The sequence below is a fragment of the Anabrus simplex genome, chromosome 1 (assembly GCF_040414725.1).
Source record: "Anabrus simplex isolate iqAnaSimp1 chromosome 1, ASM4041472v1, whole genome shotgun sequence".
In the NCBI taxonomy this organism is placed as follows: domain Eukaryota; kingdom Metazoa; phylum Arthropoda; class Insecta; order Orthoptera; family Tettigoniidae; genus Anabrus; species Anabrus simplex.
The window spans coordinates 1527766505-1527910683 of record NC_090265.1 but is presented as its reverse complement, the minus strand read 5'-3'; the positions used below and the strand labels follow the sequence as shown (position 1 = coordinate 1527910683).

The 144179-nt window shown below is 40.7% G+C and overlaps 1 protein-coding gene across 2 annotated transcripts; it reads right to left on the bottom strand.

The window, feature by feature from the left end:
• Positions 1-32669: 32669 nt before the first annotated feature.
• LOC136880093 (toll-like receptor 7) lies at positions 32670-137618 on the bottom strand. 2 transcript variants are annotated; one of them, XR_010860946.2, is made up of 3 exons: positions 132864-137618; positions 90599-90812; positions 32670-32936 (listed from the first exon to the last, which is right to left on the bottom strand). XR_010860946.2 is itself a non-coding variant. In XM_067153277.2 (2 exons), exon 1 carries the CDS (start codon positions 137163-137165, stop codon positions 132900-132902), a length of 4266 nt encoding a protein of 1421 aa, XP_067009378.1. In that variant the 5' UTR covers positions 137166-137618; the 3' UTR covers positions 32670-32936; positions 132864-132899. The 2 variants fall into 2 exon arrangements, 1 of the variants encoding a protein (XP_067009378.1); XM_067153277.2 differs by lacking the exon at positions 90599-90812.
• Between the last annotated feature and the right edge of the window lie 6561 nt (positions 137619-144179).

The window sequence follows — 144179 nt, the reverse complement described above, 5'->3', positions numbered from 1 at the left end:
GGGATCCCTCGCTGTGTCCGAGGGAAAAGCCGACCCTGGAGGGTAAACAGATGATGATGATGATGATGATGTCTAGATATGATTTATCAATTATACAACATAGTTTCATATAGCTGTAAGTAGTATATAAACTAACCGATACCTTTCTGGACAACTCGTTCGTGGTCATGAATACGCCGTTCAAATACTGTAGAGTTTTCCTATTTACGGACGGTACACATTTTGTGTCCTATATTAGCAACATTTCATAAATATCAATCCCAGGCTGGAAAGGTTAAAATGGATACTATCAGTGGCGGTTCGTGACATTTTACTCTGGCAGGACTGTGCCACCATCTCTTTGCGCTCCCCAATTGGTCGAGTTTTCAATGACCAGCACCACGATACTTTTAGATGAATAGTAATAATAATAATCCGATGACACTGGCTGATTAGAAATCTGCTCGCACTACAACATTAATCAATTAATTAAGTACACTACAATGGCACTGATGCGCACACATTAACAGGCTAACACCTAACGCAATCCCAACTACTATGGCACTGCACTGTTTCACTGATCACAATCACAATTGATAATAATAACATTCATGAAAACAAATAAACTGTGCACTCCCGAATTTCTATCTCCTTGCTCAAATTTCAAAGTATGACAACGTGTTATAGTCTACAATTTGACCAACCTACAAATAGTGCCGTCCCGTTACGGTTATATTTTGAATCTATTTTAGCTTCTTTATAGAACTGAATTGTTTAAATAGTCGGTATAATGGAATTAATTGTTTTGTAAAATATTTTGTAATTAATCTCTAACAACAATTAATATAAACGTGGGGGAAAAAGCCTAGGTACATTTTAAATTGGTTGGCAATGTTGCTAAGGGCTCCGCCGTTCAGCGCTTGCACTATTCTTAACTCGGGCAAGCCCATATCGTTTTTCCAGGCTCCTCCCACACCCCGCACACTTGCAAACTCTTGGGTGGGACCTACTGAGGGCTCTGCCGGACAGATCATACCCGTCTGCACTCTTCCTTCCCCTGACAAGCCAACATCGTCCTTCCAGGCTCCTCCCGCACCCAGTACAGTAGCAAAGTCTGGGCCCAGTTTCATAAAACTAACTAGTGATATTACCTAATTATATTAGAACTCATAAAAATAATTATTAGTCAACCGAATTCTGTTTCATAAAGATTTACACATGACTAATAAAATATTTTCACTCATAATACTAGTTCATCAGTCAGCTGATACAAATGGAAGTTAGAATAGGTCTGTTGCATATGTTCTTGGTTTTTGTTTGTTACTAGCAGTAGGCTAGTGCTTGACTACAGCCGGCTATTAATCCATATTTTCGAGAGGCTCACTTGATATTTTCGTTGTTGTGACTTTGATACATATGAGAATGGATAAAAGAAGTGAAACTAATGTGAGAGAAGAAAGTGTCTTTGCAGAAAGTGATTGAGTTAAAGCGTCAACTGTTTTGCACACTATAAACCTGCTTGTTCCCTTTTAATTTTGTTGTTGTATGTGCTCTTAAAAATCTCTCTGTTGAGATGAACTAGCAAAATCTTGGTTTACTACCCCCCTGCGTGTGGGTGGGGGGTAGAATAACACGCACGGTATCCCCTGCCTGTCGTAAGAGGCAACTAAAAGGAGCTCTGGAGGTTCTCAACTTGGGAGAGTGTGTTGGCGACCACGGGGCCCTCAGCTGAGTCCTGGCATTACTTTCACTTACTTGTGCCAAGTTCCTCACTTTCATGTATTCGATTCGACCACCCTTGGTCAACTCTTGTTCTTTTCCGACCCTGACGGTATTAGGTTGCGAGGCCTACATAATCATTCATTTTTACGCCCTCCGTAGCCCTTGCCTTTCTTTGGCTGATGCCTTGATTTTTCGAAGTGTCACATCCCTTCCATTTTTCTATCTGATTAGTGTTATATAGAGGATGGTTGCTTAGTTGTACTTCCTCTTAAAACAATAATCACCACCATGATCTTGATTTACTGGTGGTATAAGCCAAGATTATAAAGGATAGCTGGAGTCTCCGAGCAGATCTGCACTAAGGAAAAACAACGATACTGTGTATAACTCCCAACCCGTGGAGTGTAATTTGAAGCTCCTGTTTTGAGGTTATGCTTCATTCCATCCTATCAAGCAAATAGGTACTTAAAAGTTCTGTAATCTAACCTAAATCCCTCATTGTATTCATATGTTTGTTACATATCAGTACAGGCTGTTTTTGACCTGACATTTATCGAACTGTGAATACCTACACTCGTTCCTCATCACTATCTGAATCAGAGTCGACAATTTCACTGATCTTAACGATTTTATGCCAAAATATTAAAATACCACTCACTTTGGTTTCACTAATAATCTGGGTTATGAGTCAAAATACACTCATGGAAATAATATGAGTAAATTTATTAGTTATGTTGTCTATGAAATAATTTACTGATATTATTAGGAATATCTACTAATAATTTTGACTCATAAACTAATATTATTAGCTAATAACTCTATGAAACATAATACTACCATTAGTAGTTAATATTATTGGTTTCTTCCTAATAATATTAGTGAAAGATGTTTTATGGCACAGGGCCCTAGGGACCTACTCAGGGCTCTGCTGCCACAGTCCGATCGCCTCACGACTAAAGAGAAAACATCGTGCTTGCTGGACAGCAGCCACGGTCTGAAAGCCTTTGCCATTTACTTAAAAATAGGAAAGCAAAATGTTTATGGCCGAAATAATAAATATAATATTGTATAACTGAATATCACACCACGTAAGTTCGACTTCGCTACATTTGTCCATATCTTTATGTAACCATTTACAGAGTGAAATAACGTTAACCGAGCTCGATAGCTGCAGTCGCTTAAGTGCGACCAGTATCCAGTAATCGGGAGACAGTGAGTTCGAGCCCCACTGTCGGCAGCCCTGAAGATGGTTTTCCATGGTTTCCCATTTTCACACCAGGCTGCACCTTAATTAAGGCCACGGCCGCTTCCTTCCACTTCCTAGGGCTTTCCTATCCCACCATCGCCATAAGACATATCTATGTCGGTGCGACGTAAAGCAAATAGCAGAAAAAAAAAACGTTAAATGCTTTTGAAAAGGCGGCGGGGCGACGCCCAAAAGCCCTTCATGCACGAACCGCCACTGTCACAAATCCGTAAAAGTACAAGGACTCTCTGTGGGGTTTTAGCTGGCTCTCGTTTAGAAACGGGAACAATGACAGAGTCTCATGCTACACAATGTATCTTCGTTATAAGTCCACTCTGGATGTTCAGGTCCCAACGTACAGAGAGAAAGAGAAAGGATTTAACTTTCTCTTCCACCTGTGAAACTAAAACAGAAAATAAAGGTAATATGAATCAGTGTGACAAGAGATGGAAACTCTCTGGGGGTTCCTGTGTGTTGGTGCGATGAGTCCAAAATGCACTGCAGCCTAGCTCGCCTGCTAGCGTGCGGTTGGAAAGCGAAAATGAAACAGATAAATAATTTGAAAGTCAGCAGGGGTCTCCTCGCTTTGTGTTGGATATTAGAATCCCTATCACCTCTTCCCGCTATCCCCATTCCACTGTTCTCTCTCTTTCTCGTCTCCATATACTCTTCCCATAGGGTCACATAAAGAGACACCGAGGTAAAGAGAGAAAAGGTGTCTCTTTTATATAGTGACACTATGACGTAGAGTGGTTCCATATGCTAAAATTAAGCATATAATTTACAGAGGAAACTCAGTGCCTGAATTCCACATGGCCCAAACGGACAGGGCTTCAGAATTCTGATTGTGACAACTAGACAAAATTAAATAATGAACAATTCCAGCCCAGCTCCATAGCGTTTACAGTGTACTATATCTTCTAGTATGGGCAGGAACAAATTTGTTACTTTCATTTATATCAGACATACTTGGTTTTGGCAACATGAAAGTGACTGACGTAAAAACGATGTTAGAAATGGCATTCCTTATGCAGCCGGACTCTTTTGTGCATGAAGCGAAAGTGTCACTTACATAGCGTCAGTTGGTGTGTGCATCTATGTGGGCTTAGGAGACTGATATGGAATATCACTCCCGGCTCAGCGAGGAATGCAATGGGAAATTACTCCACTCCTTATTCCCCTAATATGCCTCCTCAATGACATCTACAGGTCCGTCTCACCATGTTTGAGAGTCGAAGAAAACAATCTCAAGCACGAGTATTCTGGAGTACTCCTTGTTCCAAAACATTTCTCTTTCGTTCATTAGACTGTCTCTCCTGAGCAAACCGTTTTCATTTCCGATGTGAAGAACGGTCGGAGATAACAACCTACTCGATAATACCCTAAGAAATCCATCTTTACTAGATTTTATAGTCTCATCTTTCAAATTTTCGTAGTAGTGCGCCCTGCATTTACCCATGTTTCGCCAGGGAAATAAATAGATCTATCCTCTTCACGAAATTTGTTAATCTGACGCAAATGCTTTCTTCTCCACAACACTATTTCATTCTTTACAGTAAGTGCCCACTGGCGATTTCGAGACACTTAAATGAAGTTCATAGTTTTCAAAAGTCTGTGAAGAATTGCACGAGAAAATGTAAGCAATGTATTGTCACTATTAACTGAAGCTAATATTTTATTAAGAATTAGTATTTCATTTCTTAAAAAGAAGACGTGAATATTTTACGGTAATATTTTTCGTAAAACTGTCGTATTTTTACTTAGCTTTGTCGCTTTACGTGTTTTTTTAGGCGTACCCAGTTTTCTGTCAACCTTAAATTCATTCCCAGAAAGGTAAATGCTCGCCTTAGAAATATCTGTTACATCGGCCATGCACATGTTACTTCATCCAGAGTACTTCCAGGATTTTCTTCATGAAATTTGTAAAACATATTTAACACACACGTCTTTTCGCTACACGTTAGTGGTTTTCCTTTTATTAATGTTTAATCACAGTCTGGTCTAGTTCACGAATACTTACGGTACACACACACACACACACACACACACACACACGCGCGCGCGCACGCACGCACACATATAATTAACTTAGAACAAGCAAGCTCGACACATGTGCTTCAGATCAGGTACTGGGCTCAAAGAACAATGTTTGCGAAACGGATCGTCATTTTCCGTAAATTCTTCCGTCAAGTGACATGCCTCCCTATGTCTAAGAGATGTGACGTATTTGTATATCGTCGTTGCCGGGACAAAACCTCCTATGTGATAATATTTTTGGAGATATAGTGACCCGCAGCACATACATTATGAAGAGCGATAATGCCTTGACAATATTCACACAATATTGCACCTTGGATGACAGAACCTTACCAGCCAAAGTTCTAAGCTAAAATATCTCACATAGGAGGTTTTGTCCCGGCAGCGACGATATGCATGTGGGAAGAATAAGGAATACTCAAAGTATGTTGCTTATAATGGGCAAAAGCATCATATGTTAGGATTGTTAAATTTCTTCCAAACCATGTAAGTTGAGCAAAGTTAATGTTTGTGCAGATGTTAAAGTAGGGAGCGCGTTCCTATTACCAAACCTCGCACAGACTACATACTCCGAATTTCAAACATGGTGAGACAGACTGTAGGCTAACTTTGACAACTGGTGGTGAATATTTTGACGATAAAATCATCCAGATTTAACAACATATTTATAAAGTGTTTGTATCCTCATTAGTCATTACTCGCTTTACATAATTTAGAATTGTATTTCAAATTCGGTCCGTATGTCGCGGATGATGATAACTAGTTGTCTGTCGCCATTTATTAATGATTTCTACATTTTTGTAATTGCTACTAACTTAGGATAGATTAATTATGTTGTTCTGATGACGCCAGCAGTCAACATATTGGTAGGTTGTGGCCCAGAGAGTAGGGCTTATAGTTTCATGCTGAAAGTGGTGTTCTCCGAATAGGTTATAAATACATGTGGATTTTCTTTATATTTATGCACTTTTCTTATCATTACTTGCTTAAATGTGTAGTTATTCGCTAAATAGTCAATATAAATACACCTCGAGCACCAAATTCTCTCTAAATAAATGTATCGATGGAATCCGGATCTCTTGTTAATTTACCTAAGATAGAACACTAGCACTCCTTCACATTTAATTATCTACCTATCATTTATATAAGCTAATTAAAATCATGATAAACCCAGTCGTTCAATTTGTATACGTTTATTAACCTTCCTGAAAATTGTGCCAGCTTGGAGATAGTTGGTTTTACGACCCATTTCATGTCAGTCAACAACAGGTAAATATCTTATACTGTATCTACTGAAATACTCTGATTAGCACATACGGGGCTCCTAAACGTCACTTATGCCCTTTCAAAATAGTGCTAGATTAAATGGAAAAGAAAGTATGATGGAGCATCAACAGCCTACCTTCCAGAAAAATAAACTATATCAGTATTTCATGAAGTAGGTACAGTATATTTCTGTTATAAACTTGTTAGAAGATCCTTTACAATAGATTATTTGCCACTGGCCAGTTTGGAAAAGAAACAGATTGCGGGTAATAATGGATTCATGCTTTATAAAGAGCTGTTCAGTACGCTTGTTCTCAATCACATCTATGGAAGAATTACCGTCATCACCCTTCGAAAAGAGCGGAACCGTGAAGAATGTCTTTATCGTTACTTAATATTGGTTAATTCCTGCAACTTGTTTATTTCTACGGTATGTCTGTAAACTCCCTCATAAATTTTAGATGCAATTTATAAGTTGTTTCCATTAGATAGTATCCTCAAAAGCGCGTTTACAGGTGATTTACTATCGCAGTTTAGTTCCCGAATCGTCGGACACGTCCTGAGATTACTGTTTTTGTGTTGTCAGTATACGTAATATCATCCTTGAATTTTTTTGTTCCACAGGATATAATACACATTTTTACTAATTTCTCAAGAACTATTGCTTAAATTAAGAAAACTTCATTCATGTTTTAAAGGGAATAGTGTCACCAAAAATTATCGTAGGGAGAACAAGCAACTCTGTGCTAATTTTAATTAAATAAGTTGACTTAGGCTTGTCGAGTGCTTTTCTTTACACTTTCCTCCATTTACAAGTTGTTTGAGTTACATTATTGTTTTGAGTACAACACAACTGCAGTAGATCTTCAAGTAGAAGAAGTACGACCACGAAGTTGTTACTGTTCTATGGGAATTTTTGACAGCATCTTTAAGATTTGATTCAAAACAAGATTTTCTATAACTGCAAGCATATCCAACTAAGATCACTCCCTACATGCGTTTTGTAAAATTCTTTATCAACCATAAGTACCCCAATGGTAGATTAGTTAATTGCATCCAGTTCAAAACATTTTCTGTAAATTGTAGATACAATTTTTAAGTTGTTTCTACTAGAACATATATCCTCAAAAGCACGTTTACAGGTGATTTACCATTGCAGTTTAGTTCCCGAATCATCGGACACGTCCTGTGATTACTGTTTTTGTGTTGTCAGTATATGTAACATCATCCTTGAATTTTTTGTTCTATGGGATATAATACAGTTTTAAACCGCCGGATCGTGGAACTATTGGCAAACTACTTTGAGCAGCTGCTCAATTGCGAAGAACCCACGGAAAGATTACCTGTTGAAGATCATCCAGAGATACACCTCCCATCTCACCCACCAACAATGCAGCAAGTTGCTAATGCCATCGGACATCTTAAGAACTGCAAGGCACCCGGGGAAGATGGCATCATTGCGGAAGCTCTAAAAGCAGGTGGAAATACGATCACAGAGGCCATACACCAGATCTTGATCGACTGCTGGGAGACTGGCAGGATCCCTGATGACTGGAAATCAGCTATCATACACCCTTTACATAAAAAAGGTGACCGCAGTGATGTCAACAACTACCGAGAGATATCTCTGCTGTCAGTAGCATACAAAGTGCTGTCAAGGATTTTACTGGACAATGTAGAAAGCCAATGTGATCGAACGATTGGTGAATATCAAGGAGGATTTCGGCGGGGACGGTCCTGTACCGAGCAGATCTTCAACCTAAAAACCATTCTCCAACTAAAACAAGTAAGGAGTATGAACATCGCTGTGGTTTTCGTTGACTTTAAAAAAGCTTATGATTCCATCGACCGCCAGACACTCTTCTCCGTACTGCAAGAACGATGTGTTGATTACAACACACGCATCCTCATCCAACAGACTCTTACGGATACACCATCTAAGGTGAAGTTCAGGTGAGAACTATCTCGGAGTTTCAAGATAAAAACTGGAGTACGACAGGGTGATGGCCTCTCACCCATTCTGTTTAATCTAGTGCTTGATAAAGTCATCAAGAACTGGGAATGTACACTGAGGAATCTAGAAATCAAACCAATTGCCATTGGAGCCGGGACCCGAAAGACTGAGATCAGGTGCCTAGCATTCGCAGATGACATTGCAATCCTAACCAACAACTCTAAGGATGCTGTCATTGCTATCGAAGCCCTGCACGAGATAGCGGTGAAGGCAGGATTACACATATCGTACGACAAAACTAAGTACTTTGAGACTCGGCATCCTGGAAACCCCCCTTTGACGACCATACATGGAACGATTGGGAAAGTCAATCGCTTCCGCTATCTTGGTGAATGAGTCCACCCCAATGGTAGAGACGGTACATCCATCCTAGAAAGGTGTAACAAACTCAATACAGCGTACCAGCTATCCCACAACCATTATAATAAGAGGTGCATTTCGAAAAATGCTAAGATCTGTCATTACAAAACTGTTGTCAGACCACAGTTTTTATACGCCTCAGAGACACCCCTGATGAACAAAAAGGCACCATGGATGATCTAAAGAAAGCCGAAAGACGTATCCTCAGGAAAATTCATGGACCGAGATTGCTCCCAGATGGAACCTACAGACTTAAATCGAACTCTGAGCTGTATCGACATTTAGAATTAGCCAATACCAGCATGCGACGTAGGAGGCTTAAGTTCTACGGACACCTACAACGAATGGACAGCAACAGGCTTACCAAGAAGATCTTTTCTTTGGTTAAAAGCTACAAGACTGGAAGCTTGTGGCTTAATGAAGTACAGAAGGACTTGGATTCGGCGGGGATTTCAGACATTGATATAGAAGATCGTTCCAAATTTTGTGCTATGGTACAGTCTTGGACCCCACCACCTAGAGTTCCTAGAAATCGGAAGCTCCTTTCACAGGAGAGAAAGGAGATATTATCAGCAGGGCTCAAGAGATATTGGGAACAAAGAAGAGCATCGAGGAAGAACTAGTCATCAGCGCTCTTTAGTGTGCTTAAATCAATAATAATAATAATACACATTTTATTAACTTCTCAAGAACTATTGCTTAAATTAAGAAAACTCCATTTATATTTTAAAGGGAATAGTGTCACCAATCAGCATTATTTATGTCAAATTCACTCTGTATATACAGTAGTCTAGGCTGTTGGAACGACAATTGAAAACATTTTCGAGATCGTCCTAAATGTGGTCTGACAGTAAGTCTAGGGAGATGGGTAATAGCTGTGCGACAACATCGCTGAATTTTCACCAACACCACCGCGGTTCGAATTCCGCTAAATTCAGATGGAAAGTTTTGAAATGAAAAGTCATAATAAACTTGTTTACTTGATTTCTTTTTGCTAGTGGCTTTACGTCGCACCGACACAGATAGGTCTTACGGCGACGATGGTATAGGAAACGCCTAGGAGTTGGAAGGTATCGGCCGTGGCCTTAATTTATTAAGGTACAGCCCCAGCATTTGCCTGGTGTGAAAATAGGAAACCACGGAAAACCATCTTCAGGGCTGCCGACAGTGGGATTCGAAACCACTAACTCCCGGATGCAAGCTCACAGCCGCGCGCCTCTAACCACACGGCCAACTCGCCCGGTATCTTGATTTTTGAAAAGTGGCTAAAATTTACGATCATATTTAAGTTTAGAATATACAAATAGAGGAGAGCCAGCGTTAGAAGTGCTGATCTTGAACCTGGATAAATGGTGAGGGGTGGTGTCAGGAAGAAATTGAAGGAACGAAGAGCGAGGCATGAGAGTAAGCAGAACGAAGACAGAGTATGTGTTTTTAGGTCCCACTAACTACTTTTTGGTTTCCGGAGAGAACGCCATCATGAATGGAGAAGACAGTTTCATAAAACTTCAGGATGAACATTTACATGTTTTTACAAAATTCAAGTACCTGGGATCGACTGTTGGGAGGGATGGAGGAATGAACTCAGAGATACAGCATATAGTCCAGTGTTTGAATTGGTGAAGGCTATGTAGGGTGCTGTTTGAAAAGAAAGTAAATAAAGGGCAGATTATAAAGAAACGGTAAAAGACCTGCGTGTATTGGGCTGAGACAATGTCAAGAGAAAATGAGAGGGTGATGAGAATGCTAAGATGGATATGTGCAATGACGAGGAAAGACAGAATAAGAAACGAATATGTCAGAGGTACGATTAATGCTATGGGCAAAAATATTCAAGAACATAAGCTAAGGTGGTATGGACAATTAGAGAAGAAACGTTGAGCGTGTGGGAAAGGAATGTGAACGTACGGAAGGAAACTGTTGGGAAGAGAATGAGAGGAAGCCGCAGACTGAGGATATGAGACATGAAGCCCAGAATAGGGTAGCATAGGGAGTAAGACTGAAACGTCAACTCTATATAGACGAAGAAGAAGAAGAAGAAGAAGAAGGTGACGATTTCAAGGATACTGTACAAAAACGTCTTCTTCTTCTTCTTCTCCTTCTTATTGTTATTATTACTCTAGTACTTTCTCCTCCCTGATAGTTGGTGACCATTATGGAATAATCATTCCCATTTTGCGCTCCATTATCAGGGCTGCCGTGGATGTCTAACCGTCGCGTCGTTAGAGGTTCCTCACCCAGGACGGTTTTCTTCTCCCGCATCCAGATTTCCTTTCGTTAAATATATTGCCAGTAATGCAAGTTAATATTTCTGCACATTTTTAGTACGAACAGACGTGTGAAGAAACACTGTAGCCAAGGAACAGTACGTAATTGTGTATTTTGCATTATCATAGTTTATTTATACAGACATTAGCTACACACTGATTCCTCTTCATAATAACTAAATATTTTGGGTAGATTTTATACAGTTTTGAAATGTTTATTGAACTTCTTTTGAATGAAGTGCTATTACTTCGGGCACCACCCTTACAATGTTTGATTTCAAAATATATGCCAAGACCGATTTTAAACGACCGATGAAGGAATGGACTTGAAGAGCATCGCAAAGTGGTAAATGTAAACTTCCTGAAATAAAATTGTGTATCTACAGTACTTTCTGTGCCCACAATTCTACCGTAGTTTAATAAACAGGACGTGAGAACCACTCAGGATAATGTTTATGTTAACTTTCTCGCAATCTGAACACATTCGTTCACGTCCCTATAACATGTGAAATAAGTTAAATATTTTAAATCGCCTACACTGTACTATATGAATTCCGGTTGTTCGACAGAATACTATAATAATAATAATAATAATAATAATAATAATAATAATAATAATAATAATAATAATAATAATAATAATAATAATAATAATAATAATAATAATAATCCTGAGATAAAGCATTTGATTCGATCTTGATGACAATAAATTAAATCAAAATTGATGTATATTTAATAGATTGTTTACGACTAAGTTAATAATGGTAACTCAGTGCAAGAAATCGGACTTGCGAGAATAGAACATGTCATTCACGGTACTTATGACATCAAAGGAAAATAAATATCTAGCCCTTAAGTGCGGCCAGTATTCAGTATTCGGGAGATAGTAGGTTCGAACCCCACCATCGGCAGCCCTGAAGATGGTTTTCCGTGGTTTCCCATTTTCACACCAGTTAAATGCTGGGGCTGTACCTTAATTAAGAATACGGCCGCTTCCTTTCAACTCCTAGGCCCTATAATATCGTTGCCATAAAACCTATCTGTGTCGGTGCGACGTAAAGCCCCTAGCAAAAAAAAAAAAAAAATCCTCAAAGGCTCAGTATGGCATTTTAGGTAGTTTTTTAAATACTCTATTATTATTATTATTATTATTATTTTATTATTATTAACATCTCACTTAGATAGGTTTTGATGACGATCGGGTAGGAAGGGGCTAAAGCGGGAATCGAACCCACTATCTCCCGGATGCAAGCTCACAGCCGCGCGCGCCTAACCGCACGGCCAACTCGCCCGGTACGTTATTAATTCAGTGGAGGCCACGGCCTTGGCCTCCGAAATAACCGCTCCTCAGCCTGAAGGCCTGCAGATTACGAGGTGAGTGGTACTCAGTACGACGAATACTTTCGGCCATTATTCTTGACTTTGTAGATCGGGGCCACTAGCTCACCGTGAGGTAGCTCCTCCACTGTTCTGAGTGGACCTCAACCAGCCCTCATATCCACGTAAGAAAACCCTCACTTGGCCTGGAATCGAACCCGGGCCACCCGAGCAAGAGGCAAGATCACTACCCCTAGACCATGGGGCCAGCGAGATTTTTAAATTACGTTCTGAGTTTGACATAACTAAATAACGCAAAGAATATACATAGTGTTTGCTCATTGTGAATACACATCATTTACATCACTTGCGAATGTTTGCTAGTCGATGAAAGGTCCTTTTGGTCTCTTCTCTAAACCTTAGAAATTCAGGCACAGAATTTATACACTGAGTATTGTGTCAGCGAGATATCTTTGAGTTAAGTGTTCGGTTTCATTGGTATTATGTCATCGTCGCCATAAGACGTACCTGTGTCGGCGCGACGTAAAGCAACTAGCAAAAAAAGGTATTATGTCATGATGTACAGTGCATGAAACCGTCCATTATTATTATTAATAATAATGTCCGGCTCCATGGCTAAATGGTTAGCGTGCTGGCCTTTGGTCACAGAGGTCCCGGGTTCGATTCCCGGCAGGGTCGGGAATTTTAACCATCATTGGTTAATTTCACTGGCACTGGGGCTGGGTGTATGTGTCGTCTTCATCATCATTTCATCCTCATCATGACGCGCAGGTCACCTACAGGTGTCAAATCGAAAGACCTGCACCTGGCGAGCCGAACATGTCCTCGGACACTCCCGGCACTAAAAGCCATACGCCATTTCATTAATAATAATGTTATTTTCTTTATGTCCCACTAACTACTTTTACGGTTTTCGGAGACGCCGAGGTGCCAGAATTCAGTCCCGGAGGAGTTCTTTTACGTTCCAGTAAATCTGCCGACACGAGACCACCGAACTGAGACACGATCGAACCTGCCAAGTTGGGGTCCCAAGGCCACCGCCTCAACCGTCTGAGCCACTCAACCCGGCACTATTATTATTATTATTATTATTATTATTATTATTGTCTGGTTTCTCGGCTGAATTGTCACAGGGTGTCCGATTTGATTTCTGATTCTCTGAGGTGGTTGGTAGTGTGGTGTGTTGTGTATAGCTTATAGCCTATAGCCACGTCGGTCCATTCCTATTGTTCGGGTATAGGTGCTTCTGTTCGTCTTATTGTTAGTACACATCACTTGAGAAAGGCTATACTTAACACACCACACTACCAACCACTATAAAGGCACGAAATAGTGAATATATCCTTCCTCATAGGGTTGGTGACAGGAAGAGCGTTCGACTATAACACTGATCTAAATCCTCATCAAGTTTTGCCCTCCCCCCCCCCCCCGCGCCAGAATAAGTGGAAAATGATTAATGATTTATTATTATTATTATTATTATTATTATTATTTGCTATTTGCTTTACGTCGCACCGACACAAATAGGTCTTATGTCTACGATGGGGGACAGGAAAGGCCTAGGAATGAGAAGGAAGCAGCCGTGACCTTAATTAAGGTACAGCCCCAGCATGTGCCTGGTGTGAAAATGGGATACCACGGAAAACCATCTTCAGGGCTGCCGACAGTGGGGTTCGAACCCACTATCTCCCAGATGCGAGCTCACAAATATTATTATTATTATTATTATTATTATTATTATTATTATTATTATTATTATTATTATTATTATTATTATTATTATACATTTGTGTATATATTTGTGTGTAGCGATAGCAACTGATAGGAACTTTAAGCACCTGAAACTGGTAAAACCACATTCAAATAATTGAAGGTCACACACATAATCCCAATTTTAAATACCTGGGAGGTTCTAGAATGACGTTCTGTCTGTAGGATGCAAACGACGTGTAACGAGAAACTGTTCGGTATCATCCATTCTCGTTGCCAGCCATTCATAAGCTGTATTACTCGTACCTCACATAACCCTGGAGACTAATTCGTTATCTGAATAAGATAATATGGCTAAACCTTGACGCGGATGAAATAATTTCTTTTCCGAGGCATTCATTAAATAAACGTCAAAAGTAATTTACTCTTATAACAATGTAGATTACTGTATAGCTATCCTGGGAACAAGTAGATAATGATAAAACTCTTTCTGCAAGAGCACCATCATTACTCTGAAAAACCTTTTGCTGTTCTGCTGCTGCAGAATAAAGCGGCTTTGTGAAAAAAAAAAAAAAAAAAAAACCGAGAACATTTCTAGAATATAAAGGAAAAAGAAATGGTAGTGCCCACATCCTCGCCTGGAAAGAGGATGGGAGGATTAAAGTGGACTTATACAGGATCCGCCAACAATGGGGCTTTGAACCACTTGGCAGGTAATTCATAGGTGTGGATGTTAGATTTTTCTCCCAAGATATGAGACCACTTCCCAACGAGGACAGATTGACCCTAAAATAATACTATTTTCGTATTGTTTGTGTGGGATACCCTTCGTTTCTACATAACTAATGCAGTCTACTTCCACTTTAATTTGTACATACCTTCTGTGGGTGGGGGTGGTAGAATACATCCCTGGTACCACTTGCCTCTCACAAGGAATGACAAAAAGGAGGCTCCACCGGGGTCACAAATTGGGAGCGTGAGTTAGTGACCACGGGGCCCCAAGCTGAGCTTCATTTACTCGTGCTAGGCTCCTTTCACCTTTCCTATTTGACCTCCTTTGAGCAACTCTTGTTCTCTTCTGATCCCGACGGTATAAGGTTTGCGAATCCTAGGGAGTATTTCACTTTCACGACCTTCGTGGCCCTTCCCTTTCTTTTGCCGATACCTTCATTCTTCGGAGGGCGGGACTTCTTCCACTTTTCTTTCAGGTTAGAAGAGGGAATTGTTGTGTAGTTCTATTTCCTCTTTAAACAACTTCTTCATAACGCTACAGTCATGTTAGGTCATGGCCTACCGAGCGATCGCTGCTGTGCCCGAAGGCCTGCAGATTACGAGGTGCACGTGGTCGGCGCGTCGAATCCCGTCGGCTGTTATTCTTGGCTTCCTAGACGGGACCACTATTTCACCGTCAGATGGCACTTCGATTGTTTCCCTGTAGGGTGAGCAGACCTCAAACCAGGTAAAAATCTCTGACATAGCCAGGAATGCAAACCGAAGCCTCCAGGTAAGAAGCAGGCTCACTATCGCAGCAATCTTTAGTGGGTATGTCATATTTATACCCTATTCTCTCCTGTTTCTGTGGATCCGTGGTAGAGTGTCGGCCTCCGGATCCCAAGATAGCGGGTTCAAACCCGGCAGAGGTAGTCGGATTTTTGAAGGGCGGAAAAAAGTCCATTCGACACTCCATTTCGTACGATGTCGGCATGTAAAAGATCTCTGGTGATACATTTGGTATTTACCCGACAAAATTAATTAAATCTCAGCCATAGACGCCCAAGAGAGATCCGGTTTACTCTAGGTCCTCTAGATGGCAGACAGAGTAAGCCGGAACGTCGAAATTGACGAGCAGACAGCCAGATGGCGTCAAATCGAAATGTCTGCCATACGATTATTATTATTATTACCTGTTTCAGTTGTAAGTACATAATTGAATCGTTCAGGTACGTTCAGTTAGTGGTTAAGTGATGTGAAAGAAAATATGGGAAATCTTGATCTTCACCAAACGCAGCAAAGCAGGCTATTTCTGTCACATCTGTCGAAATGACTAATACAGCCTGATGCAACTGATCACACCAGGCAAGAATGAAGGGAATCGTGGAAGTGCGTGGAAAAGATAATCCTGAGAACAGAACCTCCGATATCCACGATATGGCAAAAGAAAAACAGGAAAACTTACTTCAGGATGGTCATCAGTCTTCTTTCGGGAGACTGCTCCAAAGGAAAATATTAAATACAATGTGACGGTAGCAGCATTACTTTTTATCACCAACGAGCGATTCAAGTTATTTATAGCATTACACTCAGTTTAACATCATTTTATAGTGACCTATATCGAGGAACAGGAGATCTAACTTGAATGAGATTCGAACCTCTATTCTCCTCTAATTACTGAACAATCAAGTCCTCTCCCCTCGCTTCGACATGCAGTGGCTCGCCACATCCTGACCACACAATCCGGATATAGGGTGGTCGACACAACACTGATCGATACACCACTAGGCCAATCGAGTATCTATAATCGATTTCATTCCGCTTAACAAATAGTCTATAGATAGTCTTCACTTTCTTCTCACTTTATTTCCATTCACAAGAAAAGGAAATGTCAATTTCAACATTAAATATTCATATTTTCTCAAATTAATTTGAATTTCATGTAAATTATATCGTGAATACACCACTATCTTATGTCATTATCTTCGTGATGTATAGGCCGTACTGTAGCTCCGATGACGTCACACAAAGAGGCGAAAAGTTACTTCCGTGCACCCCGCTCAATGCAAGCACAAGATGTGTCTTGTAGTTAAGAAATACCGTACTCACAAATATTCCATGAATATAAGTGGTAAGATCATTAGTACTGGCCAGTAAGATCTGTTACTTCCTTCCCACATTCACGGATATTGGTGAGGAATTAAATTCTAATATCTAAATGTTGCTTAGGGCAACAGTTTAATTTTAAAATCGGAATGTATATATAGTATTACCATTTAATAAAATGGTGTGTGAGCTGCAGGGATATTGGGGACGGTACAAACACCCAGTCCCCGAGCCAGGGGAATTAACCACTTAAGATTAAAGTCTCCGACCCGGCCGGTAATCGAACTCAGGACCCGTTGGGCCAAAGGCCAGCAGGTTTACCATTTAGCCGAGCGTTACCGTCACCGTTCTGAAGGATCTCTTGTTCGTGTGGTTCAGAGCGTTCAAGGTCAAGGTTGTCACTTGTTAGAGTCTGCGGGGTAGTTTAGATTAGACAGTAGAACACTGGCGTTCTGAGCTCACGTTGGCTGGTTCAGTCTCGAATCAGTTCAATGGTATTTGAAGAAGGTGTTCAAATACACCTGTAGATTTACTGGCACGTAAAGAAGAACACCAGCGAAACAAAACACCAGCAGCTCAATGACTCCTAAAATCGTAGAAATAGTTAAAGGGATGTAAAACCAAAGACATTATTATTGCCACTACATGTTGCCGAAGTTGCGCATAGTGGAGATCTTTACCATCTACTTCTGCAAGGGCCTCCGACTGCCTGCACGGAGATATGTTAGCTTACATTCTTTCTTTCTTTCTTTTCCCTTATTATTTGGAAAATACATTTTTAGTCTCTGTGCTAGATATCATCCAAGCATTTGTCTGAAAATGACGTGGGTTTATTGTACATGATGGTTATTGCAGTCCCTGATAACGGCTATTTTGCTTTACGTCGCACCGAAACAGATAGGTCTTATGGCGACGATGGGACAGGAAAGGCCTAGGAATGGGAAGGAAGCGGCCGTGGCTTTAATTAAGGTACAGTCCTAGCATTTGGCTGGTGTGAAAATGGGAAACCACGGAAAACCATTTTCAGGGCGGCCGACAGTGGGATTCGAACACACTATCTCCCGGATGCGAGCTCACACCTGCACGCCCATAACCGCACGGCAACTCGCCCGGTAGTCCCTGATAACTACCATACACAATTCGAAACCTTAACGGCTCTACCGCCTAAACCATTCAGTTTATAGAATAAATCTCCTTAAATCAACCCTGTTATAGCGTGAATGACGAGAAAGGAGTAAAAAGTTTATAGTTTCCATCAGATACATCTTGTTAATGAAACAGAGCATTCGAGCTGAGAAGAAAGGGGATAAACTGACGATCGTATGTTTATTTTCAACATCTAAATTTATATCCCTAGGATGCTGCGCCTGTGCTGTCATACGCTGTAATATATACATATGTCAGAACATGGACTGCTTGTCCATACCTCTCCAATGGCAGGAGAGAAATACGCATTATATTATTTTATTGTTTCCGGTGGGTGATATGCTCTAGAGTAAGTCACTGCTAATATCACTATCCTCGATAAAAACAAACAGTACCGGGCGAGTTGGCCGTGCGCGTAGAGGCGCGCGGCTGTGAGCTTGCATCCGGGAGATAGGGGGTTCGAATCCCACTGTCGGCAGCCCTGAAGATGGTTTTCCGTGGTTTCCCATTTTCACACCAGGCAAATGCTGGGGCTGTACCTTAACTAAGGCCACGGCCGCTCCCTTCCAACTCCTAGGCCTATCCTATCCCATCGTCGACATAAGACCTATCTGTGTCGGTGCGACGTAAAGCCCCTAGCAAAAAAAACAAAAACAAACAAACAGTAATTTATAACACTCATACACATTGTACTCAGCCGTGCGCTTTACTACCTTCTGCTATTTCACCGAGTGAGTTCAGTTTCATACATGGTGAAGAAAAAACAACTTTAGTTTGTCAATTAGATTTCGTTTATTTTATAACTGTTAGGTTCTTCCGTCTGCCGAAACTAATTTTGAATAATATTTTGAAACAATCTGTAAAAGAAAATATACGGTAAGAAAATTATACCTGGGAAAGAAATAACTCAATTAAATGAAATGACGTATGGCTTTTAGTGCCGGGAGTGTCCGAGGACATGTTCGGCTCGCCAGGTGCAGGTCCTTTGATTTGACACCCGTAGGCGACCTGCGCGTCGTAATGAGGATGAAATGATGATGAAGACGATACATACACCCAGCTCCCGTGCCAGCGAAATTAACCAATTAAGGTTAAAATTCCCGACTCTGCCGGGAATCGAACCCGGGACCCCTGTGGCCAAAGGCCAGCACGTTAACCACTTAGCCATGGAGCCGGACAACTCAATTAAAATTTTATTTCTATTAAATCCATAAAAACCATTAATTCTGGAACTTATCTTAATGAAGTTCTCGCTGCTTTCCACTCTAGCATAAAACGTTGTTATAATTTGTAAATAATAAAAATAATGTCTTACAAAGTACACTTTAATTCAATTCAAACTTCGCTCATTCAAACCATTGACATCAATTTAATCCCAAATGCATAATAATAATAATAATAATAATAATAATAATAATAATAATTCTTTATTTCATTCTTACCGGGCGAGTTGGCCGTGCGGTTAGGGGTGCACAATTATGAGCTTGCATCCCGGAGATAGTGGGTTCGAACTCCATTGTCGGCAGCCCTGAAGGTGGTTTTCCATGGTTTCCCATTTTCACAGCAGGCAAATGCTGGGGCTGTAGGCCTACCTTAATTAAGGGCACGGCCGCTTCCTTCCCACTCCTAGGCTTTTTCTATTCCATTGTCGCCATAAGACCTATCTGTGTCGGTACAACGTAAAGCAAATTCTTTCTTTCTTCCTTTCTTAATCTGTTTACCCTTCAGGGTCGGTTTTCCCCTCGGACTTAGCGAGGGATCGCACCTCTACCGCCTCAAGGGCAGTATCCTGGAGCGTGAGACCCACCTCTATTCAGTTGATCTCCCGAGGTTAAGTGGACCCCGTTCCAGCTCTCGTACCACTTTTCAAATTTCGTTGCAGAGCCGGGAATTGAATCTGGGCCTTCGGGGAAGGCAACTAATCACACTAACCACTACACCGCAGAGGTGGACAATAATAATAACAAACTACAAATATGATTCCATGAAAGCCGTTCACATAAACGAAAGTTCTAAAATTCAAGTTTTTAAGGATTTAAATAGAAATAAATATAAATGTTCTTACATTTCTAAATATATTCGAGTGTGGTTTGAAAGAATCTGACGATGTTGTTTCAGGAACGAAACATATCATTCTATTTTAATTGTTTCTTTTCCACGTATTTCATTTTTACAATCGCTTTACGTTGCACCGAAACGGATAAATCCTACAGCGATGATTTCCGAAGTATAATTCTGTTACTACAGTATATGTTTTATTTTTCAGAAAGTTTATGAATTTATTTATTTAAAATTAGTTTCGGCAGACTGAAGAAGCTAAAAAAACAACAAGGAACAAACCCCATGGCGCAACAGCCCCAAAGGGCCATGGCCTAACAGGCGACCGCTGCTCAGCCCGAAGGCCTGCAGATTACGAGGTGTCGTGTGGTCAGCACGACGAATCCCCTCGGCTGTTATTCTTGGCTTCTTAAATCCGAGGCCGCCATTTCACCGTTAGAAAGCTCATCAATTATAATTACATAGGTTGAGTGGACCTCGAACCAGCCCGTATATCCAGGTAAAAATCCCTGACAAGGCCGGGAATCGAACCAGGGGCCTCCGGGTAAGAGGCAGGAACGCTACTACTACACCGTGGGACCGGCTAGACTGAAGAAGCTAACAGGCATACATTAATTCATTCGAAACTGAAGAGAGATGGCTTCAGATATTACAAATTGCATTTCGGCTTTAGCAAAATAAGAACTCGTTACATGCGTCTTTGCGGGGGGGGGGGGGAGGAGGAGGTTGAAGATCATTTGGTATTAGTTGATACATCTATATTTCGAAAATTTGGAATATATAGGGTGTTTCCGTGATGAAGATCCAGAGTATCTGGGATGCTGGAGAAGGGTACATCTACACGTATCAATTTGAAATAGGGAACCCCAGCCCGGAAATAACTCAGTCACTGGGTATTATCCAAATTTGTAGTGGAATACTTACCAACGTGGGATTAAAGAAAAAAAAAGATCTTAATAGCCTAATCTTTGTGTGGAGATGTAATAACGTTAGTTACCTGCATTGCATGCACACGCTACGAGATATGTACAACAGTTGTTCAAAATAGCGCCCCGCCCCCCCCCCCTCCCCAACTTCGGAAACGGCGCAGCAAGTTCTAGCTAATCTAGTCGAAAATCTCTGGCGTCGTTCTAGCAATATCACTAGGAGTGAGGATTATTGTCACGAGTTCTTTTTCAGTCTTTACAAGTGTAAGAAAGCACTCTTTCCATAACCCCACAAGAATAAATCAAGTGGAATCAGATCAGGTGGACTAGGAGGCCCCGCAAAAGTATCTCTTATTTCTATCAACTTTTCCGGGAACTTCTGATTAAGATATTCTCCAGGATCATGTGAAAAGTGGAATGGGGCCACATCATGTTGAACACATATTCGTTCACACACCCGCAATCTACAAAAAGCGGCTTTGGTGTATGAGATACGACTAGGTGTTTCTGGACCGGTGTACCCTATCTCAAATTGATACATGTACGCTTCTCCAGCATATCTGGAAGTATTTATCAACATCACGGAGGCATTCTGTATAATTTTGACGTGGTGACGTCTTATAATTCGGTCTGCTGGTGGAGGATGAGGACAGAAAAGTTGGCATAACGAAATTCTGTAGGATTTCAAGGCATCGTGCGGTAGGAAGTTAATGATGGATTTCGTTCTCCCAACACGCGTATAAGTGGGTGAGGCGGAAGTGTTGGGGAAGGGGGCACGGATAGCTGGAGTAGAATTATTTCAGGTGCACAGTCAACTTCGAGAAGGCGTTGTCCTACTTAAATGCAATAAATGGAATTTCTTTACAATAATACTTTTTCGGATGAACGGTGATATTTAACAGGAAGTTTCGGTGGGGTGTCATCAATCAATCAATCAATCAATCAATCAATCAATCAATCAATCAATCAATCAATCAATCAATCAATCAATCAATCAACATTGATCTGCATTTCGGCCTGTCAACCAGATGGCAGATTCCCTATTAATTTTTTACCTAGTCTTTTCTTAAATAATTTCTCGAAGAACTTAGAAATGTATCAAAAGTTCCCCTTAATAAATTATCCTAGTCCCTAATTTCTCTTCCTAGAAACGAATATTCGTGTAAACAAATGTTAGTAGGAAACGTTCGTAACATTACGTTGCGATGACACTACAGCCTTGACGGGTTTTGCCCTAATATCGCCGAGCCGGAAAAACCAATTCCGATATTGGATTCTCACTTAAAGGTCGACCCCGGTAGAAACACATATTGCTAGTTATAATTACAAATAAATATAATAATACCAAACCGAACCCGCTTGATACTTGAATCAACTACCAAGCGAAAGCTGCTCAACATGAAGGCCTGCAGATTACGAGGTGACACATGGTCAGGGATTCGAATCCTCTGTCATTATTCTTGGCCTTCTACACCAAGGACTGTCTCTCAGTGAGACAACTCCTCAGTTTTTCTCACGTTAACCAGAATCAGTTCACAGACCCAGCCAAAATTCCCTGACCCAAGTAAGGATCAGGCACGTTACCACTAGAACATGGTGCTGGGAATATAAATACAATAATATATTATAAATGTAGCTTGGTTGAATAGTCAACGTATACCCTTCTGTTCAGAGAGCCCTGGGCTCGATTCCCGGCTGGGTCGGAGATTTTAAACGCTTTTGATTAATTCTTGTGGCTCGGGGCCTGGGAATTTGTCTGTCCCATCACTCTCGTCTTCGTTTACACACAACACACCTCAAGGCCAACCACCCCAGATACATGCAATAGCGATTACATTCCTCCATATAAGGTTGGCGTCAGGAAGGGCATCCGGTCGTGAAACAGGGTCAAAACCCCCATGTACAACGCAGTTCGCACCCGCGAACCCACAGTTGTGGGAATAACGGAAGAGGAAGATTATAAAGGTAGCAGAAATATATTCAAGTTCTACTTTGAACATCTTTATTAAATAAGGTAGATACTGGCTATAGCTCCGATATAAATAGACTAGGAATACCTACCTTTGACGTGTTGACCAAATAGACCAGATTCATTATCGAGAGATCCATCATTTATCTTCACTCCGAGACACTACTATTACCCACAAACTAGGTGAAAATTGCTATGAATAAGAATAAATGCTTAAGCCCTGTGATTTTCATTGGCTTGTTAACGCCACTGTTCGTGAATGCACGCTATATATTTTGCGGGGCGCAAATGAAGGGGTTGGAGGGCGTTGAGAAATCGTCAATACACGCGACCTTTAGCGAGGGATCTCAGCCCTCTACTGTTAGAAGGACATACCCTACCCTACAGCAATATACACTAGTTCATGTTCACACATATCGATTTTTAAATTTTAGTGAAAAATATGCAAGACTTTTTTCTTCTACGAAGCAGTGGGATATGGTAGATGAGTGGCATCTTCACTGGCTTCTCAACAAGGTTGTTGCAGTTTGATTTTGTTACAATTTTTTTGTTTGATTTATTATCAGGCTTCTGTATATGATACATTGTTTCATCCATTTCATACAGAGCATTGTCATCTCGTTTACATAGCGTTTTCACATTTTCTTCTTTTTGGTATTTCTATGTTATTTGTTAAAATAATTTGTAAAAGCCACCTATAATTGGAGCGTGTCTCTGTTGGTGGCACATTTATTAAATAAATAAATAAATAAATAAATAAATAAATAAATAAATAAATAAATAAATAAATAAATAAACTATTTCTTTCAGCGTTTTGCTGCCGTGATTTCTTTGTGTGTGTGTGTGTGTGTGTGTGTGTGTGTGTGTCGGTCTAAAATTCCTTATTGTCGTGTTTTTATATCTGTATTAGGTTAAGGTGAGCCGAGGAGGCAAAGCAAAAAGTCAAAGCCATCTCAACACATGGAGAAGTGGAAATTAAAGGCTTCCACTATCCTTAAACTCGGCTCGAGTGGGAATAGAGAGTTCACTCTATGCATACCAACCTTTGCCGCAATGAATTATCGTGGTACTCATTTTTGGTGTGGTACTCAGAACCATGTGCTTCTCCAGAAGTGGAAATCTCGTTTCTTATTTTTCGACTTCCTGGCGGGAAATCGTACCCACATCCTTCCGCGTGAACCAAGCACGCCTCTACCGCCTTAGTTAGGCAACCCCTGAGACAAGATATCCCGATACTTGAATTGGTCCACCTTCGCGTGTTGAATAAACGTATATTTTAACAGCTCAGAGAAATCACGCACTCATGGCTTCCACCAAAAGTCGCCAGAAGATGCAAACGAACCAGCCAACTCTGATATCCTAGGATTTTCATAGTAACGAGTATATGATGCTGGTCGCTCTGCTCTAGGATTCCGTTCAAACTGTCGTGTTGTAATGTCCGTGCATCAAGAACAGGAAAAAATCCAAAGAAAAACACCTCGATTTGTTCTGGGTGATTTCCGACAAAAGTGTAGCGTTACAAAAATGTTGCAAAGTTTGGGCTGGAAAGACTTGGGAGAAAGGAGACGAGGTGCTCGACTAAGTGGTATGTTGCGAGCTGTAAGCGGAAAGATGGCGTGGAATGACATCAGTAGACGAATATGTTTGAGTGATGTTTTTAAAAGTAGGAAAGATCAAAATGTGAAGATAAAGCTGGAATTCAAGAGGACAAATTGGGGCAAATATTCTTTTATAGGTAGAGGAGTTAGGGATTGGAATAACTTACCTAGGTAGATGTTCAATAAATTTCCAATTTCTTTGCGATCATTTAAGAAAAGACTAGGAAAACAACAGATAGGGAATCTGCCACCTGGGCGATTGCCCTAAATGCGGATCAGTAGTGATTGATTGATCAACAATATCGATTTATCAAAATATATGGAGATAGTTTAATTAAAAGCTACGGACGCTACCTTCCCAGTCCTAGCTCCTTATTGTCCCACCGTCACCGAAATACTATCCAAGTCTGAGCGACCTTAAACCACTTGAAAGGAAAAAGAACCGAAAGAAAACTAAACTCCCCTTGGCTAAAGAAGAGGTGATAATTATCATGTGTTTTGCTTGTAAACCCGCCATTTATTAGCTAGAACTTCTGAAAATGAAATGAAATGTCGTATGGCTTTTAGTGCCGGAATATCCCAGGACGGGTTCGGCTCGCCAGGTGCAGGTCTTTCTATTTGACGCCCGTAAGCGACCTTCCCGTCGTGATGAGGATGAAATGATGATGAAGACAACACATACACCCAGCCTCCGTGCAGTAGGAATTATCCAATTAAGGTTAAAATCCCCGACCCGGCCGCGAATCGAACCCGGGACCCTCTGAACCGAAGGCCAGTACGCTGACCGTTCAGCCAACGAGTCGGACGCTAGAACTTCTTATTTAGTGACATGATCACTTCGCAGGACACGATTCTTGGTTATGGACAATTACAGCTTGTGGACATACTGTATGTCGCTGCAATGTTGACGTTGTATTTTCTTATGAAGGTAGGTGTACCTCAAGGCTCTTTTCCCAGGCCCCAATAAAGATCGTTTGACCGCCACGTGAGGTGAAATGAAGGGGAAGAGGAAGGGGGAAGATGAGAGGAGAAAAGGACTGGTTACCCAGGTAGAAAGAAGAAGGCAAGGAGAGCGTGAGTGAGGGGCAACCCACAAATTATAAAATTGAATAACCTCTCCCTCCTCCGAGCACTCAAGAAATAACACCCATGCATGGCAGAAAGCTTGGTAGTAAAGATGACGGAATGCTGATAGAATTGTTGGCTGCATTGTTTAGGGGTGGTGAACTTTGTGGATGGGTGGTGGTGCGGTGTGGTATATGGTGTCATTTTATGAGGAGAAGCGCGAGCAAGGGGAGAATTTCGGAGACTTCCAGGGTCACAGACCACCGCATGAGCTTTGTTAGATGTAGGTGGAGTCCTCACTCTTCAATATTTTATAGGTTTGGAACTCCGCCTCTCTCCTATTCATGCACTTAACACTTTGAAGAAGAAGAAAAGTGCTAACTTAACACATTTTCACGTCAATGATAACACTCTTATAAAATTTCTTTATTATTATGGCTGAACCATGACATACAAAACAAGGAATGTACACCCTCGTATCCAGTAAAATAGCCATTCGTTCCTCTAAGTTGGCCTTATCCTTCAAGTTTTACTACGCCCATTGGCGCTTAATGAGGGTGCTTATTTCGAACCTTGAAGGGCACTCATGTACTGTATTCAGTAAGTAAAATTCCATTCAGTCTCACTTTAGCACCCCTGGTGGCCATGATCGTTAAGGCATCCTTAAAATCATGACACAGTGTTTGCCGGTTCGAGTCCTGTTGGAGGATGTTGGCCGGCAGAATGGGAGAGGTGGTGGCGTACAATTTATAATCACCATTCTGCGAGTCAAAAAGCCTAGATTCAATTCCATACCTCTTCATAGTGTTCATATGGTGGGAGGGCAAATGGCGCTGTTGATGTTAATTCGTTCGGCGGATGAAGACGTTAAGCCTTGAGCAGACTCTTTGGTGTTTCTCGACAGGAGTTGGCTATGTGCCGACACAGGGTTTCACTCTCTCCCAACCTCATTATCATCATCATCATCATCAAAAGCACAGGTTACCAATAGGCATCGAATAGAAAGACCTGCATCAGGCGAGCCGAACATGGCCTCGGATAGCGCCTACCCCCCGGCACTAAAAGCCATACGCTACATAGTGCCATTTTGCGTTGTCTTGACCTTATTGATGTTATTTTCATAGCGAGTACAGGACAGGATTTGTTTCCCTGACACATGACAACCTTGCGGCGCTAAGATCTGAGTTCGAATCTCAGAAGAAAACATTACAATCGCGCTTTGGGAAGGGAACTAGGGGAAATATTCTGAAATTTCCAATGAAACATATTTATTCTTAAATTTTTCCATATAATCTCACATCCTCTACTACACCTTTGCTTGGCTGAGTGGCTCAGACTGTTGAGGCGCTGCCCTTCTGACCCCAACTTGGCAGGTTCGATCCTCTCTCAGTCCGGTGGTATTTTAAGGTGCTCGAATACGTCAGCCTAGTGTCGGTAGATTTAGTGGCACGTAAAAGAAATCCTGTGGGACTAAATTCCGGTACTTCGGCGTCTCAGAAAACCGTAATAGTAGTTAGTTATTGTTATTATCTGGATCTTCAGTGGCAATTAAAGGTGATGAAGGCATCAGGAGGAGTGTCGTGTCCTCATCCCGAGGTGGTGCAACTCTGTTCAGGCACACCCCCCAATGGAGATGAGCTGTATGTACCGTTTTAGCCCCATACCTGCCCTCCTGCCATTCTTAAATTTCTGACAATACCGAGGACGGCAGGTAATAGTGCTAACCGTATTTAATAAAGCTTTATCATCTATTGCTAATTGCATAGGTTTACAGTGCAATTAAGGTCCATTGATAGCGCCAACCAGGACTGCGTGCCCTCTTTAAGAGGCACCTCCATGAAAACAGAGATTGGTCTGCTGTGTAGCCTCGTACTCGGCATAAACAACAGGGGGGGGGGGGGGTCTTAAGTGACCCATGGACGCCATGAACCAACTGTCAAACGTAACAAATTATTTTTAAAACGTCCGGCTCCATGGCTAAATGGTTAGCGTGCTGGCCTTTGGCCACAGGGGTCCCGGGTTCGATTCCCGGCAGGGTCGGGAATTTTAACCATAATTGGTTAATTCCGCTGCACTGGGGCTGGGGATATGTGTCGTCATCATCATCATCATCATTTCATCCTCATCACGACGCGCGGGTCGCCTACGGGCGTCAAATCAAAAGACCTGGATCTGGTCAGCCGAACTTGTCCTTGGGCACTCCCGGCACTAAAAGCCATACGCCATACGTCATTTCATTTCATTTTTAAAACAATATTTAGAGCGAAGTGTCACTCTACTATATTAAACTTACAAAGATAACCAATCAGTCACTACTGATCTGCATTTAGGGCAGTCACCTACGTGGCAGATACCGTATCTGTTGTTTTCCCAGCTTTTTCTTAAATGATCGCAAAGAAATTGGAAATTTATTGAACATCACCCTTGGTAAGTTATTCCAATCCCCAACTCCCCTTCTTATAAACGAATATTCACCCCAATTTGTCCTCTTGAATACCAGCTTTATATTCATATTGTGATCTTTCCTACTTTTAAAGACATCACTCAAACATATCCGTCTACTGATGTCATTCCACGCCATCTCTCCATTGACAGCTCCGAACATACCACTTACAGTGGTCGAGCAGCTCGTTTCTTCCTAGGCCTCTCCTATCCCATCGTCGCCATAAGACATATCTGTGTCGGTGCGACGTAAAGCAAAAAAAAAAAAAAAAACCGCTCTTTTTCTTTCTCTCAAGTCTTCGCAGCCCAAAATTTGAAACATTTTTGTAAAGCTACTCTTTTGTAGGAAATCACCCAAAACAAATCGAGCTGCTTTTCTTTGGATTTTTTTCCAGTTCTAGAATCAAATAATCCTGGTGATGGTCCCATACACTGGAACCATACTCTAGTTGGGGTCTTACCAGATACTTAATATGCCCTCTCCTTTACATCCTTACTACAACCCCTAAATACCCTCATAACCATGTGGAGAGATCTGTGCCCTTTATTAACAATCATATTTATGTGATCACCCCAATGAAGATCGTTCTTTATATTATCACCTAGGTACTTACAATGATCACAAAAGGAACTTTCACCCCATCAACGCAGTAATATTACAACTGAGAGGACTTTCCTACTTGTGAAACTCACAACCTGACTTTCAAACGCGCTCATCATCATACCATTGCCTACTGTCCATCTCACAACATTACCGAGGTCATTTTGCAGCTGCTCACAATCTTTAACTTATTTATTACTCTGTATAGAATAACATCATCTGCAAACAGCCATATCTCTTTACACATATCATTGATTTATATAAGAAAACATAAATGTCCAATAATACTGCTTTGAGAAATTCCCCTCTTAATTAATTCATGGCCAGATAAAGCTTCGCCTACTCTAATTCTCTGAGTTCTATTTTCTAGAAATTCAACCATTCAATCACTCTTTTTTCTAGTCCAATGCACTCATTTTTGCCAGTAGTCTCTCACGATCTACCGTATCAAATGCCTTAGATAAGTCAATCGCAATACAGTCCATTTGACCTCTTGAATCCAGGATATCTGATATATCTTGCTGGAATCCTACAAGCTGAACTTAAGTCGAATAACCTTTCCTAAACCCAAACTGCCTTCTGTCAAACATTTTTTTTTTTTTTGCTATTTTGCTTTACGTCGCACCGACTCAGATAGGTCTTACGGCGATGATGGGATAGGAAAGGCCTAGGAATGGGAAGGATGCGGACATGGCCTTAATTAAGGTACAGCCCCAGCATTTGCCTGGTATGAAAATGGGAAACCACGGAAAACCATCTTCAGGGCTGCCGACATTGGGATTCGAACCCACTATCTCCCGGATGCAAGCTCACAGCTGCGCACTCCTAACCGCACGGCCAACTCTCCTGGTGTCAAACCAGTTATTAATTTTGGCAAACATGTCTAATATAATTAGAAAGAATGCTTTCCCAAAGTTTACATGCAATGCATGTCAAACTGACTGGCCTGTAATTTTCAGCTTTATGTCTAATCACCTTTTCCTTTATACACAGGGGCTACTATAACTCTACTATAGCTCCTTCATGCAAACAATAATCAAAAAGTTCTTCAGATATGGTACTATATCTTAACCCATAGCCTTTGGTATATCCCCAGAAATCTTATCAATTCCAGCCGCTTTTCTAGTTTTCAACTTTTGTATCTTCCTATAAATATCATTGCTTTCATAGGTAAATTGTAATACTTCTTTAGTATTAGTCCCCTCCTCTATCTGGACATTATCCTTGTAACCAACAATCTTTACATACTGCTGACTGAATATTTCTGCCTTGTTCAATAATGATTCCTGGAACGTCCTTCTTGGAACCTGTTTCTGCCTTAAAGTACCTATACATACTCTTCCACTTTTCACTAAAATTGTTATGACCACCAATTATGCTTGCCATCATATTATCCTTAGGTGACATTTGCTAGATTCAATTTCCTAGTAAGTTCCTTCAATTTCTCCTTACTTCCACAGCCATTTCTAACTCTATTTCTTTCCAACCTGCACCTCCTTCTTAGTCTCTTTATTTTTCTGTTATAATATAGTGAATCTTTACCATTCCTAACCACCTTTAAGGGTATACACCTATTTTTACATTCCTCAACAATTGTTTTAAACCCATACCAGAGTCTTTTTACATTTGTATTTACCGTTTTCCACCGATCATAGTTACTTCCTCATGCCTGTTTTATCAATCATATAGTACTGCCTAATAGTTCTAATTTTAATACCTTCCTTTCTTTCACGTTTATTTTTAACTACGACAAAAACACCTCCGTGTTCACTAATACGATCTATTACTTCGGTTTCTCTATAGAGCTCATCTGGTCTTACCAGCATCACATCCAGGATATTCTTCCCTCTAGTTTGTTCCATTATTTTCTGAATCAGCTGCCCTTCCAATATTCACTTATATGCCATTAGTTGTTCATGCTTTCTGTCGTTCGCATTACCTTCCCAATTGATAATCGGTAAATTGAGATCACCTGTTACTATTACTTTCCTTTCCATATCGTTTCCTACATAGCTGATTATCTTTCTTTAATCAGTTCACCGTTGTTGTTGTTTGTAATGAACTTTCCATCATATGGTCGCGCAACTCAACACCACACAACTTCACCATACTTTTTCTCCCGCTTCTTTGAATACCGGTACCCTTTACAGTATATATCAAACTCGGTGTCCTCTTTTGCTTGTTGTAAACTCCATCTTACGAATAGGTGTCTTCTCCCTGAAAGTATTGGTACTTTGTAGCTTACAAATGTCAACAATGTCTTTCGCTCTCCATTGAAGAATGGAGGAGTCACACTTTTCTCAAGGTATGTATGACTCATCACCAGCCCGGACGAAACGCAACTCATTATCTTGTTCACTAATTCGTAAAACCCTCCCTCGCGGATGAACTGCAGTATTTTTCTATGAATTTCCCTTTCGGATGAACTGCAACTTGGACGAAACGCTACGTAACCGCAGAACGAGTGTTGTCCTCTGGAGGTAATTCCCCGCCGTATGTTCTCATATCCGCAGCGCTAGAAAACAGAAATGTTTATTATTTGCGCGCTATCTCCGTTAACGTGCGCCACATCAAGTGATCCATGTCTGCGTCACGAATGCGATGCACTATAAGCAGCACTTGCGAACACCGCTATAAGATAATCAACGACCATGAAACATTGCAACGCTCACTCCACGTGCAGTAGACATGTAAACTTCACTACGCTGCTGCATTACTGCTATATTTTAAAAAATTGTTTTACGTCGCTCCGACACAGATAGGTTTTATGGCGACGATGGGATAGGAAACGAGTGGGAAGGAACCGGCTGTGGCCTTAATTAAGATACAGCCCCAGCAGGCGTGAAAATGGGAAACTACGGAAAACCCTCTTCAGGGCTGCCAACAGTGGAGTTCGAACCCACTAACTCCCGAATGCAAGCTCACAGCTGCGCGCCCCTAACCACACGGCCAACTCGCCCGGTGCATCACTGCTCTTAGGGAATGACATAAATGAATACAACTTATTAGTGTGGGGAGAAAAAACGAGGTTCCACTACTGCGCTTGTATCACTTGCTGTTACCAAAGGCTTGCAGGTCGTTAAAGAGGACAGTTTGCCTATAATATCAGGATGTTCTTCAACGAGTCTATTCTTTTTCCACGCTTCGACGTCTACCTGGGATGCTCAAAATATATATACTAGCAGTTTCCCGCTGGCTCCGCGCGCAATGTACAAAGTATGGTGTTGTTCGTTACTAACCTCACGGATGTATTTGCAAAGTTTCGAGTTAATGAAATAAAGCACATGATCTGCTGTGGTAATAGAATGTAATATTATGTCAACAAAACACTTGAAAATACTTCACGCAAAGAAATTGTTCCTTGGAACAATACTACGCGCCGAACTGTTAAAAAGTCCTTCAAAGATCTTCATCATAGAGACAAATGTACTCATAACGTTTCTTAGAATCTACTAGTTTAAGTAGTTATTACTTCAAAAGAAAGCGCTTGTTCCAGTGAGTGTTTTTAGACCAAAACTAACTGCGTACCTCAATTAGAACGAAATATATGATTGCTTCAATGAGACAAAATGTTGAAGAAATGAGATGTCAAATTGAATGTGCACTCATAACTTTCCTCAGAATCAACCAATTTGAATAGTTAAGAGCTGAAACGAAAGAGTGTTCTTAAGTCGAAACGAACTCTGTACCTCAATTAGAACCAAAGATATGATTGCTTCAAAGAGACAAAAAGTTGAAAAATCAAATAATTTGAGGAAGGAGGAAGTTAAGTGATTTATAATACTTGATGACAAATCTGTGCATGAATAACTTTCAGTTAAAAAAAGAATGAAGGAAATCGACCGGGTAGAATGGACGGACTGACTGACTTTAGTTTCCATATAGATGTTTCATATGATTACTGTGAAAATCTCTTCTTACCGATGACTCAGTATTAATTTCCAGTTTTGAGTATGAAATCTGCTGTACGAAGCATTCTATGCACTACAGACATTACACAAAGATGGGCAAATATACGGGAGTAAAGAAGTAGCGAAGGGACTTAGGAGCTGATAAAACATGCATAATTAATGTTATAATAATTGAAAAACAAATAAAAAGCAAACGATCTGAGCAAAATTCGTATAATTTTATATAGGTACATATATACATATACACAACAATATTTATAAAATAAATACAAAGATATAAAAATTTACAATATTTTTCTGACACATTTACAAGATACATTCACAGTTTTCGAGGAAGTACATTACCAACTTAACAAACAAAAAGTACCTCATAAAGAAGTATCGTTTACTCTTTTTTCTGGAGCACCTTTAAATACTGTACGAACTGCGTAACTCTCATTATGGACACAGAAACACGCGCTTGCCTGAAAAAATCAAAACAGAAAAGAAAAATGAAATTAAAAGACGAGCATTCATACAAAAAGCAAGCAAACAAAATATTTATACAGCCATGCATACAGCAGCGTATCTCAGTTATTCTAATTAGAGGCCAGTAATTATGAGGGGGGGTTGCAGACTATAGTGGAAGGTCTCTAATCATACGACATGAAATAGAAGCCTCTTCTGTGAAGAAGAGGTGGAGAGAGGGACACGGAGGGAGGACAAGAAATGGGTCACTTTACAGTTTTAACAAGCAGTCATCTGATACATGCTCACTCTGGCTCTCCTTCCAATACAGCAGAAAGCAATAATATGCTTTGATGTAGAAAAATCACAAATTAATTCAAGAACTAGTCCTTTCTCTCACAGTTCACTTCATCGTTCTCTCCAAATTCAATGCCTACACTGGCTGCTCATTATTTCGAGTATCGTCCTATACAACATATCCTTAGCTGGCTTATAAAAGTGTCTACAAATGATACTCTCAAAGGAACATTAAACAAAATGTGCTGGCATCAACGTTGCCAACTTCCATGTTTTAAAACAAAATTCTACGTCATTCCTTTCCACGGAAAAATATATTGGTCTAGATTCGATGGTAACAACAAAAACAATAATAATAAATGTTATTGTTATCAGCCTAGATCCTTGAATGAGTAGTCAGCGTAGCAGCCTTCATGTCAGAAGGTTCCAGGTTCGATTTCCGGCCGAGCCGGGGTAAAAGTGCAGGAAACAAAATATTACTTATATTATCATTAATTTATTATCCTCGTCATCATGATTGCCACCTCTGTGGTGTAGTGGTAGACGCCTGTCTCTTACCCGAAAGCCTTGAATTCGATTCGTGTCAGATGACGACTTTGTCATGCAGATACCGTGATATTACATTGTCCGCAGGACATCGGGCTGGGCAGCATTCGTTTTGACAGGCATAAGCGAAAACGGCATTTCTGTTTACAAACGCTCCTTCATAATGTCTGCGTCTAGGCCACGGAATTCCCCACTTACGAAGATAGGGACGTTTCATCGCATAGCAAGATTACCATGAGTACTTGTTGAGTGGATTCCGCTGACTTGTTGGACAACTATTCAAGGAGGGACGAACGGATGAATGATATGAATGAATGAATTTAATGTTGTTACTTCATTTAAGTGTACATCAGTTACTATACTGAAAGTAAGGATTTTACTATAACTGTAGTAGTAAAGTAAAGTAAACTCGTGTCCTCATCCCGAGGTGGTGCAGCTCTTTTCAGGCACACCCCCATTGGAGGTGAGCTGCGTGTACCATTTCAACCACATACCAGCCCTCCTGCCATTCTTAAATTTCTGGCAGTACCGGGAATCGAACCCGGGCCCCCGAGGACGGCAGCTAATAACACTAACCGTTACGCTACGGAGGCGGACACTGTAGTAGTAATAGTAGTAGTTTGTGTTATTTGTATTTGCAAATATAAAGATTTATATTTTTCATTGGGTAATTGCACGGGAGGGAATCTGTGCTCTAACTTCGCCACAAACAAATGCATTATCTATCTATCTATCTATCTATCTATCTATCTATCTATCTATCTATCTATCTATCTATCTATCTATCCATTCATCCAGTACGTCTCACAAGCAACAACCAAGATTTCTATGATAGTCGAAAAACTGTTCGGGATCCGTCCAGCCTTTTGGGGTAAGAACTCAACAATTACCGTATATATAATTCATCATTCTAAATGTCCGGCTCCTTGGCTAAGTGGTTAGCGTGCTGGCCTTTGGTTACAGGAGTTCCGGGTTCGATTCCCGCCAGGGTCGGGAATTTTAACCATCATTGGTTAATTTCGCTGGCACGGGGGCTGGGTGTATGTCTCATCATCATCATCATCATTTCATCCTCATCACGACGCGCAGGTCACCTACGGGTGTCAAATCAAAAGACCTGCATCTGGCGAGCCGAACATGTCCTCGGACACTCCCGGCACTAAAAGCGATACGCCATTTCATTTCATCATTCTAAATGTAGATGCCATTGAATGGATTGGTGATTAAAGTTTACGGACAAGAGGTCTAAATTCTGCGATATTAACAAAGATCAGACCTATTCAAACATTTCCTACGAACAGGGCTCAAGTTGGTCTGATTTTCGGAAGAATGAACGTGTAGTTTAGAAAAGGCCGGGTGACTATATTAAAGATCGTTAACCTAACAGTGTCGGTTTTGTAGAAGAACAAAAGTGGAAGAAGTCTAGAAGATTAAGCGAAGATCCTTGCGCATGCTACTAAGTGGAATCAGCGTCAGACTCACTTTGGGGTCTTGCGCTCGACGACAAAATTCATATATCATCATTCATTACGGCCTCCACCAGTTCTATAATAAATTACCTTCATTCTTTACGGAATGTCCAGAATACTTCACAATTTGCTTTACGTCGCACCGACGCATAGGCCTATAGGTCGTATGGCGACGATGGGATAGGAAAGGGCTAGGAGTGGGAAGGAAGCGGCCGTGGCCTTAATTAAGGTACAGCCCCAGTATTTGCCTGGTGTTAAAATAGGAAACCATGGAAAACCATCTTCACGGCTGCCGACAGTGTGGTTCGAACCCACTACCTCCCTAATGCAAGCTGATAGCTGCGTGACGTAAACCGCAGGGCCACTTGCTTGGTCAAGTTCAGACTACAAAACCTACTGATGCCGGTAGTTCCTCTTATAGAAGTCGCGATTTGTTGAGTTACTATATGAAAGTCTCCTGATAAAGCCTGCATGTAACTCATCAACCTGTTCAATAATTTCTTAACGTGATGATCGTTCCTTTCGACACTACAATGGTGGAAAATATGAGTAGTTTATTATGTGTATGTAGGTATGTATATAGTCATGGGAGAAGATCCACTGTACCATGCATAATGAAGCCAGTCCTCGCAAGAGATGTGGGATTACAAGCAATCGATTGGCGACTGTCCTTGATTAGCTGATAATTACGGAAACAGGAACTATGTACTACACTGCAATGCACCAACAGATGAGGTCCCCTATTCCCTGCTCTTATTGCGGCAATTAAAGTATTTTAAAAAGCTCTCACTTCGATAGCGAAACAAAAGCATCATGTGCTCAGTGAGACAATGGCAGAATAAACGAGTCAATCTGACTTTTAAGTTATACATTTATATATTTATCTATTGTTTCAGAGGTTCTTAACCTTGAATGTGACACGGACTCCTTTCAAAACGTGGTCAAACCAACAGACACCCTCCCTATCAAAATAAACACTAGCACATAAACACAGCTTTTCAGGCAATGGATATACTTTACTGAGAACTGACTATCTAATACGAAGCATGGCGTACAAATGTATGAATAAACAATCTTAAAATATTTTTGTTCAGATTTTTTCCTAAAAAAAAACCCAGCGACGATTTCCTACAAAAATCTTGAGTGCAAATTGAACAAAACAAAACGGAACAAATCTTTATTTTAGCTTTAAAGTTGACTTCAATGAGTCAATGCTGCTTGGAATAAATAAGGTTAAAATCAATCAATCAATGAATCAATCACTACACTGTGTAATGGTCTATGACAAGGTAAACACGCATGTCTCCGCTGACTTTCGATCAAATTTGACTTTTTGTTTTGACAGAAATAAGAGCTGAAACCGCGCCTAGAAAGATATGCAGGGACAGCTGTAATGGCAATGTAATTTAAGTGTGATAATTTAATGCTATGCATTGCTAAAATAAATTTTCTCAGATACCTTTCTGCTGTTAACTGTAAAATAATAATGAATATACATATTCAAGCTTTATTTTGACTTTCACGAACTCCCTGAAGAACATCTTAGACTCCAGGTTAAGAGCAGTGATTTATTTAATTCATTGATTTATTAAATTCACTTGAGTATGTTATATAACAAAAAAATTATGATAAAAAAGCCAACCAGTTATCATAAAGAGAAATCCATCACGTGGAACAGTTCAAATACCTCGGATAAATACTGACAGAAGTTCCTCTTTGTGAAACTGGAATCAGGAGTCGTATGACTATTGCTAAAGACATTTCGTTAAAATTAATCGCACCGAGCTCGATAGCTGCAGTCGCTTAAGCGGCCAGTATCCAGTATTCGGGAGATAGTAGGTTCGAACCCCACTGTCGGCAGCCCTGAAAATGGTTTTCCGTGGTTTCCCATTTTCACACCAGGCAAATGCTGGGGCTGTACCTTAATTAAAGCCACGGCCACTTCCTTCCCTGTCCCATCGTCGCCATAAGACCTATATGAGTCGGCGCGACGTAAAAGCAACTAGCAAAAAAAAAAAAAAAATCACTGATATGCCAGTGCACATTGTCCCTCAAATTGATAAAACAACGTGTAAAGTCCTACGTGCGGCCATTTGCGATATACTGGACTCTGATCAATGGCGACATAAAACAAAACTTTTGATATGTTGTGCTGGCACTGCTTGGAGGAAATAAGCCGGGTGCAGAAGATGACTAGTACAGATGTGCGAGATCGTGTTAGCACGGAATGACTGCTGATCAACCAGATCCAGAGATCATCGTGGCTGAGGCACGAACTGAAACATGGTAGCCTCATAATCGACGTACTGGAGGGTAAGATACGAGGAAAACGCCCTCGTAGAAGATCACAAAACAAACTTCTGAAGAGATTCTTCATTGGTAAATGCCTGGAGAGATATGAAGAGGCTAAAAGCCGTTAGATACATTCACCTGTAGCAGACTCATTTATTCGCATGACTGAATACAAATCTCGATTAATTTATATGATGACTTCTTCATCTGAAACAATTAGATGCTAGCTTTTCATCACTGTATTTCAGGTTCACGCAGCTGTGATGTGGAATTTGAGATAGGAAAGGCAGAACCGAGACAAGTTTACCTTCGGATCCTCGTTCTCACTTATTAACGTTTGACAGCAGCTTGTCCGAAGCACGTTATATTTATTAATTCTTTATTTACTTATTCAATGTAAAGTGTAAGACCTTTAGAAGGAAGCAAGGAAGGAAGGAAGGAAGGAAGGAAGGAAGGAAGGAAGGAAGGAAGGAAGGTTGGGAGGGAGGCCAGCTCCTTTCCAGCATTAGAAAATCAAGCATTCGCTTCAACATGGCCTAACAATGTAAGTATTGCTGCTGACGGACTAAAGTCGCATTTTCTTACTGCCGAGAATCATAAGACTCATACCAGAATGTGAATTTATTTTATACCCGAGAACAAACAATTTTTCACGCTCGATAGTTTATGTACTGGCAAAAAACGCGTCCTGTTTGCGAGGCAATGAATGACCTCTAAAACATACCGCGATATATGTGCTTTAGAGTCATCAACGGGCTATTTCCATCATCTGACATCCTGCATATTTCAAGAAGGAACCTTAATCAGTGTAATGTTACAAAGGCACACGGGGGTTATCAAAATGTTGAAGTACTGGTCGAGAAAGGATGTTGTATCAATATCGCAAAAAACAATTTCATCTTGCTGATGCGACTCTTCTGCTCATTTATTTGAAAGTTGTTTTCTCGCAAAGCTCTTCCCAGAGTGTTCTGTCACTTAAAAGAAAGGGAGAGAGGGAGAGAGAGACTGGAGGGAAAAATTACTGTTCTTCTTTCGATGTCCATCCTTATTTCTTAAAAATACTTGCAATAACTGAATTATAGTGCTGTTTCTCTTATTGTTAACGACCATATACTCTCCTAGAATATGTATAAAGGTAGTAAATGATCCACCTGATGAATTTCGCATTGAAGCCTTTTTATGGTGACGAATATGACGCAAAAAGAAGCAAGGACATCCCCACCCGTCGTTCGATCAGAATTCCGCGATATGCCATCATTCACCATGGGTTTGAACTGCTGAGGGAGACTGGGTCCTAATTGAACTAAATTCGGACTAGTTATGGTGCTATGCTGACCCACTGCACAGCGAAATAAGCTACCCTCCAGCCATTGTGATTGCGATGCTGAATGACGATCAATAACGCACATACTGTCGGAGTATCCAGTGAGGGCTTACTCTGGAAGATTTAAGGATACACAGCTCAGGCTATAGTCAACATAAAAAGCAAAGCAAAGCAAAGTCACCTCCTTACAGGCCATGAAGGCCCTTGGAGGGGTGGAAGGTAAAGGCTTCCACTATTCGTAACCTCGGCACTTGATGGGGTAGAGTGGTTAGCTCTACGCCCGGCCGCCTTTGCCCCCAGGAATTACCCTAGTACTCATTTTTGGTGTAGGCTGAGTGAACCTCAGGGCCATATGCACCTCCGGAAGTGGAAATCTCATTTCTTAAATTTTACGACTTCCTGACGGGGATTCGAACCCACGTCCTTCCGGGCAAGCCGAGCACGCCTTTACCGCCTCGGCCAGGCAGCCCCTCTGCAGTCAACATACAGAAAATTAATTTTGCATATCCATGTAGCCTTTGTATATTTATGCGATGTTTCATTCTATACGCTTAATAATAATAATAATAATAATAATAATAATAATAATAATAATAATAATAATAATAATAATCATCCACCTCCGTGACCTCGGCACAAAGTGGGATAGAGTGGTTGGTGGTTAGCTGATAATTCTGGTGAAAGATGAGTTAATCTCAGTGCCATGTGCCAGTCCAGAAGTGGAAAACTCGTTTCAAAATTGTCTTAACTTTCTGACGGGGAATCGAACCTACTTCCTTCCGGATGAACCGAGCATGCCTTTACCGCCTCGAATAGGCAGCACCTGGTTAAGAACTACTTAACTTATTTCCTTGCACTTTGTTCTATGCCCTCTCACTGTATCTAGCGTAACTAGTTTAATTCCCTTCTCTAGAACAGTAATATCTCGTGAACACCTCGTGTAATTCCGAACGTGATTATTTTCAAATTGAAGTGATTTGAACAATATTGACTGGATGAATCAAGTAACTCTTGTGTTGGACAACGTTTCTGTTTCATTACACCATCCAGGCAGCTGCCCTCCATGAGATGTAGGAATCAGGAAGGCATAGGCTACGATTTAAAAGGAGGCTACCGAGAGTTTAAGTTAGGTGCCATACACACATTTGCTTTAGATAAGTGGAAGACTACCAAAATCTACTTCGAGGATGGCCGAGGATTGAGATTTCAACCTACTTCTATCAAAGAGCCCTCATGCAAGGCACATTTCCCATAGGATCAAGAACCCGAGGCCTTCAGACCTTCTCAGGGTTTATCATGAGAAATATTTATTTTTCATAAGAACATCAACACCCGTACTGTGTGTGACCATGCACAGAAACGCCCGTAGATGTATTGTTACAGTAAATGCATAAGGAAAAACCCAAAGGAGAAACATCTGATAAGTCATTTGACCATTTTTGTTTCATTCCGACCAATAGTCGACCTAAGATGTGCAGAGAAACACCTCATATTTTTATTATTATTATTATTATTATTATTATTATTATTATTATTATTATTCATCTGTTTACCCTCCAGGTTCGGTTTTTCCCCCGGACTTAGCGAGGGATCCCACCTCTACCGCCGCAAGGGCAGTGTCCTGGAGCTTCAGACTCTTGGTCGGGGGATACAACTGGGGAGTATGACCAGTACCTCGCCCAGGCGGCCTCACCTGCTATGCTGAACAGGGGCCTTGTGGAGGGATGGGAAGATTGGAAGGGATAGGCAAGGAAGAGGGAAGGAAGCGGCCGTGGCCTTAAGTGAGGTACCATCCCGGCATTCGCCTGGAGGAAACCACGGAAAACCACTTCCAGGATGGCTGAGGTGGGAATCGAACCCACCTCTACTCAGTTGACCTCCAGAGGCTGAGTGGACCCCGTTCCAGCCCTCGTACCACTTTTCAAATTTCGTGGCAGAGCCGGGAATCGAACCCGGACCTCCGGGGGTGGCAGCTAATCACGCTAACCACTACACCACAGAGGCGGACATTATTATTATTATTATTATTATTATTATTATTATTATTATTATTATTATTATTATTCGTAAAGCACACAGGTGCTGATAGTGCACCAATTTATCATTACAGAGTAGTAACAGAGAGAAAGAAAGATTTGAAGTCAAGAAATACATTACATCGGACACAAAAACATTATTAGATTAGTATTTACAGAAAGAATTAGACACATAAGCAGCATCCCACAGAATACTGACCATAGGCCTAATTTTTATTTTTATTTTACGGCGGGCCGGTTCCGACTGTACTGCAATGGGACAGAGGTGAAGCAAGACCCTAGCAGTCCGTCGACTGCGACAAGTATGTTTTAATATTCTCTTCGTACGATGCACGACGTATTAGATATTAAGCTGATTGAAACAGAGCTTTTTTTAAAATTTATACATGTTTTCGAAAAGTATTATGAAATATAATACCGAGACAATGTTGAAACAATTTTGAAATAGGACTTTTCCAGATAGTCTTTTTAATCTTCCTGAAAAACAAAACACTTACATTTCTATACTTAAAAACACTATTTCACAAAAAATCCACTTTACTGCTGTAATCCATCGAATGGAGTCTCTTTCTGCATTTATTACTGTCGTCGGTTCGTGTCATGTCACTACCCCGGTATTCAGGTTAAGAGACTGAGGGAAACTCTGGCTAGGTCATTTGATCACAGTTGTCGGATGTGTGCAATGTAATTTCTAAGTAGATATCACGTGTATACCTGATGACATCCGACACATACAGTATTCAGTAATTATAAAATATTTCTTGCTACAGATGTTTCGTAGCGCTTTGTCGTTTGCTGTGTCCCAAGATCCTACGGAACCAAATATTATTACTACTATTATTACTATTATTAAACGTGTTATTTCATGAAGTAGCTATGTTCTTACTGTAGAATTCGATCTACCGGCAATCTCTTCCCCATATTGTCATCCGAACAACAACAATAACAACAACAACAACAACAACAACAATCACTTTCAGCAACATTCACCAACATTCCTTTCTCTCGGGAAATTCCACATTTCCGTCCGAGCTTGTATGAGTTGTAGGAGGAGGTTATTTCGCAGGAAACACAGAGAGATACGAAGGAGTGGACCACCTCGGCTCCTGCTCTCTTATAGAACGTGCTTGTTTTATTTTGGAGCGTCTTGTCCCCTTTGAAGACTCTAGCTAAGAGCTGCTGTGAATGAAGCTTGCGTAACATTCAACTTTGTCAACTGCAATGTACCACACGAGTTTCAGAACCACAGCATGCACTGCGTCTGTTGAAGAAAGTGATACTATTTTTACGCTGATTATACAAACATTTCTGAACTTTCCTTTAAATAATAATAATTTAAATACACAATGATCTTCAAGAACTAGAGAAACTGAAATACACAGCAATAATAACAATCATAATTAAAAAACAACAACAATCATATGGCCTATGCCACCGCATTTTGATCTGATGTCATCTAGGCTGCCTGCATGTCAATTTCAAGGTTCCATTTTGCCCTTTCAGATGGCAGAGCAACCGATCTCTGTTGGGTGATTTAAGGTCGAGTTTTAATTAATTTATGTCGGGTGAACACCAAATTTGTCACTAGAGATATTTTACATGTCCGCCTCTGTGGTGTAGTGATTAGTGTGATTAGCTGCCACCCCCGGAGGACCGGGTTCGCTTCCCGGCTCTACCACGAAATTTGAAAATTAGTACGTGGGCTGGAACTCAGCCTCGGAAGGTCAACTGAGTAGAGGTGGATTCGATTCCCACCTTAGCCATCCTGGAAGTGGTTTTCCGGGGTTTCCCACTTCTCCTCCAGGCAAATGCCGGAATGGCACCTAACTTAATGCCACGGCCGCTTCCTTCCTTGTCTATCCCTTCCAACCTTCCCATCCCCCACCAAGGGCCCCTGTTCAGCATAGCAGGTGATGCCGCCTGGGCAAGGGACTGGTCATCCTCCCAGTTGTATACGCCGACCCAATGTCACACGCTCCAGAACACTGCCCTTGAGGCGGTACAGGTGAGATCCCTCACTGAGTCCGAAGGAAAAACCAACACTGGAGGGTAAGCAGATTAAGAAAGAAAGAAAAGATATTTTACATGCCAAAATTGTACGACATTGAGTGACAAATTGTTTTTATTTTCCATCCTTCAAACATCCAATTACCTCTGCCAGGTTTGTACCAACGATCTTGGGAAATGAAGACTGGCACTCTACCACTGATCTACACAGTAAGCTAGACCAGTCTTTGAGACAGATCCTGAAGAATGTGAATGGTTTTCAGGAAAATCCACCGGGAAAAGTTGCGACAATAGTGGGCAAAGGTCAAAGCACAGCGGCTGAAGAAACGCCATCCCAAGTAGAACTATTCGAAAGAATAATAACAACAAGATATTCTTGATCAAATGATCAGTGTAGCGGCCTTCCGTTTACTGGATACCGGGTCCGATTCCCAGCCGGGCCGGGGAAATTAATTTCACTGGCTCAGGGAACGGGTGTTTTTAATATGCATCTTTTCATTTACACACAATACCGCCAACTACTACAGAAATAAACAATAGCGAATACATTTCGTAACACTGGATTGGCGTCAGGAAGGGCACCCAGTCATAAAACTGTGTGAACTGAACATTTAGGCTATTACACATATCGCACCCGCGACTGAAGCAAGGTATGGGAAGAGCGACGGAGAATGACAGAAAAAAATAATTATAATTATAAATAAATTATAATTAATATAAATAATTATAAATAATTATAATTACGGGACAGCCTAGTGTAAAAATTGGAAACCAAGGAAAACCATTTTCAGGGCCGTCGACGGTGGGATTCGAACGCTCCATCCCCCGAATGTAAGCTCACAGCTACGTGACGTAACCACGTGGCCGACTCGCTCAGTCACACGAAAGTCAAACATTCACTTACTTACGTTCAAACTTTTGAATCATCGTATTCATCAGCGAAAAACCAGTAAAACGAAAGACAATTTATGTCCCCCCTCCCCAACAAAAAACGTTCAGCGATATATTCATACCTGTATCACAGAGACCTTCTATTTTTAGTACTAGCCATCATGACACAAAGTAGATTAAGACATCAACCCCTGTGAATGTACAGAATTACCGTCGTAAGTTCACGCTCGATAACCTCATGCGCAACATATGCGTCGAGGCTTTGAGCTAGATCCTTCAGTGGAAGCTACAGTTTGCACTGGCATGTGCTAAGAGATACATACATACATACATACATACATACATACATACATACATACATACATACATACATACATACATACATACATACATACATACATACATACATACTGCACTCATAAGACGAACATACATATATTGATTTCTAGACATCAAAACTCAGTTAATACCCAGATTTCACTGAGGAGGTGTACTGTGAAACTGAGTAATGAAGTTTCCCATTGCTTTCCTCACAAAGCCAGAAGGTTTTGTTTACACATCAGGCTGTCAAACCCTCTTTAAAAGGAACGTAGGAGAACTGCCATTCTCCATCAATATCTGGTGTAAAATTTGATCTTAGAATTAATATAAATAAAGCATTTTGAGATAAAGTTCTTACCACAGATGAAATGAAAGTGGCACAGTGCTGTAGTGCTTACGAAAACAACCACGGTGTATTTAAAAGCACAAAATAACTCTTTAGTCCTGAATGTAGGCCTATGCATGTCTACCCTTTAGTCTCGTTTCCAGATACGGGGTCGGGGATGAGGTGAGATGAAATTACAGTATATGGCACTTTTTACGGTCGGTTGACCTTCCTGACGCCAAACTCAGTTGAGGATCTAAATTAATGATGGCGAATGAAAGTGGGTAAGTAGGAAGAAGGAATCGGCTAGCACGCGCGGCCACACCGCTCGGCAAGTCTTAAATTTCTAGTTCTAAACATAAGGAGTTAAATGGTTATGCATTGGAACAGAATGTCTTCTTAACTCTCAGGAATATTTGGAATCATTAGCTTAACGCTAGTATATAACCACGAGCAACAAGAATCGCTTCAAACACAGGTCATCAGGCAATGTTCACATTCACAGAAGTTCATGACTTTGATAATCGAAATGCACTGCGCTCCTAAAATAAAGCAATTAATGTCCAGGTATGAGTAGATTCACCAAATAGCATAATAAGTTATTTATGTTCCAGCAACAACAAAGATCGCGGCTTAGAATAAATCTGGCGATTAACCGAGTTAATCAATGTATGTATGTATTTAATTTATATGTATGTATGTATGTGTGTGTGTATCTCTTATCACATGACAGTGCAAATTGTAGCTTCCACTGAAGTTTCACCTTCATTGATGGGCCCTTAGCTGAGTCCTGGCATTGATTCGATTTTCTTGTGCCAGGCTACTCTTTCGTCTATCCTATTCGACCTCCCTTGGTGAAGACTTGTTCTTTTCCGAACCCAACGGTATTACATTTTTGAGGCCTAGGGAGTCTTTCATTTTCAGACCTACGTGGCCTTTGTCTTCCTTTGGCCGATGCCTTCATATTTCGAAGTGTCGAACCCCTTCCATTTGTTCGCTCTGTTAATAGAGGATTGTAGCCCAATAGTACTTTCTCTTAAAACTCTCATTCATGGCTGTGACAGTGTTGAAGATGCTGAGGTATGTATGGTACTGAGTAATGATATTAGGAGAACGACAAGTGAGTCTGAGTAAAAAGCGGTCGGGTTACAAGTACACTTTCTAGCCCAGCGAGGAAAGCAACGGCAAACTACCTCACTCCTCATCCTGCCTAGTACGCCTTATTTTGGCGTTGCCATCGGTTGCTGTGGTTTCACTCCATCGGAGGATCCAACCAGCCTTCGGACTGATGACAAATAGACGGGTATGTTAAGTCTTCAGTCCAAAGGCAGGTTGGATCCTCAACAGACCCACAATCAGCTGCTATCGATAGTCAAGATTTCACTGAGGAGGTGTACTGTGAAATTGAGGAGTGATGAAGTTTTCCATTGCTTTTCTCACCAAGCCAGACGTTTTTTTTTTACACATCAGGCTGTCAAACAATCTGAAATGCATACACGAACCAACCTGTGAGCAAAACTTTCACACCAATCATCACAGGGATTGGCTGCATTGGAAATGATGTTACTGACGTTGCTCAAACCTCAGTCATTTTCACGCTGCCCAAGCCAATCATGAGACTGAGGCAGAAGAATGAAAGTATCAGACTTGTTCTATCCCGTACCAGAAGGCACGGTGCATTTAAATGGCTCCTACGCTATACAGTTATTTTCACTAATGTTCTGACATTGTTAGAAAACAAGCAGTAAGTTCTGATCGATTCTAGAGAGTAACACTAGGAACAGAGAAGTGGCGTGTGTTTAAGTTTGGACACACCCTGTCTCAGTGTTGAGGCCAAGAGATGTTATTACGGTCATGGCTTCCTGGCATCTAGTATCGGAAATGGATTACGGTACGGTCTTCATTCTGAGACAATATGTCAACCAGATGGAGGAGCTCCCATCTTCTCCTTGTTTTATATATAGAGAGTTTGTTGCTTTAATCCTCATGAGATAAATTGGATCGATCAGAGCTCAATGTCATGGGTTCGTTCCTAACTCACTGCATTGCTTCTAAGCACGGAAAAGTGGGGAATAAAACATTTCGAGAGGTATTACCTAGTTAAATTGACGTACTGTCTTCTACTTAACTGGAAAAAAAAAGGAAAAGAGAAAATTAAAAACTATGACAGGATCCGCAGGTTACAAATATATCTCAAGGAGCTTTCAATCTACGAGATTTCATGTTTGTTACATTTTGTTCTGTTTTCAGGGCGACTTTGCTTTACGGGAGTGAAAGTAAGCTGGATGTAACAGACGTGAAGTAGCAAGAATGATTGTGGGTACAAACAGGTGAGAACAATGGGAGGAGGTTACTCGGAATGAGGAGATAAAGGCTAAGTCAGGAATAAACTCGATGGATGAATCAACTAGCATCGTTGGTACGGTCATGTAAGATGAGGTTACCTGGGAGAATAATGAACTAGGCCATTGATGGTAAGAGAACCATAGGAAGCCCAAGATGACGAAGGTTAGACTTAAGTTAAGAGGTGTGGAACTAAATTAGCCTAAAGAGCTCTTTGCAAATAGAGCAACATGAAGACGATTAGTTAATTCACAGACGCATTCAGACTGAATGCTGAAATGCATAATAGTCTGTGATGATGATGTATGTACGGATGGAAGGCATATTATAGTTTAAGATCACTCTTATCTTTGTTCTCATCTAATGCTCAGTTACACATTGTTGAGTTGGATTCTTTCGTTATTAAGCCAAATTTGCTATAGTAAATATATTCTCCCGTGGTGCTGTAACAAACAGATACAAATTAAACTGTGTCCTATCTGGTGTAGGAACCAAGAATCAGGTTAATAAAAAAGTACAGACAGAAAGACGGTTTTATATGTGTAGATAGAAAATGATGAGTGCATTTTCAGACGCCTGCAGCAAATGGTAATGAAATTCTCTTCATATTGTGCAACATCCTATTGCCCGTCAATTCCAATGATATCAGCGGATGATCGGTAATCTAAAGGCCTCTAATGCCATTCTGGGTAGATAAGTGTGGTTTGTGCTTGGGACTACAACAGGCAATTTATGAGAAGCACAATCAATCAATCAATCAATCAATCAATCAATCAATCAATCAATACTGATCTGCATTTAGGGCAGTCGCCCACGTGGCAGATTCCCTATCTGTTGCTTTCCTAGCCTTTTCCTAAATGATTTCAAACAAATTGGAAATTTATTGAACGTCTCCCTTGGTAAGTTATTCCAATCCCTAACTCCCCTTCCTATAAATGAATATTTGCCCCAGTTTGTCCTCTTGAATTCCAACTTAATCTTCATATTGTGATCTTTCCTACTTTTATAAACGCCATTCAAACTTATTCGTCTACTAATGTCATTCCACGCCATTTCTCCGCTGACAGCTCGGAACATACCACTTAGTCGAGCAGCTCTTCTTCTTTCTCTCAATTCTTCCCAACCCAAACATTGCAACATTTTTGTAACGCTACTCTTTTGTCGGAAATCACCCAGAACAAATCGAGCTGCATTTCTTTGGATTTTTTTTCCATTTCTTGAATCAGGTAATCCTGGTGAGGGTCCCATACACTGGAACCATACTCTAGTTGGGGTCTTACTAGTTGGTGTTGCAAGCGGAAACAGACGGCAGCGGTTTGAATAGTCAACGTCTGACGTAATTCGTAATTCTGTTCTAATAATAACACCAGTAATATAACCAAGTTTCGCGACGTACAGTTATCCCTACTTCCGATATCCAGACTAAATTACTATAGCAGTACGACGTAATTTAAATAAGAAACATCTCCTGTACACGTATTTAGGAACAAATGTGAACTACAACATTGATCGTACTGAGGAAATAAAGTCCAGGGTCGGCCAAGCCAGAAATGTATTCAATAAAATTAGGAGATTTTTTCTGTAGCAGAGAACTGAAGTTTACATCTAAAAATTAGACTTCTGAGATGATACGTCTTCTCCCCCTTGTTCTTGAGACCAGGGACATGCAGAAAAGAGAAATGGACAAATTAGACGTATTTGAGCTCTAGACGTACAGAAGGATACTGCGGTTGAGTTGGATAGATAAAGTCACAAACGATGAGATAGGGAGGCGAATGGGAAGGAGAAAGGGAATATGAAATACTGTCAAAATGAGAAAGCTGCAGTATCTCGGTCATGTGGTGCGAGGGGAGAAATATCATCTACTGCAGCTGGTCATGTAAGGGAAGATAGGCTTACAAGGTAAAAGAAGACCAGGAAGAAGACGCATTTCTTGGATTGATAATCTGAAAACTTGGTTCAAATGTTCCATTATTAAGCTGTTTCGCGCTGCATCATCTAAAACAAGAAACTCTTATGAGAGGAGACGGCAATTGAAGAAGAAGAGAGAAGAAGAAGGGCAAATGTTCCAAGAATTAGCCAAGAATTATTGCTCCCGAGTTTTGATTCCATCAAGCAGAATACAATTTACTGATTTTCTGCGAATCGCCAAATCTCTTATTCATTCATGTACAGTAATCGCACAGAGCAAGTTTTAATTGTAACCATCATTACAGTCCGCCTCTGTGGTGCAATGGTTAGCGTGATTAGCTGCCACCCCCAGAGGCCCGGGTTTGATTTCCGGTTCCGTCACGAAATTTGAAACGTGGTAAGAGGGGAGGTCAACTGTGCAGAGATGGGTTCGATTCCCACCTCAGCCATCCTCGAAGTAGTTTTCCACTTCTCCTCCATGCAAATGCCGGGATGGTACCCAACTTAAGGCCACGGCCGATTCCTTCCCTCTTCCTTGCCTGACCTTTCCAATCTCACCATTCCTCCATAAGGCCCCTGTTCAGCATAACAGGTGAGGCCGCCTGGGCGAGGTACTGGTCCTCCTCCTCAGCTGTATCCCACGACTCAACGTCTCACGCTCCAGGACACTGCCCTTGAGGCGGTAGAGGTGGGATCCCTCACTGAGTCCGAGGGTAAAACCGACTCTGGAGGGTAAACAGATTAAAGAAAGAAAGAAAGAAAGAAAGAAAGAAGGAAAGAAAAAGACCCATCATTACGGATATAAAGTACTAAGGACTAAAGATAATTCATACTAGTTTTAATGACTGAAAATTAAATACTGAAATACAATAAAGAAACTTGTGCCTCATAATCTTAAAATTATAATTCATCCTACAGTTTCATGGACTATGGAGACGTGGAATTTTATTTCGAAAATCTTTCGTAAAATTTCTGTGATGGAATAGCACCTCATGAGGCGAAAATATAATGAACGTCGGAGTAAAACAGGGCAGTTTCCGAGGAGCTGGGAAAGGAAAAGGCCAAGACTGGGGACGTTGCGGCTACGTCCCTTATCGAGATACAGCATTTGCCTGGTGTAAAAATGAGAATTCAGGGAAAACCACTATCAGAGTTGCCTAAAACTGGATTCGAACTAGACATCTCCCGAATGGAAATTTACTGCTACATGACCCGAACCATATAACCAAATCATTTGGTCTATTTCAAATAGTAGGATTCATGGCTCTCTTAAATTCACAATGCCATTTCTTAAGAAGGTATTGACTTCGAGGCCTAAAACGCTTCTTGTTCACAGAATGGGTAACAGGAAGAGAATTAAAGATTTGTTCCAGCAGGCGGGAGACTCCTTGCGTCATGCCCCTGAAATACGAGATTTTCAGTGGAGGTTAGAAGGAATATTTCGTACACATATTTTTAATATAAATCAACTTGAAGCAATGACTAAGTTGAAAGGTTTGTCATTTTAGATTATTATGGTTTTAGACCTTGTGTGATATAGTATTAAAATATCATAGTGTTAGAGTTCATTTTACACAGACTACTTCCAAGTGCAGTTTAAGGCTTTCAACAAAGCACACAGAGGGTTTTCTTTCCACGAACACTAGCTCTCAACTTACTAGGGAGCTCGTTTAACACCCGAGCGATCTAACCACCTGTTAAGAAATATGACCCCTCGACAATGCCGCAATACTGAGGTCTTGCACTGGAATTTCATCTTGAAAGCAGTTTACCAGGGTACTAAAAGGCTTCACACTAGTTCATATAAGATACAAGTTACCCTCTCATATTCCCAGTTTCATAATCATATGCTACTTCCAATATCAAAGCTATATAGTCCTTTTTACTTCTCAAAGGCATGGTGGCATTCTTGGAGGATAGTGTCTAAAACAAAACTGAACAGAGTCAACTGATCTCAGGTAATGGTAAGGAATATTAGATTAGGGACTGAGGCCGCAAAGGAAGTGGGTGGAGATTGTTACTTGGGTTGTAGAATAACCGGCGGTTTTATAAGAAAGGAACACATAAAATGTAGACTACCCTAACCAAGAAATCTCTTTCTTAAAGAAAAAATCGCTGACCACAAGCACAGATAGATAAAGAATAAGTTGATGAGAGAACTTCTTCGTCTTCTTCTTCTTCTTCTTTATCTGTTCATCCTCCAGGGTCAGTTTTCCCTCGGACTCAGCGAGGGATCCCACCTCTACCACCTCAAGAGCAGTGACCTGGAGCTTCAGACTCTGGGTCCGGGGATACAATTGGGGACGATGACCATTACCTCACCCAGGCGGCCTCACCTGCTATGCTGAACAGGGGCCCTGCGGAGGGATTGGAAGACTGGAAGGGATAGACAAGGAAGTGGGGAGGAAGCGGCCGTGGCCCTATGTTAGGGAAAGCATGGAAAACCACTTCTGGGATGGCTGAGGTAGGAATCAAACCCACCTCTACTCAGTTGACCTCCCGAGGCTGAGTGGACCCCGTTCCAGCTCTCGTACCACTTTACAAATTTCGTGGCAGAGCAGGAAATCGAACCCAGGCCTCCGGAGGTGGCAGCTAATCACACTAACCACTACACCACAGAGGCGGACGAGAGAAGAACGACTTGGTAAGATTTGACCAGAGTAAGATTCAGAGGGAAATTCTTCAAACGCAGAAAGCAAAAAGAAGAAATTATTCGAAAGTAAAGAATTTTATCCTTCCTGAATTCATTTCTTACTTGGAGCTGTAGCTTCCGAGGAAAGATAAATGAAGTAATACGTTACTTAGCGAGAAATTATATCTATCAAACGGAGATTGATTGAATGATTGAGAGGATTATAATATATACTGTACATAGGGCTATGGCCCGGTGCGCCTCCATACCGTAACGGTTAGTGTTACTAGCTGCCGTCCTCGGGGGCCCGGGTTCCATTCCCGGCACTACCAGAAATTTAAGAATGGCAGGAGAGTTGGTATGTGGTTGAAATGGTACATGCAGCTCATCTCCAATGGGGCTGTGCCTGAAAAGAGCTGCACCACCTCGGGATGAGGACACGACTTTGCATAGGGCTATGAATTCCCATTTAATGTACATAATCTCAAATTCTAGATCAATACGATACAATAGAGTACAGCACAACACCCGTATAATAAATAACATACTTACATGTTGGTGTGATGAAGCATATGTAATAAGAGGAGAACTATAATGGTGGTCACAGACCAATACAAAATGTAATTCTTAATTACGGTATCATGCATAACCTGAGATTAGAACATTATTAAGACGTCTCCTTACTACTGAGCGGCGTAAGCTTTCATAAATATACAAAATTTAGATATCATATGTACATGCAGCACGGCAAGTAAAATATGTATTTTGATATATAGTGTTGCGGTACCTGCACTGTATTCCGTGTGAATCTGTTGTGCCGATCATGAATATTTTTTATTCGAGAGACTGCAGAATATATTTAAAATGAGCTTCTTGAAGTTATCTGCGTTTTCTACAAATTCACTTCGATAACATCTAATAGGAAGAAGGAACGGTCGAAAAACATCAAATACATTTCCAACAACATAATATGGAAATACTCGTGATGATTTTGCCACTATGGAATTTTGATGAACCATTAACTTACATGAGTCCGACTCGTTGGCTGAATGGTCAGCATACTGCCCTTCGGTTCAAAGGGTCCCGGGTTAGATTCCCGGCCGGGACAGAGTCTTTAATCGCTTCTGATGAATTTTTCTGGCTCGTTGACTGGGTGTTTGTATCTGTCCCAACACTCTCCTCTTCATATTCAGGCAACATACCACACTACTAACCACCACAGAAACAGCAGTAGTGATTACATCCCTTCACATAGGGTTAGCGTCAGGAAGGGCATCCATCCGTAAAATAGGGGTAAATCAACGCAGTACGCACCTGCGACCTCACAGGTGTGGGAAAAGCGGTAGAAGACGACTAACATACATGAGTATAGGTTCTTGAGAAGATTGTTATTTATAATGCATTGATGTGTATCCATGTGCATGTATGAACTGTGTACTGATGACCTTCAAAAGTTAATGGCATATTTGTTCAGTTCTCAGCAGTGAATAAGTAGAAATTAAACTTCCCAGTTAAAGTTGCAAAATTTCAATAACAATGATCACACGTTAATTCCCTTCCCGTTGGAAAATTCCCATTTATTATCTGCAAGTGGTGCCTTTGCTGGCAGGACCTAGTGTTTACAGTGCACTATGTCTTCTGGTATAGGCTAGAGCAATTTTGTTACTTTCATTGATCTGTCTCAGCTTTATCTTGGCTTGGACAAAATGAAAGTGACTGAGGTATGAGTGATGCTAGTAATGCCATTCCTTTTGCAGCCAGTCCCTGCTATGAATGGTGTGAAAATATTGCTCATAGGGTCAGTTAGTGCATGCATTTCAGTGAGCTTGGCAGACTGATATGTAATAGCAACTTCTGGCTCGGCGAGGAAAGCAACGGGAAACTACCTCACTCCTCATTTCCCTAGTACGCCTCTTCAGTGATGCCTAGGCCATCTATGACAGCTGATGGCGGAACTGTTGAGGATCCAACCAGCCTTCGGGCTGCGGACTAAACATACATACATACATACATACATCTGCAAGTGCTAGAAATGAATCACAAAGGTGGATATAATTAACAAGAGGCGATAACAATGAAGAAGGCAGTATCACTGAAAGTGAGGGTGACGAATCGTGCTTTATGTGAACCAAAGAATATTCACAACAATATTATTCAATCACACAATAATGATGATGATGATGATAATAACAATAAATATTACTGAGCGTGTTGGCCGCGCGGTTAGGGGCCCGTAGCTGTCTGTGAGGTTTGCACTCGGGAGACGGGGATTCGAATCCCACCATCGGCATCCCTGAAGATGGATTTCCGTGGATTCCCATCTTCAAATCAGGCAAATGCTGAGGGTGTAATTTAATTAAGGCCACGAATGCTTCCTTTTCAGTCGTAGCCGTTTCCCATCCTTGCATCGCCGAAAAGCTTAAATGTGTTAGTGAGACGTGAAAAAAACAGTGATACACTTCTTTTCTAATAGTGTCACTGGATTCCCCTGAAGGCTTGGAATGTATCTACCAAAGCAAGCTTCCAGTTTCACATGTGATAATAATCTGCAAGACCTACATTTTCACATGGAGCTTGAACTACAGAGACAGGCTTTTTCATTTCAAAAATGCAACATGCACTGGCCGCGAAATAAAGAGCGACTTTCTTGGTTTCACAGAACCATTACGTCACTGAGGACATTATTGTTACTAGCCTCGTTGACGCAGTTATGTAGCAGGGTAATGACCTACATTAATGTGTGATTACAATTATTTAGGTTTGGATTTGGAAAGAGTGACCTAGGACTTGATATTATTTATTGCATCAGCATGTCCTTTTAAAATACAGCGAACTCTATATATATATATATATTTTTTTTTTTTTTGGTAGCGGCTTTACGTCGCACCGACACAGATAGGTCTTACGGCAACGAAGGGACAGGAAAGGGCTAAAAGTGGGAAGCAACCGGCCGTGGCCTTAGTTAAGGTACAGCCCCAGCATTTAGCTGGTGTGAAAATGGCAAACCACGGAAAACCATCTTCAGGGCTGCCGATAGTGGGATTCGAACCTACTATCTCCCGGATGCAAGCTCACAGCCGCGCATCTCTACGCGCACGGCCAACTCGCCCGGTAAACTCTATATTAGACACGGGTTTCGAAACTCAGATCTCCGAAATACAATTCCAAGTTTTATCGTGTAGCCGAGTGAAGGTGATTATATGCGATCCTCAGACAAACGAATATGATGGAAATCCTTGTGAAATATTCAAGAACAATTTTCCTTGAAATGAGTATCTTATACGATCTCAAATAAATTACTCTAAGGCAGGCCTAATTAATAAAACTGTTTCTTTGGGTTATACAATTTCCGGTGAGAGTCATGCAGGTTACGTTCGTTCCTCTCATTACTGTAGTTGCTGCGCTGCCAGTGTAGCAGGTGCTGTCAATATCACTTCCCCCTCTGGGCCCCGCGAGCCAGGCCCCCCAGGGCACAGCGCGCATCACTTATACAACACAGGGACCGCAACACCCCCAGGGAGCTCCCGTGTGGTTCCTGGCAACACTGTATCCGCTATAGGGCTGTACAACAATGCAACTGTAATACGTATTTCTCAAAGTTCGCTCTCGTAATCTCTCACTTTCTCTATGGACGGACATTATTGACATTTGAAATCAAAGGAATGATCTGAATCACTTAATCTGTTAAAACCCAAGATATTTCTAACTTCTCTATCACACAGGTGTATGGTGCGTTTTTTGAATTTAAGAACGCCATTTCGACTTATTGCATTCATAAGATTGCACAGCCAGAGACTCAACGCCTAACGGGGGACTAACAGTGTCGGGAAGCCCCTTTTATGTGTGGCAATGGTACACTCAGTGGAGAACAGCGTCTGTTCTCGTGTTTAGGGGGCTACAAAATGTGGTCTAATCGAAACCTGGTGCTGCAGCAGGTGTATCAGAACCAAGTGACAGGTTGGTTGGTTATGTTAGTCACAACTATTGATTACAATTAAGTTATTTCGAACTGTATAGCAAGAAATAGAAAATTATAAACAATTTGTTCAAATAAGTAGCAAGGGGAACATTAGAGAAAGCAGTAAGTATTTGAGCAAATACCAATGTTGTATTAATTATCGATAAACGAACAAATGTATAGCCACAAGTACCATCAAATAACATTTCTCTTTAAATGATTAATATAGTGTACAAGTACAATCCGAGAATTGAAAATTAGTTTAAAAATAGGATCGAAGGACCCTGAGCTTTAATGGGCAAATAAAATACGTTTTTCTCTCAATATTCTGATCTACATTATTATCAAATGATTGTTATGTATTGCGCTTATATATGTTCTCTCATCACATTGTCTGTTTCCTGGAGGAATACAACAGCTCACAGTAGGAACATGCATTACCTGAGTATTGTACGTGATTTTCAGTCTAAGACATTAATAATCTGTGAAGGTATCATCTCACACGAAAATGCCCAGATCATCCTTGGGCGTCAAATAGAAAGACCTGCATCAGACGAGCCGAATATGTTGTCGGACACTTCCGGCACTAAAAATCATATGATAAATAAATAAATAAATAAATAAATAAATAAATAAATAAATAAATAAATAAATAAATAAATTCCCCCCCTCTAAACATGGTGGGAAATTTCAATGTGCTATTTGACCAATGACAGGTGAAATGGCACAATGAAGGGCTGCTAATCATTTGTTAAAGTGGTCTGCTATAGGACATCAAAGAAACGTGAGTTATCTACTGTAGTTTAAAAGCTTGATCACCAAACGTTTCAGTTGAAAGGCTACGGTAAATGATTAAGTAATATTTACCAGAGTACGCCCGACGGCGCTTAATATTTGAACTACAATACCTGGACACAGGAAGCAAAGTAGTTCTGCAAACTATGCTGTTTAAAAACAAACAATTCCTAAAGGCTTAGCGCATTGTATAATCAATAATCGGTGTGTTTACAGAAATTACTAATCGTGCTTCAGGTTTTATAAGGTCACTAACACTAAAATAGCTCCGGTTAAATAACTGAAAAAAAAAAAGGAATTAACCGAAACGCCAAACACGAGTTTAAAAAAATAATCTGATGTAGACGAGCCTGGATTACGCGCGCTTTAGCGATTCTCACACAGCGTTAAGTATTAAGCCTCGTTTCACATCCCACTACGCAGATGTATCCAATACAAGAGACAGAATTTGGTCGCTGTTGTTAGCATTAAGCCACAATGAAACACAGCAATTATGTCGCAAAGTTATGTTCAATATCCATGAAAACAGATAATTTCTCTTTTCATTGGTCTTATTTCCTTTCCTCACTTTACTGAGAGAATGATCCGTTAAAAGGGTTTTTCCTTTTGTTAGGACACAGAAATTTAAACAGCTTGGGACATTAATATGTGAATAATAACAAAATTTTGAAGAATTTTTTGAAATGTACCATACTGAGTGCCTCAGATGGTAAACCAATGGTTTTCTGAGCCCAAGTTGGCTGGTTCGATCAGTGCTCAATCCAGTGGCATTTGAAGATGCTAAAATAAGCCAACCTCGCGTCAGCAGACTTACCAGTTCCTAAAATAAATCCTATGGGACATGATTTACGCAAGGCCGTGACAGCCGATTAGCACTGTCTCTGGCTTCGTACTCAGGTGGCCATGGTTCGAATTCTAACCAATGAATGTGGTATATCTGAAATGGAAACTCATGTTTCTGTGGTTCGGATTTGGTGCAGAACTGGCTGTTGGATATTCAGCCCGAAGGCTGGTTTGATCCTCCACAGCTATGCCAACAGCTGTGATAGATGGCCTAGGCATCACTGAAGAGGCATACTAGGGAAATGAGGAGTGAGGTAGTTTCCCGTTGCTTCCCTCACCGAGCCAGAAGTTGCTATTACATATCAGACTGCTAAGCCCACTGAAATGTACGCACAAACTGGCCTTATGAGTGACATTTTCGTACCATTCATAACAGGGACTGGCTGCGTAAGGAATGGTATTACTAGCATCGCTCATAACTCAGTCACTTTCACATTGTCAAAGCCAAGAATGAGAAAGATCAATGAAAGTAACAAATTTATTCTAGCACCAGAAGACATAGTGCACTGTAAACACTACATCTCGCCAGCAAGGGCAAATCTCGTGGCTATGCTAACAATATATATGTATATTACAAGTTGCTTTACGTCGGACTGACAGAGAATGGTCTTATGGCGATAATGGGATAGGAAAGGGCTAGGAGTCGGAAGGTAGCCTTAAGTAAAGTACAGCCCTAGCATTTACCTGGCGTGAACATGGAAAACTATCTTCAGGGCTGTCGAGCTCACGATTTTAAGAGTCATGTAAAAGTACAAGCTTTCTTTGCTTGAAATTTCCGGCACCCCAGTCTCAATATATGTAGGCACCTCAATAAAGGTAGGTAGTTGGATGAAACATCAATAAAAGTATTATTTATCTCATAACATTATGTCCGGCTCCATGGCTAACTGATTAGCATGCTAGTCTTTGGTCCAAGGGGTCCCGGGTTCAATTTTTGGTCCGGTCGAAGATTTTAACTCTCATCAGTTATTCCTTCTGGCTCAAGGACTGTGAAATTTCTAACATATATCGTCATAGATAGGGGCCTGTCCTCACAGGCGCGCAGGTTACTCATTGGCATCAAGATCTGCACCAGGCCTCTTCGGAGGCCATATGCCATTATTATGAGTTTTCTTTACTTGAATTTGTGTATATAAAAGATGTGGTATTGGCGGATATTGATGACAAAATATGTATTCTTTTTACAAGTTGCTTTACGTCGCACCGACACAGATAGGTCTTACGGCGACGAAGGGACAGGAAAGGGCTAAAAGTGGGAAGCAACCGGCCGTGGCCTTAATTAAGGTACAGCCCCATAATTTGGCTGGTGTAAAAATGGGAAACAACGGAAAACCATCTTCAGGGCTGCCGACAGTGGGGTTCGAACCCACTATCTCCCGGATGCAAGTTCACAGCTGCGCGCCCCTAACCGCACGGCCAACTCGCCTGGTATATATATTTTTAACATTTCCTTGAATACGTTTGAGATTGTAAAATAACTAGCATGTGGGAGACAAGGGATTTCATATTATTTTCTCCATAAAAACCACGCGAAATCATCTTCATGCACATACACAACAGGACTGGAAAACTCGTTTCGGATATCACAGATTCAAATCTCGTGTCTAATAACGGTTATCGAGAAGAAGCAAAGGTTCACTTCTAGAGAGGCGCATGGCCCTGGGATTCAATGTCTACACTAGATATTGATGATGATGATGATGATGATGATGCTTGTTGTTTTAAGGGGCCTAACATCGAAGGTCATCGGCCCCTACACACTAGATATTAAAAAAGGGTTAATTTATGGGAGTAAAGCCATGGAGATACCGCTGTTTTCCAGTAAGCACCGGGCTGGAAGCCACTATCTTCCTCTTCTCCGTGAGCCTTTATGGCCTGTATGGAGATTGCTTCATAGTTTGCCTCTTTAAAGACACTCAGCTGTGGAGATAGCTTCGTAATGATCTTGTTATGAGAGCTGACAACCTTATTTTCTTTCACTGCTGTAGTGACAGTCTGCCACCAGTCTGTATTTAAGTAATAGCTTCCACTAACTGCATGAAGTCCATGACCTCACTCACACAATGATACCAATTGAACGTCGTAATATGACGACTAAATTGACGAACAAGTGGTTATCAGGCCGCTCGGTTGCTTCAGAACTCGACCCTTCTCTGGTTGAATACAAGTTTTTCAGCTCTGTTGTCTGCCCCTTGGCTTTCTTCTGAACCATGAAACATGCATCATTCAGTGCAAGAATCTTGTCTTTGACTTCTTTCCCCTTCTCATCCCCAGCCCGACCTAGACCCACAACCCTCTTGGCCCTTTGTCGATCGAAGATACTATATCCGTATCAAGAAGTTGAAAAGTTGTCAGTTTGTGACAGTTGGGAATAGTTTGAAGAAAACAGTATACAGGATATTTCAAAACTAAAAGTACAAATTACAGGGGTGTGTACTGGAAAGTGGGAATAAAGTCCTAATTAACATTGGTCCGGGAACCAACTGTTTCCGAGATATGATGTAATCATCTTTGCAACTGCGTCTTTTATTTGCAGTGGCATTTGAAGCCACTTTCATGGTACCTCATATGTTGGCAAGTCCGTTCTTGAAATTAATGGATACTGGCCATCACTTCGTTAGAAAACGTTTGACAACCACTTCAAATGCCACCACAAATACAAGACGCAGTTCACATCTAACGTAGAGCCTGCTGCCTGGAGAATAAAGCATGAACAACGCTGAAACAGTTGCAAATCTGACTGATTGCATCACGCATCACGTCTCGGAATTGGCTTATTTCTGGAACTATGTTTATGCCCGAAAATTCAGGCAGTAATTTTGGTTAAAACAGGCAGGTAAATAAGCACATAACATTTAGGAAACACGCAGTAAAATTAAACGAAATAGGCATTAAAATTATAACAATGGTCTAACGGAAGATAGTTAATTCACTTCTGCGTTACATTTTAGTACCTACGTATCAGTTATGGGACCCGGAAACCCTCTCGGCCACTTGGCTTGTGGAGTGGAATTATCAGTAGAGATTTGTGTAATACGAAAATATCGTTTGTGCAAATGTTATTTTTTTATCTATTAAATTAAAATCAAAATTTTCTATTTATTAATACAGTATAGTGTCCGATTCTTTGGCTGAATGGTCAGCGCTGAGGCCTTCGGTTCAAAGGGTCCCGGGTGTTTGTCTTTGTTCCAACACTGTCCTCTTCATATTCAAACAACACATCATACTACCATCCACCACAGAGACACACAATAGTGATTACATCCATCCACATAGAGTAGTGTTGGCGTCAGAAAGGGCATCTGGACGTAAAACAGGGCCAGATCCATATATGCGCACCCGTGACCCCACAGGTGTGGGAAGAGCGGTAGAAGAAGAATACTTATAATGCAATTACATTAGAATCATATATTATTTCCACTGATATTAATTTTGGTACCGGTATGTACATAACAGCAGAAAAAGTCCATAACAACTCAGGAAAGGCAAAAAAAAAGGCATTCCTTTCAAATAGGTAACGGAAGTTAAAATAGGCAAAATAATAATAATAATAATAATAATAATAATAATAATAATAATAATAATAATAATAATAGTTATTTGTTTTACGCCCCCCTAACTACTCTTTTACGGTTTTCGGACAAGCCGAGGTGCCGGAATTTAGTCCCGCAGGAGTTCTTTTACGTGCCAGTAAATCTACCGACACGAGGCTGACGTGTTTGAGCACATTCAAATAGGCAAAAGAAAAAGGCAAAATAATAACTGGTCCAACCGTTCCCAAATGTACGAAAACATGTTTATCTTTATCTGACACTTCGATATATCCATCCAGATGTAAATAGCATTTTGTCTAACTTCCGGGCTCTATTTATTAGGACCCTCCTTCTTGTTTCATTGTCCTCTATTCACCCCTGCACGTAGTCCGCCTGGTATCTATGATCGTTAAGGCATGGGTGTCAAAGTTTGCCCGACGTAAGCGCAGTACCCGTACTAGAAATACCTGCGCACAAGGGCGTTAGTCTCATCCCCTCTATCGGCTTGTACATTGCTGACTAAGGTCTGAGGTGACAGGCTCCAGTTACCTGCTTTGGTTACAAGTAATGGTTGCCAGCTGCACAGGCTATGGCGTAAGGATTGACACAGTAATTTGTTAGTGTGTGTGTGCGCTCGTCTATCAACATGCTTGCTTGAAGAGATGCTACACTTATCATAGCTTATTTTTGCTTCTGAAGAGATATACTAACGACATGGTATTCGGCATTATTCTGCTTCATAATTGTTTATAGGAGAGTTGAGCATGTTAAGCCCCTAAAAAAATCAATGCTTTTAATATTATTCTTCACTGCTTACGGCAACCTTTGAAGTAATTATTCATTTTCCTGGTACACGGTGATGTTTCGCGCATTGTATACAAACGCCGCGCCGTGCTGAACACATCTAATTATGTGCGTCTTTATATGAAAGAATATATACATGTACCGTACGGAGTACTGTAGTTATGAACGCGTAATGTACACCCCTACAGGCTGCGCTATCCGATAACGTCCTGGGCTAGCGCTCGTAACAGCTGTTTCTCAAAAATTCACTAACACTGGCCGGCAAATTTCTAATCCCCAGACTGCGTGCCATAAAGCCTGGGTCCAATTCCGAATATCCCCGCAGTGTTCATATTGCTGTTGATGGTGATTATCCGTAGGATGGGAACTTCAACCTTAAGCAGATCCCTTGATCTTATTCGACAGGAGTAGGGTATTAGGCTCTTTGACTCACTCTCTCTCCTTACACCCAGATTCACAGGTCACCCCTGGGCGTCAAGTGGTGGTGATTACGGTTTTAAGAGGAAGTAAAACTGGGCAACCATCAAAGAAAAACCTCCACCGGACGACAGATGGGGAATCTGCCACCTGGGCGACTGCCCTAAATGCACCTCAGAACTGACCGATCGACTGAAGATGAACATTTCCTTGGACACTCCAGGTACTAAAAGCCATTAGCTAAATAAATATACCTCTACAGATTGTACCTATAATTTTCTCAAGCGGAGGCCCCGGGTTCGATTCCCGGCCAGGTCCGGGATTTTTACCTGGATCTGAAGGCTGGTTCGAGGTCCACTTAGCCTACGTGATTAGAATTGAGGAGCTATCTGACGGTGAGATAGCAGCCCCGGTCTAGAAAGCCAAGAATAACGGCCGAGAGGATTCGTTGTGCTGACACATGACACCTCGTAATCTGCAGGCCTACGGGCTGAGCAGCGGTCGCTTGGTAGGCCAATGCCCTTCAAGGCTGTAGTGCAATGGGGTTAGTTAGTTTATATATTTTAAAATAATCTTGTAAAGTATACTTTGATATTCTGCAGTGGAGTGCAGGGTGAGGTGGCGGGTGTTTTCACAAAAGTCAGTTCCACTGCAGTATACGCACGTAATTAAAAGGTTATGTCGTAATAGAGAAAATGCAAATACCACACTGCAAATGCCACACTGAGGCATCCTAGGGAAGGTGAAGTACGAAGTAGCTCAACATTCCTATCTCCACTGAACGAGAAAGTCCTATTGCAGTACGACTGATCCAATGAGTAACAACTTTCATAGCATCCAGACATACTTGATGTACTCTGAATGTCATTAATCAACAAATACCTAAGCATCAGTAGCTTCCAACTGTCACAACCATAAATGCGACTCAGACTTCAGGTTACATTTTGTTCTGACCCGTGCCAAAAGATTAGTACAAGAGATTAGTATGAAATTTTGTGCCCATCGAGCAAAACACCTTTAATTGGACATAATTTTAGTTCCACATCTTTTTTGAAATGCCTATCTACAAGTAACCGTCTACTATATTACAATTTCGGTTTCTTTTTATTACCTTTTTCGAAGACGAAGGAAAGAAACATGTCCTTACATCTCTAACTGGTAATTTTCCAGGAAAGAATTTCCTTCTGTAACTGAGTGTTTAATTTAATGGCGAAATGTCAAGCAGCCTCTTTAGAAACATCTTTTTTGACCCACTTGTTTCTTGCTTACTATTTTGTGGATCTTTTCTATATTTACAGAACTAGCCTCCATTTATTTCCAATTGTAGTGATTTTTCAACTGTATTTTTCTCTCAAGGAAAGCTTTTACGTATGTTTACACAGCACTCTCTAGAAGAACCTTCGTATCCACTTGTTGGCTTCGGGTTTAGAGTTTCAAACTGTAATATCCTCTTTACTTACGCCCCTAGAGCAGTTGTTAAGAGATTACCAAGTCTCACAATACTGTCATGACGATTTACAGTGGTGTTCAAAAGAAATCTCTCGTAGCATAATAACAGAAAAGGTTTAAACACGCAGTCCTTTGTTTAAGTGTCCAGTTGCAAGACTCAATAAGGCAGCGTGTTTTTCGTCAGACAGAGTACCGATGGCCTCATAACGTCACTAAATTAGCTATGGATAGCAGCGGCATTTTAACGGACAGTCTATTCTCTTTGAGAATGTGTAATGTTTTAGCAGCATCTTCAACTGCTTTATTCACGGAGGGATATCGCTCCAGTTTAGGCAACTCATTAATTCATCACTATTAATTATGCTACTAGAGACATTTTCACAATATTTTCTGCAGTATGAGAAAAACTAGAAAACTAGAAATCAAAAATACATTAACTTCTCTCAGCTACTGTAGGTCTTATATGGCGACGATGGGATAGGAAAGGACTAGGGGTGGAAAAGAAGTGGCCGTGGCCTTAATTAAGGTACAGCCCCATCGCGTTAACACAGTCCAACATAATATACATAAACGTGCCCCACATGCCTGAAAATCTTTCAGTGTCATATAGAATCCTCAGACACTAAAGGTTCAATTTCTGTCAGTCAATATGTATGCGTGTATATCTGTTCGACTATCACGTGAAAACGACAGGAAATACTTTTATGAAAGTCGGCAATATTTTAAAAAACTGGTAACTTACATACCTGAGTAATAGACATTTCGATATTCAAAGGAGAAAAGGGTGAATGATGGTGGGGCTAGGGGTTGAAATGGTCTTTTATGGATGGTTTGAAAACTGTTAGCTTTATTTAGAAATGTTTCAAACAAAACTTACTTTAAATTTAATTTTGAACATTTTATGACATGGCAGCTTTTTTGATTGAGCCAACGTTTACTGACAACTGTAAATAACCAATAAGGAGAAACCGCTATCGCTTTTGAACATGTGACTCTGGGTGTCAGAGACCTACACTCTACCAATTATCGTCACCCTGGACATACACTAACACAATAACATTAAGCTGACCGACTATTCGTTGACGCGTGGTCCGTCTCATCTGCTGCCACTTACCTTCGACAGATAGCAGTACTGCTGAAAAGCTAACCCGTCAGCGATGGGTGGCTACAGTAGGTAGTGATTAATTATATCTTATTGTCAAGTGAACCTTATAGAAGACCTGAAATAAATAAGGCTCTAAGTGCCAAAGTTACACATTTTGAGATATTGTGTGAAAGAATCTACACGCCAAGCCTAACAATGTTTACGAATGATGGTGTAGTAACAATATCTATCAACAGATAGCATGCTCTATGCTCACCGTCAGTGCCTTCTATACTTTAAACTCATTTTCCTCAAAACTATTATTTTGGCACTTAGAGCCTTCTTTATCTCAAGTCTTATTCTCTCGGTATTCCATCACCCCGTAGTCACCTGCGTGTAGAGGAAGTAATTTCTGTCTACATCTGCCACATTTTGTAGGGAGGCATGATCTGCTGATGTTCATTTTCAGCAAATAAAACGAGACCATTCCATCTGTGGAGGGTCTTAGAACCCATTAATTTACACGTTGAACTAACACATGGGAGCAGTATAACCAGGCATGCTGAGCAAGGCGTCGCTGTCATGCACAGCATGGCGTTGGACTGCAAACGGTTAACAAAGAAGTGCTTACGATATAGTAATACATAACTTTAAAAAAAACTTATCCCTTTATCCTTATACTGCACAGCTCGTTGGAGAGGCACATTTCAAATTATTAAGTGAATGAAAAATATCTGCTGCTGGACATTAGAAGGTACTGCAGACGTGTAGGGAACATAAATATCATAATCAACATAAAAACAACAACGATAAAAACTATAATAATAATGAATTTACACTTTACGTATCCGAAGTTACTGGGATTCGAGGCCGAGACATTCCGGTTGGAATCGAGGGGCTAGACCATTGTCTCCAAGAAAATGATGGGGACAAAACAGTACGAAATCTGAACTCCCAAGACTTAAACGAAACAGAATTGTTATGGGTGCTTCATGTGACAAGGGAAGTTTAGTAGCTTGCCACAAGAAACAGTCAATTTTTCTTGTGGATGCGAAGTCCACCTGCGTGATTGTGATGTCTGTACTGGTGCATTAAATAAATTTTGGCTAAAATTGGGAAGGAAGCGGTCACCTGGCACGTCTGAAATTGAAGTTGTAAACCTTGAGGAAAAAGAAAACAACTATATTGACCGCGAAGATAATTTCAACTGTGGATTACGTTGTTTCGGATGATGTACTTGGTGAAAAGCAACATATGGGCAATGTTACCACAAGCCGTATAGGGAATGCGTATAGTGTGCCTTGGTCATTGTTACGAAGTAGTTCAGTAGCTTGTAGCTTCAAATTATATCAAACTAGTTGATGTACCCGTGCTTCGCTACGGGATTCTCAGAAAGACTGACTTTGTGGTTTTCCTAACCTGAAATCAACATAGGTCATTACAAAAACGTAAGTATGAATGTAGCGATTAAAAGCAATGCTATCATATAAAATACTCGATCAAATGGAAAGCCGCACGTTTTAAAACTTTTAACGAACAGTGCTGCGGTTAGATTGCGGTGCCAATCTAATAGTCCAAAGTTCCAGAGCTGGGATGACCAGGCCGCAGATTGCCATGAACACTCATCTGCCATTATTCCGCTAAATATGCACACTGTTCATTCCAATCAGTGCCGCAGAGTAGGGATTGAATAGCCCGAATGCTATGATGATCCAGTGTGTTACGTACCAGTAGTATCAGAAAATTTATAAACCAGGGGAATGGCATGCTAAAGAAGAAAGTTATCTAACTCCCCAGCTACTTCCCATCAATATTCAGACAGGCTGTTACACACTGTACGACTGGGCGAGTTGACCGTGTGGTTAGCGGTGCGCAGCTGTGAGCTTGCATCCGAGAGATAATGGATTCGAACCCCATTGTCGGCAGCGCTAAAGATGGTATTCCGTGGTTTCCCACTTTCACACCAGTCAAATGCTGGGCCTGTACCTTAATTAAGGCCTAAGGCACTCCTAGCCCTTTCCTATCCCATCGTCGCCATAAAACCTATCTATGTCGGTACAACGTAAATCAAATAAAAAATACTCTGTACGCAGTAGTAATCCTATCTGTCGGAGATGAAGGGCAACAGAAGACAAAGCACATCACGACAAACAATGGTCAATGTAATGTTATTGTTGATCAATGTTATGAGCTTTCTATATTGTAGGCCTTCACATTTAGTTTTCTTTCGACTCTGTGATTTGTTAAATATTTTATACCATAAACTGTAGTTTCTTATTCACCGACTTTACATGCCGATTTTCATTAAATACTGTTTATCCATTTTCTCGTTACTCGGCGCTGATATGTACTTAGTAACAAAAATCCAAATTCATGAATATCTTTGTGATCATAGCCAGTACGGTAACAATGTATAAGACATGAATAATAGGAAATTTAACACTATATAACCTTAGTTATGTAGCATTCATCGATTACACCTCTAATAAGAAATATTTGAGAATTACATTTTAGGCCTTCCCCTAAACTACCATTTCACTCAGCGTGAATAAAATAATTTACAGCCTAGACTATAGTGACTTATTTCCTGACTTTGCATACCGATTTTCATCAAGATAGGACTACTAATAATAACAATATTTGAGAATTGAATTTTACGCCTTCCCCTAAACTACCATTTTTCTCAGCGTGAATACAATTATTGATAGCCTAGATTGTAGCAACTTATTCCTAAACTTTGCATACCCATTTTCTTTAAAATACGACCACTAATAACATAAATAGTTGAGAATTCAATGTTAGGCCTTCCCCTAAACTACCATTTCACTCAGCGTGAGTAAAATGATTTATAGCCTAGATTGTAGAGGCTCATCCCCGGACTTCACGTACCGATTTTCATTAGACCACTAATAACATAAATAGTTGAGAATTCAATTTTAGGCCTTCCCCTAAACTACCATTTCACTCAGCGTGAGCAAAATGATTTATAGCCTAGATTGTAGAGGCTCATCCCCCGACTTCACATACCGATTTTCATTAAATTCTCTTCAACCGTTTTCTCGTGATGCGTGTACATACATACAGACAGACAGACAGACAGACAGACAGAAATTACGGAAAAGTAAAAAGTGCATTTTCATGTTACTATGGACATGACCGATACAGAAATACCATTATTTTCAAATTCTGAGCAATGTACAGACAAAACTCTTATTTTATATATATAGATAGCCCTATTTATGTATTGTAGGTTTTGTTAATGTATATGTACACTTTAAACACTGCTACAAGTAATAACAGTATATTAGAATAAAATAGTAATATTAGTAATGATTATAAGGAGCCTCCGTGGCTCAGACGGCAGCGCGTCGGCCTCTCACCGCTGGATACCGTGGTTCAAATCCCAGTCACTCCATGTGAGATTTGTGCTGGACAAAGCGGAGGCGGGACAGGTTTTTCGCCGGGTACTCCGGTTTTCCCTGTCATGTTTCATTCCAGCAACACTTTCCATTCTCATTTCATAGCATCAATCATTCATTAATAAATCACTTTGGGAGTGGCGACCCCATCGTACTAACAGCCTATATCTGCTTCATTCATTACATCCCTGACCCGGTCAATGACTGGAAAACAGGTCGTAGGTTTTCATTTTCAGTAATGATTATAAACACATTGTAAATAGTTACGTAATATTATTAAAATAATCCCTTGGTAGTTAGTACTTGGGATAAGTGAGGTTTTTTCATTTACATGTTTGTTTCATTTCGTCCAAACTCCTTGGCTCAACGGTCAGTATTGATGCCTTCCATTCAGAGAGCCCCGAGTTCGATTACCACACGGTTAGGGATTTTAATCGCGTCTGATTAATTCTTTTGGCTCGGGAGCTGGTTGGTTGTGTTTCTCCTAACACTCTCCTCTTCATATTAAGACAACCACCCAACAACCACCACAGAAACACATAGTTAATAGAACCTTCAACATACGGTTGACGTCATGAAGGGCACCCGGCCGCAAAACAGGGCCAAATCCACATGTGCGACACAGTTCGCACAGGCGACCATAAAGGTGTGGGAAAAGCGGTAGAAGGTAAGGAAGAATAAGTAGTTTGTTTCGTTCCATTGATATACGCCCTTCAAGAGGCTGATCTCTACATGATTGTATGACAAAAAATAAATGTTTTTATTATGAACTATATATTCGCGATATGGGCACGAGACTGAAATCGACAAATATGTCTGCCGTAAATCTTATACTGCGCTTTATAGAACAACTCCTTTAACCTCACTGCAATAAGCAGGAGACCTAATCTTTCACGAGACTCGACTGACAGGTCGAGACTAAAAACGATGGAAGTCGATCCACTGGAGCAGGCCGACCAATGCATCATCCTAGAATGCTCTGACGGACGAATGCTGTCACTTCAAAATATCACTGGCAATACAACACAAGATTTTTTTATTTTTTTTTTATTTTTTGCCGGGGCAGATCATATTATAGACACTGCGAAACTACTTTGAGTTTATTTCCATCAGGGGGATAAACGTTTAGTGGTAACATTCGTCAATGATACGTCAACGGATTTTCCGTTGACGTATCAACGGATTTTCCGTTGACGTACCTTTGATGTCCAACAGTATCTAGCAGTTAAATTAATAACAACAGCTGAAATTAGATTACTAAACTGAACTCATGTACAAGTGGTGGTTAAGTGGTGAAAAGGTTTATACCATTAATAGCCTATTTAGTGCATGAGGATATTAAGTAAACAGTATGCTGGTACTACTGATATTTATGAGTTGAATTAAGGAATTTAATAACAAATAGGCCTACTCCCCAATAATGTTTCTAAGTTAGAACTGGTTCTGTACTTATCTTGCAAATAACACGCCGCTGTTTAAAAGTTGGTAAAATACTCGCTCTTCTTATTTATCTCATAAAATTAACGTACTGAGTGAACTGGTTATGCATACAGGTTGTATAGCTGTGGACTTCCGTTCATGGTGTCCGGCTCCGCAGCGTAACGGTTAGTGTTCTTAGCTGCCGTCCTTGGGGACCCGAGTTCGAGTCCCGGTACTGCCAGAAATTTAAGAATGACAGGAGGGCTGGTATGGTTGAAATGGTACATGCAACTCACCTACAATGGGGGTGTGCCTGAAAAGAGCTGCACTACCTCGGGATGAGGACACGAGTTTACTTGTGTTCATGGTGAGTTCGATTCATACCTTCGTCGACTCATAAGATGGTTTTCCACGGTTTCTAATCTGCATACTAGGCAAATATCGGAGATGTACCTCAATTAAGGCCATGACCTAAGATATTTCCTAAATACATTTAAGATAAACTTGTATTTGCAGCGATTCTTTTCTACATGAGTGATTTGGGGAAGCAAGTGCTCTTAAACCAGGCGTGTCGAACTCAGTCGGATAGTCGTTGTCTTTCTGATCCTAAGACTGCAATTTGGTTTCGACCGAGGTTGGTAGCATGTTTGGGTGTTTAAATGTAACAAATCGTGATGTTAAAGAGCTCCCGTACGATAACATTTGAATACCCGGCATCTGTTAAGGCTGTTAGTCGTTAGATATACGGTAAAACAATTATTTTTATTATTATTACTATTATTGCTAGTGATTTAATCAATCAATCAATCAATCAATCAATCAATCAATCAATCAATCAATCAATCAATCAATCAATCAAATTAAATCAAAATCAGACAGTTTTGGGGCAAACGGCGGGTTAGGAAGAGGCTGGCAATGTGAAGGAAACGACCGTGTTCTTAATAAAGACACAGTCTCAGCATTTGCCTGGTACGAAAATGGGAAAGTACGAAAAACCATCTACTGGATTTCCGATAATTGTTTTATATCAGTGTTTCCTGTATTCAAGGTTCTAGCTACACGGTCCGAACGATGCAACGAACTCTCTCAGTTTTATAATTATATTATTATTACCAGTAAAGATGTCCGACTCGTTGGCTGAAAGATGTCCGACTCGCTGGCTGAATGATCAGCGTACTGGCCTTCAGTTCAGAGGGACCCGTGTTTCATTTCCGGCCGGGTCGGGGATTCTAACCTTCAATGGCTCGGGGGCTGGGTGTTTGTGCTGTCCTCAACATCCCTGCAAGTCACATACGACACATAACACTATCCTCCACCACAATAACACGCAGTTACGTATACATGGCAGATGCCGCACACCCTCATTGGAGGGTCTGCCTTACGAGGGATGCCCCCGGCTAGAATTAGCCACACGAAATTGTTACCAGTAAAGATAACTTATTTACGTACGAGGTGCATACACATTTCTACCGCATTATTTGTGGAAATGAAATTTTTCTGTTTAGGCCTAGAGGAATTAAGTCAACGCAGTGACAAGCTATTAAGTCGACTGTACATCGTTGCTATGTGATAGGTTCATCTACTTTATAATCCATGAGCGGCCACACACTTCCATATATGAAACAGAGAGGTTATAAATTTATGTTTATTGCAAGCAATGGAACCGAAGTTTTGAGTTATTATTTGAAGAATGCACAAGATTAACCTGTGGAAGAAACACGTGATCGTTGTTAAATCATTGTTTCCAATCATATTTAATTTACGATTTTTATGTCATGGCTTGAGAAAATAACTTTATCGCGCGGGTTTGCCAATTGTTTCATACGATGTTCAATAGAACTCGGAAAAGTAAAGTGTTTGTAAAATAATCTCTGTACTCGGAGAAGTATAAAATGTAGTATAAATTATATTTCCAAATCATAAGAATAGGCAGCGTCATGGATTTCGGTTGACTGTTCCGGATTCGATTCCTGGCCGTGTAGGGTAATTTAGCTGCGTCTCGTTAATACTTTTCAATCAGGATTAGGATAAGGATTCACACAACACTCCACATTATCAACAACCACAGAAACACGTAATAGTGAATAACAACCCTCCACAAAGATCTGGCGTGAGGAAGGGCATCCGGCCGTAAAACAGGGCAAAGTTCACATGTTCGACACAGTTAACACCCACGACCTCATCAGGGTGTGGGAAAGTGGCGGAAGACGACGAATAAGACGAAGAATAGGATAATAGCTATTGTTCATTGTACACGTAGACAATTTTCAATACTGTAAACGAACGCGTTGATATAATGAAAAATCCACTGAAACAAGCCACCTCAATCAAAATGGAATTTCAGTATCCCATCCATTCTCGCTTTAGAAATATCCTGTTGTACAGTTCCACAAGTTACACCCTGTAAATCACTGTCAAAAGTGCCGTGCTGAGTAAATTTGTGGTTTCTGTAATGCGCTGTCGACGGGCGTATTAGTAGGACAAACTCGGAGCAGAAGTAAGGTTTCTATGCACGCAAGGCAAGGTAAGGCAAGGCACAAGTCTGAATCTGGGTGACAGCAAACTGAGTTTCTGGCAATCAAATATACTTGTGTGGATTTAGGTCCTCCGGGTAGACCCGTTACATACTCAATATTTCATCCTACTGGCGCTCCCTTGTCATGCTCATGTCATTTTCAAGACAAACTTACGACCGACTGCAGTGTTCTAGTACTCCAATGTGTCACCGCAGAGAATTCACAGGGACAAGGAATAAACAGGCACTGCCTGAGTCTCTGCTGGACTCTAGATGTATACTTATGCTGTAAAGCTTCCTTGCGTGGTGCTTTCGTTTGTCTGCCAAATAGTCACGAACGTGGGCTTGTTCCTAGGTACACATTCTATAACAATGGTAGGTCCAAAGAAGAAAATTGCCAGGCTGAGTAGCTCAGACAGTTGAGGCGCTGGACTTCTGACCCAACTTGGCAGGTTCGATCAGTCCGCTGATATTTAAGGGTGCTCAAAAAATTGAGCCTCGTGTCGGTAGATTTACTGGCACGTAAAATAACTGCGGGACTAAATTCCAGCACCTCGGCGTCTCCGAAAACCGCAAAAGTAGTTGGTGGGACGTAAAGCCAATAACACTATTATTAAGGAAGGAAATTACAGGTATCACCTGTCATCGGAGATGAACTGCGGCAAATTTTGACCACAGCCGCACAAACGTGTCAATTTTTTGAAGTGGGTTGTCAGTAACCCCAACGCATCTCTTCCCTCCTGAAAAAGCCAGATAACTATATACATACTATATAATCTGTGTATCGGAAGCAAAGTGTTATAGCTCCATTTTCAGAAAATTTGCTTTAATATCTCGCTATAATGGTAATTTTGCGCTCTAATTAGAGGCATAGGCCTACTGCATAAGTATAGAACATAAAAGAAAGGATAATATTGCCCTGTGCCACCAAATTCCGTTCGAAATATGTTATTCTTCTACTGATTCTTCTATGAGAATACCAGTACGGAATTTAGGAAAATTTTGCTTCTGATATACAGAACCATTCATCACGATTGACAGGAACCGCCAAACTGATCCGAGTGAAATTCGGCGAAGAGCTGTCATAAGTGACGGTTAAGAAATCTTTCTTGAAAATGGAACCTTTAAAGGGGTAATAAATTCGTTTTTTAAAGTACGCCCGGGAAATGTGTATTTGGTGACGCGGTAGAGATTCTCCACCCTGTGGTGGCTGTTACGGAAGACAGAAATTGTATTTTCCTCCTACATTTCCCATTTCATTTACGGCGTAGACAAACGTAGCCAAGAGGTTAGGGGAGTGTAGTAAACCACGTTTCTACCAACAGGTATAGGTTCAAGTCGTTTTCTAAAATACAGACTTGTCATTCTTGTATTTAAAAACAATGAGTTAGGGAAACTTGTCAAATATCTTTCCGTTCTATACTTAAAAAAAAAAACCCTTCAAAATAGAGGGAAACGATTGGTACGTCACCGTGTTTTTTTTCCTCTGGACGTCCTAAGAACCAATGAAGACATTTCTTTCATGATTCTCTTATATGCAAAAGGAAAATGTATATTAGAAACAAACATTCATCTGAAGAAAATTAAGGACATTCAGTTAATACATATTGTAAATTTAGTTTATCTATACTATTATCCTCAAGCAATGTTATTCATCATCATATTGCTGGGAGGTGTTCGAAGCCTGAGGGACACAGTCGGTATTTTCCCTGATAAAAGTTAAACTTGTCCCAGTTCAGCTTATATTTGAAGCTCTCACCTTTAGTTCTTAATTGTAAAAAAGTGAATGACGGTAAGCTCTGAGCTGACGTTTAATAGTCAATCTTTATTAACAAATTGTACTCTGTGACAGTGATTGCGTATGTCCATTTATTGGCCATGCAAGCAGATATGAAGGAAAGCCTGGACGTCATGTGGCGCTTAATGACAGACAATTTACAATAGCAGACAAAATAAACGTGCAGTGGCTGTTTCCCACCAGCTGTATACTATCATTATGTGTAACCAAGCATTTCCATCTTCCATTATCCGAGTAGCGGACTTTTATCTCTCGTGCACAGAATAGAGGCTGTAATTAAACACGAAACAGGAATAATCATTAAATGTATGTATGTATTGGTGTGCATGCGAATGTCTGTACTGTCTGCTTATCCGATAAATTCAGGCACATAAAGTGATCCCAATTAGAGTGTTTAGAAGGATTTATGTGGTATTGGAGCATAGTGTTACTGCTTCATTTCGGGGCTAGGAACATGCAATCACGTGCTATTACTACTTTTTAATAATAATAATAATAATAATAAATAATAATAATTCTGTGTGACTATTATTAGCATGGTGCAGTCCCTGCAAGGTAGACCCACCGACGAGGATGGGCCATGTCTGCCGCGTATGGTAAACTGTGTGTTAAATGTTGTGGAGGGTAGTGACGTGCGAGTTGTAGAGAAGTTGGGGACAGCACAAACTTCACGACTAAAACCCCACGACCCTGCTGGGAACCGAACCCGAGACACCGCGAACCGAGAGGGTTCAAGACGGTAAAGATCCAGGCGTCCGACCTCCGATATATGATCATCATAAAACCCCAGCTGAATCAGGTATGGCTTCCTTTTTCCCTGTTAAAGTTTCCTCAGTTTCATCAAACGGTCTGAATCTCTCTACCTTCCTTAATCGCCTCTTACATTTACGACACCGAAGATTTTAGACTTGTAAACCTTCATAGCATTTCAGATTCTCGTCATTTATAATATAATAAGTAAAAATCTCAGCGTGTTTTAAGAATGATCTTCAACTATAAACTCATATTACCAATAAAATGTGCTGTGTTTTATAACAATATTAATAAATAAGTGAACCAGGTACACAGTCGATTTCAACCTGAGAGCCAAAATACAGTACACAGACTAGGACTTAGTCCTGTTTCTTATTCCCGTCACCAACCTCGGTTGAGGAGCTAATTATGAAATGGGTGTTGAATGAAATTGAGTAAGAAAGTGGAAGGAATAGGTTGTGGCCTACAAATAGGATCTATTCCGGCATTCGCCTGGAACTGAAAACGGGAAACCACAGAAGACCCTCCTGAGGACATCCAGCGGTGGGGTTCGAACCCACTCGTCTCCCAAGTGCAGACCTTGGCTCCAAAGCCGTAGCTCATTAACACGCATTGGCTACTCCGTTTGGTATATATATATATATCCCTATCGATTTATCGAACATCTAAAAGTATTCGCTTCCTGTCATAAGAGGCGACCAGAAGGGGGATAAGGGGCTCTCAACTAGGGAGCGTGGGTTGGTGGCCACAGCCCCTTAGCTGAGTCTGTCATAGTTTCCTCTTACTTCTGTCAGTCTACTCACTTTAATCTTTCCTATCCGACCATCTCTTCCACTTTTTCGACCCCGACTGTTTGCGAGACCTAGGGAGTAATTTTCACGCACTTTGTGGCCCTTGTTTTCTTTGGCCGATACCTTCATTTTTCGAAACAAGTATTATTGAACAGAAATAATCGAAATACGCTTTCCGTGATTTCCCATTTTCACACTAGACAAGAATATCAGACATGAAAGAGTGATTAAAAGTTCAAACAAATTCAATTAATATTAAACTGATTCTCACAGCCAAAAACTGTAGACTTTTTCGATATATCACCGGCATTTCTTCCTAGTTTCACTGTCCTTTGGGATATTGATAAATAATTTGTTTGGAGTGGTACGTCAGGTATATGTTCACATCGGAACTACCGTATACACCATTTATAACTTTTCTGCTTCACTGCCTGCATAGGATTCATTTTAGGTGCACTGTATGGAAACAGAACTTAACTTTTCCAGATACGAACATCAAGGAGAAATACGTGAACTGAATCCTGTTTCTCAAAGCATACTATGTGTTATTTTGTCTGATAATACAGTCAACCTAAACGATGACGTCCAACCAGTGATATCACGTACTTGTGTCACGTGTCATCTTCGTTCTTTAATTTGGATTTTGAACATGTTTGGAGGTGGTATTTCTACATTACGCCCACATTTTTTAATTCTGCATGGAATTTTGAATCAGATTAGCACATTCTTAATTAAAACCCCGGATCATGCATGTTCCCCATTATGGATGGCAAAATATTATTTAAAGTTGCTTCATCAGATCTAGAAGTGATTGCTTATTACGAATATTTTCAGCAGTTTCGATCAATCGCCGGCCCCGTGGTGTAGGGGTAGCGTGCCTGCCTCTCGCCCGGAGGCCCCGGTTTCGATTCCCGGCCAGGTCAGGGATTTTTCTCTCAAGCTGAGGGCTGGTTCGAGGTCCATTCACCCCACGTGGTTAAAATTGAGGAGCTATCTGGCGGTGAGATGGCGGCCCCGGTCTCGAAAGCCCAGAATCTCGACCGAGAGGATGCGCCGTGCTGACCACACGGCCCCTCGTAATCTGCAGGCCTTCAGGCTGAGCAGCGGTCGCTGGGCAGGCCAGAGCCCTTTCAAGGGTGTTAAGTGCCGTGGGGTTTGATTTGGTAAATTTCGATCAATAATTATCATGAAAAAGTGTACAAGTGGAAAACAACTTAATTTAATGCTTTTTCCAAGCATAATCAACTGTAAAATGTGAAGTTCCCATTAAAGTGCAGTAATACTACTGAAAGTATTATCTTGTCAATATAATTCCTAAGATACGCGATTTAACGGGCGTTCAATTGTACGGATAACCCTAAGCACCCCACAGTCCGTTAAAATCGAGAGTTCACTGTACAATGAATCTAGGCTACTTTAATCAATCCTTACATTTATTGATCCGGTCAGCATCTCTAATTAATCCAATTAATGATGTTTTGCTGCATACTCTACTGTATTTGTAACAGTACTCCTCACCTACTTTCAACCAACGGATCACTTCAATTGAGCTTTCATTAATGATCAATTACGCATCCGTACCTCCTTAATAGCTTGGAAAGTTCTCGCAACATTTTCTCAGGGTTTGATGTTAATATCAATTTGTTAATTGAGAAAACGTTTAAAACCATCGCTTAGGAAAAATCGGTTTCTAACTGGATAAAAACATGTGTACGAATCCTGTTTCGCTGCTTAGTGCCAACCTCAACAGAATAGGCCTAAAGGTTATATTCATTACAGACTTATTCTATGCAGCGAGTATTTAACTTACAATCTCAGTGAATAAATACGATCCTCCATAATCCATATTATCACCAAATACTTTGATCCTTACTGTTTGTATACTTCGTACAAAAAATAAAAAATAAAAAAAATAATAAAGGATCCAGCTCTCACATTGTCATCCAGATCTTCCTTTCCTTTCCTTACCCTCTACATGTGATGGATTTAGAATCCTAACTAACAACCGAAATCGGCTCATAGATATAACTTTATCTAACTCGTTCATCCTAACAGAACGGGTTTAAACCCGGCAGAGTTAGTCGGATTTTTGAAGGGCGGAAAAAGTCCAATCGGCACTCCATGTCGTACGATGTTGGCATGTAAAATATCTTTGGTGACACATTTGGTGTTTACCCGACAAAATTCATTAAATCTCAGCCATAGACGCCCAAGAGAGTTTCGGTTTACTCGGTCTGCCATCTAGTGGGCCTAGAGTAAAACGGAACGTCGAAATTGACGAGCAGAGAGCCAGATGGCGTCAAATTGATATGTCTGCACCAGGTAGCCGAGGCCATACGATTATTATTATTATTATTATTATTATTATTATTATTATTATTATTATTATTATTATTATCCTAACAGAATATTCACCTTCGTTCCAAATACCTTCCTACCAATCTTTCCACTTGTTTGTGGTAGTAATTAGGCCTATTCTACTATTATTACAGCAATTATGACTGCGTGGAACGCGTTCACGCTATCTCTGTCTTCATTGTGTGAGGTTTGGTTGCCCATCTCGACATCAGTCCGTTTACGTGTAAAGCAGAGGAAATAGGGACCAACTGATGTATATGATTGCCATAACATGCAAACACAAGTTTTACTTCTGCAGTATACTTCTTTGGAGTTGTCAATAAGCTGTTTTATTGCATTGAACAGCCGCAAAGTTACATATTCAAAGCTCTGGCGTGGTTTTGAAGTTGACTGTTTTGAATAGGTAATATATCAGATAACTTACATACTATATTCCAAATGCAGGAATAAAGACAAGTTCCAGATGTTTATACTCGATAACTTTAACCCTTGCATCAACTTCGGCACATACACAACTGTAACTTACCACAAAGGAACTAGCGCACTGACACTATTTGTGTTCTGGTAAAGTTTACTGACGATTTAGATCATTTGAATGTTGAGAGTGTGAAAAATGAAGAGTACTGTCACTGCCATGCAATGAAGGCGATCGTGGTTCGAGTCACAGCCAATGCATGTGGGATTTTTGAACTGAAAACTACGGTTAATTCCACGTAAAACTAGAAGTGCAGTACCTCCGATAATGTAATCAACAGTCTCGTAAAATTACGAAATTATCTTTTACATTTCAATACTGAAAGCCCACTGTGAAGTACTCACAAGTACCAGTCGTCCGGCTCCATGGCTAAATGGTTAGCGTGCTGGCCTTTGGCCACAGGAGTCCCGGGTTCGATTCCCGGCGGGGTCGGGAATGTTAACCATAATTGGTTAATTTCGCTGACATGGGGTCTGGGTGTATGTGTCGTCTTCACCATCATTTCATCCTCATCACGACGCGCAGGTCGCCTACGGGTGTCAAATCAAGAGACCTGCATCTGGCGAGCCGAACTTGTCCTCGGACACTCCCGACACTAAAAGCCATACGCCATTTCATTTTTTCACAAGTACCAGTTCAAAATCAACGTTGCCAAGCTAAAAAGTGACTTCATGTTCACGGTGACAGCAGCTTAAGAAGACGTATTATATAACAAGAAGTAAAAGGCACTTTCTGATGACAAATACCCGTGCAGGTAAACAGAGAGTGTAATAACAAAAAAGCCATTGTCAGTAGCATACCTCCAAAAATTGTCATGGTTCGAATTTCAATCAATGCAAGCGAGGTTGATCTTGTGGTCCAGAATCATAGTAAAACTGAAGTTATGATAACGAGAGATAACGTTACGTAAATCTGCATGCCTACCTGTTTTCCAGCTTCTTAATGGGATTGAACTATTAACTGAAACATAATAACAGACTCTGGACAACTTTAAACTACAGTACCAATATAGGTGACTGAATTAAGAATATTTTGCGCCAGACAAGAGAATACGGGTGTCGTGATTTTTGTATTATGGTCTTAAGTCCCTGGCATTGTGGCCTCACACACGGTTGGCGACTACCACGGAATCCTTTTCCCTATTTTGATTTTGTCGTATCAGGGTCGTCTTGGATGTCGAACGCCTGTTGGAGGTTTCACATCCGGTATAATCGTCTCTGCTCGAGACTTCGCATGATTTATCGGTATTACCGAGTACCTCTTCCTTGGTGACGTAATTTTGATTTACATACAGGATCTTTCATATTCTGCGATGCATCCACATTTCAAAGACCTTAGGTGATACAATGACGAAGCCTTTAGTGTCCAGCCTTCGACACCGTAGAGCAGGACCGATAACGCATAACATTTCACAGCAGGCCAACGAGTTTCGAATCAAGGTCATGGATGCACACAAGATGACTGAATTTCAGAAACCCACTTGTTGCAGTTCTGATTCTTGTTTTGATTTCTACACCCAGATCCCATTCTTTGCTAGCCAGCAGCCAAGGCACTTGAAATATGACACCCTTTCAAATGGTGTTTCCGTTCAGTTAGTAGTTTATTATATATTACATTTGAAGTATGTGTTTCGTATATTCATAGATCGTAATGCAGCACACTTTCGGAGTTATACCGTTAACAAGCCGGACTGAGGAAACCTTTGAGCAGGGCAAAGGCGTGTTAATGAAACCTGATATGCAGAGAAAACTTTGGTGATGTCCCTCCACACACAAGTAAATGTAATTACAAGTTTGGTGAAAACTTTTCCCTCATAAATTACTCGAGAACCGCTCGGCGAATGAAATATGCGACACATCTCGAAACACGCATTTGAATAATTACCAATTTAACTACAAGAGGTACTATTTTTCACAGCAGCATTTAAATTTAATTCTTTGGTAATCAAGGAGAATTGGATACGGTGAAGCATCAAGTGTTTCTAAAAACATCTCGGGGTTAATTTCAAACAGTGACACAAGAATGATGGGATAGGAATGGGGACTTTCAATTAGAGCGTGTTTTATATTACAGAAAATTTACGTAAGTTAATTAATAACACTCGCAAACGACTGTTGCTGTTATGCAGTAGCTTCTATAGTACTTAAAAGCTACCATGGTTTAGAAAAGAACAGCTGCGACAAAACTTCGATACCGTGAGTGTGTCGTGCCTCGGATATTGGCTGGAGTCATGCAGATCACCGTTTGAACATTAGACGCACCTGTTATATTAGCCATTTATATCGGCATGGATTATTACCTACGTTGTGTAGTAAAATCGAAGAAGATTACTAGATTTCAATGGGAAACCTGTCGATCTCAGTACCACTGTCAAATAGTCGTATTTCTGTTCCTAAGATAGCGGGTTCAATTCAGTTCAGCCTTGTGGTACTCGAAGGTATTTACTGTAAGTGTCACAACTGTATGTTGCTGGCTTGCGACACGTTAAAGGAAGTTTTACATGCTAAAGTTCTCCAATTTAAGCCACTATACCTCTGAAATCTCCTTACCTATTATTTTGAAGTATTTAGATGTCTGTTTTACATACGCCGTAAGTCAAATGAAATGAGAATGAAGTGACTTATGATTTGAATATGACCGGGGCGAGTTGGCCGTCCGGTTAGGGCCGCGTAGCTGTGAGCTTGCATCCGGGAGATAGTAGGTTCGAACCCCACTGTTGGCAGCCATGAAGATGGTTTTCCGTGGTTTCCCGTTTTAACACTCCTTGACCTTTCCTATCCCATTGTCACCATAAGAACTATCTGTGTCGGTGCGACGTAAAGCAAATTGTAAAAAAATAAATTGAATATGATGTGTGGTTACGTTTTGATTGGTATACAGTAGCATCTTCTGTGAAGAAATATTACGTAATAATGTCTGATTCCGGTTACCGAGCTGAGCGGCGGCATGTGTTAATACGCTACGATTATGGAGCAGAGTGAGTTCGAACCCCACCGTCGGCTGTTCTGAGAATGGTTTTCTGTGATTTTCCATTTTTACTTCCAGGTAAATACTGGCGCAGTTTCTCTTCGTAGGCCACAGATGATTCCTTCACTTTCTTATCCAATTTCTTTCATCATTATTAATTTCATATAAATTAGCTTCTCAACTGAGGTTGGTGTCAGGATGGGCACTGTATCATTTCATGCCACCTTATCCCCAACCCCGTATCAGGAAACGGGACTGAGGGTAGACGTACATGTATGTATGTATGTATGTATGTATGTATGTATGTATGTATGTATCTATGTATGTTGGATATTCAGCCCGAAGGCTGGTTTGATCCTCTGCAGCTCCAACTGACCCTATGAGCGATATTTTCACACCATTCATAACAGAGACTGGCTGCATAAGCAATGATATTACTAGCATCACTCATACCTCAGTCACTTTCATATTGTCAAAGCCAAGGATGAGGCTGGTAACACATTTGATATAGCCCATACCAGAAGACATAGTGCACTGTAAACACTAACATCTCGCCGGCAAAGGCATTAGATGTACACATAGGGTGTAATTCCGAGTGTGAGAAAATCTTTGCCGCGATTCTGTTTTAAAACCTTGGTTAAAATTTGTACATTCTCTGCTCTGTAGTCTGAAAGACACAGATATATATGTGAAATGAAATGCCCGAAAGTTTCCTCAATGAAGCATTGAATTACAAATCAAACACCTCACTCTCGGAAGCCATATTGTTAAGATAATACTACCCATGTAAATGATGTAACTACAGTATTTCTACAAATTGGAGGAAATCAAAGTCTTCCCAGTCACTTGATTTTGGAAGTACAGAAAGCATGCGAGAACTGTAGTAATATTCACTATTAATTTTCGATTTTTAGTGTTCCAACTGCCCTTGAAAGTATTCGTGGAGAGAACATTTCGACAACACGCCGTCTCCTCAAATCTTTGTCGATTGAAGGTATATTGCATGAGGATTTGGCCCAGTTTTAAGGTCGGGTACCCTTCCTGACGCCGAACCTATGTGGAGGGATATATTCGCTGTTTTTGTGTGGTTGCTAGTGTGACCTGTTGCATTCGGTGAAAAGAAGTGTATTAAGACGAACAAAAACAATGTCCAGTCCTGGAGCCGTAAGTTAAAATCCTCGGCCCGGCCAGAAATCGAATCCTGGGCCCTCTGAACCGAAGGCAAGTACGCTCACCATTCAGCCGAGGAACAGGACATGTTAAGTAAATAAAGAACATTGGTTTTTAATTTATTGGGGAACCTTATTTGGTGGTGATTTTAAGACGGAAAAAGAACAAGACTCTCTACAGCTGGTAATATTAATCAAAGCTGGTCTCGATAAATGATGCTGAATGACAGAGTGGGGAACGCGACATAAATGGTGCGCTCGACAGAGAGCTGCTACGAGAGTAGGAGTGTGTACTCTGGAATTTATCAGTGACAAACCAGCATGTAGGTAGCGAATGTGTTATTTTGATCTCTTCAGTCACCTAACAATCGTTATACTTGTCAGTGAGTGAATGTCCATGATTATGATGATGATAATAATATGAAATACTGTTGTTACTGTTGTTTGAGTCATAAGTCCATAGACTGGCTTGATGCACTCTCGATGAAATCCTATCCTGTGCTAACCTTTTCATTTCTATGTAAGTACTACATCCTACATCTATCTGCTTGTCATATTCATACCTTGGTCTACCCCTACCATTCTTACCGCCTACACTTACCTATAAAACAAGTGAGCAAGTCCTGGGTGTCTTAAGATGTGCCCTATCATTCTAGTTATTCTTCTCGTCAAATTTAGCGAAATCGCTCTCATCTCACCAATTCGATTCAGTATCTCTTCATTCATCATTTGATCTATCCAGCTCACCTTCATCTTTCTTCTTTAGCACCACATTCCAAAAGCTTCTACGTTTTGAGCTAATTATCGTCCATGTTTCACTTCCATACAGCACCACTCTCCAGACTTCAAAAACATCTTTTTAATTCCTATATCTATATTCGAAGTGAGTAAATTTATTCCCTTGCTAGTGTAGTCTGCATTTGATGTCATCCTTACTTCTGCCATCATTAGTTATTTTACTTCCCAAGTAACAATACTCATCTACTTTCATTAAGACGTCATTAATCTTACCTGCATCACTTTAATTCGAACGACTGCACCCAATCACTTTGGTTTTGGACTTATTTATTTTCATCTTGTACTCCTTACCCAAGACTCTGTCCATAACACTCAGCAATTTCTCCAGATCTTCTGAAGTCTCAGACAAAATAACAATATCATCGGCAAATCTCAGGGTTTTGATTTCTTCTCCTTGGATTGTTATTCCCTTCCCACATCCCTATTTGATTTCTTTTACTGTCTCTTCTATATAAACATCGAAAAGGATGGGGGACACACTGCAGCCTTGCCTCACGTCTTTCTGGATTGCTGCTTAATTAATTATATAATTAATAATATGAAGCCTCTGTGGCTCAGGCGGCAGCGTGTTGGCCTCTCACCGCTAATAATAATAATAATAATAATCGTATGGCCTCAGCTACCGTTTGCAGACATTTCGATTTGACGCCATCTGGCTGTCTGCTCGTCAATTTCGACGTTCCGGCTTACTCTGTCTGCCATCTAGCGGACCTAGAGTAAACCGGATCTCTCTTGGGCGTCTATGGCTGAGATTTAATTAATTTTGTCGGGTAAATACCAAATGTATCACCAGAGATCTTTTACATGCCGACATCGTACGACATGGAGTGTCGAATGGACTTCTTCCCGCCCTTTAAAAATCCGACTACCTCTGCCGGGTTTGAACCCGCTATCTTGGGATCCGGAGGCCGACACTCTACCACGGATCCGTGGTTCAAATCCCGGTCACTCCACGCGAGACTTGTGCTGGACATAGCGGAAGCAGGACAAGTTTTTCCCCGCGTACTACGGTTTTCCCTGTCATATTTCATTCCAGCAACACTCTCCATTAACATATCATTTCATTTGTCAGTCATCTATCAATGTCCCAGAGGAGTGTGAAAGGCTTCGCCAGCCGGCACATTTCCTATCCTGACCCGGTCGAAACTTGAAACAGGCTGTGGATTTTCATTTTCAGTTAATAATATGAAACCTTATTGTTAATATCTCATTTTTTTTTCCTGACGTGCAGAAGTACGGATCCTGTTGTTATATCGGAAGTTAAAATAATCTATCAGTCGGTAGTGCGTTGTAGAGGCCATACATTGGGGCAGTATTTTTCGACAATCATTTACATAGTGTAACTTGCGAAACTGTAAAACGGGATATTACTCAAGTGAAGACAAACAGAGCGTATTAGCAGGACAAACTTGAAACAGTAGTAAGGTTTCTTTGCACGCTGTGTGATAGCAATCCGATTTCTGGTATATAAATTCACTTACGAAAGTTTAGTTCCTCCGGGCGGACAGTGTTAGACACAGTTTCATCTTACCTCCTTTAATGCTCGCATCATTTTCATGAAAAATAGTCGACTGTAATGTTTCTCCATTATTGTAAATTCCTCTGATAGTAAAGCTTAATCGAACCTTACACTCGTCATTCTCGTTGGACGCCAAGAGCAGAGGAAACACTTTCTATGTACTCATTTGTATAGCTGGTTCAGTCGACCAAAAGGCAGTTAAAGAACAGCCTTAATGTCTTGCCACTTTCAATAATCAAATGATTTATTCAGATAAGAAGTAGGGCTACCCCTTAACCCTCTCATCCACATCTTCATTTTCGTGGAAAATATGAAGCGATGTTGTCTAAATCTCAATCTCATATGAATAAGCCGATTTCATTCATTCCCTATTTTGTGTCGACCTGATGTTCAGAAATGTCATTGATAGCACCGTGAGATGGTTTACTTCAGGAATAAAATGACGTATAATGTATGCTCTTATGGAACATGTAAAACAATGAAGGAACGGGATTAGTGCCGTGATTTAGCCGCTGGCTCTACATCCAAACACTTCAAGTTTCGAATGTGGGTGGATCCCAGGATGGAAATTTAATCTGAAGAATTACATAACGTCAGGAAGGCCTACCAAGTCCTTTCAAAACCCAAATGAGCTCTAGTAACTCAATAAGAAATAGGTTGATGAAAAGTTAGAGTCTATAAAATGTATTTCATCTTAAATCTTGTTATTAGTTATTTATTTTTTATTTATTACTTCAATCTCACCCAAATTGGGTTTGCCTAAGAACACCGAATAATCATAGGTTTTTTTACATACTTTAATTTATATCTATTCTGGTCTATTCGTCATAACGTAATCCATTCAAATGATTTCGAAGAATAGCTGCTGATTACTTAATTATACTAGTTACAATAGTTTCTTTAACTCTCTTTTCCAATTTTATAAAACCCACGCCACTTCAAAAAAAAAAATCAAAAAATGTTCACTGGTATCAGATTAAGAGTATACAGAATGTTAGCAGATTAACAGCACCTTGTTTATGGGCATGTGTGGCAATATTCATTAATGAAGAGACATTTACACTATCATAGCGTATGATACCTTTATCCGTATGGTCGTTAACAGCATGTAAGCAATCATTTCTTTTATTGCAACCTTCTTTCTTAATTTCAGTACGAGATCGAAAGGGAAGCCTGGATTTCTTGAAAATTCGTTAATTATAGCATAAAGTAACGACTTACTGATGCTAGAACATGAAAACCCCGACATTAATCGGCACTGACAACGATTGTGTTTGGCTAGATAACCATATGCTGTTAGACGGTACAGAAAAAAAAGGTAATTTAAAGTACTGAACCTAATAAATCAGCTAAAAAAGAAGTTCTGGCAATTATGAAGTTAATGACTGGATGCTGTCACAAATAAATAAATAAATAAATAAATAAATAAATAAATAAATAAATAAATAAATAAATAAATAAATAAATAAATAAATAAATAAATAAATAAATAAATAAATAAATAAATAAATAAATAAATAAGCTTGTGTGGATGAATTAAACAGCTCCATAACCCTTAATACATATTATCATCTTCACTTCTCATTGGCGACATACAGCATTTAATCTAAAATTTTCAATAATTTGGGTTAGAATTCGGTACATGCATTCTGAAAATCTGAAACTAAATAGCAATCATTCACTTATCGGGAACGCCACCATTGCTTGTAGGCTATTCGTTGTGTATGTATGTTACATAAAATGAAAGGCAAAAGTGTTTTCATTTCTGAACTGTACATGCACATGTGAAATCAAATAGGTCATACACACGTTCTACAGCGCGAGCGTGCTATACATAATCTCAACCTGGCAAATCGTGCGTTATTCACAATGCACTCGATTCTGAAATGCAACGAAAAATCTAATGCAAAATGTAATTTAGAGTGACTCGGTATGGTGTATGTGTTGTTTAAAACCCGCTATAAATATCGATTAATTCATTTTAATACCCTCCCCACGATGACCATTGTCATTAATTTTTGCTGTTGCTTGACCCAGCCACTTCATGTGAGTTATGGACATTATATTTTAATAAAATCCACGATGCCTTAACCCTTGGTTAATAAATAGCCGTGTTTCGGAGGTTCTTTTGCGGCCATGAAAACAGAATAATGCGTACGTACGTGACTTCTCATAAAAATACAGCTTCCATACCTTACTTTCAGTGTTATGTAATTCATATAAATGAGATATTTAATTTTTCAGAAGACCAGCGTTGTTGGTTAATGTCAAAGATTTGGAACATCGCAGTCTACAATTTCATGCATAGTACTTGCAAGGATGCACCACGCCTTGCAAACCTCCAATTTGTTTGCGCTTGGGAGAAGCGAGAGGACACTTCTAATGGTTTCAAGGGATATAAAGTTCAGGGCGCCTCGTTTTAGGGATAATAGTTATTATTGAAAATGCCACCGTGTCAATTAGCTATTACGAAACCCTACGCCTGGGTGTTACGGCAGCTCAGTGATAAGGCGCAGGAATAACATTTTATGGAACACGAGATCGAAATCCGTCGCCAATAAATTTTTGCCTTTAATTATTATAAGCTTGCTCTTTATTATGTTCAGTTTTGTTTCAAATTATTATCCTTGAAGTTCATTTTCTTTAAAAAAATATTTTCAACTTTTCTTAACAAAGGCTGTTTTATTATTATGCACAGTATAAAATAAAATCAACGTAACACACACGTGCATTATTTGTGTACTTGTTCATTATAATTGTACTGTAATTTCAGCACGGACATATACATGCATGTAAATTATTTGAGTCGCTGTCTCGTGATATGTCGGCTGTATCAGAACAACGTCCTATTCATTGTGCGATCTCTTGCGAAATTTATTATTGACGCTTTTTCTGTACGCTATTCAGATGCACATAGGTGCGATAAAATGCAAGGGATAACATAAAATCGAAAAAAATGTGGTGATAAACATTTGTTGATTGTTTGATGTTCCTTAAATTCTTATACTGGACTCGTCACTGGAGTCATGAACTAAATAGTCATAACTATTTCATCTAAGGCCGACTGTTCATTAATTCATACTGGTCACTGAGTTCAGTATTCTTATTCTTTCTCTGTATGGTCAGTAAAGTTTACCACAATATTAAATTTTCTGTTCATAAACATGAAACTCTTTGTTTCTTAGAACATTTTCGTATTTATAGTCAGTTTTTCGTACAGTATATATTTATCAGAATATTATCACTTAACAAACAAAACAATTGCATGGTTGAATTTTTAAATAAATATTGCTACCGAATGAAAAATAAAACTATTAAGTGTCTACCTGCCAAATCATCAGCCGGGAGGCTAACTGGATCCTCAAAATGCACCACCAAAGGTTATGGGGAAAGCTTAAAAACTGATGGCGGTGCCATTATAAGGCGTGCAAACACAATGAGAAGTTAGTTAGCTATAGCTTTCTTCACTGTGCATGAATGCGCTACTGCAGCACAGCAGGCCCTATGAGTAGCACCTTTCATAACATCCACACGCACATACACTACGCTATATGTTATTGAAATTCTATTATCAACCATGAGGAAGTCACCCACCGACAAGGAACGGTACCCAGCTGAAGAAGACCACTCGTTTTATACAGAACAGATAACAGAAATTGTTTTACTCCATGTTCGGAAAAAAAAAGTATTGGAATTGTCCAAGAAAAATAAGAGAGCAGGATAACATAATATCTTGTTGCTGACCCTTTTATGTTATACAGAACTAACAATGGGAATGGCATGAAAACATTGAAACTATCCACGAAAAATACAGAGCAGACTAAAATAATATGTCCTGTTATTTTCAATATAGGTAATTTCCAGGGCGATAACCTAGATGTTAGGCCCCTTTAAACAACAACAAACTGCACCGAAGACGTAGTTGTATATTAAGCGTATCACATGTCTCGCGATTTTTTATCAGCTGGTTGGATGGGAAAATATTGTCATTTTTACTGTAGATATGCGAGATTTCAAATAACTAGTCTTACAATCTACGACTGTTAGTTACATACGAAGACGAACAAGCTGGAAGAAAACACCGGATATTTCAATGAGACATGTCACGTATGACACCGCACTGTACATCTGCCGGAAATTCCTGAGTTTGACTCCAGGATGTATACATCTATTTCCTTTCATAGTGTAACTATCTTAATCCAATGTGATATAAGCTTCCGGTTAAGCTAAATCAATAATATCTCATTAACTACTTTTTGCTATCAGTTTAAAGTTCCACGAACACAAAGACATTGGGACAGGAAATGGATAGAACTGGGAAGGTAGCAGCCATGGTCTTAAATAAGGTACAACGCTGCCAATGGAAAGTGGGGCCAAACCCACTTATTCTTGGCAAAATATATTTCACTGTTTCATCGTCTTTTACATAGTAAGAAAAAGTAGTTTTCGGCTTTTCTAAAGGTATTGTAACAATGAAATGTACGATTCCGAACCACAACAGAATGGTAGGGAGTTACAAAAATCTATTACCGGGACTCTCCAACCTCGTTCACACAGTCGTTGCCATCGTCTACTGGAGAACGAAAATCCGGTGCCCAAGGCATGTCTAGGACCTTGTGAAACAGCGAGAATTTTTTATTCTTCTGCATCTTCCTGAGACAAGAGATAAGCGGATACGACGATATAAACAGCGCGTTGAGGGCATCTTCATCTGTTTTTGTTCGGAATAGCTTCTGGGAAAATCTTCTCTTGTACTTCTTAAGTTCCATGTGTTTAGCCTCTTGGACCTCATCGCTTAATTGACCAATGGAGACTAACGCGTGACGGATGGATTGGGTTCTTTTCGGTCAAGCTTACTTAGCTATAATACAATGAACGGCAAAATTAATGGATCACTTGAATTTTCAAAATAAAAAAAGCATGTTAAATTGTGAAACATTTGTTTTGAAAAAATTATCTAACTAAGGGTAGCAATAACGGACAGATAATATTACCTAGACAACTTTTTTATGAAAAATAATCATTGTAATCAATTATCACACAACATTATGATGCATTGAATGATTTTCGAGGTACCGAGCTTCTTGCTCACTGATCCTGATAGGCAGCTGCACTGCAACAATCTTGTCACTTATATTTATTGTATGAATATATCATATCGTCACTTCTTTAAAATTTAAATTTTGTGCCTAAAACAGGCCTGCTTGGCCCCACTGTGTGATGGTGAGATTCGAACCTACTAACTGTAAGCTTACAACCGTATGACCACTACCGCAAAGCCAATTCCCTCGGAATAATACATTCAAATATACTGTATTAAGTCACAGTAGCAAAGAAAGAAATAATACACTGGCCTAATCCTTAAGAATTGTGTTTTATTTCATCAGTAATTCTCTATATAGTTGCATGCAGCTTAGAGGGCGAGGTGAATGAATACTTGATGTTTTAATTACCGTAATATTGAAAAAACGAGGCTGGCGTTTGCGTGCTCTTACAATACAGCCTTCGTCATAAATATTAGAACTCTCCAATTACTTCCACCACACGGATGATTGAACACAAGATGGCACTAAATTGTTCTCAATTACATCACAAAAGTAGACTGAACCGAAATTCCTCCCAGGAAAAGGAAAATATGTTTTCCATGCAACACACCAGTTTCTGTGTCTCAATATTTTAAAGCAGGCTTTTAGGATAAGAACTGGTTTACTCTTGTAATGATATCAAGTCAAGGAACTATTTAGAATATTGACGTTAACAGCTAAAACTACCGAAGGCATCAGCATTTAACAACACAGTAGTCAAATGAAAATGATTATGTCAATTTTTAGACATTTTCAGTCTATCTTTTGGAGTTCCATGGTTGGATGGAACTGTAATTACCAGGTGAGTTGGCCGTGCTGTTAGGAGCGCGCAGCTGTGAGCTTGCATCCGGGAGATAATGGGTTCGAGCCCCACTGTCGGCAGCTCTGAAGATGGTTTTCCGTGGTTCCCCATTTTCACACCAGGCAAATTCTGGGGCTTGTACCTTAATTAAGGCCACGGCCTCTTCCTTCCAACTCCTAGGTCTTTCCTATCCCATCGTCGACGCAAAAGCTATCTGTGTCGGTGCGACGTTAAGCCAAATGAAAAAAAAACTGTAATTGTCCCATATTTTTACTCATGTAGTTAATTACTATAAGTTTAAATAAATCAAATGTAAATGTGAAATACTATGATTATTTAATGTCCAATTATTCTTGCAGAGTTTAGAAATTCCAACACATTTCTTTTGCAAATTTATGGGAAGTAGTCTTGAAAGTCTGTGAGGTGGGCTAAATATGTTTATAATAAGTTTTCAAGATAATAATAATAATAATAATAATAATAATAATAATAATAATAATAATAATAAAACAATAATAATAATAATCTCGTTTACCGTGGCATGTAAGTTAGGGTTGTAGCCAGTTGTCCTGATAATCTCGTGTTCGAGTCCCGTTCTTGATTATTTAAGATTGGCAGATCGACTGGAGCGGGGCAGTCCCATTCTCACGAGAATATCGGGAAGACGTTCGACTTGAAGGGCCCAACCGTACGTTGGCAAGGCAACGTCAACGGCTGAGAGCATCAGTATGATGATGACCATGCATCCCCTGTAATCCGCAAGATCATAAATTGAGTACCTGGACTGAGAGAAAATCACAGTAGTGTGAAAATTCATTTATGATGATGATTATTATAATAATATTAACAGTAAAGGACTGGGTTCCATCTTTGGTAAAATATACTTTATATTCTTATTTCGTCAGCGTATTTTCCAACGTAGCTTTGCCCTCGGACTGATAGAAGCATCGCTCCACTAGCGCTTTAACGGTACAATGCATTAAAGCTTACAAACATACTGATTCAAGGTCCAATTTCACCTAACACCTACGTCAGGACGAAGGTGTGGAAAAGAAAAGTGGATGAAGCAGGCACAATATTAGTACAGCAAGAAAGCGGCCATGGCTTCTCAGCCATTCGTCTGGAACCGAAAATACTAAAACATTTCCAGGACAGTAATAAATTGGCTTCGAACACGGGGCTTTCCCGAGTATACAAACTTTGACGTCCTAAACTAAAATGGACGTTCACGGAAGTCTTTGTCACTAAGGCACAGAACAGAAATAATTAATTCAAATTCTACAGTCTACAAAAGCCACATAATTACAATAACTTGAGTAAACCACAAATCCTTTTAATAATTTAAATACCGGGCGAGTTGGCCGTGCGTGTAGAGGCGCGCGGCTGTGAGCTTGCATCCGGGAGATAGTAGGTTCGAATCCCACTATCGGCAGCCCTGAAAATGGTTTTCCGTGGTTTCCCATTTTCACACCAGGCAAATGCTGGGGCTGTACCTTAATTAAGGCCACGGCCGCTTCCTTCCAACTCCTAGGCCTTTCCTATCCCATCGTCGCCATAAGACCTATCTGTGTCGGTGCGACGTAAAGCCCCTAGCAAAAAAAAAAAAAATTTAAATAGCACTATTAAACCGTTTAATATAGATGGGTCAAGGAAACTTTGTTCTTTGCATCTATCATATTCCACAGTGCCTTAATACTACATTACAGAAACAACAGAAGTTGAGCCTGCTATAATTACTTCGTAATTGTCATTATCGCTAAGGATTAGGATTTACATGGCGCAGGATTTTTTTAGCTGACGATGAGAGATTTTCTAGACCCAGACCTTCCAGATGTTAGAAATTGTGCTCTTCAACGTACAGCACCTGACCAATTTATGACTCAATATTAAGATTATTCCATTGAATGAAGAATATTAACTCGTTTGCTAACACGCAGTATATCGTCATGTTCATCTTCACCTTTTAAGACAGCCTTCACTAGGCTGTTAAGGCTCGTATTTACTTATGATGCCAGTGAAAATGTACTCTTTGAGGTAACAGGAGTATAGAACGTAACAGTTCCATACTTTCTAACCATCCAAATAATTGTTCTAGAGATTACGTCAAGTTATCTTCTATTTAAAGGAAATACAACTATCAAATACTATTCTCAGACATTTCTTTCAACGAATTACTTTGGCACCCTTAGATTAAAACATATTTTGTTTAGCAATGTCTCATATTCTTGGACATATACACTGGCAAATGCATCTTGAGGCACATGCTATAAAACACGAGTATTCTTCGCTAGGTTATACTGTCACGTTTAAAAAGTACTCCGTGTTAATAAATCTGGCATCGTAGGGTAATTTATTTTATTGAGAGTGTGTGAAAATGCCTGAAACAGTAACATGAACGTATAATGCAAGTTTATACCGCACTTCGTCCGACTCGTTTGCTGAACGGTCAGCGTACTGGCCTTCGGTTCAGAGGGTCCAGGGTTCGATTCCCGGCCGGGTCGGGGATTTTAACCTTAATAGGTTAATTCCAATGGCACGGGGGCTGGGCGTATGTGTTGTCTTCATCATCATTTCATCCTCATCATGACGCGCAGGTCGCCTACGGGTGTCAAATAGACCTGCACCTGGCGAGGCGAACCCGTTCTGGGATATCCCGGCACTAAAAGCCATACGACATTTCATACCGCACTTCGACTGCTTGAAGGTACGTTTTCTCACTGGATGCTGCAGCAACCTAATCTTGTTTCTAAACGAACGAACGAACGAACGAACGAACGAACGAACGAACGAATGAATCAATCAATCAATCAATCAATTAATCACAACGTTCACTAGATAGGCCTACATATGCTAAATTGTATAATTTTAGAAGAACAGGAACGGTAGTATTTGCTGTTGTTAAACATTCACAGGAATATCTTAATAAATAAGAATGAAACTAACACTGGAATATATAATTGATTATAATAATTAATACCGAGCAAGTGATTGTGCGGTTTGGGTCACGTAGCTATCAACTTGCATTCGGGAGATAGTGGGTTCGAACCCCACTGTCGGCAGCTCTGAATATGGTTTTTCGTGCTTTCCCATTTTTACTCCAGGAAAATGCCTCGGCTGTACCTCAATTGGGCCACGGTTGCTTCATTCCCACTCCTACCCCTTTCCTATCCCATTGTCGTCGTAAGACCTATCTGTGTCAGTGCGACGTAAAGCAGGTTAAAAAAAAGATTTGTCTTAAGGAAATAAAAAAGAACCAATCCCAACATTTTTTGTTGATTGTTTTACTTTGAACCGACACAGACTGGGGACGTTGGGATATGAAAGGCCTTGGAGTGGGAAGGAAGAGGCTGTGGCCTTAATCAAGGTACAGCTGCCGATAGTAGGGTTCGAACCCACTATCTCCCCAATTCCAGTTCCACAGCTACGTGACCCCAACTGCGTAACCATTAATTCGGCATGAGGTACCTTTTAGTGACTGATGATGGCAATATTGCTGTTTTAGAGGGTATCTCGAATATGCATACGGTATTCAAAATATTTTTCACTGGTGAACTCCTTAGAAAAGCAATCATTTTATTAACTAAATTGAAAACCTGTAGGTTTAGTTTGTCAAAGACCGAGCGAGTTCGCCATGTGGTTAGGGGCGCGCAGCTGTGAGCTAGCGTCCGGGAGATAGTGGGGTTCGAACCCCAATGTAGGCAGCTCTGAAGATGACTTTTCCGCGGTTTCCCATTTTCACACCAGGCAAATGCTGGGGCTGTACCTTAATTAAGGCCACGGCCGCTTCTTTCTCACTCCTAGGCCTTTTCTGTGTCGGTGCAACGTAAAGCAAATTGTAAAAAAAAAAAAATTAAAAAATTAAAAGCTGAATAAATTATTGTTAACTAGTTTATTGGGCAGAGATGGCAAAGTGTCAACAGGGGTGTGAATTTTTGACTATGACTGTGAGATGCACACAGCTGGGATATCCTGTACTTTCACAAAATAATGAGGTGGACAATAATCATGTTAATGACAGTTCTACTATTTCGGTAACCATCTAATAACACTGTAAACAAGACCTCTACTTCATTACGGCAGATATTTGACAGTTTAAAAAAAGTCCCATTGTTTCGAAAGTCGCTGCCGTGTGCCTCACTACTAATACTACTTCGTTGTTGGCGGCAGTATAAAGGCCCTCGACTGGGAGTGACTAATCTCTAGCTTTTGTTAGGGACTTTTTGAAGCTGCCGCCATTCTTATGCTAATCGCTAACGAGCTCACAAACTATTAATGGGGTCAGACTCTTCAGCTATTCATACAATTCACAAAGCGAAGGAGGTCGCAAAGTTTACCTGCTCCTTTAATTCGATATCGGTGGTACATTCCGTTCAAGGATATCCACAACTTCTGCTTCTTACAGATGAAGCAACCTGATATTTACCTGTGATACAATTCAAAAGGATCCTGCTATGAAACCAGAAAATCTCTTGCAATGTTAAGTCCTTTTCAGTTTTGTCATCTGAGTTTGAAGCACTTCCTTTTCACCACTCTGTTTCCAGTTCTTCACAGTATTTACCCGAAGGACACCGTAATGTTGACATATTAAGAGCAAGCCGATAGGCCGTTTTCGAGGAATATTGCGCTTTCCTATCCTCGTGTCCCACAGCATGAGAAAGAATGCATACGGGGAACATTCATATTCTTCTATGGAATGTAACCACGAATAACGGACCAGAATGGTTCAGTGAGAATAACTATTTTACTGGCTTATCCCATCAGCTGCAGTTGAAGCGTAACAGGAAAGCTTGCTGTAAGTTCCCATTCTGGGATGCCAGAATATTAATGGGAAAATATATAAAATCTGCCACACAAACAAATAATTTATTTGAAAACTGAGGGGTGTCGAGGCACTTAGTTCATTCACAGAAGCAAACAGACGGTTCTTTTTCCAGTTCTTCACTGTCGAAGGACATCATAGTACCGCCATACTGAGACCAGACATGCTGTTTTCTAGAAAATGCATAGCAGTCTATCATGGATATAAAAGTTGAAACAATCTCTCTTCCAAATAGTATATATTGTTTCTGCTCTAACATTTTACATTTTTTTTCAATTGTAAATTGTAAGTCAAAGATGGTGGTGATAACATTTCGACTTCCCGATAGGGACTTGAAACCACGTCATTCCACGTAAAATGAGCAGGCATTTGCCGCCTCGGCAAGGCATCCCTCAAGATCAAAAATCAAACCAATAAAACAGGACAAGTATCACAATAAAGAAATATTAATGAGGGAAGTATTTGTGTGCAAACGCTCGAAGTTGCATGAACATTGGCAGGAAAACTGAAATTTGACCGCTGGAAACGGCTGTAGGGTTCCTTTACGTGTAAAATTACGCATTTGATCTAGGGAGTAACTTCAAGTAGTAACGGATAGTAGCATGATGTTTGGTCGCAACGTTGAAAATTACCTCAAAGCGCACTACAGATATTAATTATATTATGAGCAGAAGTGTAATACACAAAAGGCGGTTACTTATCTAGTGTACACTCAAATATTGATATGAAGAAGATGTGTGTTCGTACATCTTCAGTCATTATCAAAATGAAGATGAGGTTTTTCAGTGAAGTCTCCGACGTACAAGAATGAGCACAACCACACCACTTGCACGTTCAACGTTGCGACCAAACGCCATAGCATAATGTTAATAATTACAACTACTTGAAGTTACCCGTTTGATCACATGCAGCTCAACTGAATCTACAGTCATTTTCAGAGAACAATTTTGAGCTTCCCTACCTATTTTAACTCAACTTGGAACGTTCGAACACAAATACTTCCCCCGTAAATGAGCTATCCGAGGGGCAAGGAAAATAAGATACAAAGGTAACTAAATTTTCACATCATTAGCTTGTACCACTATTTGAATTGTGCAGTCCAAGCCTCAAAGGAAAGCAACGACAAAGGATAGACATAAAAGTCTGACACGAACAGTGCTTCAAAACCTGTGTTCAAATAGGAAGTTAACATGTGTCATATCCGGAGAAAAAAAGAGTTAATACTATGTGTATTCAAACGATTCCACTCGGTATACATTCCTTCTCATTAGTATTATTAGGACATCTATGTAATTTTCGTGCCATCTCATCCGAATCGTCAGGCTATATTCATTTCATGTACAACTGTTCCCAAGCAAAGAACGCAGCACGCTATCTTCAGATGTCAGTCAACCCTGACGACGAAGTTGATATGAAGGTCTTCACTGTATTTTCACTGATTCACCTTACTAGTTGAGCATGTTAATTATGGTCCACGATAGGACTGCAAAACTACAGTAGGCCTATATCGACTGGACATCCGAATATCGGACTAAGAGTAGTCCTGAATGAACTATACCCCTAATTGTGAGTAGGCGAAGAAATATTATCATTTCGCAAGTAGTTACAAAATCTGTGCTTTTCAAATAATTCGCATATAGAATACGCACAATTGCCAGAGTACCATTTATAAAGGTACTTCAGAGATATATAACCATTACACAGACCTTACACTGTCAAACATGATTAGAGTCTGAAAATAGCCCGCGTTTCAAAACTATGAAAGTTACATAATTCATACCCTAGACCCCAAGAGCTTCCACCGCCGGGCTGTCTGGCTCAGTCGGTGAATGTGCTGGCCTCCTGAAACCCGGCGCTGACCAGTGGTATGTATCTGAAGGTACTCAAATACGCCAGCCTAGAGTCAGTAGATTTACTGGCACATGAGAAACTCCTGCGGGAGAAAATTTCAGCACCTCTACATCTCCGAAAACCGAGTAAATCAAGCACTTTGGCTGAGAATGTCAATATGTGTACCACGTGGCACTCCAGCATCTGCAGGCCATTTGACGGGGTAACAGTCGTCTTAGCAGGCAAATTTATTTGTTTGTTTGATTTTAACGTCAGACAAACTTCTAAATGTTTTAGGGTAGCGTGTCTGCCTCTTATGCGCAGGCCCCGTGTTCGATTCCCGGCTAGGTCAGGGATTCTTTACCCGGATCAAAGGGCTGGTTCAAGGGCCACTCAGCCTACGTCATTACAATTGAGAAGCTATCTGACGATGAGATGGCGACTCCGGTCTAGAAAGCCAAGAATAACGGCCGAGAGGATTCGTCGTGCTAACCACACGACACCTCTCAATCTGCTTGCCTTCAGGTTGAGCAGCGGTCGCTTGGTAGGCCTTGGTCCTTCGGGGCTGTTACGCAATGGGGCTTGGTTTGGTTTTATGGGAAGGAAAAGGGCTAGAAGTGGGAAGGAACCGGCGTTGGTCTTAAGTTTCAGCTCCAGAATATGCCTAGTGTGAAAGTGAGGAAACCGTGAAAAGCCATCTTCAGGGCTCCCAAGAGTGAGATCCGAAAGCAGCATGTGCCGAATGCAAGCTTACAGCGACACTAACCGTGCTGTGTAGTCAACTCACTAGGTATACTGTAAGTCATCCTCCTGTTATAGATTCCTGCAACTTACAAGTTTATCTTATGTAAATTAGATATAAGCATAAATAGCCCGCCTGGTGGCCATGATCGTTAAGGCGCTGAAGTCTAAAAACGGTCTAACACCGAGGTTAGCCGGTTCGAGTCCCGTTGGTCGAAAAAATTTTCACCATCAGAATGTTGGCCGGCAGGGTAGGGGAGGTGGTGGTATACAATTTCTAATCACTAGATTGCGTGCCAAAAGCCTGGATTAAATTCCAAACCTCTCCGCAGTGCTCATATGGAGTGAGGGCATATGACGCTGTTGATGGTGATTCGTCCGTCGGATGGGGACGTTAAGCCTTGAGCAGACCCCTTGGTGCTATTCGACAGGAGTAGGCTATGTGCCGGCACCGGGTTTCACCCTCTCCCTACTATCATATATCACGTCATTCATTTCATCTCTCATTAAATCCTCTGATGAGGTTGACGTCAGGAAGGGCATCCGGTCGTAAAAAAACGCCACGACAAATTCATCTCACCTCATACCCGACCCCGTAGGGAAACGGGACAAGGGTTGGACAAACAAGATATAAGCATAAATATTTCACACTTTACAGGAAATTCACTGTCCCTCAGTAACTGCGTATTCATCTGCTACCGAAATGGCGTAGTGTAGTTGCGGTCATTGTAATACAGGTGCATAAGAAAGAGAATGCTAATTCGAAGTAAGTTGCGTAAATTACTAGGTCAACAGGATGGCAGAGTGTGTGAAGCGACCCCATACAGATTTATTGAGAACATCGCACTTGCAAAGTACTAGATGATAGGTAGAGAGGGTCAATCCAGTAAGTAAGGTACAGGAGTTGAGAGTCATGGATATTTCTGTTATGGATTTTCATGACCTTATTGACCCCCTAGGCCGGTCACTGAAGAGTTGCGGCAGTACACAATATGAACCTCAGCGTGAGTTGACCTCCAAGCGTATGTAACACCGGAGGTTAAACAATGCTCTTTGTCTTCTACATTATTCATTACTCCCATTGACCGATCACTGTGCACATCCTGTTGTTCCAACAGGAACTACGTAAGACTCAGAGGATTTGCTGCTGTATCTTACACACAAAGCGTCCAGAGTAATGCAGGAAGCAAGGATCAGTGATTGTCCATGTAATAGCGTGTTACACAAGACAGAGACCCTTTTTATTCAAATTGTCTTCATGGTTACGAGGGAAGCGTGTGTACTAAATGGAGACAAGGAATACCTTTGTATCCCACCTTGATCAGCAATTTTGACATTCTACAGCTTGAGTTAGTTAAGAGTTTGCTGTACAGTAGATTAATAAGTGTTTAGGGTGTGCATTCACGATGGTTGTATAAAAAAATACCGACCCCATGGTAAAACAGCCCTGATGGACCTTGGCTTACCAAACGACCGCTGCTCAGCCTGAAGGCCTGCAGATTACGAGGTGTCGTGTGTACAACGGTAGTATACTAAGTGAAATTGTAACAAGATATAGATACTAGCTTTAACAGAGAGAGATCGTAGTAGAGATCAGTATTATTCCGTAAGAAAGAATTCGGTTCTCGGGCGAAACTACATTTACATCCATCTGTTTTCTGACTGACTGCTGTACGGGAGTGATATCTGAGTGGACTATAATAAATAATTTCGTGTGGCTATTTCTAGCCGAGTGCAGCCCTTGCAAGGCAGACCCTCCGATGAGGGTGGGCAGCATCTGCCATGTGTAGGTAACTGCGTGTTATTGTGGTGGAGGATAGTGTTATATGTGGTGTGTGAGTTGCAGAGATATTGGGAAGAGCACAAACACCCAGCCCCGGGCCATTGGAATTAACCAATGAAGGTTAAAATACCCGACCCGACCGGGAATCGAACCCGTGACCTTCTGAATCGAAGGCCAGTACGCTGACCATTCAGCCAACGAGTCGGACTGAGTGGACCCAGAATATGTTATTCAAAACTTGGAAGCAACAGACATGAAAGTGCGAAATTGATTGCTAGTACAAGCAGATGGGAGAAAATGGCAGAAGCGTACTTGGAATGTATCCCAAGAGTAAAATCCGTGGATGAAGCTGTACGTATGAACAGGTCTTAATTTTGGAGTATTGTGATTCGAATGAAGGGGGACAGGTTATATAAAGGAATAATGGACTCTGCGACAGACGAAAAGAAAAGGAGGAGACCAGGACGACGAGAGATCTAAACGAAAGCACACAGCTAACGGCAAACTGAACGAACGTAGTTAATTAACAGAGGCTTGCAGACCGAAAGCAGAAATACATAAAGTCTATAATAATTTATTTATTTATTTATTTATTTCATAAATGCCTTTTTTACATGGCGGGACTCCTAGGCTATAAAGTAAATTCGTAACCTCATCCCGAGGTGGGGCTGCTCTTCTAAGGCACACCCCAACGGAGGAGAGCAGCATGTAGGCACACCAGCCCTCCTTAAACTTCTGGCAGTACCAGTAATCGAACCTGGGCCCCCGGGGATGGCAGCTAATATTGCTCACCGTTACGTTACGGAGGAGACTCCTAATCTATGAAACTTGCTGTCCTGACCGACCATACATTCACCTTCATTTGAAATAGGACAACTTATTTTAATAAGGCTACAATTAAACTGACAACTTTCTGAATCCGTTTGCCGTCTAGGGTTGGTTTTTCGCTCAGACTCAGCGAGGGATCGATCCCACCTCTACCACCTCAAGGGCATTGTCCTGGAACATGAGACTCTTGGTCGGTGGGATACAACCTGTGAAGGGGGGCCTCACCTGCTATGCTGAACAGGGGCCTTGTGGGGGGATGGGAAGATCGGAAGGAATAGACAAGGAAGAGGAAAGGACGTGGACGTGGCCTTAACTTAGGTACCATACCAGCATTTGCCTGGAGGAGGACTGGGAAACCACGGAAAACCACTTCGAGGATGGCTGAGGTGGAATTCGAACCACTTCTACTCAGTTGACCTCCCGAGGCAGAGTGGACCGCGTTCCAGCCCTCGTACCACTTTTGAAATTTCGCGGCGGAATCGAGAATCGAACCCGGGTCTCCGGGGGGTGGCAGCTAATTACACTAACCGCTAAACCACATAGCGGGACTAAATTTACAACTACGTTCATAAAACTGCAATGATCTTGTAACTAATTTATTTAACTTAGTATATTAGATATGTTTAAAAATATTTTGCATTAATTTACTGCTTAATTGTTTTATATATATTCCATTGTAAGCTTTGTACTTTTGTACATCTATTTATTACTTTACTGTGTAAGTGCAACAAAGTTGATGACATGATCCTAATTTCAGCAAGTAGAGAATTCCAGATGCGGCTTACGGAGACAACGAATGACATAGCCAGCTGATGAGTGAATGGATATACTTAGCACAGAGCCACATAAGAATCTCTTTTGTTGTCTTGTAAGTAGATAGACTAGGTAATGAAACTGAGAGGCAAAGTATGCTGCGATCTTTAGGTCAGTATGTGATGTAAGGTGCTGACAGAGTGAAGATTTAAACGTAACCATTCAAGTTCGGAGAAAGCTGAGGAGATATGATCGAATAGTGGTACATCGAAATCGAGGATAAATCTAACACATGCACTATGGGTCCCTTCAAGTTTGTCGTCAAGTGAATTTTATTAAGATTATCGTAAACTAGGTCACAATAATCAAAGATGGACATTTTAGGACACATAATAATAATAATAATAATAATAATAATAATAATAATAATAATAATAATGATGATAATAACACAAAGTGGGCGTTTATTTGGGGAGACAGGGGGATTTGCAGTTGCTATACAAGACTAAGTAATAGCTACAAACAATCACAAAAAGTACATCATCAAAGATACCAGCGTAGTCTCCGACAAATGCAGACGATGCTCCGTTCATCTCGAGACCATCGACCATATCACTGCGGGCTGCCCAGTACTTGCCCCCGTAGAATACACGAGACGACACAATCATGTCTCGGGAATTATATACCAGGCACTTTCTCAGGAAAACCAATTAATTCAGAAGCGTATCCCTTATTACAAGTACCATCCAACACCACTCCTGGAGAACGAGTCGATTAAGCTTTTAGGGACAGTGCTGTAGTGACAGACAAACTAGTCAACCATAACAGACCAGACATCATACTGGTAAACAAGAAAACTGGGACAACTTTTATTATTGACATCTCTATCCCCAATGACACCAACATTGACAAGAAGTACCATGAAAAGATCTACAAGTACAAAGAAGTTGCAGAAGCGATCAAGAGGAGCTGGAAGATGAAACTGGTATGGATAGTTCCTGTGATTCTGTCAGGCAAAGGCCTCATTCCACACACTTCACAAGAGTCTGCAAGAACTACGTCTTCCGCCGAACATCTACAAAATTATGCAACATTCTGTCCTGTCAACATGCAACATTGAGCGATCGTTCCTCTCGCAAGAATGAAGATCCCGTGATCTACAGTTTTGTATATATATAGACTATATTTGTATTATAATGTGTATATACGTCGTGATGATGAAAAGGATTAATAAACAACTGAGGTTCCCCTAACCTTTGAATCAAGTAATCCTGGTGAGGGTCCCATACACTGGGACCATACTCTAGTAGGGGTCTTACCAGAGACTTATACGCCCTCTCCTTTACATCCTTACTGCAATCCCTAAATACCCTCATAACCATGTGCAGAGATCTGTACCCTTTATTAACAATCATATATGATTACCCCAATGAAGGTCTTTTCTTATATTAACACCTAGGTACGACAATGATCCCCAAAAGGAACTTTCACCCCATCAACGCAGTAATTAAAACAGAGGACTTTTCCTATTTGTGAAACTCACAACCTGACTTTTAACCGCGTTTATCATCATACCATTGCCCACCGTCCATCTCACTACACTATCGAGGTCATCCTGCAGCCGCTCACAATCTTGTAACTTATTTATTACTCTGTACAGACTAACATCATCTGCAAACAGTTGCACTGTAGGCTTTCTATTTTCATGAATATGCTTGTTTAATTCTTTGATATCTGGTCTGCACTCTCACTACTCATTTAGGTAGAATCCAAGACACTTGCAATACGAAACACGCTACATTCTAATAATAATAATAATAATAATAATAATAATAATAATAATAATAATAATAGTTTCATTTACAACATATCGCCGAGGTGGCTGATTTCCTCTTGTTTACATAGTCTTCTCTTAAGCGATTTTAAAGGACTCTGAAATTTATCGAACATCTCCGCTGGTAAATGATTCCAATCCTTAATTTATTCCCCCATACACCATATTTGTACTATTTTCTCTATTGAATTCCAACTTAATCTTCAAATTACGATTTTTCCTACCTTCATGAACTCCGCACAAGCTTACTAATCAGCAAGGATCTTTCATTCTACGCCATCTGTCCACTGACAGTTCGGAATATAATATCGTTCTCTTTGATCAGCTCGCGTCTCCACCCCTAAGGCTTCAGAGCCCAAAGATATTTTTTCTAACACAACTCGTTTATCGGAAATCACCCAGAACAAATCGTGCTACTTTCCATTGGATCTTATTCTCGAATTAATTAATCCTGGTGAAGGCCCTATACACTGGAACCATACTCTCATTGGGGTCCTACAAGTGACTTATAAGCCCTCTCCTTTACATCCTTACTGCAACCCGTAAACCATATGAAGAGATCTGTACCCCTTATTTACAACCTCGTTAATGTGATTACCCCCGTGAAGATCTTCCCTTATATTAAAACCTAGATACTTAGGCTTACGGCAGTCCCCATGAATTATTCCCTACTCCATCAACATAGTAAATAAAAATGAGGGGACATTTCATCTTGTTGAAACTTACAACTTCGAGTTTTCACGCCATTTATCAGCATGCCAATGTTTGGTGTCCACCAATAATAATAATAATAATAATAATAATAATAATAATAATAATAATAATAATAATAATAATAATAATAATAATAATAATAATAATAATAATAATAATAATAATAATTGTACGTCAAACTAACTACATTTACAATTTTCAGGAACGACGAGGTGCCAGAATATTGCCCTTTATTTAATTTAATATTTAATATTTTATTTAATATTTCATTTTTCAGTAAATTTACCGACACGAGATTGGCGTATTTGAGCATCTTCAAATATAACCGAAATGAGTCGGTATCGAACCCACCTACCTGAGCTCAGAAGGCCAGCGCTCTACCGTTCGAGCTACATAGCCCGGCGACGACGCAGAGTTGCCGTATTAAAATAGACTGAATCATGGACTTTGGGAAAAGAAGGACATAATCATTTTGGTCCGGTGGGCGAAATCTGTCTTATGATGGGCGTTGTTTTATTGATGTAAATTCTGGTGACAGGTTTTTAATGAACGTTAAATAAAACTAAAATAAGAATGTAAGCTTTGAACTACACTTTGAACTATACTGTATTATAAAAAAGTTACTGACATCTATACATAGAAATAAATAATCCTGATTTACGAGAGATAATTTTATTCATAAATGGATATCCGGGTTTATGGCGAACCTAATTATTGATGCACTGAACGAATGAACATTCAGTTTCAAGTCCAGAGTACACAAATAATGACGATGGTTTCAATATAGGATTCGAGTACAGTGTTCTCATAGCAATATGGGATTTATGAAGTATAAAGCCCTACTGAATACTCATCGTGCAATTGCCAGCCGGCACTTATATTAATAAACAAGCTGGTTATGGTTTTCTCTCTTTTTTTTTTTTTTACGATATGCAATCAGGGCTTTAATTTAACTTTAAAACACATGCATACACAGCGACTGTAGCTAACTTCTAAAATATTATGAACTGTAATTAATTTTGTGTTAACAGTTTCTATGTATTTTTACGGTAAAAAAGGAAAGACCGTAATAAATTGGTTTCATAGAATAATACTAAGCACGCATTTAATTGTTCCTTTTAAAATACTGTAGATGAAGACAGTTTGCATAATAATAATAATAATAATAATAATAACAGTAATAATAATAATAATAATTATGAAATGAAATGTCGTATGGCTTTTAGTGCCGGGATATCCCATGACGGGTTCAGCTCGCCAGGTACAGGTCTTTCTCTTTGACTCCCGTAGGCGACCTGCGCGTCGTGATGAGGATGAAATGATGAAGAAGACAATACATACACCCAGCCCCCGTGCCATTGGAATTAGCCAATTAAGGTTAAAATCGCCGACCCGACCGGGAATCGAACCCGGGACCCTCGGAACCGAAGGCCAGTACGCTGACCGTTCAGCCAACGAGTCGGACATAATAATAATAATAATAATAATGAAATGGCGTATGGCTTTTATTGCCGGGAGTGTCCGAGGACATGTTCGGCTCGCCAGGTGCAGGTCTTTCGATTTGACACCCGTAGGTGACCTGCGCGTCGTGATGAGGATGAAATGATGATGAAGACGACACACACACCCAGTCCCCGTGCCAGTGAAATTAACCAATGATGGTTAAAATTCCCAACCCTGCCGGGAATCGAACCCGAGACCCCTGTGACCAAAGGCCAGCACGCTAACCATTTAGCTATGGAGCCGGACATAATAATAATAATAATAATAATAATAATAATAATAATAATAATAATAATAATAATAATAAGCCGGGATGAGTAGCTCAGACGTTTGGCCTGTTCAGTCGCGAATCAGTCGGGGTGTATTTGAAGTGCTCAAATACACCAGCTTCGTGTCGGTAGATTTACTGACACGTAAAGGAACTCCTACTGGAAAAGAATCCCGTACCTCCCGTTTCCGAAAACCGCACGCCTATAAGTAGTTAGTGGGACGTAACACCAAGATCATTAGTAATAATAATCGGTTTTGGTCACGTAGCCATCAACTTGCATTCGCGAGATAGTGGATTCGAACCCCACTGTCGGCACCCCTGACAATGGTTTTCCGTGTTTTACCAACTTAAGTAACGCCACTGTCGTTTCCTTTCCACTCCTAGCCCCTTCCTATCCCATCGTCACCATAAGACCGACCTGGGTCGGCGCGACGTAAAGCAAACTGTAATAATAATAATAATAATAATAATAATAATAATAATAATAATAATAATAATAATAATAATAATCAGTAGAAGAAGAAGAAGAAGAAGAAGAAGAAGAACAAGGAGGATAGGTCAGTTGTTGTACTAGATTTGATCGTTTCCTCAATGAAGAAGTATATCTACATGAAGAACTCGTTGTGGGCCTAATATATCTTGCTATTTGTTTTACGTCGCACCGACACAGACAGGTCTTATGGCGACGATTGAATAGGAAAGGCCTAGGAATATGAAGGAAGCGTCCGTGGCCTTAATTAAGGTACATTCCCAGCATTTGCCTGGTGTGAAAATGGGAAACCACGGAAAACCATCTTCAGGGCTGCCGACAGTGGGATTCGAACCCACTATCTCCCGAATAATGGATACTGCCCGCACTTAAGCGACTGCACTAATATATCTTATGAACATGATTCAAAGTTGTAAACGGCGTTAAGGTGAACATGTTTTTTTTTTTAGGACGGATAAATCAGGACTTCCGGAAATAGTCTGCAACTACCAATAAACACATGTAAAACATCCTAGAAAAATATGTAAATTTGAAGTCAGATCTGAATACTTAATTATTATTATTATTATTATTATTATTATTATTAATGTATGTATGCCCCTCAGTCCCGTTTCCTGATAAGAGATCGAGGATGAGGAGAGAAGAAATTATATGCCATGTTTTTACCGCCGGACACCCTTCCTGACGCCAACCTCAGTTGAGGAGGTGGTGAAGATGAAATGAATTACGGTGAATGAAATTGGGTATGGAAGAAGTAACCGGCTGTGGCCTATGAGTATTAAATGCATCGACATTTGCCTGGAAATGAAAATGGGAATTCATAGAAAATCTTTCTCAGGTCAGCCGACGATAGGTTTCGAACCCATTCATCTCCCGAATGCACGCGTCGCCATTCTCTTTGGTAATAATAATAATAATAATAATAATAATAATAATAATAATAATAATAATACTGTGCAGTGTGCGTGAGTTACAAGAATGTGCAGGAGAGACGGAGCATTCAACGCCCTAGACTCAGGAATCAACCATACTCTGTTAACTTCCCACGCGTTAGAGATGTTGGGAATTTGTCGAACATTTCCGAAACTCTTGATATATTCGTTCTAAAAACGTGTTGGCCCTACGGTCGTTTTTCACTTTGAATCATGCCCTTAAGATATATTACGAGTTCTTCATGCAGGCTTACTCCTTTGTTGAGGAAACGTACAAGTCTAGTGCAACACTTGAACGATTACTATTATTATTAATTTATTCATTTATTTATCTATTTTACCACGCAAGCAGAGGCAAGCTATAATTGTATACAACCAAACATTCTTTTCTATACGGAAATGATTAGCGTCTTTACTCTTGGCTACAAAATGTTCAGTATGCCAGAAAGTTGTGATTATAATGAGGAATAATTGGTATACAACGGGAAAAATTCAGAATATTTGAGAAGTAGCATAGATATGTTTTAAAGTCTCATTAACAGTTATTAAATTTGTTCGAAAATAGTCTGGAAAATGTTCGACCTCACTAAGGGTGTTGTTTATATTGAATGTTGATGTAAACATTTTTAGGCCTAATAACCTGTCACCGAGCTCGATAGCTGCAGTCGCTTAAGTGCGGCCAGTATCCAGTATTCGGGAGATAGTAGGTTCGAACCCCACTGTCGGCAGCCCTGAAAATGGTTTTCCGTGGTTTCCCATTTTCACACCAGGCAAATGCTGGGGCTGTACCTTAATTAAGGCCACGGTCGCTTCCTTCCCACTCCTAGCCCCTTCCAGTTCTATCGTCGCCATAAGACCTATCTGTGTCGGTGTGACGTAAAGCAACTAGCAAAAAAAAAAAAAAAAAAAAAAAAAAAAAATTAACCTGTCACGTACGAAGAAGGAGCAGTTGCAAAATAATACCTGCATGGATTGGAAACCTCTTCATTTGTCGAACAACTCCGATACCAAATTTAAAAAAAAGACTATTGGTTCTTCCTATGTATATTTTCTTTTATTGTGTAGGAGCTTTAAGATAGTGTTTGCCTTAACGAGAGAGTTCCACTGCTGTTCGTTTCAAGAAAGGTATCATACTGTTTGGAAATCAATACTCAAGGCTCAACCCCACTTTTCTGAATGATTGAACCAAAATGCTTCGGCCAACATCTGACAGTAAAATAGGTCTCTGGCACGATTCTTGGTACAGTTTATACATGAAAATTGCATACGCTCTAACGACAAAATTACGCGAGAGACAGAGAAAGAGAGAGAAATCACAACGTGCAGGGATATTCTGATAACTGCTCCCATATATGTAAGACCTAGAAACAATTTTCGACCACTTTTACCGCCGTCGATTCAAACAATTCATGTTAGATTTTAATAATTAAGTAAGTCATCCCTTAGTACGTAGACTTAATAAAGGTCTAAAGTGGTACAGGGTTTAGACCTGACAGTGTTGATGGGAAGAAAATAAATTCGTGTCCTCCTTCCGAGGTAGTGCAGCTTTTTTCAGACGCACCCCTATAATGAAGGTAAGTTGCGTGCACCATTTTTACAACACACGACGCCCTCCTGTCATTCTTCAAATTCTGACAGTTCCTGGAATCGAACCCGGACCTCCGAGGATGGGAGCTAATACTGTTAACTATTACGCAACAGAGGCGGACGGGAGCCAGTGACAATGAGAAGCAATAGGAAATCTTGATAGAATCATTCCTGATATTTCCTATCCTTAGCACAAACACAACGGTGTATTGAAAATGCCATCTAATAATCACAAACCACGATATCAGGACAATTAAAGTGAGAACAGTAAACAATCCCCTAACTTACAATTTTCATCCAGAGTCAACTGCAGAAAAGTTGCATTCTGTACGTTGCCAGCCATTAATGGACGGAGTATCAACGGTTATGCCGCTTGACCTCCGTTTCATTTTTTCAAACTGTCAAACTACGATAAGATCAAAGGCAATTTCGACCTCCGTCTTTTGACGAATTTTGACGTTTGTTCCTACCGAGAGGAGTGACCGCGCGTGTTAAACGCGCTATGGCTATGGACCCAAGCTCTGAGAGTTTCACAAATAGGAAAAGTCCTCTCAGTTTTAATTACTGCGTTGATGGGGTGAAAGTTCCTTTTGGGGATCATTGTAAGTATCTAGGTGTTAATATAAGGAAAGATCTTCACTGGGGTAATCACATAAATGAGATTGTAAATAAAGGGTACCGATCTCTACACATGGTTATGAGGGTGTTTAGGGGTTGTAGTAAGGATGTAAAGGAGAGTGCATATAAGTCTCTGGTAAGACCCCAACTAGAGTATGGTTCCAGTGTATGGGACCCTCACCAGGATTACCTGATTCAAGAACTGGAAAAAATCCAAAGAAAAGCAGCTCGATTTGTTCTGGGTGATTTCCGACAAAAGAGTAGCGTTACAAAAATGTTGCAATGTTTGGGTTCGGAAGAATTGAGAGAAAGAAGAAGAGCTGCTCGACTAAGTGGTATGTTCCGAGCTATCAGTGGAGAGATGGCGTGGAATGACATTAGTAGACGAATAGGTTTGAATGGCGTCTATAAAAGTAGGAAAGACCACAATATGAAGATAAAGCTGGAATTCAAGAGGACAAACTGGGGCAAATATTCATTTATAGGAAGGGGAGTTAGGGATTGGAATAACTTACCAAGGGAGATGTTCAATAAATTTCCAATTTCTTTGAAATCATTTCGGAAAAAGCTAGGAAAGCAACAGATAGGGAATCTGCCACCTGGGCGACTGCCCTAAATGCAGATCAGTATTGATTGATTGATTGGGAGACGGATGGGTTCGACATCCATCGTCGGCTGTCCTGACATACATCACAGGGTTGGTCCCTATCTTCGTTTTATAATTTGTACTGATTCCCTTTATCGTTGTCGTTTGAGTCATCAGTCCATAGACTGCAGCTCTCCATACCAGCTTATCCTGTGCTAACCTTTTCATTTCTATGTAACTGCTGCATCCTACATCTGCTCTAATCTGCTTGTCATATTTACCTTGGTTTACCCCATTCGTTGTTACCGCTTACACTTCCCTAAAAAACCAACTGAACAAGTCCTGGGTGTCTTAAATATTCAATCATTCTATCTCATCTTCTCATCAAATTTAGCCAAATAGAACTCCTCTCACTAATTCCATTCAGCATCTCTTCATTCGTGATTCGATCTTTCCATATCACCTTCAGCATTCTGCTGTAACACCACATTTCAAAAGCTTCATTCTCTTTCTTTCTGAGCTAGTTATCGTCCACGTTTCACTTCCATACAATGCCACGCTCCACACGAAAGTTTTCAAAAACATCTAATTCCTGTATCAATGTTCGAAGTGGGCAAATTTATTTTCTTAAGAAAGCTCTTCTTTGCTTGTTCAAGTCTGCTAGTCCCCTTTATAACGCCTGTAATTATTTGACGACATTTTCCTACATCCTGTAAATTACAAGCACTGACGGAAATTTACATCTAATATACAGGTTTAATAATATGATGATTGGAATGGGACTAATGAACCTAAGACATTTAAAACACATGGAAATTGTTGAGATCCTCATATTCTTCAACGACAATATCCTAAATTTTCAGCACTAATGTGAAAAAGTACTAGTACTAGTGTCAGTGGTTTTAACGTGCACCACAAGACAGGTTTTGTGAATACGATTGACTAGGATAGGGTTAGGACTTGGGAACAAGTTAGCGTGGCCTTAAATTAAGTACAACATCAGCATTTGCTTGATGTGAAATTGGGAAACCATGAAAAAACGTCTTCAGGGCTGTTGACAGTGTGGTTCAACTATCTCTCGATGACAAACTAATAGCTACACGGCACAAATTGCACACCCAATTCCCTCAGTTTACAAAATAACTGGTATTATTTCGCAAAGAAGAGAATTTAAACATTGGAATGTTAGTGATCGGAATGACATGGTCAGCCAGTGTGGCACGTAAAATAAAATATGAAATAGTACGCCCAGACGGTCTGGAACACCCATCCAATGCACTGGCTCAGCGCGGAAAGGAATTCCCACCTATAAATCTATTTCGTCCATAATTACCGCTCCTTTTTTATTTTACCGTGGCGAATCGTTCGTAATGGATCCCCTAGAGCCAAACCTCACTGAATTTAAACTCTTCGAATACAGGAATAAATGACTATGTTAATATAAGAATGATACAAAAGAAACTAGCTACCTAGAAGATAGAAATAATAAAAAGAGTACCGTATGTATACAGTTCATCTCTACAGTCTAGTGTCTGCCTTTTGTCCAAGGATTTTCACTAACTTGCTGATTAGGTAAAACTGTTAAAGTTTACGAATTATGCATTTTTTATATATTTTACGTCGTATCGACACAGATAGGTCTTACGGCGACGATGGGATAGGAAACGGCTAGCAGTGAGAAGGAAGTGGCCGTGGCCTTATTAAGGTACAGCCCCATCATTTGCCTGGTGTGAAAATGGGAAACTACAGAAAACCATCTTCAGGGCTGCTGACATTGGGATTCGAACCCACTCTCTCCCGGATGTTATATATATATTCTATCCTACTCCAAGATATTAGAGGTGTCTAATTTGAGAAATTAAGTATTTCAGTTAGGTAACCAACGGTGTCACTAAAGTCGACATGCCCATAACGAAGAGTTACGATTACGCCGGATGAAGCTTTTTGTGTGAATCAAGTGTACTTTTTTTACAAGTTGCTTTACGTCACACCGACACAGACAGGTCTTATGGCGACGATGGGATAGGGAAGGGCTAGGAATAGGAAGGACGTGGCCGTGGCCTTAATTAACGTAGAGCCACAGCATTTGCCTGATGTAAAAAAGGGAAACCACGGAAAGCCATCTTCAGGTTGCCGATAGTCGGGTTCGAATCCACTATCTCCCGAATGCAAGCCGACAGCTGCGCGCCCCTAACCACACGGCTAACTCGCTTGATGAATCAAGTGTGGGCCTATAATACGACCACGTGATATAAATGAATAAAAGTAGGTTGCCAAGGAGACCAAAGGGTATGGCCGTATGGGGTAAAGAGTAAAAGACGCAGAAGTCTAGCCAAAAATAAAGGATCGTAGTGGCGATTAATTTAAACATATCAGTTTCGTTATAGACAGAAATACAATTTACCGAAGATATCGAGTTCAATCCTGTTCAAGTCAGTGACGTTTAAGGGTGTAAAGACGCGACATCTCCGTGCCTCAGGTTTTGGATGTCTTGAAGAATACGTACGGGACAAAATTATGATGATAATAATAATAATAATAATAATAATAATAATAATAATAATAATAATAATAATAATAACAATAATGTTATTTGCTTTACGTCCCACCAAATACTCTTCTACGGTTTTCGGAGACGCCGAGGTGCCGAAATGTTGTCCCGCAGGAGTTCTTTTACGTGCCAGTAAATCTACCGACACGAGGCTGACGTATTTGAGCACCTTCAAATACCACCGGACTGAGCCAGGATCGAACCTGCCAAGTTGGGATCAGAAGGCCAGCGCCTCAACCGTCTGAGCCATTCAGCAAAGTGATGATACCATGGCGTTTAGTAGTAATTCATTTACCGGATTATTCTGCAAACCTGTTAGGCTGTGTTGTTTTTAAGCATATTACAGTACATACTATGAAGTACTGTTTCCTGAATATGTCGATACGTCGTTGGAAGCTGGCTTCTTACCTGAAAGCTGTTCTCTTATGTTATTTGATTGGAAGAATGAAGGAATTCGGTGGTTAAATGTCATTATTGGAAAACATACCTCAGAAACTGAACGGTCAAGGATACAGTAACGCGTTTTGTTTAATGCTCATTTGATTGCAATTGCCATTGATAGACACCGAGGTGTCGGAAATCCAGAAGGCGACGTTATTGCGCTAATATAGATAGGCCTATGTATCTACATGTACTTGAGTAAAAAACAGGGAGAGGTCTCAAAGGATTAAAACCCTATTATTAATATGAAATGTAAGAGGGTGCACTACATACGGGTTATTCACGCTTAATCAATGCTCGCATCCTAGTAAATTAGTAATTCTCCAATAGCTATGGAGGTCAGTCCTTGGCTACTGAGAGTAGATCAATCTACAGTAGGTGTCATAAATTACTGTATTTGACTGTATTTTGGTGGAATGTAAACAGATTACCTTTTTCAGAGAAGCACTTCCGGCACTTCTAGGTGAGGAAGCCTCTGCACTGAACAGTTCAGTTTGATATCAATGCTACATAGTTTTAGTTCCAATTCTGGTCAATGTAAGTAAAGCTTCTCAAATGGACATCTATGGTTCAGATTTCACGCAAAACTAATGCCATAATATTTAATATCAATCAAATGGGGCCTGCGAATTCACATTCTTTTATTCTTTCTATTTTAACGTAGGTTACACAGAAACATTTTATTTCCTGTGGACTAACGTTTTACCAGATTCCAACTTCATGCTACTGATATGAACAGAGCGCCGACAATGAGTTCCGGCTGACGGTTTGATCCATGGCTCGAATAATGATACTTAGTACGTTTACATGCAGGATTCAGATCGATCTGAGTACTTACTTACTTACTTACTTACTCCATGGCTCTACGGTCCTTTAAGGACCTTGGCCTCCTTGACCACAGCTCTCCAGTCGTCCCGGTCTTCAGCACGCCTACGCCACCTCCTGACTCCAACGGTCCTCAGATCAGTCTCCACATCCTCCAGCCATCTCATCCGGGGCCGACCTCTCCTTCTCCTGCCCCCAGGGAGTCCTGTCAGTGTTTTCTTTGGAAGTCTTCCCTCCTCCATCCGATGTACATGCCCCAGCCATCCAATTCGTCTCATTTTGATTGATGTCACCAAGTCCGGCTCCTTGTACAATAATCTTATTTCTTCATTTATTCTGATTCTCCATAAATCTCCCTCCTTCACCGGTCGAAATATCTTCCTCAGTACTTTCCTTTCCCACACATTTAATCTCCTCTCTGTGGCCTCAGTCAATACCCATGCCTCACTCCCGTACATAAGCACTGGTTTAATTATTGTTTTGTAGAGAGTCAGTTTTAATTTCCTGCTTAAGTTTTTACTTCTCAGAAGGGGATTCAGTGCCCTGTAGGATCTGTTGGCAGCCTTAATTCGATTTACAATATCTGTCTCAACTTCATTTTCTGATGTTATTACTGAGCCAAGATATGTGAAGCTATCTACTGCTTCAAAGGTGTAACCATCCACTTGGAGTTTTTCAGTGTTCCTTCCATTTCTCTCTGTTACCATATATTTAGATTTAGCCTCACATATCTCCAAGCCCAAGGACCCAGCCGCATCTTTCAGCTCCCTCAAGGCAGTTGTAAGTGCCTCGTTACTTCTAGCAGATATCACCACATCATCTGCATAAGCCAAAATTTGGATCAGTCTATTGTAAATATTACCACCCGGATTAGTAGTTACTGATCTTACAGCTTTCTCCAACACTAGGTTAAATAACACTGGTGATAAGGGGTCTCCCTGCCTTAGGCCTTCTTTGGTTCTGAAAGATCTTGACAGACTTCCCTGCACTTTTACCTGACTTCTGCTGTTCTCCAGGGTCATCTTAGTCAATTTTATTAACTTCTGTGGGAATTTAAACTCCTTCATTGTTTCCCACAATGTCGATCTCTTAACTTTGTCATAGGCTTGTTTAAAATCTATAAAAAGATGCTCGATCTGAGTACACTTCCCGTATTTAAAACGCCATGTAAATGGGGACTCAGTTCGGATTGAGTCTCAAGGTCGATACGGTAAAATCTGGGATAGTACTGAGATCGTATTGAAAACGACTGCGCACACACTCCATGTTTGTTCTGACAAAATCATCATCATTAAAGTTCTGTCGAAATAACAAATATAATAAGCCAGTAAATATATTTACTTGTATAAATGATCAGCAACTGCAATCATATTATAAGACGGCCAGCCCTGGCGATTAAGAAAATCACGATAACCTTGTGTTGGGGGTAAAATTAGAATGTGCGTTCTATCTATTGCATCAATTACATTTGTAATACCGGTACCGGTACCACACATACTTTCAAAACTGAAAGTTATCTCCTGGATTTCTACTTCATTTGGCGTTTTTAAATTCTAAGACGTGATATCGATTTTACTACAATTCTGCATCGTCTGTATACGTTGACGTTTTCTGGAGGATTCAATACGATACTCAAATACTACATGTAAACGGGGATCGTATTCAATACGGTAAGTGTACTCAAATCGATCTCAATCCCCATGTAAACGTACTAACTGATGGCAGCAAATTTAAGGTCGGGAGCGAGCTATTTCCAAACTCGTAAGAATATGCTAGAAGAGAGTAACCACTTCACAGAAGCAAAACATACACCATGTTCCTCCAAAAGTCTGTCTGAAACCAGAGCACTAGTATGCCTACATCAGCTGAAGATTTCAAGGAGTCTTTTGATCAATCAAGCAATCAGGCAATCATTGTCAATGGACGTTGGATGGATTATGAGAAAAAAATTTCCGTTTTTATTTCAACAATACGCTTCAGTAATTGAATACTTGCAAGGTAACCGCTCCGCGGGAGATAAGTGTTTAGTACCCTTTCATATATTACCTGACTAAAGAAAAGTCTGGCATTAATACTACTGATGGCGATAATGATCGTTATGACAATGGCAGTGGTGCCAATTTAAGAACTAATTCAACAATTGAATTGATTATTTCAGAAACCAGTCAAGCGCCAAGTCTGTCATTTTGGGGAAAATGAAAAAAAAAAAAACCTGTCTAGCATCAGATAAAATGTTATGGTAGGGGGTTTAATATTTTAGCTTGATAGTATTATATCTGGAGCCTCCGTGGCTCAGACGGCAGCGCGTCGGCCTCTCACCGCTGGATACCGTGGTTCAAATCCCGGTCACTCCATGTGAGATTTGTGCTGGACAAAGCGGAGGCGGGACAGGTTTTTCTCCGGGTACTCCGGTTTTCCCTGTCATCTTTCATTCCAGCAACACTCTCCATTCTCATTTCATAGCATTTATCAGTCATTAATACATCACTTTGGGAGTGGCGACCCCATCGTACTAACAGCCTATATCTGCTTCATTCATCACATCCCTGACCCGGTCAATGACTGGAAAACAGGTTGTAGGTTTTCATTTTCAGTATTATATCTATTAATAATTTCTAACTAAGGAAAAATATTTTGTGCTTATTAACTATGCTGTAAAAATACCGGAAAAAATGTCCACTTAACTGGTTTCTGAAATAAACGAGTGTTGTAAACATATTTTTATGGGATAATTCTTGAATTTTGAAGGGATTTTGTCATAAACCCCATATTAGTTAAAACATATATATTTTAATAGGTTAAGAGTTAAGACTGTATTGCTGATACAAAAGGATGAAATCAGCAATGCCTGCTCATCATGACAAAAGGTAATCAGTCCTCATAAACAAACTCCACAGCACATTCTGTGTCTGTAGTAGGCCATTGTAGAATGCTGTCATAAAAGTGTTCGTATTCCATCAGGTAGGGTTTTAAGGCATTTAGTTCACGTATCTTCTTGATATTGATGGACATCTAAAACAAACAGTAACAAAGAATAATGTAGGGCTCAGACTTCAGGTACTTCCTTGTCTGAGTAAGAAATGTAACTTTCTCCTTTTACCCTTGCATTCCGAATAATGTTACGCGTGTGAGTTTGTTTGTCTACCACTCCTCGTTTCCTTTTTAGATACAGGTTCGTCTTCTGAATATTTTTTTTTTGCTAGTGGCTTTACGTCGCACCGACACAGATAGGTCTTATGGCGACGACGGGATAGGAAAGGCCTAGGAGTTGGAAGGAAGCGTCCGTGGCTTCAATTAAGTTACAGCCCCAGCATTTGCCTGGTGTGAAAATGGGAAACCATGGAAAACCATCTTCAGGGCTGCCGACAGTGGGATTCGAACCCGCTTCTGAATTTTCAGACATATCACTAAGAATATAAAAAACACTGCACTAAACAAAATACACACTTTTTGAATCAGTTGTTCACAAAACTAAGAACATGCGATTCCAGAAATACAACAATGACAACAAAAAACAGGTGAACAGCTGGTTATTCTGGATTCAGAACAGCAGCGCCAACCGGAAAGGTACCAGCAGTTTACCGCAGAAACTAACCAAGCGGTGTCACTTAACTGGTTTCTGAACTAAATACGAAATTCAACGTAATGCCTGACCATTATAGGACGACGTTGTTTTGACTGGTTTCAGCACCAAAATGTGCGTATACCCTCTTAGTAACATATTCTGCCAATATTTCATTTTTCCATTTTTTGGCACTTGACTGCTTTCTGAAATAATCGATTCAATTATCATACTGAGAAAAGTGTTGAATCAAAGCTTCAACATGACTGTACTGATATGCGAAATTAACTCTGTGCCATTGCTTCTAATGTTAGTAAACTAAACTCGTTTTAAAGTTGTGAAATAACACGCAATGCAATTTATGAATTGTTCATCTCGGGTGGAAACTGGAATTACAAATTTAAAGTCGGACGCGAGCTGTTTCCTAACTCGTACGAAGGGGCTAGAAGGGAGAAACCAAGTCACTAGCGAATCACAACTTCAGTTTTGATTTGATAGAAACTCGAAAGTTAGAGAGAGGGTAGATAATATTGTGCAGCCTGTGTATTCCACAAAGCAGGAGAGTCATTAGTGGCCGGCGAGTGAGGAATCGACCAGATATAAATTTGTACTCCTTCATAAAATATATACGACTAATTTCAAATCAATATCTCAAACTCTATTTATAGAAGTATATTTTTACATACCAGATTGCTGTTCAATACTTTTTCCCTTTCTCCAACAGAATGAAGAATGAATTTGGTAGGAAGGTAATAATGGAGTCAATATACATTGCGTCAATTATTTTGAATGATTCCTTTGTAAACACTGTACATAATTGCACGATAATCTTGAATTCCTTGATGATAAAGAGGTTACATTCGTCGATATGCTGAATAACTTTTCTTTCTTTCTTTCTTAATCCGTTTACCCTCCAGGATTGGTTTTCCCTCAGACTCAGCGAGGGATCCCACCTCTACCTCTCAAGGGCAGTGTCCCTGAGCATGAGATTTTGGGTCGGAGGACAAAACTGCGGGGGAGGACCAGTACCTCGCCCAGGCGGTCCCACTTGCTATGCTGAACAGGGGCCTTGTGGCGAAGTGGAAGGAAAAGTGGGAAACCACGGAAAACCATTTCGAGGATGGCTGAGGTGGGATTCAAACCCTCTCTACACAAGTTACCTCCCGTGGCTGAGTAGTTCCCGTTCCAGCCCTCGTACCACTTTTCAAATTTCGTGACAGAGCCGGGAATCGAATCCGGGCCTCCAGGGGTGGCAGCTAATCACACTAACCACTACACCATAGCGGCGGACTGCTGAATAACTACCAAATAAATAAAAATTGCATTGCATGGATTTGTAATATATCGAGGGAGTAGGCCTAGTAAGCGCAGGCGCGTTTCTAATAATTCGTTTTTATTCTGAGTGAAATGCCACACTATACAACAGAACATATAATGTTTCTTTCTCCTGAACTCATTCCTTCGCAAGTTTGCGAATAACGGTGCCAGACTTACACTACTGACATAGCGCCCAGGATTCCTATTTGCCTTTGAAATTAATATGGCGGTCCGAAGTTTCACAAACATAAGGACTGAGTGAATGATATATCGTATGGCTTTTAGTGCCGGGATATCCCAGGACGGTTTCGGCTCGCCAGGTTGCAGGTCATTCTATTTTTTGTCTCCCGTAGGCGACCTGCGCGTCGTGCTGAGGATGAAATGATGAAGAAGACAACACATACACCCAGCCCCTGTGCCATTGGAATTAACCAATTAAGGTTAAAATCCTCGACCCGGCCGGGAATCGAACCCGGGACCCTCTGAACCGAAGGCCAGAACGCTGACCGTTCAGCCAACGAGTCGGACACTGAGTGCATGAAAAATACATATCAAGCCCTTACTATGTTTTACACGTGTATGGAAAAATTGCATCTAATTGCAAAGTAAGAGGTCCCGTTGCCTTACTTAATGACCTTTCCTTGTAATTTGATTATTACGCACACGAATTTCCAACACCCTCACACTTTAAAGGAGAGGTACCTCTTCTTAATCTGCTAATCCTCCAGGGTTGGTTTTTCCCTCGGACTCAGCGAGGGATCCCACCTTTACCGCCTCAAGGGCAGTGTCCTAGAGCGTGCGACATTGGGTCGAGGGATAGAACTGGGGAGGATGGCCAGTACCTCGCCCAGGCGGCCTCACCTGCTATGCTGAACATGGGCCTTGGTGGGGGATGGGAAGATTGGAAGGAATAGACAAGGAAGAGGGAAGGAATCGGCCGTGGCCTTAAGTTGGGTACCATCCCGGCATTTGCCTGGAGGAGAATTGGAAAACCACGGAAAACCACGGAAAACCACTTCCAGGATGGCTGAGCTGGAAATCGAACCCACCTCTGCTCAGTTGACCTCCCGAGACTCAATGGACCCCATTTCAGCCCTCGTACCACTTTTCAAATTTCGTGACAGAGCCGGGAATCGAACCCGGGTCTCCGGATGTGGCAGCTAATCACACTAACCACTACACCAAAGAGGCGGACTTAAAGGAAAGGTTCACGGCATTTGTCTTTTGAAAATGTCACGTGTAGATCTGCTGGCTTGTGCTGGTAAATAACTCGTTATTAAAGAGACGAAATTCAGCGGTAGTAGACAGGCTACGAGCGTTACAGCATACAGAGCCTCTCCTCTAAATGGAACAATTTTGTCCGGATCGTTGTCAGGTCCTGATTAACGTCACAGTTCAACTATCCTATGGATTATTAAGCAGTCCCGTGTTCGATCTCGCAGCTCACTAAACGACAACACCCTCCGGGAGAGGACGTTTAATACGTACAGAAGTTAAAACAAGACAACGTTAAATGATTACCGTACTGTACTTCAGTTTTCAAAGTTAATAGGCCAATGAGTCAAATAAACCACACAATGTATATCCAACTTGAAATATTCTGTTCCTGGCCTAGCAGCTTGTATATGGTGTAAACTCGGGCCCATTCTCGACTCTTCTTCTTCTTTTTCTACCGCTTTTTCCTTCGCCTGTGGGGTCACGGGTGCTAACGGCATAGCACATGTAGATTTGGCCCTGTTTTACGGCCGGATGCCCTTCCCGACGCCAATCCTATATGAAGGGATATAATCACTATTGTGCGTTTCTGTGGTGGTTAGTAGTATGGCATGTTTTCTGAATATGATGAGGAGAGTGTTGGAACGGGCACATACACCCAGTCCCCGAGCTAGAAGAATTAATCAGAAGCGATTAAAATCCCCGACCCGGCCGCGAATCGAACCCGGGACCTTCTGAACCGAAGGCCAGTACGCTGACCATTCAGCCAACCAGTCGGATGGCCCATTCTCGGCTCTAACACATAAACATATCACACTGTAGACCCGGACTCGGTAATTAAAAATACAGTACTGGTGAAGATTACTATAGTGGTTTCCAGCTTAAGTCGCTTGGGTCCAATTCCTGGCTATAAGAGGTTTGCTTCTCCTGGCAAATGTGACGATGATCCAACATCCTTTTCAACACCTACTCTCAATAAGCCAACGGCCGTAGCCGTGTTGAAACAAGAATCCCGTGAGATCTCCGAAGTTAAGCAACATTGGGCGAGGTCAAGATTTGGATGGGATGCCTCGCGCCGTTGATGGGGCGGGGGAGGGTAAGATAATGGAGGAGCGGAAAGGAACTGGCCACCCTACCGTATGAAAACTCCGGCTCAGGCACACCTCTGCGGATGTTCGGACCTGCCTTCGGGAAGAATATACCTTTACCTTGAAAACACCAATAGGCTACACAAGTTATCGAACAGGCTTCCTCATATAACAACTATGGAGCTCTTAAATGCGATGTATCAAACTCACGTGAGAAGAACAGCATGCAGTTTCATACGATTCGGACACAACTTCCATTCTCCTCTGTCAGACTACTTGTCATCTTTCTTGTCTAATTTCCCTAGATAGCTTTTATTCTTTCAAATCAATTGTTATTAGATTTCAGTATTTCACGTTTCCTCCCATACTTCATCCAATACATCGTTATTCAAGGGTCAGGAACTCTTCTTTTTCTTTCTCTCTCTAATTATTTGAGGGACTGAGTTTCTCTAGTCAGGGATTTGATAGCCGAGCGGCATTATCGCGGACATCCGAACCAATGCGGTCGCAGTTGGAATTCCAGCCAATGTAGGTTGAATGTAACAAAATGAACGTCACGTAAACGTAGTTAAAATTCCACGTAAAACTGCATGTTCACCCCATTCGTTGTCCCATGTTCTTAAAAATAGGCAAGGAAATAACAAGACTTTTTTTCATTCTGAATCATTTTATCCTCAGGGTTGGTTTTGTCCTCGGACTCAGTGAGGGATCCCACCTTTACCGCCTCAAGGACAGTGTCCTGGAGCGTGAGCCTTTGGGTAGGGGGATACAACTGGCGAGGAAAACCAGTACCTCGCCCAGGCGGCCTCACCTGCTATGCTGAACAGGGGCCTTGTGCGGGGATGGGAAGATTGGAAGGGATATACAAGGAAGAGGGAAGGAAGTGGCCGTGGCCTTAAGTGAGGTACCATCCCGGCACTTGCCTGGAGAAGTGCAAACCAGGGAAAACCACTTCAAGAATGGCTGAGGATGAAACTGAACTCCACGCTACTCAGTTGACCTCCCGAGGCTGAGTGGACCCCGTTCCAGCTCTCGTACCACTTTTTAAAATTTCGTGGCAGAGCCGGGAATCTAACCCGGGCCTCCCGTGTTAGCAGCTAATCATACTAACCACTACACCACAGAGGCAGACAACAAGAAAATTATTGTTATAAATAGCAAACACTATGTGATCAATACCAGGGAACCCTGACGAAAAACGACGGCAGGCCTATCTGCCCCTCTTCAAACAAGAGCTATGTGGCTCAATAACAAAATCGCTCGCATGTGTATTGTATTGTTCATTATTCAATTCCAAAATGAGAGCAGGTATTCATTCCATCACTTCTCTTAGCACCGGGCGAGTTGGCCGTGCGCGTAGAGGCGTGCGGCTGTGAGCTTGCATCCGGGAGATAGTAGGTTCGAATCCCACTATCGGCAGCCCTGAAGATGGTTTTCCGTGGTTTCCCATTTTCACACCAGGCAAATGCTGGGGCTGTACCTTAATTAAGGCCACGGCCGATTCCTTCCAACTCCTCGGCCTTTTCTATCCCATCGTCGCCATAAGACCTATCTGTGTCGGTGCGACGTAAAGCCCCTAGCAAAAAAAAAAAAAAAAAAAAATCTTCTCTTAGCAGTCAACAGACTGCGTCTGATATCAGTCATACTATTTCTTTCTTTCTTTTACAGAGCTCGATAGCTGCAGTCACTTAAGTGCGGCCAGTATCCAGTATTCGGGAGATAGTAGGTTCGAACCCCACTGTCGCTTCCTTCCCAGTCCTAGCCCTTTCGTGTCCCATCGTCGCCATAAGACCTATCTGTGTCGCACCTACATAGATAGGTCGTATGGCGATGATGGGACAGGAAAGGCCAAGGGCGACCGTGGCCTTAATTAAGGTACAGCCCCAGCATTTGCCTGATGTGAAAATGGGAAACCACGGAAAACTATCTTCAGGGCTGCCGACAGTGAGGTTCAAACCCACTATCTCCCGGATGGGAGCTCACGGCTGCGCGCCCCTAACCGCACGGCCAACTCGCCCGGTCATACTATTTCAACACCAGTTGTCAGATTTCAAAGCTAATAGAAAAAGGGTGAAAACGTCGAGGATCATAAAATGATCCCATTTTTGAGTTTAAGTGAAAAATCAGCACTTTAAAATGTCGTAGAAATCTATCTAGGCATTTAACCGTGAGCAAGTGCAATAATAATAATAATAATAATAATAATAATAATAATAATAATAATAATAATTATCATCATCATCATAAACGAATGGCCTCAACTACTGAGATTTGAAGTGGTGCAATATAGTCGGCGTCCGAGTTAAATTAATTTTGTACGGTGATGATGACTGCGTCACCAAAGGTCTCAAAAATGCTAACAATGACATGAACGACCAGTATTTTTGGCTGTCCTTCAAATATCTACTACCTTAGCTGGGATCGATACCGTTAACGTGCGCTCATGTGCAGGAGACTCTGCAACTGATACATCGAGACAGCAGAGAGGTGTAGTATTGCTGGACGATACGACTAAGTTACGCTCCGTCAGTCATCTACGGGAGGGTACTGTTTTTAGGAGATATTGGGCTGTCCTGGTTTGATCTGCCATCGAATGATATGGGTCCTTTAGACAGCTGAAGGACCATCTAGGGGGAAGATTAGTGGTGAGACCGAGTCCTGTCATCTGACGCTTGCCAAGCTATACCGAGATAGATGCCTTGTTATTCCGGAAAACAAAAACGAGGACTAGGTGTTAAACAACATCTAGTAAGTTCATGGTAGTGCGGGTTCTGTAAATGTACACAACATGAATTCTTGTTATCTTACTATTTGAATCGCCCTGGCACAATCTAATAAAATTCAGACAAGAAAGAAACCCTACGTAAAAATGTTTCCTCTTATTCAAATTAAATTAAAAGTTTTCATTATAGGCCTACATGTACAATACTGATATAACTCAGCTTAGTTTATAAAGAAGGCACGGACACTTCAAACAAGCTTTCACCTTAAGGTCAAGTCGAGTAGGTATGGTACATGTCTGAGAGGTGTTAAGTAGTGTACAGAGCAAAAATGGCCAAACGGGGACACTGGTGGTGCGCGAATCCACAATATGTAGACTTCACGTCCGATGCTCTACCGATTGAGCTACGACTGGTCAGTATCCTACGATCTTAGCTGCAAGTCTAGCATTACGCGAAAATAATTGATGAAAGTTAATTTAAGGTAGGCCTTATAATTCGGTAGTGAATACTAAATGTTCAAGGTAAGATCATTCTAACCATGAACAGTTTGGTGAAACGTATACTCTCCATTTATGCCATAATCCTTCCATTTATTACATGAGCAGATTTCTGAGACACGCCCATTAAAACGAAGTCTCTTGGCCACCCTTTTGTAATATCGGCGCATTCTGAATGCTGCTTTAAATGCGAACTTTTACTCAGCGTTGTTTACGACCTTTGCTGAGATAGTACAAGGGTCAGCAGTTTCCACTGTTTCCACATCGAAACATGAACAATACTTCTTTACTATTTTTCATGAGACTTGTCAGGCTGTCTATTGATCAGGCCTGGTCTGTTCGATGTCGTCTAAATGGATTAGTCCGTATGGAAGGTGCATGAAATATGTAACAAACGATACAAAGCTTTCAACATAAATCATACGTTAAATGGGTGATTTTGTAAGCGATTCTAACAGAAACAAATTGTCATCGCACAAGAGAATCATTAAAATGAAAGTACTTCAACGATTTTCAAATTATAGTGATGACGACACGCATTTCTTGGAAAGTCCGTTTACTGTTATATAAGCCATAGTCGACTGGGATCCCGATATGGAGTGGTTTGATACCCGAACACAGCCCGAGACACTGTGGGTGGTGAGGGTAGAGTACCATACACGGTATTCCCTGCCTGTCGTAAGAGGCGACTAAAGGGGGCCCTAGGGGCTCCTAACTCCGGAACGTAGATTGAGTCCTAGTATTGCTTCTACTTACTTGTGTCAGGCTCATCACTTTCAACTGTCCTATCCGACCTCCCTTGATAAACTCTTGTTTTTTTCACCCGGATGATATTAGGTTTGTGAGGTTTAGGAAGTTTTTTACAATTTGTTTTTTACGTCGCACCGACACAGATAGGTCTTATGGCGACGATGGGATAGGAAAGGCCTAGGAGTGGGAAGGAAGCAGCCGTGGCCTTAATTAAGGTACATCCGCAGCATTTGCCTGGTGTGAAAATGGGAAACCACGGAAAACCATCTTCAGGGCTGCCAACAGTAGGGTTCGAACCCACTATCTCCCGGATGCAAGCTCACAGCTGCGCGCTCCTAACCGCACGGCCGACTCGCCCGGTGGAAGTTTTTCTAGAGGATGCCCAATATTGTACTTCCTCTTAAAACAATAACCACCACCACCACCACCACACTTCTCCCGAATGCCTTTTACACTTCGTTAAACAAGCACATTCCTTTTAAATATAGACTAAATGCGTTTACTAAGGAAGTTATCTGCGAGGAAGCCGGGAATAATTTCGTTGACATATTCACGACAGTTAGGCCTAAACAGAAAAAAAACAACAAATGATCAGCTTGTGGCAAATGACAGTAGACTGTTGCGTAGCCTAAATACATTTTCTCTGCTAGTGATTTAAGATCCTATCAACTTTATGTAGGTTTCTGTGGCGACGACGGGATAGAAAAGTGCCAGAACTGGGAAGGAAGCGACAGAATTTGCCTGGTAGGTAAATGGGAAACCACGTAATGCCATCTTGAAGGCTGCCGATAGTGAGGGTAGAAACCCCCATATCTCAAATGCAAGCTATACAACAAGAACTACGCTGCCAACTCACTCGTAATAAATAAATAAGTCCGCCTCTGTGGTGTAGTGGTTAGCGTGATTAGCTGCCACCCCGGATGCCCGGGTTCGATTCCTGGCTCTGCCACGAAATTTGAAAAGTGGTATGAGAGCCTCGGGAGGTCAACGGAGTAGAGAGAGAGAGAGAGATTCTCGAAGTGGTTTTCCATGGTTTCCCACTTCTCCTCTGGGCAATTGCCGGGCTGGTACCTAAGTTAAGGCCAGGCCGCTTCCTTCACTTTTCCTCGTCTATCCCTTCCGATCTTTTCATCTCCCCACAAGGCCCCTGTTCAGCATAACAGGTGAGGCCACCTGGTCCTTCCCAGTTATATCCCCCGACCCGAAGTCTCACGCTTCAGGGCACTGCTCTGGAGGCGGTAGAGGTGGGATACCTCGCTGAGTCTGAGGGAAAACCAACCCTGGACGGTAAACGGATTAAGAAATAAATAAATGTGAGTGGAAAAGGAATGATTGGTTCCACAAGAGGAACATGATTTCGATTCCCCGAATAGTAATAACCATGAATTATTACATTTACACATTCACGACGACACGTTGAAAATATGACTTATCACTATGCAGTAGATTACAACTGATCAACTCTCTTCTCTCTCTCTCTCACACACACACACGCACACTGTATGTACGGAAGGACGTGGGTAATATTCCCCGTCAGGGAGCCGGAACATTTCGAAACGAGATTCCCACTGCAGAAGAGTTTCATGGCCATGAAGTTCACTCAGCCTACATAAAAAATGAGTACCAGATTAATTCCTTACAGTAAAAGCAGCCAGGCATAGAGCTAACCATTCTATCGCACTTAGCGCAGAGTTTACAAATTATGGAAGCGTTTTTCTTCTAATCTTTCAAGCACCCAGCTTTATATGTAGGCTAATTTATAAATTACTAGGATATTTTAAATGCTGTGGGCGTCAGTGACACAGTCAGTCAGTCAGTCAGTCAGTCTGTCGCTGTCCTTCTGTTCTCAACATACAGTATATATTGTACGTAACTTCGTACCGATTCAGTTACGATCTTTGGAAAAATGTCGTATGGCTTTTAGTGCCGGGATATCCCAGGACGGGTTCGGCTCGCCAGGTGCAGGTCTTTCTATTCGACTCTCGTAGGCGACCTGCGCGTCGTGATAAGGATGAAATGATGATGAAGACAACACATACACCCAGCCCCCGTGCCATTGGAATTAACCAATTAAGGTTAAAATCCCCGACCCTGCCGGGAATCGAACCCAGGACCCTCTAAACCGAAGGCCAGTACGCTGACTGTTCAGCCAACGAGTCGGACACGATCTTTGGTGACGACGGGGTAAGAAAGGTCTGGAACTGAGAAGGAAGCCGTCATGGCCTTAATTAAGGTACAAGCATGACTATGGGATGGGTTGGGCAGAAAGCGGTCGTTGCGTCTAGTAAGAAACAGTCCAAATCAAAACGGGAAAAATATTTTCCGGTTTACCGAAGTGGGATTCGAACCCACCATCTCCTGTATACAAGCTTACAGCTACACAACAAGCAAAACGAAGCTAATTTTTGAACAACTTTTAAACCCACTGCTGTTTTTGTCACTTTTTCTAAACGTGAATTTTTCAAAATCTGTTGTTATTTTTTCGTGATTTTTTTTCTGTTTTGCATTATATATATCATAACACTATATTTTGTAATGTTTGTTGTAATTGAAGTGCAACTGTGTTATACATAAATAAACAAATTTGGTCACTCAAGCGAATAATACAAAAATTCTATTGATTTTACATGCCGCTGATTACTTTTACGGTCTTTGTATATACCAAGATACCAGAATGCTGCTACGCGATTACTTTTACGGTCTTTGTATATACCAAGATACCAGAATGCTGCTACGCGATTACTTTTACGGTCTTTGTATATACCAAGATACCAGAATGCTGCTACGCGATTACTTTTACGGTCTTTGTATATACCAAGATACCAGAATGCTGCTACGCGATTACTTTTACGGTCTTTGTATATACCAAGATACCAGAATGCTGCTACGCGATTACTTTTACGGTCTTTGTATATACCAAGATACCAGAATGCTGCTACGCGATTACTTTTACGGTCTTTGTATATACCAAGATACCAGAATGCTGCTACGCGATTACTTTTACGGTCTTTGTATATACCAAGATACCAGAATGCTGCTACGCGATTACTTTTACGGGCTTTGTATATACCAAGATACCAGAATGCTGCTACGCGATTACTTTTACGGGCTTTGTATATACCAAGATACCAGAATGCTGCTACGCGATTACTTTTACGGTCTTTGTATATACCAAGATACCAGAATGCTGCTACGCGATTACTTTTACGGTCTTTGTATATACCAAGATACCAGAATGCTGCTACGCGAAGTTCTATCACATGCTAGTAAATCTGCCGATATATAAGAGTATTTGACCACCTTACGATACCCCTAGACAGAGCCAGAATCGAACCCACCAACTTAGGCTCAGATAGTAGTACTCTGCCATCTGCGCTGCTCAACCCGGGTGTACTATACGGAGCCTACTGCATGTGATACGAATATTTAAGTGTGGAACTAGCACAGAAGATAACTTTACACAATTCCATTCACAATATTTAACAAATTGAACATCAGTTAAATTGTTACAATTATTTGTGTATCGGACCATTCCCTTAAAATCTCACACTGAACGAATACGTTACATTAAGCAAGTAACTTACTCAAAATAATAACAATTTCCAACAAAATAAGGATTTCTCCAACATCATCCCATTACCTATGAAATCACACTGAAATACAGTAGATATATTGTACTCTAAGAGAATTTTTACATGGAAGAGTCGTAAATGCAAATAAGAGCTAAGGCTAAAGGAGAACAGAAAAAAAAAAGAGTTTGGAAACAAACAGGCCTGTGTGTACATGGCATGCCCATTTGTATAGGAATGTTCGTTAATTCTTTTCCAGTTAAATAAACATGCATTTTTTTAGGAAGCTACAAGAGGGAATTGCCAGAGATTCGGCTTCATTGGAGTTGTTGGAAAGGTGTGAGTTTACAGAGGTATGTTAATTATTAGATCAATAAAAAGGTGCTGGACAACCTACACATTTCTTAATTAGAAGAAAACCTCTAGTTAGTCTTACCTTAAAACAACACTTCTGTATCATATTAAAGGACATGTGCTAATTAAAATCGTACGCACACCTGATAAAAGTTCCACATTTTGTTTCATGAGTACATTTCTTACCTTTAACACCAGCAAATATTTCATGGTTGTGAATTAGAAAAAGTTTCAATAGCACCCAAGCAATTGTGGTTATGCTAAGTGAAGTGCAACTTCTTAACTCTGAATCTGCTCTAGATTAGACAGAGAAATTTAAAACATGTTAAAGCCCGGAGACCCGGGTTCGATTACTGGTTCTGCCACGAAATTCGAAAAGTGGTACGAGGGCTGGAACGGGGTCCACTCTGCCTCGGGAGGTCAACTGAGTAGTGATGGGTTTGATTCTCACCTCATCCATCCTCGAAGTGGTTTTCCGTGGTTTCCCACTTATCCTTCAGGCAAATGCAGGGATGGTATCCAACCTAAGGCCACGGCTGCTTCCTTCCCTCTTTTCTGCCTGTCCCTTCCAATATTCCCACCCTCCTACAAGGCCCCTGTTCAGCATAGCAGGTGAAGCCGCCTGGGCGAGGTACTGGTCCTCCTCAGTTGTATCCTCCGACCAAAAGTCTCATGCCCCAGGACACTGCCCTTGAGGCGGTAGAGATGGGATCCCTCGCTGAGTTCGAGGGATAAAACCGACTGTAGGGTAAACAGATTAAGAAAGAAGGAAAGAAAAAAAGTAGATAATGTTATCAGCAAAATAAAATAAAATAAAATAAATAATTTTCAAAATTCAAGATCCAATGATTGAATGAGGAAAGGTAAAGAAACTGCACACAATATTTAAATACAAATGGATGTCGAACACAGGAAACTTTTAACAGTACGCATACAGCAAAGACAAATTATTAATGAAAAAAAAAAAATTAAGATAGGCTTTTACTTAATTTGTAACTGAATGTCTACGTTTACCCATTTTTTAAAACCGTTTGGAACATCTCAGAATTATGCCTACCAAGAACTATCCACACTTCATTTTAATACAAAATTGTATATACGGAAAGTGAATAAATAACTTATCTTGTTATTCACTACACTAAGGAATCACTGATTACGTTCATAACAAACCTTCACAGAAATTCCAGGCTAAGTCATGATTAACACGGTTAAATTCCCTAAAGATATATAGGCATTAAAATGTCCTGATAGAAATGAAGATACAGAACAGAAATTATTTAGCAGTGGCTCCAACATTCCACTATAGAGAGACCCTAGATATTCACGTACTGTTGTTTGTTTAGAGTGAAGTTTAACGACATTGAAACTCCTGAATAGATTATAATATTTTCATTTCACATATTTCAGCTATCTCTACACAACACTTTAGTCAAATTGTATTTTGTGGAGTTCGCATAGTGTCATAATCAAAACACCCGAATGAAAGACCTAAAGAAGGTCCATTCTCTGAATTTAAACAAATTCACTTAATATATATTATGTGCTCCTGTGTTAAAAGTTTCTTGAAAGCTGTAGTCTTCTTCCTCAGACAACCTACCCCAGTAAATTTCACCTTCCGGTTTTTCACCACTTCAGATCGGATATTAATCATAAATGTTGAAAGCACAACCGTTTCGTAACTTTCATGTTAATAATTATGAGGAATAATAATTCACTCTCAGACTATGTTCCCTGAAGGGAATTATACATGTATTTAATTCCAAATATTTCATCTCGGGAGAAAAAAAAATAGTTCTAGTTACTTTATTATGACTTTCATGTATATTTTTACGGAAAATAATTTTTTTTCAATCGTTTTGCTAAAGGTCAGCCTATGTCAAGGTTTATCATCGTTTCAGTTACTGTTTTTAGGAAGATCAACGATTTAACAAAAACCAACTAAACGATTAAATCTGACTGTCATTAGAAGAAGACTTTTATAAGTTTATATTAAGATCAATAATAATGTTATTGGCTTTACGTCCCACTAACTACTTTTACGGTTTTTGGAGACGCCGAGGTGCCAGAATTTAGTCCCGCAGGAATTCTTTTACGTGCTAGTAAATCTATCGACACGAGGCTGGCGTAATTGAGCAACTTCAATTACAACCGCACTGAGCCAGGATCGAACCTGCCAAGTTGGAGTCAGAAGGCCAACACCTCAAACGTCTGAGTCTCTCAGCCCGGTAATATCAAGATCTGCAGCATATTAAATATAGGAACAAAATTATTATTCACCATCAGAATATAGCTGTCTACTTTGTTCTGTATAGATGTACTTACAGTAAATACAGGTGGCTGGTATTCGTTACAATTTTACCGTTGTTGAATGTAAATATTTCAGAACAATCTACGACTTCATAGAGACAGAGTTCTTAAATTGCTCATTTCTTCATTTAAATTGCTCTTTCATTTAGTACCCTTTAAGAAGGCAGCACATGGGAATAACCTGGGTATCAATAGCCTTAACGTTGAAATGACCGTTTTAAGTTATAGTGAAAACATTTAGAACCATACCTACATTTATTTATTTATTTATTTATTTATTTATTTATTTATTTATTTATTTATTTGGGAAACCAAAACAGCGATAAACCGAATTACAGAGTAATAAACCGAATTACCTACAACGTCGATTTCTCTTCATTGCTAAATGAAGAAATATACACCAGAACTTGATATGGTATTAGAATAAGAAAATCTATGCATTACTACATGAATGACATTTATACAATTAATTAATTGCTGTGCATTGATCACTCAGTAAATTACACGCAGGCTGTTATCTGAATGGAAAGTCAGCGTTATTGAGAAATCGACGTTGTAGGTAATTCGGTTTATTACTCTGTAATTCGGTTTATCGCTGTTTTGGTTTCCCAAATAAATAAATAAATAAATAAATAAATAAATAAATAAATAAATAAATAAATAAATAAATAAATAAATAAATAAATAAATAAATAAATAAATGTAGGTATGGTTCTAAATGTTTTCACTATAACTTAAAACGGTCATTTCAACGTTAAGGCTTTTGATACCCAGGTTATTCCCATGTGCTGCCTTCTTAAAGGGTACTAAATGACCAGCGGAAGTTTCGTCCTGTAACTTACGTTACTTCATGTTCGAATTCATTTCAATACTGTTTGCTATTGAAAATTGTTTTCTAAACTATAATGTTTTCGTATTTCATTTCGATCTAGCTGTTCTGGATACTTTTACAAAGGTTTGGTAGACGAAATTTTTCAAAGCAGAAACGTGCGCAGAAAGGTACGACCTTAGAATTACTCGAACAATACGGATTGGAACATACATTTTGATAGAACATGCACACGCATGATTAAATTTGTTACTGGCAATTTAAATTAAACAAAATGTCAGTGGTTCTGATAAACTATGTTTAAATATGTATTGCCCCCTCACTTATTACATTGTTTTAATGGAAATATCCTAGACATTTGAATTCAAAGTCATTCTACAATCACTGAGCGAGTTAGCCGTGTGGTTAGGAGCGCGCGGCTGTGAGCTTGCATTCGGCAGATAATGGGTTCGAACTCCACAGTCGGCAGCCATGAAGATAGTTTTCCATGGTTTCCCATTTACACACCGGGCAATTGCTGGAGCTGTACGTTAATTATGGCCACGACCGCGTCCTTCCCACTCCTAGCTCTTTCTATCCTATAGTCACCATAATACCTATCTGTGTCGGTGCGACTTGATGTTCGAATTAATTTCAGTACCATCTGTTATTCGATCTAGCTGTTCTCGATACTTTTACGAAGGTCTGGTAGACGAAATTTTGCAAAGCAGAAACGTGCGCAGAAAGATACGACGTTAGAATTACTCGATCAATACGGATTGGAACATACATTTTGTTAGAACGTGCACACGCATGATTAAATTTGTTACTGGCAGTTTAAATTGCACAAAATGTCAGTGGTTCTGATAAACTATGTTTAAATATTTATTACCCCCTCACTTATATTGTTTTAATGGAAATATCTAATACATTTGAATTCAAAGTCATTCTACTATCATCGAGTTAGCCGCGTGGTTGGGAGCGCGCAGCTGTGAGCTTGCATTCGGCAGATAATGGGTTCGAACTCCACAGTCGGCAGCCATGAATATGGTTTTCCGTAGTTTCCCATTTTCACACCAGACAACTGCTGGAGCTGTCCTTAATTAAGGCCACGACCGCTTCTTTCCCACGCCTAGCCCTTTCTAGCCTATAGTCGCCATAAGACCTATCTTGGTTGATGCGACGTAAAGCCAATTATTACAAGAATCATTCTACAATAATTAAAAAAATAGAAAAACATTACATTACTTTGACGAAGGGTGCACACACATAAAAAACTGTAACTAACGTCTTAATTTTGACTAAATATACTCTGGAAAAATAATGATAAATTTAAATTATGTTTTATTTATTGTCTGATTTAGGATATCGAACTGTTTGTAAAACTACATTCTACCACGAATTCACCACATCATATTTATACTAAATAATTAATTTTCGAAAAACAAGATACTTGTAAATTTTATCACAATATCAAAATGAGTGAATGCAGAAGTGACCTCACCTGTTAGCGATGCCGCTGCTCGCCGGATGCCGCCCCTCACACGAGGTACGCTTGCACGCCGCTGTTATCCAACACCGCCCCTGAACGCCACGGCGGCCGCTGCTGTTGTGGTTGCTGCTGAGTCCGTAACATGAAGGAACCTTCCCTCTCTAGGGTAGAATAGTCCGAGTCTATGGACGAATAGATGTGTTCTGAAGTTGGTCTTGAGTTAGGCACAGCTTCTAGCATCTCCGCGCCTGTATAGGACAACGGCTGATGAAGGTTCTGTTGTAAAGGTTGGGGATGGTGATAGTTATGTCTATGAACAGGTCTAGGAGAAGGGGTAGCGGTGGTGGCTGAAGAATAGTTAGCTTCTTCATGGTCAATGTTCCTTGACTCTTGATGATGCTGCTGCTGTTGTTGGAGATTATTCACTTGTTTCACAGGGGTGCGAGGTAAAGTTGGGGCAGTAGAATACGATGGTGGAGTTACTACTATATTATTAGGGGTGGCATTATCGTTGTTCGTAGAAGCAGCTGCTGCCGCTTTAAATAAGGGGTGACTGTTTATGTGCATCTGTAACGAAGGCGAAGACGGATGAGGCTGTTTAGTCTTCTCCAGATACGAGTGATGATGACTACCGTTGCCAACCACCCCCGAATCCAGAGTATAATTGTTAATGTTCCGACGGTACATGGAACTTTTGTGTTGTTGACCGTCACGATTTGGCATAGCATAACGAAGCCTTTCCCAAAACCGTTTCTCACCCCATCTTACCCTAGCTCCAGTCTTGAGATAAGGTCTCAAATCTGGATCTAATTCTGCTTCAGGAAGAGAACTTCCTTCCTCAACAAGCACCAATTTGAAGATACGTCCCTTCAATGCCTCGTGAAGGGCTGAACGGAACTCAAACCTGGACCATTCAGTCTGAAGAAAATTTCTTGATAAGACTAGAATCACACGACGACTAGCTTCTGCTGCTTCTACCACAACAGGTGAAGTGGAATGTTGAAGGTACGCATGATGGGGTAAATCTCTATAATGTAAACACAGCTGAAATGAAGGATTACCATGTTCAAGTTCTGCTACAATAGATTGTAAAACAAATTCTTCATCTTTAGGACTATAGCACACGTACCCATCATACAGTTTCTCGCGATCTTCCGCAAAATGTTTAGAAGACCCACCTTTGAAATGGAACAGTCTTATCCCATATCTTGAATAGACCCACACTCTCATAGGTTCACGGAACACAAACATTAAAATTGTCAATATCAAGATAAGAAGAAATGCGGATAACGTAATGATTACCATAGGGAGATAATCTGAGACGATAATACTTTGAATTACGGAACCTCCAGAATAATAATCACTACACGCTGTATTATTTAGATCTACTTCCCGTCTCTGCGGAGGTCTGGTCTCATTATTGTAGCAATATATGTCCTCACTGTCGATCACTTTGCGGGCGTTGTCTGCAACCCAAATCTGTAGCTCTTGTAAGAACTTACATCTGCACGACCATAGATTGTGACCAAGAGATATCTCAGCAAGGTCTAGGTTTAATGTTAACTGCCATACTGGGAATGTAACAAGACGATTTCCATCCAATCTCAAGATCTCTAATGCACGTAGTGGAAGAAGGGTGAGGTTCCCTATATATGCTATCAGATTATTTTGAAGATAAAGTTCTCTCAGATGTGATAAATGTTCAAATTCGAAGCCTTTCAACTCACGAATTCTATTATCTTCAAGATGAAGGATCTGTAAGGCGTTTAGGCCATTAAAAGTACGATTTTGTATTGTTTCAATGCGGCTAGCGTTAACAAAAAGAACTCGCATATTTTTTCTTCCAATGAAGACGTGATTTTGAAGTTCTCCGAAGTCATTACCATCCAGATAAAGTTCCGTCACGTCCATAGGAATACGGCGGGGGATATGACTTGTGGTAAGGCTCGAACAATCGACTACATTCGTTGTCCACGTTTGGTCGTGAAAACATGAGCAGTTAGTGGGACAAGTCATTTCACAGTCACATGCATCAAAATCACAGCAATGGCAAAGAGCGAAGCAGTGAGTTTCGTAAGCACACAAGAAATTGGAAGGCTTCGCATCAATTGCAGGAATGGTTGGTAGGCCTCGAGAATACGTCATCTTACACATGATGTTGGCTAGATCCATGATTCTAGGATGAATTCTAAGTTGCGTCATATTGTTTATCATTTGAAGCCACTCCATGGAACAATCACAGTGAAAGGGGTTCCCCCCAATGTAAAACTCTGGGAGCGCTTTATCAAGAGGAACAGCGCCAAGTCTCAATGCATTCAAGTCCAGGGTTACTAACATATTTGCATACATGTCAACCCTAACCAAATCAGCTTTATCCAGAAACGTTGCGGCCATTACTTTAGAAATATAATTATTATTAATGAATAACAATTCAATACTATTGGGAATAGACATGGGAGAAATTTCTGTTATACGGTTATGACTTGCATCTAGAGTTTTAATATGCAAACTTTCTTGCCTCTCGTAATAATTTCCAAGAACTTCAATAAAGTTTCCATGAATATCTAACCATTTTAAATTCACTGGCACAAATGCATAGTCAAACCATACTAAATGATTATCCGATAAGTTAAGCCACAACAAACTTGACAGGGAAGAAAACACACCATCAATATCGGTTAAGAAGTTGGCATCCAGTCGAATAGCTTCAATCTGAGTGTTATGTTCGAACGTACCTCGTTCAATTTGCTGAATTTTGTTCTTGGCTAAGTTCAGTACTTGCATGCTTGTGAGGTCCCAGAACATACCAGCGGTTAGGTTTCCAATGTTATTACCGATCAATCTAAGGCCATTTAATTGTTGCAAATTTCTGAACGATCCGTTACGTATTCCGGTTATTTGGTTTTCACCTAAATCAAGCGTTTTAAGGAACGAAAGTTCATGTAAGGCTTCAGGAATATCTTGCAAAGAATTCGAACTCAGGTCCAGGTCTTTGAGATCAGAACAGTTACGAAATGCTTGAGAGTCAATGGATACAAGAAGATTATTGCTAAGAGTAAGCTTATTAAGAACGAAAAGTCCGTTGAAGAGTAAAGCTCCTACATGATGGAGCCTATTTTCAGCTAAGTTCAAAGTATGAAGGTTATAAAGAGGTTGAAAAGCATTATCTTCAATATAACCGATAGAATTGTTCCTTAAGTCCAATATCTGTAGAAAGAAGAGGTCCTTGAAAGTCCTGACATCGATCCTCGTGAGAGCATTGTGGGCTAGATTAAGTACAATAAGTCTTATGAGTCCAACGAACGTCCCATCATCGATGTGGTTACTATTCAATTGGTTATCCGACAGATCTAACACAAGAAGCTGCTCCAGTCGGTGAAATACACCGCGCGCCAATTCGTATAAAGAATTATTCTGAACGTAAATCTCCCGCAGCTCACGGCAACTCGCGAACAGGCCTTCTGGCAGCGATTCCACTTTATTGTGAGACATATTAAGTACTCTAAGAGATGTCAACCCAGCCAGAGAATCCCCCGCCACATCATTTATTTCATTATGTTGCAACAGAAGCGTCTGTAATCGACGAAGACGTGTTATACCTGAATCAGACGTGAGAGCTTGAAGTTGATTCCATGACACATCTAATGTTCGTAAATCTAGCCCACCCGCGCATTCAATACGAGGGGGCGAACTAGTTGTTGAATCGTATTTTTCTCTTTTGGAAGCATAGCCTAACATATCAACGTCCCGAATACGGTTATGACTTAGATTCAACATTTGTAAATTACCTAAGAAACAGAAAGAATCCTCAGGTAATAAACGGATGTTATTATTACTCAGATCTAATGTTTGTAGTTCCCTTAATCCACGCAAACTTCCGGATGACAACTCTAACATTTTTCCTGAACCCCACTCATCATTGCGTGTATTAATCGATAAACGTTTCAAATCTCTTAACCCATCGAAAGCGTCTGGAGGTATTTGTAGTATTTTACAGTCCTCAATAATCAATTCTTCAAGTTGGTTAAGTCTTTGAAACGCGCGTGGCTGAACCCCACTTTCAAATAACAGAACTTGACTGCACTGTACTCGTAGGCGGGCGGTACCTTCAACCTGCAGGGCACTAAGATTGGTTCCTTCGCCGTCCAGCGTCCGGACACGACACAGAACAGCCGCCCGGGTCGGGGAGGATGTCTCGTTATTTTCGGATACCAAATGACATTGCTCCGGTGTCTCGTATTTAACAACGCCATACACAACCACCGCCAAGAGTAACTGAGTGATTGCAGCGAAGACGATTCCACGATTCGCCATGACTCACAAGCAGTAGGAAAAGTAAGGATCACTCGATATAATATACCACAACACTCATATCACTCACTTCCTCAAAAAATTTAAAAACAAAATAATACATCCTAAACCAAGTCTCACTCAACTTTGACAAAAGAAAAAAGAAGCCTGTCACCTAACACGCAGCATTATTATCGTTAATGACGGATAACACACACGAAAAAATGGGCAATTAAAAAACACTGTTCACTGCTTCAATTTTTATGCCCTGTTTATGGGCGTTGTAAATAGTATTTAACATCGGAAGGTCGGAAAACACGGGAAGAGAACTCCGGACTATCTCGCGAGGCAGACATGGTTCTGCTGAAACGAACGGATTATCAATACTTGGAGTGCAGAATATTTTTCGACCGCGCTTACTCTGCAACTGATAAACACTCGAGCAGCACGACGCGGTCCACTTCCGAGCCGCAGAGCCAGTCCTGGCATCAACTGAGCTCTCCGCGGCTCTGCACAGTTACTATATAACTCGGTATTCAAAACCAGCCACTAGGCGGCAGCACAGTGCAGCACACACTGTGCGCGCGCGCTTGCTGTGAATGGATCGCACCCTTCTTGTCGTATTGATGGACTGATTAATTTGAAACTAAATGCTCTTCAAATCTTCGAATATTAATATACTTAAAAACAGAACAATATTATAATTAATTTTAGAATGAACTACTAAAATGTTACGAATATTCTCATTTCATTATAGAATAGGAAAAATCATGCCAATACATGCCTTTTCTTTCCACTTGTAATAATCTCTGTAATCGTTGACCTTTCGTTCATCCGAAAGCTGCTCCTATCCTGGCTAAGTTTAGCGACATAGAGGAGTTCAAAGGTTCACTGGCTCTAGGCATGTAGGACAATTCCTACAGAACAAAATCATGACTGGCTTCTGTTCAACTAATGAGCAGTTACAAGATACGTTTTTAAGATTTATGCACATCTCTGTGAACTGAATGCCTTCACAAGCCCATTGCAGTCTTATCTCGTTCCCAGTTATATAAGCCCAAGCTGGCAGGTTCGATCCTGGTGATACTTGAACGTGCTCAGATACGTCAGCCCCGTGTCGGTAGATTTACCGGCACGTAAAAGACCTCCCACAGGACAATATTCCGGCATCTCGGCGTCTCAAAAATCGTAAAAGTAGTTAGTAGGATGTAAAGCCATAATAATAATAATAATAATAATAATAATAATAATAATAATAATAATAATAATAATAATAATAATAATAATAATCCCATCGTCGGCAACCACGGAGAAGGTTTTCAGTGTTTTGTAATTTTCATACCACTACCAGGTAAATGCTGCGTCTGTATCTAATTAAGCCCACGGCCGCTACCTTTAAAATCCTAGCACTCTTCCTTTCTTGAGTCACCCAAACCTTAAACCGCTAGGCAAAGAAAGAAAAAAAGTAAGGAAAGAGACGCAGAAATGTTAAGAGGCCTGATTAGAAATATGCCCTAATTTAGAACAACGATTCCAACTTTCTGACCCACATTCAAGATTTAGATGCTTTCTGGGAGTTCTAATTAGCAGCCGGAATCGATCTCAGGTCCTAAGTACTGTACAAAAGACTTCTTCTCTGAAGGTCACCAATCATTACTTTTTTTTACAATTTGCTTTACGTCGCACTGACACAGGTAGGTCTTATGGCGGCGATGTGATAGGAAAGGCCTAGGAGTGGGAAGGAAGCTGTCGTGTCCTTAATTAAGGTACAGCCCCAGCATTTTCCTGGTGTGAAAATGGGAAACCACGGAAAACCATCTTCAGGGCTGCCGACAGTGGGGTGCTTGTTGCTTGCTTGCTTGTTGTTTTAAGGGGCCTAACATCAAAGGTCATCGGCCCCACAGTGGGGTTTGAACCCACTATCTCCCTGATGCAAGCTCACAGCTGGGCGCTCCTAACCGCACGGCCAACTCGCCCGGTAATCATTACTTCAGAGATAGCCTAAGCCAATGATGATGCATACTGTATTCGGTTAACTGTTATGTCAGAGATACAGTGGGAAAAACAGACTTTCTGAAAAGCGATAGGCTACATGAATTTTGTAACAGCATGACAGATGCATGCTCAAATACGTTCCTCGTTAGCGTCAAGCGGAGTGACATGACTCTGGGTTCACAGCTCGCATGTCACTCAAAAAGAACGCGATTCCAGTCCCGAACAGAGCACAGACGCTCACCCAAATTGCAGTTTTGTGACGATAAATTCAGACATACACTTCCCCATCCTATTACAGTGTAATACTTTCTTTTCAACTGTTAGCGTAAAGCAGGGTTCTGTACCTTGAGAATGCTATCATCAGACCCGGATTTAGGGTGCTTGGCACCCAGCGCATAGTCCATTTTGGTACCCCGTCATGTTGTGTTATGGCTGAAATATATAGGATGGTGAGAGGACTCGATATATATAGATTCAGGGTAGTTCATTACTGACCCAAAAATCAGCATTTGTAGACGAAGATTAGATTAAGATGTGAATTGTTAAAATCATGTTTTAGTATAATAAGAAATTATTAGGTGCGCCTCTGTGGTGTAGTGGTTAGTGTGATTAGCTGCCACCCCCGGAAGCCCGGGTTCGATTCCCGGCTCTGCCACGAAATTTGAAAAGTGGTACGAGGGCTGGAACGGGGTCCACTCAGCCTCGGGAGGTCAACTGAGTAGAGGTGGGTTCGATTCCCACCTCAGCCATCCTGGAAGTGGTTTTCCGTGCTTTCCCACTTCTCCTCCGGGCAAATGCCGGGATGGTACCTTACTTAAGGCCACGGCCGCTTCCTTCCCTCTTCCTTGTCTATCCCTTCCAATCTCCCCATCCTCCACCAAGGCCCCTGTTCAGTGTAGCAGGTGAGGCCGCCTGGGCGAGGTACTGATCATTCTCCCCAGTTGTATCCCCCGATCCGATGTCTGAAGCTCCAGGACACTGCCCTTGAGGCGGTAGAGGTGGGATCCCTCGCTATGTCCGAGGGAAAAGCGAACCCTGGACAATAAACAGATTAAGAAAGAAAGAAAGAAAGAAAGAAAGAAATTATTAGACTTAAAATCATTAATTATAACTTGAACATTTGATTAACTTGTTTGAAAGACCTTTTATGATTTGCGTATGAACAGTGCGCGTGTTTAAGTTGCCAATTGTAAAACTTTGAAGGCGTCATCACGTCGTTTGTATGAAGCTGGTGAGTTCTGTGCCGGCCCCGTGGTGTAGGGGTAGCGTATCTGCTTCTCGCCCGGTGGCCCCGGGTTCGATTCCCGGCCAGGTCAGGGATTTTTCTCTCGACCTGAGGGCTGGTTAGAGGTCTACTCAGCCTACGTGATTGGAATTGAGGAGCTATCTGACGGTGAGATAGCGGTCCCGGTCTAGAAAGCCCAGAATAACGACCGAGAGGATGCGTCGTGCTGACCACACGGTCCCTCGTAATCTGCAGCCCTTCGGGCTGAGCAGCAGTCGCTGGGCAGGCCAAAGCCCTTTCAAGGGCGTACGTGCCGTGGGGGGGGGGGGTGAGTTCTGTGTTAAGTCAACGTATTTAACGATGTTGAAAATTATAATTTTTATAAAATGCGAAAGTGATTCCATAATATGGCTTTTTAATGTTTTATTTGTAAGATTTTTGTAACTATACAATTTCAATTAAAAAAGTAAATTTAACATTAAATAATATAACTTTTTTATTTTCCTGGTGAAACCTAGTGTTTGCAGTGTACTATGTCCTCTGATATAGATTTAATCTAGACCAAAATTCTTAGTTTCATTGACCCGTCTCAGTTTCATCATTGGCTTTGACAGTATGAAAGTGATTAACGTTTGAACCATGCAAATAATGCCATTCTTAAGCAGCCAAACCTGTTGTGAATGGTGTGAAAATATCACTCACAGGGTGGGTTTGTATGTGTATTTCAGTGGACGTGGCAGACTGGTATGTAACAACTTCTGCTTCGGTGAGAAAATCAACCGGAAACTACCACATTCCTCATTTCCCTGGACCGGGCGAGTTGGCCGTGCGGTTAGGAGCACGCAGCTGTGAGCTTGCATCAGATAGATAGTGGGTTCGAACACCACTGTCGGTAGCCTTGAAGACGGTTTTGCGTGGTTTCCCATTTTCACATCAGGCAAATGCTGGGGCTGTACCTTAATTAAGGCCACGGCCGCTTCCTCCCCATTCCTAGGCCTTTCCTGTCCCATCGTCACCATAAGACCTATCTGTGTCGGAGCGACGTAAAGCAAAAAAAAAAAAAAAAAAAAAAAAACAACATTTTTCTAGTACGCCTCATCAGTGACACATGGGTCGTCTATGACAGCTGTTGAGGATGAAACCACCCTTGCGGCTGAGTACTCAATATGTGAAGAATTTTCCCTCATAGAACAGCAATAATAAATTGTTACGTTTTGATAATCTTCGCGCCCCTCAAAAATGGTGGCCTGGACCAGCCCTGGTTTTCATATTGCTTAGCTTTCAGTACTCGTGTAAAAATGTTGGAAATTCATATCTGCACAGGCCATGATGACCCTTAGATGAGTAGAAGGTAGAGGCATCTATTTTGCACTCAGTGCCTTTTACCAATAATCTGGAGTAGGCGCTAATGTGGAATAATCCCAGTTTTAAGCCCGGATGCCCTTCCTGATGCCGAGAGATGTATTCACTGTTACGTGTTTCTGAGGTGGTTTGCAGTACGCTATGTGTTGTGTGTAAATGAAGATCTGTATTAAGGAAAACACGAACACCCAAGAGGAATTGATCAGACAGGGTTAAAATCTCCGGCTTGACTGGAAATCGAACCCGGGGCCCTCTTAACCGAAGGCCACTGTACTGACCTTTCAGCCAAGGAGCTAGAATCTAATTGGGATAAAGTGGTTAGCTGTATTCGGTATCCGGCTATCCCTGGTGTTGAACTGTGGGGCAATGTGCCTCTACCTCGCTGGATATGGAGGTATCGTTTCTAAGATTCTCGACTACCCGATGTGCAATATTTGATCTAATGTGTAATATTTGATCTAAAACAGCTTCTCTGTGGATGAGTTCACACTAAAGATTGAATTATACAGATAAGTTGGCGGCTGTGTAGCGCAAATTGATATGTAGGCCCCTAGATGGTAACTGATCTCCAGTACTGTGCACTGACAATAAATAAATAAATAAATAAATAAATGAGTCCCTCTCCTGGTCTGAGTAGTCAATGCAGTGGCCCTTGGTTCAGAGGGTCCTGGGCTCGAGTTCCAGCAGGATGGGGATTTTATCCGTTTGTAATTAATTCACCTGGCTCGAGGGCTGAGTGCTTATGTCCGTCTTAATACACATCCTCATTTAAAAATAACATCATACCACCAAGTACTAGAGAAATTAGTTCACCCCTTCACATGAAATTGGCGCCAGGAAAGGTATCCGGCCATAAAACTGGGCCTAATCTATATGAATTACCAAAGCTAAGTAATTTGGATAGGTCTGAAACTACAATAAATAAATAAATAAATAAATAAATAAATAAATAAATAAATAAATAAATAAATAAATAAATAAATAAATAAACAAACAATAATGACACTAAAATCCCAGAAACCTGTGTCAATAAGCTTAAGGTCACGTTAACGAACTCCTACTTCCACGAAATTTCAGTGTCTTTCAAGATCACTGTTAGTGATGATATTATTATTATTATTATTATTATTATTATTATTATTATTATTATTATTATTATTATTATTATTATTATATATTTAGCTGCTTAAGCCTGTCCTTCGTAATCTGGTGTGTCTCAGAGGTTACTGAATTTTGTTGAAGTCGGAAATGTGTGTTGCTGTATTCTGTGTAGTATAGTTCAGAAAAAAATGCCTAAAGTGAAGCAAAGTATTCAAGTAAAATTACAACAGTTCGTGTCTCAATATGGTGAGAAAGTGTTCGCGAGTGATGGGAAAATACTGCATTGCAAACTATGCAATGTAAGCGTTACTGCGGAGAAGTCATTTAACGTTCAGAAGCCTGTGACAACATAAAAACACAAACGTGGAGCACAATGAATCGAAAATGGAAAGACACTACAGAAATGCTCCTAGAAGAATCTTGCCAATATTATTCACCATTTTGTGAAGAACTTTGTACAGCCTTTCTTTGTGCCGACACTCCCTTAAATAAGCCGAATCATCCAAAATTTCGTGAATTCTTGGAAAAATACAACGGCAAATCTCTTCCCGATCCTTCCACTTTAAGAAAGGACTGCATCAGCCGAAGCTACGAAAAAACTATGCAAGAAATCAGACAACGGGTTGCAAATAAGAAAATATGTGTATCAATTGATGGAACTACAGACTCCATGGGAATATATATTGCGAATGTCATTGTGGGGACTTTGGGAGAAGGTGGTCCAGGTAAAACGTTTCTAATAAACTGGGAACATTTATAAAAAGTCAATTTTTCTACCATTAGTAAACTATTTGACAGATCTATGCGTGTCATATGAACCGAAGGCGTTCAGCATGACAATGTACTGCTCTTCGTAACGGATGCTGCGCCTTATATGGTTAATGCTGCCAAATCACTAGTAAAATGATGCATGTGACTTGTTTAGCTTACGCCTTACACAGAGTTGCAGAAGATATTCGTAGTCAATTCAGTGAGGTTGATAAATTGATTGGGTGTGTCAAGAAGGTCTTCTTGAAAGGCCCTTAACGTGTTGCATCATTTAAGTTGCTAGCTCGAGACATTCCCTTGCCGCCTTCTCCAATTTTGACAAGATGGGGATCCTGGATTGAATCCTGCAACTATTACTGCCAGAACTTCAACATTGTGTAAAGTATCATTGATTGATTTGATAGCAGTGAAACCACTTCAATTGGACTAGCCCAGGAATTAATGTCTAATTCTGACATTTCAGGTCAATTTCATACATCAAATCAAATTTTGGTTTTCTTCCTGCTACTATAACTGCTTTGGAGCAATTCGAAGTGCCACTAGTGAAGCAGATAGAACTAGTGAAAATAACTGTGAATAAATTTAAT

Coding starts and splice junctions, on each gene's coding strand:
- LOC136880093 (XM_067153277.2), bottom strand. CDS start 137,165: ATGGCGAATCGTGGAATCGTCTTCGCTGCAATCACTCAGTTACTCTTG.